Source organism: Vigna angularis, chromosome 8 (genome assembly GCF_016808095.1).
Source record: "Vigna angularis cultivar LongXiaoDou No.4 chromosome 8, ASM1680809v1, whole genome shotgun sequence".
Lineage (NCBI taxonomy): Eukaryota > Viridiplantae > Streptophyta > Magnoliopsida > Fabales > Fabaceae > Vigna > Vigna angularis.
The window spans coordinates 29707418-29851596 of NC_068977.1; the positions used below are offsets into that span (position 1 = coordinate 29707418).

At 33.9% G+C, this 144179-nt stretch overlaps 9 protein-coding genes and 1 pseudogene across 25 annotated transcripts; 6 read left to right on the top strand and 4 right to left on the bottom strand.

Annotated features, from left to right (window-relative positions):
- The first annotated feature begins 10570 nt into the window (after positions 1–10570).
- Positions 10571–14731, top strand: LOC128193798 (uncharacterized; annotated as a pseudogene).
- Positions 14732–53043: 38312 nt separating this feature from the next.
- Positions 53044–54000, top strand: LOC108345011 (dehydration-responsive element-binding protein 1A). Its single transcript, XM_017583565.2, has one exon. It carries the CDS (start codon positions 53153–53155, stop codon positions 53810–53812), a length of 660 nt encoding a protein of 219 aa, XP_017439054.1. The 5' UTR covers positions 53044–53152; the 3' UTR covers positions 53813–54000.
- Positions 54001–55814: 1814 nt separating this feature from the next.
- On the bottom strand, positions 55815–61150 carry LOC108346042 (uncharacterized). 2 transcript variants are annotated; one of them, XM_052866994.1, is made up of 6 exons: positions 60781–60921; positions 58158–58256; positions 57995–58080; positions 57701–57897; positions 56706–56893; positions 55815–56332 (listed from the first exon to the last, which is right to left on the bottom strand). In XM_052866994.1, exons 2-6 carry the CDS (start codon positions 58180–58182, stop codon positions 56046–56048), a joined length of 783 nt encoding a protein of 260 aa, XP_052722954.1. In that variant the 5' UTR covers positions 58183–58256; positions 60781–60921; the 3' UTR covers positions 55815–56045. The 2 variants fall into 2 exon arrangements, with proteins under 2 accessions (XP_052722954.1, XP_017440460.1); XM_017584971.2 differs by having other exon boundaries at positions 57995–58256; positions 60781–61150.
- Positions 61151–79888: 18738 nt separating this feature from the next.
- Positions 79889–90999, top strand: LOC108345753 (ABC transporter B family member 28). Of its 2 annotated transcripts, XM_017584490.2 has the most exons (16): positions 79889–80335; positions 81754–81941; positions 82132–82155; positions 82543–82644; positions 82931–83021; positions 83295–83395; positions 83486–83536; positions 83625–83753; positions 84000–84062; positions 84138–84417; positions 84859–85007; positions 85095–85184; positions 85262–85396; positions 85473–85529; positions 85628–85684; positions 90563–90999. In XM_017584490.2, exons 1-16 carry the CDS (start codon positions 79978–79980, stop codon positions 90797–90799), a joined length of 2112 nt encoding a protein of 703 aa, XP_017439979.1. In that variant the 5' UTR covers positions 79889–79977; the 3' UTR covers positions 90800–90999. The 2 variants fall into 2 exon arrangements, with proteins under 2 accessions (XP_017439979.1, XP_052723038.1); XM_052867078.1 differs by lacking the exon at positions 83625–83753.
- A 680-nt stretch (positions 91000–91679) lies between these two features.
- On the bottom strand, positions 91680–93172 carry LOC108345053 (uncharacterized). Its single transcript, XM_017583612.2, has 2 exons — positions 92626–93172; positions 91680–92194 (listed from the first exon to the last, which is right to left on the bottom strand). Exons 1-2 carry the CDS (start codon positions 93079–93081, stop codon positions 91919–91921), a joined length of 732 nt encoding a protein of 243 aa, XP_017439101.1. The 5' UTR covers positions 93082–93172; the 3' UTR covers positions 91680–91918.
- An 8668-nt stretch (positions 93173–101840) lies between these two features.
- LOC108344136 (uncharacterized) lies at positions 101841–102930 on the top strand. The gene is made up of 2 exons (XM_017582604.1): positions 101841–102384; positions 102497–102930. The coding sequence occupies exons 1-2, from the start codon at positions 101841–101843 to the stop codon at positions 102928–102930; spliced, it is 978 nt and encodes a 325-aa protein (XP_017438093.1).
- A 1855-nt stretch (positions 102931–104785) lies between these two features.
- Positions 104786–105403, top strand: LOC108344135 (uncharacterized). The gene has a single exon (XM_017582603.1). The coding sequence runs from the start codon at positions 104786–104788 to the stop codon at positions 105401–105403; it is 618 nt and encodes a 205-aa protein (XP_017438092.1).
- Positions 105404–110769: 5366 nt separating this feature from the next.
- On the bottom strand, positions 110770–114251 carry LOC108345876 (calcium-dependent protein kinase 26). 14 transcript variants are annotated; one of them, XM_052867400.1, is made up of 6 exons: positions 114014–114250; positions 113461–113568; positions 112659–113363; positions 112256–112552; positions 111472–111879; positions 110770–111394 (listed from the first exon to the last, which is right to left on the bottom strand). In XM_052867400.1, exons 3-6 carry the CDS (start codon positions 113242–113244, stop codon positions 111129–111131), a joined length of 1557 nt encoding a protein of 518 aa, XP_052723360.1. In that variant the 5' UTR covers positions 113245–113363; positions 113461–113568; positions 114014–114250; the 3' UTR covers positions 110770–111128. The 14 variants fall into 14 exon arrangements, with proteins under 14 accessions (XP_052723360.1, XP_052723359.1, XP_052723361.1 ...); XM_052867399.1 differs by having other exon boundaries at positions 113461–113571; XM_052867401.1 differs by having other exon boundaries at positions 113954–114250.
- Positions 114252–125553: 11302 nt separating this feature from the next.
- On the top strand, positions 125554–133319 carry LOC108346012 (zinc finger CCCH domain-containing protein 48). Its single transcript, XM_017584925.2, has 9 exons — positions 125554–126393; positions 127003–127098; positions 128223–128312; positions 128482–128583; positions 130170–130316; positions 130444–130563; positions 130641–130700; positions 132230–132327; positions 132696–133319. Exons 1-9 carry the CDS (start codon positions 125977–125979, stop codon positions 132838–132840), a joined length of 1275 nt encoding a protein of 424 aa, XP_017440414.1. The 5' UTR covers positions 125554–125976; the 3' UTR covers positions 132841–133319.
- A 2900-nt stretch (positions 133320–136219) lies between these two features.
- Positions 136220–140177, bottom strand: LOC108344681 (sorbitol dehydrogenase). 2 transcript variants are annotated; one of them, XM_017583130.2, is made up of 6 exons: positions 139938–140177; positions 139748–139815; positions 139259–139495; positions 137585–137875; positions 137128–137315; positions 136220–136620 (listed from the first exon to the last, which is right to left on the bottom strand). In XM_017583130.2, the coding sequence occupies exons 1-6, from the start codon at positions 140053–140055 to the stop codon at positions 136428–136430; spliced, it is 1095 nt and encodes a 364-aa protein (XP_017438619.1). In that variant the 5' UTR covers positions 140056–140177; the 3' UTR covers positions 136220–136427. The 2 variants fall into 2 exon arrangements, with proteins under 2 accessions (XP_017438619.1, XP_052723314.1); XM_052867354.1 differs by having other exon boundaries at positions 139259–139568; positions 139938–140078.
- Between the last annotated feature and the right edge of the window lie 4002 nt (positions 140178–144179).

Sequence of the window (144179 nt, forward strand, 5' to 3'; positions counted from 1 at the left end):
TATATATAGGGGTTTGCTAACGCGCGTACGCCTGTTTTTCAGTTGGTACATTTTAGCAAAATATCCTTATATATCATGGATTCTAAGTTTTAAGGTTAAGGGTATTTTAATAATTTTTATTGTCAAAACTAAAAAAAAAAAAAAAAAGAAACCCCCCAACCCTTACTCACCTCTCTGATTCCTCTCAACCCTTTCTCTTTCATCTTTCTCACTCCAATCTTTTCTCTGTCATCCCTACTGTAGCCCCAATTGAAAAAATCAGAAACAATTGCCGTTAAACAATCTTACAAAAAAATGATTTTATAATGAGTTTTCATCTTATAATTTTTGTATTATCTAATTTTATCCAATTTTCACAAGCATAAAGGAATTGGTAATTGACCTAGAAAAAATCAGAAATACTCGCTGTTAAACAATTTTTTACAAAAAATGATTTTATAATGATTTTTTATTTTATAATTTTTGTCTTATCTAATTTTATCTAATTTTCACAAGCATAATGACATCAAAGGAATTGACAATTGGCCTGGAAAAAATCAGAAACACTCGTTGTTAAACAATTTCTTACAAAAAATGACTTTATAATGAGTTTTCATTTTATAATTTTTGTCGTATATAATTTTATCTAGTTTTCACAAGTTTTAGAGATGATGATTCAACATATGCAGATGATGAAATTAGAGAGGTTAATGAAGATGGTGAAATTGAAGAGATCTTGAATGAACCTTTGCCTGAAGTGAATATGTGAATGACTCAACTCTTTACAAAGACAAATTGTTTAAAGGGAAGTGTTTCTGATTTTTTCAATTGGGGCTACAGTAGGGATGACAGAGAAAAGGTTGGAGTGAGAGAGATGAAAGAGAAATGATTGAGAGGAATGAGGGAGGTGAGTAAGGGTTTGGGGGTTTCTTTTTTTTTTTTTTTAAGTTTTGAGAATGAAAATTATTAAAATATCTTTAACCTTAAAACTTAGAATCCATGATATATAAGGGTATTTTTGTCTACTAAAATCCGGTACACATTGCTAAAATGTACCAACTGAAAAACAGGCGTACGCGCGTTAGCAAACCCCATATATATTTAAGAAGCAGATTTTAAGTCTAATTTAACCCCATAAAATCAGTTTATTAGGTGAGGTTTGCACTCACTTATATATTATAAATTAGTCTTATCTTTAGTCGATGTGGGATTTTCAACACTTTTAAATATGGATTGCATTATTGATGAATTGTTAACTCCATTTTTATAACGAATGGTTACAAAGTTAAAAATAGTGATATCTATATAAATTGTAGTCCATAAAATTTCATTTTTTTAGAATTTTATGGATTTGGAAAATGTATGGGTAATTGATGAGTTATTTTATAACTTTATTTATGTTTTTTTAATAAACTAAAATCTTTTTAGACATTTTTGTTGTAAAATAAGTGATATCAACATAATCAATTATCTGATGCGATAGCTTAATCTACTTTAAATTTGATTAGGATGAGATTAAGTTTGAACATGAATTCAATATAATTTTTATGACAAAGGGTTTGTAAAAAGCTTACAAAAAATTAAACTATTAACTATACAATAAACATATCAAGTGGTTTGTACAAAGCTTATATCAATACAAAATACAACTTAATTTACAAAATATATACATAAATACAAAAATTTGCAATTTTTATTCTTGTCTAAATGTCTATCTAACATATATACTTATACTACTCATGTACATGTACAATCATCACAAGTCATAACTCAATAACAAATACACGAGTAAGTTATTGAAAACAAACTTTTTTACCTTAAATAAAAATATATAAAAGATACATTTTAATTAGCAAGTTACGATAATTCACTTTCATTCAAAATCTGACATGCAATAATCACATAAATTGCACATGGATATATTCATCAAGTGGAATATAATTAATACCTTCCAAAAGACAGATATTGAATTCTACTAAAGACTAACAATCGATTCAATACCCATGACATAGATTTACAAGTGAATCTAAAAGAAAATATCAAGGTAAGCTCATTACAATTCAAGTCATATATCATGAAGGGCAAACTCTTCCTTTAGCTTCTCACCATATGATATCTTAGTCATATATGACTTTATTAATGAAGCTAAGAGATTTCTATTACAACATATGTGCTAATACTTAATACACAAATCAAACAACAATTTGCATATCATCCCAAATATGTGACCATGAAGAATTAGGGTAAGTTCATTACACCTCAAAGTCACATATCATATAGTGTGCAAAAACTTCTCCCTAATTTTCTTTGCATATAATTTCACCATATATTAGTAAGCATTGTATTACAATATGACTCATTTAAATAAACCCATAAATCAACCACATGTAGGAATTAATATTCAATTTTCATTTATAAAAACAACCACAATCAATGAGTTAAAGAAACTAGACGAAAGAAAATATTTTTTTTAGATTGATTGAAAATATGCTCACTTGAGCGAAAACTAAACAAAAATTAGAGTGAGTTGCAATGTTATTTTTGTTTGAGCGAAAAGTTCTTTGTTAGAATAAAAATAAGACCAGCAATAAGGTTATTTTCAACTTTATTTTTGCTTTAGCGACAAATCTTTCGCATGTGCAAACTTAAGGTAGGAGTTTCGCATGAACAAACTTAGGGTAGGAGTGAGGTTTGTGTCTCTATTCTTTTTTTGCTTGATTGAAAATCTTCTTGAGCAAAAATATTAGACAAATCAACCCAATAACATAATCAAACCAATTTTCAAAGATAACTTCAATAACATTTCAATAATGTTACTTTTAAGTCATTCAATTGATTAATCTTAATCATGATTTACTCAAACATCATCTATTCAACTATAGAAACTGTTAAGAATCCTAGTGTGAGTCTAAGTCCCACATTGGACAGAAATGAGAAAGTAGAGCACTATATAAAGGTGAAAGACCCATTAACCCATTGTCTTAAGGTTTTGGGTAGAGAGTGGTGTCAATCCCTTATATGGTTGGGCTCAGATGTCATTGGTGTTTGTGTCTCCCTAGTGAACCTTGTCCTTGATAGACCCAACAAAAACCTTAACTCAACAATATAAACAAATCCAAACAACATTGACTAGTAAACTTAACATAATTTTATTTCTTTTATTCTTTCCTATCTCTATAAACAGAGAGCTCTTTTCCCATTCCAAAACATACCAAAATTAATCTTCTCTTACTCTCCCTTCTTCTTAGTTTCATCTTTTTTTTCCTCTTCTAAAATTATTCTGGGTTTATTTTATACGCTTTTTAGAGATCTTTGCTAGTTCTGAGATCTTGAGAAATATTCTTGGAAGTTCCTGTTGTATCTTGGGGGACTTGCGCAATATACCGCGGATAAGTCCTTAAGGATAGTAAATTTACACGTCTTAGGAAATTTTGTTTGTGTTTTTGTCAGCATTTCTACAACAATCTTAAGGACTTATGGTTGACATCAACAACTCAATCCCGAAGGATTATAACTTTGTTTTTAGAACTCAGACGATATTTGCAAAACCACTTACGAACGTGTCAAAAGTCGAGATGAGGATAAAGAAGAGGGAGACGAGGCGACAACTTAGAGTTCGTTGAAGTTAGGATGATGAACCCTAATTTTCATGTGTCATGCCTTTGTAACGTGTGAGGAAAGGTGGAGAAGATTTTCTCTCCAGAGAAAGGAAAAGAAACAAGAAGATGAGGTACTTGAATAAATTTTTGTATACTTTACCTACAAAAGAAAAAGCACAACCAAGTATTTTCTCGTTTACCAATCTTAAATATTTTAAAATTGTGAGATGTAGGTAATTTTACTTAATTACTTGAAGAAATAAATTTGGCTTTTCATCTAAGGATGTTACTCTAAATCTGGAAGTAGAGAATATGTCGTTATATATTTATATATGAATGACATGCTAATGAATGACTCATGCAATATTGTAATATCTAAAAACTAACGTTTCTAGGATCAAATTTTGAATTGAAAGACATGGGTGAAACCAATGTGAATTTAGGTATTACAATCATGAGGAAGGGAGATAATATATTACTATCTCAAGAACAATATAATGAGAAACTTCTTAAGAAGTTTAGGTTTTATGACCTCAAACCAGAGAATACCCCTTATGATGTTAATTCTAAATTAATAAAAAAAATCATTATCTCAGTCTCAGTGTGCCTACATAGTTGGGAGCTTACTACACTTGAAATTTTCTAGACCTGATATTGCTTATGCAGTAGGTAGACTGAGTAGGTACACTCAATGTCCAAATTAAGAACATTGGGATGCACTTGCTAGGCTTATGAGATACTTAAGAGGTTCAATGGATTATGCCATTGAATACAGTGGATTTTCCGCTATACTTGAAGGGTACAATGATGTTAATTGGATCTCTGATTCAGATGAGACAAAATCCACTAGTGGTTATGTATTCACACTTGGGGGTGGTGCGATTACATGGAGATCAGCTAGGCAAACAATTATTGCAAAATCAACAATGAAATCTGAGTTTGTCGCTCTTGAGATGGCTGGTAATGAGGCCGAGTGGTTGAAAACATTCTTAGCAAACATTCCATTAGGAATGAAACCAACCATATCGGTATCAATACACTGTAATTGCCAATCGGCAATAACTATATCTAAAAACAAGAATTACAATGGAAAGATTAGACATATCCAATTGAGACATAATTTGGTAAAGCAGATGCTAAAGAGTGGAACTATTTCCATTGATTATGTGAACTCAGAACGGAATCTAACAAATCCTTTGATAAAACTCCTCGGAAAACAAATGATATTAGAAACATCGAGGGGAATGAGCTTAAGCCACTTGCAAACAAACAATTGATGGTAACCCCACCTTTGTGATTAGAATCCCATGAATAAGGTTCATATGTGTAAAAACAAGCCACTTGTTAGTTCTGATAGCACTAAATTGATTTTAATCAATTATGTCCCATTCTATGGTGTGTGTGTGTGTGTGAAAATGCTAAAGATTGCATTATTGAGAGACTAAACTTTGTGATTAAAATTCTATGTGGTGAAAGAATTTTAGCTTAAACAAAGTTTTTAATGATTTTCATATCCCTTATGGGTGGTGTATGATTTGAAGCATACACTTGATGAAATCACCTATATGAGTGTCGAGTGGGGCCACTTGCATGAGATCTTGGCATGATCTCTAAAGCACTCATGAATAACAGGCACGTGCATGGCCTAGTAAGTGCAACACAGTGATAACAACAAGGATTGTGGGGTGTATTGTGATTGATAAACCTTTAACACACATCAAGTGTCTTTGATTCATATAGCTTGCTATACCAACTACACTGTGTGTTAAGTATCTCAATCTAAGACTGGTTCATATAGCTTGTTATATCAGCTCTGATGAATTACATCCTATGACACCCAGGATAAAAGTTTCTTATCTTTCTTTTAATGTTTAAACTATTTGAGTCAAAGACTTTTCTTTCAACTTCTTTTGCAATATGTGGGGGATTGTTATAATATATTAGTTATTGCAAAAGAACATTAGGTTTGTAACGTTCTCTGCAACGTTATTTTATGGTTGCAACATTAAAAAAAATTATTAAGCAACAATGAAAAATGTTAATGCTCCAACGTTAATTATTTTGTTTTATTGTCTTTTATTTCTTTTATTCTTTCTTAGCTCTATAAATAGAGAGCTCTTCCCTCATTCCAAAACACCCCAAAATTAATCTTCTCTTACTCTCCCTTCTTCTTAGTTTCATCTTTTTTTTTCCTCTTCTAAAATTATTCTGGATTTATCTTATACTCTTTTTAGATATCATTGCTAGTTTTGAGATCCTCAGAAATATTTGGAGAAGTTCTTGTTGTATCCTATGGAACTTACGCAATATACCGCGGATAAGTTCTTAAGGACAGTAAATCTACACGCCTTAGAAAATTTTATTCGTTGTTTTGTCAAGATTTGTAAGACTCATGAAAAATATTTATAATAGTAAATTTTAGCATTTTAATGGATAGAAAAAAATTAAATTTTTGGATATAAAATTTTAGTAATTTTAGAAGGAGAGGTTCAAATTTTTGATAACTTATTTAGGATTTTTTTGTAAGAAAAGTGAATAGTGAATAGTAAAAAGTGAATAGTAAAAAAAAAATAAAAATTGAAAGGATACGAATTCCTACGTAGCATGGAAGGAGTTGGGATCAGATTTGATCAAGTTGATGATTAGAATATTATTTTTAAAATAATATTAAAATAATAAATAATATTAAAAAATTAATGAATAGTAAATTTTTTTACCTATAAATAGAGATCAGAGGAATGGAGTTTTTGCACCAAGAAGTAGAGAGAATTATGAGAAAAGAAGAAATTAGGAAGTTTTTGGAGTAGGAAGAAATTTTAGAGTAGAGGTTCTGAAGAGTTTTTGGGGAAACAAATTCGGAGCAAGAGAAATCTGGAATAGAGGTAAGGGGAGCTAATCTTTCTATGCCTTATGTTAATTATTGTTTGACTATTTATGTATTGAATTATTGTGTATGTTTATTCATGCTTAAATTTATGTATTAATATTGTTATATAAAACTATGTTGTTATTTTGAATCTGTGAATAAGAAATTTGTTAAAAACTAGTTGAGGAACACTTTGGCTAAGGAAAGACTTGGTACTTAAGTTCTCCATTGTGACGCACCTCTCTTTCCTGGAAGTCTACTCGACAAGCTTTTAACTTAATTCTTGTTGAATAGATTATGTACTGTTAAACTATTGTGTAATATATCTCGTTGGAATGAATTCATTTTATTGTGGTAGATACGAAATTATGAATTTTAATTGTGATAATTGTAATTTATTATATTGGATTTAAATTTATGCGGCTGAACATGATATGAGTATTATGGGAAAATTTCGTAATGGTATAATATGAGTTGAGGAATGTGAGCGTTGTATGAATCTCGTGGAGAGATTCTGTAATGATGTGGTAATTGTGTATATGTTGATGTTGAGGGTCCCGTAGTTGGAGGTTATCCTGATACTCTAATAATCATCTAGTCTCAAGTAGAGAGGGATGAATTATGTGGTGAGAGGAGCAGGAGGTCCTGGTCTATGTGCCGGTTTTGGACATAGTGTTAAGGATTTACCTTGTGAATGGTATGGAGTATTTTGGAAGTATATTTGTAAGAAAAAGTAGAAGTCATCACAAGTGCATAACCTCCCGTGACCGCTCATCAACGTATCATCCGGATGAGTGTCTATTAGGTATTGTGGTGTTTATTGGGTATTGTGGGACGAGTGTCTAATAAGAATTATGGTATGATGGTATGAGGGTGTATGACATAATTATTATATGATGTTAGTATCAAAGCAATTATGCATGTTTTATAAATGAATTGTTGCATATTAGCTCACCCTACTTGTTTGTGTTTGGGTATGTACGATGATCGTATAATTCGTTATACGGGAGTAGATGAGGGAGTGTCGTGTAATCCAGTACAAGTGAAGATGGAGGAGGAAGGATAGTAAAGAAAAACTCGGGTTATCTTTAAGTTGAAATCTGAGTTTAAAATATGTAATTAATGTGAAATATTTTATATTTCCAAAATGAATGGCTGTAGAAATGTTACAGTTTTCATATTATTTATGTAATATCAAGTGTGAGATATTGAGATGTTACAAGATTTTTACAACACCAAGTTTCATCATCAAAAACTACATTTCTCAAATCAAACATGGTAATCAGATCATCCTTGTACTATATATTTCATTTCAGTACCATATCACATATGGAACAAGTAAACTAGTTCTCTCATTCATAAATCATCATAATAAACTACCTAGATATACAAAGAGATTTTTAACAATTATTAGGTACGATGACCATGACACCCTTATATCCCGATCATCTAACTCAAGGTTTTATTGAAACATAATAGCTTCTCTTATTTGAAAATATTATCCTCATAACCAATTTTGAAATATAAACAATAGGTTTCTCACAACTGGATCTAGAACAAATTATCCTAACATAACATAATTTTAGTATATGATAAAATAAATTGAGATGATCAGTTTCTTCAACTAATTCCACCGAAATTGATAATATAAGAAACTTCAAAGAAAAAAAAATAAAGTAAATAGAAATTTACTTTGAAGATGTGATAAAATAAAAATGTTGCGTAGGTCTTAAATTACAACCAGATATAATCATATTTTGAAATAAATGAGATATGAGAGAGAAAAGTTAGAGAGAAGAGAGGAATAAATTTGAGAGAAGGATAAAAGAAAGAAATTTGGGATACACGTACGCCAGTATCACATGTTTTCTCTCTAATCCAATTTAGTTTAATAATTATTTTAAAATTATAAACTTTTTAATAGTGTTGTCAAAATGGGTTGAAACTCGTGAGTCAACTCGACTCACCATAGGTTTGAACCGGGTTGGGTTGAAAAAAAATGTAAAAATTTTGATGCGAGCCAATTTTGACCCGGCTCGCTAAGAACCCGGTTCACCCGGGTTAAACCCGTGGTGAGCCGGGTTGGCTCATCAACCCACTTTTTTTTTATTGAAATAAGCTTAATTAAATTAATTATTGAAATCCTATCTTTTTTATTGAAATCAAATTAATTAAATTAATTATTCAAAACACACAACCTTTACTTTGCAGTAGAGCTTTTCGTGCCGCATTGTGTTGTCTTCTATATATTTTTGTTAACGGCTATATGTAGTTTCTTGATTAAACGGTTGTGTATGTCTCATTAAACTAAATTGGCAAAATTTTCTGCAGAAACGCGCGTTCGTCCAATTTGATGAGCCCAATTGGACGCTCGTCCAAATGGCTCGACCAAATTTCTGAACGTTCGGTATTTTCTGAACGTTCGCCCAACCAAACTCTGAACGTTCGGTATTTTCTGAACGTTCGTCCAAAATAACCAAATTCTGAACGTTCGGTTTTTGTTATGAGCGTTCGTCCGGATCGACCTGTTGTTGAGTGTTCGTCCTGGTGAGTGTAGCGTTCGTCCTTCAATTTGAGTGTGACGTTCGTCCTTCAATCTGAGTGAGCGTTCGGTCTTAAGGTGGAAATTCTTAGGGTTTGATGATGAGCGTTCGGCCTAAGTCTCAATCTTAGCGTTCGTCCTAAGAAGTTTTTAAATATAATATGGTATTCGGTAAGAAGTGTTCGACCTGTTGTTGAGCGTTTGTCCCGTAGCGTTCGTCAAAAGAAGTTTTCGGCCTGTTGTTGAGCGTTCGGCCTGTTGTTGAGCGTTCGTCCTTAAGTTATATGTTGAGCGTTCGTCCTTAAGTAATATATTGAGCGTTCGTCCTGGTGAGTGTAGCGTTCGGTCAGGAATTGATTTAGTACCGTTCGGCGAATAACGTTCGTCCAAATAGTAATTTTGCGTTTTAAGTTTATTTCTCTCTTAATTGAATTATGTGTAAAATGTTTGGAATATATATATATATATACTGTGATGTGAATTATGAGAAAAGTATGAGGTATGTTGGATTTACTGTGATACTACGGTACTTTCTGGTTATTCATGACTTGGGTTAAGGTTCAAAGTAACACTATAATTCATGGACGTAATTCCATGAATCTCAAGGGAGATTACATGGTGGTGCCCTATTTTATTGGACGTAATTCCATGATCTTCAAGGAGAGGATACATGGTGGTGCCCTTATTGTGTGTGGGATGATTTGCATGGGAGCTCAGTCTTGGGGGTTATCCTGAAACTCCAATGGTCTGTCATTCTCAATTAGAGAGGATTGATTCATGTGGTGAGGAGTAGCAGGAGGTCCTAGTCTTGGAGGCTTCCAGTATGCTCCAAGGTGAGTGATAACAGACTAACCTCGTGAGTGTGGTAGGGTGAAACCCATTGGCAATGACTTTGCAAAGCAGTAGAGGCCACCACGAGTGCACGACCCACCATAGCTCGGCAATCATTCTAGTCCGGACGAGTCGGTTTATAAAGCAACAAGTCGGGGTATAAAGTAATAAGTCTAGTGATGTGAGTTTACTAGGTTTGGATGACTTTTGCATGTCGTGTGAAATTTTATAACATGCTTTTTATATCTAGCTCACCCTTGCTTGTTTGTATTTGCTTGTGTATGTTCTTTGGCGATGATCATCCACTTGGATGGGAGCAGATGGTGAGGAGGATACTTTGGGAGCAACTCTTGATGAAGACGGCAGTGTTGCAGCTCAGAATAACTAGTCTTATTTCGTGAATTCTTAATGTTTGGAAGAACTCGTGTGTGATTTAAGTTTTAAATTCTCTGTAATTCTCATGGAGAAATCCTAATACTCTAGTCGTGATTTCCCCACTATTCTAAGGATGACTATAATCCTGAATTAACTCTTGACTGCTTTCCTATATTATGCATGATGACGTCTTTATTATATATGCATGACGTACATAATCGGGATGTTACATTTATGGTATCAGAGCAGTTCTTTCTTAGAAACATGTAGGTTGTGGGTGTGCACTGTCTGCAATTGTGTTTTCTGGTCATTGTGTAAGAAGTTATAAAAGTTTCTTCGAGTCGGGATTAATAGACTTTTTCTCTGTGTGAACAGAAAATGTCATCTAGATCTCCTCCCTCCTCAGATGTTGATCCGTCTAACTCTAATCAGATGTTGAATGCGGTGCTTCAAGCATTGCAACGGCAGAATGCTTCATTGGTTCAGCAGAACACTATTGCATTACAAAATTTGGAAGCTGCTAGATTATCGGCTGAGAATGCTAGAGGATCATCTGAAAATACTCAAAGGCAGTTCATGGATGTGTTGACTAATGCTAGGACTCCTCCAAGTGTTTCTTCCATGGTTATTCTTACGCAAGAATGGAGTTTGGAAAGCTTTCTCCAACATCATCCAGCCCGATTCACTGGAAAATGTAGCCCTGACGAAGCTGATCATTGGTTTAGGGACATGGAAAGAATCTATGAGGCTAAAGGGTGTCCTGATGAGAAGAAACTGGCCTACACCCAGTATCTATTGACCGGGGAAGCTGGCCACTGGTGGAGCAGCATGAGGATGATATTGGAAAGGAGTGAGATTCCTATTACTTGGGAGCTATTTAGGGTTAAGTTCTACACTGAGTATTTCCCTGACAGTGTCAGATATGCCAAAGAAGTGGAATTTCTGGAGCTAGTACAGGGCAACAAAACAGTATCAGATTATGCTGATCGTTTCAAACATCTGCTCCGCTTCAACACTATGGCGGTAGATGAAGAGTGGCAATGTAGGAAATTCGAAAACGGCTTGAGAGGTGATATCAAGCTACTTGTGAAGGGGTTACGTATCAGAGAATTTCCTGCTCTGGTGGAGATGGCTCGTGACATGGAGAAGACTAAGAAGGAATCCGAGGGACCTCAGAAACAACAGAGCCAACCACTGAGGGTTGGTGGGCCTATGATATCTAGGGAAGGCTCCATTTCTAGGAGTACCCCTTTCTCTAGACCTATTTCCTCTGGGTCTAGGGGTTCTTCCTCTCAATTATCAGGGCAATCCAGTTTTGCTAGCCCCTTGAGATGCTACAGGTGTGGTGGACCCCATCTACAGTCTGTCTGCCCTCAGATGAGCGGTTATCGGAGGTGTAACATCTGCAGAGGTGAGGGTCATTATGCTAGAGATTGTCCTACCGTCAAGAGGACTGGACCACATATACACCGTGCTGAGAGATCTGTTCAGAGGGGTGGTGCCAGACCACAGGCCACGGGGCGAGTTTATGCTTTGACCGGGGCTGAGGCAGCCAACGCAGGTAACCTGATTGTCAGTAGTTGTTTATTATTTGAGAATTCTTGTGTGGCATTGTTTGACTCGGGGGCGACGCATTCTTTTGTGTCTGAGGCGTGTGTTGAGAGATTGGGTTTAACTGTGGGGGAACTTTCGTGTGATCTGGTGGTGTCCACACCAGCAGCAGGGTTAATTAGGACATCTAAAGTGTGCTCCAGATGTCCTATTGTAGTAGAGGGACGAAGGTTCAGAGCAAACCTTATTTGTTTACCTTTGCAAGGGCTAGAAGTAATTTTGGGTATGGATTGGCTATCTTCCAATCGCATACTTATCGACTGTGGTAACAAGCAGTTGATATTTCCTAGTAAAAATGAAGATATGTCTTTGTCGTTAGGCGTGCTGAAGCAAGATATCAGGAAAGGTGCTTGTTGTTTCTTGGTTATGACGCATATGGACGCAACTCAGGAGTCAGATCATTTGTCTCAAAAGAATCAGAGTGTAGACTTCTTAGTGGTAAACGACTTCTTGGATGTTTTTCCGGAAGAAGTTCCTGGTTTACCTCCTCCGCGAGAAGTGGAGTTTTCTATTGATCTGGTCTCAGGAGCAGGGCCAGTATCTATAGCCCCTTATCGGATGGCTCCAACTGAATTGGCTGAGTTGAAGAAGCAGATTGAAGAGCTGTTAGAGAAACAGTTTATCCGACCAAGTGCTTCGCCGTGGGGTGCGCCTGTGTTGTTAGTGAAGAAGAAGGATGGTAGCTCCAGGTTGTGTATTGATTACAGGCAATTGAATAAGTTGACAATCAAGAATAAGTATCCGTTGCCGAGGATAGATGATTTGATGGATCAGTTATATGGGGCTACCGTATTCTCTAAGATTGATCTTAGGTCCGGCTATCATCAAATCTTGGTGAAAACAGATGATGTGTAGAAGACAGCGTTCAGATCTAGATATGGCCATTATGAGTACGTAGTTATGCCTTTTGGTGTGACTAATGCTCCTGCCATTTTCATGGACTACATGAATAGGATTTTCAGACCGTTCTTAGACAAGTTCGTTATTGTCTTTATAGATGACATACTTGTTTATTCTAAGACTCGAGAAGAGCATGAAGATCACCTTAGGTCAGTACTCGAAGTGTTGAGAGAGAAAAAGTTATATGCCAAGATGTGTAAGTGTGAGTTTTGGATGAAAGAGATCCCTTTTCTGGGTCACGTGATTTCAGCCGGAGGAATTTCTGTTGATCCCGCTAAAGTGCAAGCAGTACTTCAGTGGGAGAGACCTAATACGGTGACTGAAGTAAGAAGCTTTGTGGGTTTGGCGGGCTACTATCGCCGTTTTATTGAAAGTTTCTCTCGGATTGTCGCGCCGTTGACACAACTAACTAGGAAGGATCAACCTTTTGTTTGGACAGATCGTTGCGAGACTAGCTTCCTAGAGCTAAAGAACATATTGACTAGTGCACCAGTTTTGGTTATCCCTGACACGGGTAAACCTTTTGAGGTTTTTTGTGATGCCTCTCATCAGGGATTAGGGTGTGTACTGATGCAGGAGAAGAAAGTAGTGGCATATGCATCGAGACAACTCAAGGTTCATGAGAAGAATTACCCCACTCATGACTTAGAGTTGGCTGCAGTTGTCTTTGCTTTGAAGATTTGGAGACACTACTTGTATGGCGCGCAATTTCAGGTATTCAGTGATCATAAGAGCCTGAAATATCTCTTTGATCAGAAAGAGCTTAACATGAGGCAAAGGCGATGGATGGAGTTTCTTAAAGATTTTGACTTTGATCTCCTTTATCACCCTGGGAAGGCTAACGTGGTGGCGGATGCATTAAGCAGGAAGTCAGTGCATATTTCAGCCTTAATGATCAGAGAGCTAAAGTTGGTAAAAAGCTTCAGAGATTTGAGGTTGCAGGTAGAATTTGAAGCTGACAACATCAGATGCAGTAATTTGGTGGTGTCCAATGACTTGTTGAAGCGTATTAAAGAAGAGCAGTCAAAGGATGTTGAGCTCCAAACGTCCTCCAGTTTAATTGGGACTGAGCAAGGAAAAGATTTTGTCTTGGGGGCTGATGGAATCTTAAGGTTCAAAGGCAGAGTTTGTATCCCTAGCAATTCTGAAATAAAGAGGTTAATCCTTGAGGAAGGTCATAAAAGCCGTTTTAGCATGCATCCTGGCATGACTAAAATGTATCAAGACCTCAAGGAGTCTTTTTGGTGGTCCGGTATGAAGAGAGATGTAGCTCAATTTGTTGCGTCATGTTTAACGTGTCAGAAGGCTAAGATCGAACATCAGAGACCGGGAGGTTTGTTGCAACCATTAGAGATTCCAGAATGGAAATGGGATAGCATTGCTATGGATTTTGTTACTCATTTGCCACGCACTGTCCGAAGACATGATGCAATATGGGTAATAGTGGACCGATTGACCAAGAGTGCCCACTTCTTGGCAATTGATTTGAGGATGTCTATGGCAAGGTTGGCGCAACTGTATGTTAAGAAGATAGTGAGATTGCATGGGGTGCCTTCGAGTATTATATCAGATAGAGACCCGAGGTTCACATCCAGGTTTTGGCAGACTCTTCAGAGTGAGATGGGAAGCAGACTTCAGATGAGCTCGGCTTATCATCCCCAAACAGATGGACAGTCTGAGCGGACGATCCAATCGCTTGAAGATTTGTTAAGGACTTGTATTTTGGACCACCTAGGGGTATGGGATGAGATATTGCCACTGGTTGAGTTCACTTACAACAACAGCTATCAAGCCAGTATCGGTATGGCTCCGTTTGAAGCCCTGTATGGGAGACGTTGTAGAACACCTTTATGTTGGTTTCAGGAAGGAGAGTATGTGTTAACAGGGCCAGAGATAGTTCAAAAAACTACAGAGAAAGTAAAGCTCATACAAGCGAGGATGCGGGCATCTCAAAATAGGCAGAAATCCTATGCTGATCAGAGGCGCAGGCCGTTGGAGTTTGTAGCTGGGGACCATGTGTTTCTCTGAGTGACTCCGACTACTAGTGTAGGGAGAGCAATTCGGGCTAGGAAGTTGTCTCCTAAGTATCTTGGCCCCTATCAGATCCTACGACGTATAGGACCGGTAGCTTATGAGATAGCCATGCCACCCTAGTTAGCAAACTTGCATCCGGTGTTCCATGTATCTTGTAACACCCAAATATTTTAAAGGGTATTACTGATAGTAGAGACTAAATTAATTTAATATCTCATATAAACAATCAAACTTTATTTCAATTACTCCAAAGTACAATACCAAACATACAAACTTTAAACAATATAGTCTTCACCATTGAAATTTCAACTTATAAGTTTTACACAACATAATCTTCCCAATACAAATTTATTCTTTTTACAAAAATTCCTGAAAGTTTTTCCCCGCATCTTTCTCATCTCTAAGCTTTTTCAACCGCATCTGCAACATTATCTAATCACATATAACATGAGTTATATGATCATAGTACAAACAAATAAGGGTAAGCCAACCATATCATAAAATCATTAAACTTGTAATAAAAATATTGTAATCATGTATTTTTGCAGTTGATAAAATATCATTATTCCGATGTCATTAATTCATCATTATCAAAATCATCTTCCTCATTCCCATAAATCTTACAAGTGTACCATGCTTACTCATGAAGCCTTATGGTCAGACCGCTCTCTACCTGCTTCCTTAAGCCTCACTTATATACTATGTCTTACTTTCTGAAGCCTTATGGTCAGACCCCTCTCTGCCTGCTTCTATAAACCTCAATGTTACTTTGTTCATACCAAACTCTCATGGTATAACTCGATCATACTACTCCCGGTAGTAACATCATTTCATAAGTAATGAATTTCTCATATCCACCCCAACATTTCATAAAACCAACAATTCATACCCTCTTATCCACCTAACTCAATCATGTTCATTCTTTAATCATGAATTCATAATAACCCGTTTTGGTATCAATAAATTAAACATATTGCCAAATATCATGCTTCATATTATAAACTCATTTTGCCCATAACGAGTATAACTCAACATATTTTCACCAAACAAAGATTATGGATCAATAAAAATATATCAACATATCTTAGGAACTACATAATAAAGTCTGGGCTCAATGTAATAACAAATAAAATATATATGAAGTTTTTACCATGATAACGTTATGCATCTACAATTGACTTATTTTATTTTATTTTCATCCTATTAGAGATCTTTCTTTACCCCAATTGGTCACCGGAGAGGACCCAGATGTCTGAACGCATCAAACTCACCTTCGACGCCAGCACATATGACTAGTCACAACTGACTGGACCAGGTCAGGGCTGCTCTATGATCAGGGATGTGCCAACTCAGGTTTTTAAGGTTCCTCTATCCTACCAACAAAGGGAGGCCCTTAATAATTTACAATTTATTTATTTAATTTATCTACCTTGTTCTCTTATGCTCTAAATCTAAAATACCTAATTTTAATATTTTACTTCCTCTCACAACAACCTCAAACAGTATCTGTATATTTAATACCCATATACAAGTTATTACAGAACCCTTTCTCCAAACCTTCCAACAAGATCAATTTCAGCCAACAAACTCATTCAATAAATTCATCACAATAAACATCCATAATAGAATTCATACAAGATAATTATAAATAATTAACAATAATAAAATATTACTATAAATGGTCATAGAAGAATACAATATTTGATAATCATAAAAATAATCTTAATATAAAATTTTATGGGGAAACAAGAAGTTGAATCTGGCAGAGCCGGTTAGACAACTTCTAATCCATCCAACAATACAATATAATTAAATAACAAGAACAATACATGTCTGGGGAAATAAGAAGTTGAATCTGGCAGAGCCGGTTAGACAACTTCTAATCCTTCCAAAAATTGCAATAAAATAAATAAGTAAAGCAATAAATAGTTTGGGGAAACAAGAAGTTGAATCTGGCAGAGCCGGTTAGACAACTTCTAATCCTTCCAAAAATGTAATAAAATAAGTAAGGAAAGAAATAAAAAAATTTGGGGAATCAAGAAATTGAATCTGGCAGAGCCGGTTAGACAATTTCTAATCCTTCCAAACTACAATAAAAATAAATAAGGAAAACAATAAAATGTTTGGGGAAACAAGAAATTGAATCTGGCAGAGCCGGTTAGACAATTTCTAATCCTTCCAAATTACAAAAATAAACAACTAATAACATACAAATGGCATAACATATTCAACATCACAATTTACAACTATCACACTCGGATATCAACACAAAAGCATACTCTCATTTAAATTCAAGATCATACATAAACAAAATATTTCATATTCAAGATTTAAGATCAAACAAAAGCAAAATATAGCATATTCAAGACTCAAGATAATATAAAAGGAATTACTCAAAGTTAGCTCCCCTTACCTCTATTCCAGACTTAGTTTCCTCTTCTCAAACCGTTCTCCGGAAACTTCCAGAATTTCCCCTCTTCAACTAGAATTTCCTCCAACTCTCTTCTCTCACAATTTCTCTAGAATTTTGGTGTAAATCTTCAGCCTCCCCCCTTGGCTATTTATAGCCAAAAATTTTACTATTCATTTTTACTATTCATTTTCTACTATTCACTTTTACTATTCATTTTTACTATTCAAAAATTATTTTTTATTCACCATTCTTATCTCTGAATGATTAATTCTACGTGGAGTGTTCTCTTCACAATTTATTTTAATATTTTTTTTTTAACCATTCACTATTCACTATTCACTATTCACTATTTACTATTTACTATTTACTATTTACTATTCACTATTCACTTTTCTAAAAAAATCCTAAATAAGTTATCAAAATTTTGAAGTTCTCCCTCTAGAATTACTATAATTTTATATCCAAAAATTTACATTTTTCTATCCATTAAAATTATTATTACTAATAAAATGCTAAAAATTACTATTAGAAATATATATATATTTTTTTTTATGGGTCTTACATTCTCCCCAACAACAATTATTTTCGCCCTCGAAAAATATCTATTTAATAAAAGACTTTTTAACAAAACACTACTTACAAAAGAGATATGGATATTCCTTTATCATAAATTCTTCCAATTCCCAAGTCATTTCCTATGTGTCTTCATTCCAAAGTACCTTTACCGTCCGAATATCCTTTCCTCTTAGCTTTTTCATTTGAACATCTAGTATACGCACTGGTCCAACGTCCATTGTTAAATTTTCCTTGACCTGGATTTCATCAACTTCTAACACATGCTTTGGATCTGGAATATACTTCCTCAGTTGGGATACATGAAAAACGTTATGCAATTTTGCCAATCGAGGTGGTAATGCTATCTCATAAGCCACTGGCCCAATCTTTTTGAGAATTTGATACGGTCCGAGAAATTTTGGTGTCAGCTTCCTCATCTTGATAGCTCTCCCGACTCCTGTAGTTGGTGTTACTCGTAAGAATACGTGATCTCCTTCTTCAAATTCTAACGGTCTTCTTCTTTTGTCGGCATATGACTTTTGTCTACTTTGAGTTGCTTTCATCCGATCTTGGATTAATTTTATTTTTTCTGTGGTTCGCTGTAATAGCTCGGGTCCCACTGTCAGTGCTTCCCCATCTTGAAACCAACACAACGGGGTCCTACATCTTCTTCCATATAAAGCTTCATAGGGTGGCATACCAATACTGGAATGATAACTGTTGTTGTAAGTAAATTCTACTAATGGTAGTATCTCATTCCAACTTCCAAGATGGTCTAATACACAAGTTCTTAGCAAATCCTCCAAAGACTGAATAGTTCTTTCTGTTTGACCATCAGTCTGAGGATGATAAGCCGAACTCATCCTCAACTGTGTTCCCAGAGCCTTCTGTAGCGTCTGCCAAAACCTTGAAGTAAACCTTGGATCTCTGTCTGACACAATGCTTGTAGGTATGCCATGCAACCTCACTACTTCCCCGATGTATAACTCCGTCAGCTTTTCTAGTGACATACATTGATTAATGGGCAAAAAGTGAGCGCTCTTGGTTAGTCTATCAACGATAACCCAGATAGAATCGTGACCTTTTGATGATTTTGGTAAATGTGTTACAAAGTCCATCGAGATACTATCCCACTTCCATTGAGGAATGTCTAACTGTCGTAACATCCCTCCCGGTTTTTGATGCTCCACTTTTGCCTTTTGACACACCAAGCAGGCTGCTACAAACTCGGCCACATCCCTCTTCATTCCATTCCACCAAAATGACTCTTTCAGGTCCTTATACATCTTAGTCATACCTGGATGTATGCTAAGACGACTTTTATGGCCTTCATCCAAAATTAAATGTTTCAATTCACTCTTTGCAGGTATACACACTCTGTTCTTAAATCGAAGAATGCCATCTTTACTTAGAACGAACTCCCTGGCTTGATCGGTGTCCAACAACCTGATCCTTTGCTGCAACTCTTGATCCATTGACTGCTCAACCTTCACTTGTTCTAAGAAGTCACTAGTGATTACTAAATGACCACACCATATATGATCTCGGGTTAACTGCAACCCCAAGTTCATATCACGTAACTTTTCTAACAGTTCTAATTCCTTCACCATCAGTGTTGTTATCTGAGCTTGTCTCCTACTCAATGCATCTGCCACCACATTGGCTTTTCCTGGGTGATATAAAAGCTCGAAGTCATAGTCCTTCATATATTCCATCCATCTTCTTTGTCGCATGTTCAGCTCCTTTTGATCGAACAAATACTTTAGACTCTTATGGTCACTAAAAACTTGGAAACTTGCCCCATAGAGGTAGTGTCTCCATGTCTTTAATGCAAATACTACTGCTGCAAGTTCTATGTCATGCGTTGGGTAGTTCTTCTCATGCGCCTTTAGCTGCCTAGATGCATAAGCTACAGGTCTCCTTCCTTGCATTAGGACGCACCCCAAACCTTGATATGACGCATCACAGTACACCTCAAAAGATTTGTTGGAGTCTGGAATGATTAATACTGGTGCTGACGTTAGCCGTTGCTTCATATCTTCAAAACTGGTTTCGCACTTGTCAGTCCACAAGAATGGTTGATCTTTACGAGTTAACTGAGTTAGAGGGCCTACAATCTTGGAAAACCCTTCGACGAAACGTCGGTAATAACCGGCTAATCCTACAAAACTTCGTACTTCAGTTACTGTTTTCGACCGCTCCCACTTTAGCACAGCTTCCACTTTAGCTGGATCCACTGAGATTCCTTGAGCAGAAATCACATGACCCAAAAATTTTACTTTCTCTATCCAGAACTCACACTTTGACAATTTCCCATACAGTTGATGTTTTCTCAAAATTTCCAACGCCATCCTCAAGTGTTCTGCATGCTTTTCCTTATTCTCTGAATAGATAAGAATATCGTCTATAAATACTACCACGAACTTATCTAAACATGACCGAAATATCCTGTTCATGTAGTCCATAAAAATCGCTGGAGCATTCGTCACGCCAAACGGCATTACTACGTACTCAAAGTGTCCGTAGCGAGATCTGAAAGTCGTCTTTTGTACATCTTTCGTCTTGACAAGAATCTGATGGTACCCAAATCTGAGATCAATTTTCGAAAACACCTCTGCTCCCCTCAACTGATCTAATAGATCATCGATTCTTGGCAAAGGATATTTGTTCTTTATTGTAACCTTGTTCAACTGTCGATAATCCACGCACAACCTTGAACTTCCATCCTTCTTCTTCACCAGCAATACAGGAGCTCCCCATGGAGACACACTTGGACGGATAAACTTCTTCTCCAACAGATCTTCGATTTGCTTTTTCAACTCTGCTAGTTCAGCAGGAGCCATTCTGTATGGAGCCATAGAAACCGGGCCAGCTCCGGGCACTAGATCTATTGTGAAATCGATCTCTCGACTAGGTGGTAAACCTGGTACTTCTTCTGGAAAAACATCAACATATTCTTCTACCACAGGTATTCCGATGATTTGTTCTTCAGTATTTCCTCTTTTCTCCTAAGCTAACACCACATAGCAGGTAGCTCCATCTTTGATATCTTTCGCAACGACTCGAGTTGAGCTTAGTTCTAAATCGTTCAAATTTAGAAACTCTATCTTTTGTTTCCCGCAGTCAATAAGAACGTGATTGGCAGTCAACCAATCCATTCCCAAAATAATGTCTAGATTTTGAAGGGGTAAGCAGATCAAGTTCACTTTGAACTTGCGTCCTGCAATTTGGATCGGGCATCCGACACAGACTGAACTGGTCGCAATAGGTCCCGATGCTGGTGTAGAAACTACTAATTCACACCCTAGATCATGCATCGATAATCCGAGTCTTTCTAAACATGCTAGGGATATAAAGGAGTGTTTGGCTCCAGAGTCAAACAAAACATATACGGATTCTCCTAACAACATACAGGTATGTAAGATTAATGTACCTGGCTTAGTAGCCTCTTCTACAGACATTGCAAATACTCTTCCTGTTGCCCGGGGCTTTACTTCAGCAGAATCTTGTTGTTGTGGTTCACCCACTTTCTTTTTCTTTGGACAGACATTAGCAAAGTGTCCCGGATCATTCCAGATGAAACATCTCTTCCCTTCAACTCTTTCCCCAATAAGTTTAGGGCAGTCACGTCTGAAATGTGCCCCTCCACACTCAAAACACTTCACTGTTCCTCGATATGATAATTGTGGTTTTTCATAAGGTTTTTTGTTGAATTTCATTGAAGATTCTCCCTTTGCAAGTCTGGAAACTCTACTTGGATCGAACTCCAACAATTCTATCATTCTGGCTTTCTCTACCAATGCTGGAAACTCTTGTATTTCCAATGGCATAAGTACCTTCTTCAGTTCATGCCTTAGTCCTCCCTCGAATTTTCGACATCTCCATTCTTTTGTGATATTCTGAGTATAAAACCTCGAGAGATAATTAAATTTTACTACGTACTCTTGTACTGATAACCTTCTTTGTTGTAAGGTCAGAAACTCCGCCTCCCTTGCAAATTTTGCACTGTTTGGAAAATATTTTTCCAAGAACCTTATCTTAAAGTTCTCCCAATTCACAGCCTCACCACGAACCGTCATCAACTGTTGCATACTTTCCCACCAATATTCAGCCTCACCCACCAAAAGAAATGATGCATAAGTTAATTTTTGTTCTTCTGAGCAAGTTATTACCCGAAAAATCTTCTCGTTCTGCCTTAGCCAAGAGTCAGCCTCATCAGGAGTAGCCTCCCCATTAAATTTAGTTGGATCATGCCTTAAGAAGTCATTCAAGCTAGAATGATTTTGAGGTACTTGATCAACTTGTTGTTGCTGCATCTTTGTCGAGTTTAAATGATTTCTTCAAAAAGATAACAATACAATTTAGCATATGATATCAATTTCCTCCAATAGTCATTTTCATCATAACAATTAATAGTTTTACTAAGAATAATAATTTCACTCCCCATAGTCCCAAAATACTTTCGAAAACCATTGCTCTGATACCATAATGTAACACCCAAATATTTTAAAGGGTATTACTGATAGTAGAGACTAAATTAATTTAATATCTCATATAAACAATCAAACTTTATTTCAATTACTCCAAAGTACAATACCAAACATACAAACTTTAAACAATATAGTCTTCACCATTGAAATTTCAACTTATAAGTTTTACACAACATAATCTTCCCAATACAAATTTATTCTTTTTACAAAAATTCCTGAAAGTTTTTCCCCGCATCTTTCTCATCTCTAAGCTTTTTCAACCGCATCTGCAACATTATCTAATCACATATAACATGAGTTATATGATCATAGTACAAACAAATAAGGGTAAGCCAACCATATCATAAAATCATTAAACTTGTAATAAAAATATTGTAATCATGTATTTTTGCAGTTGATAAAATATCATTATTCCGATGTCATTAATTCATCATTATCAAAATCATCTTCCTCATTCCCATAAATCTTACAAGTGTACCATGCTTACTCATGAAGCCTTATGGTCAGACCGCTCTCTGCCTGCTTCCTTAAGCCTCACTTATATACTATGTCTTACTTTCTGAAGCCTTATGGTCAGACCCCTCTCTGCCTGCTTCTATAAACCTCAATGTTACTTTGTTCATACCAAACTCTCATGGTATAACTCGATCATACTACTCCCGGTAGTAACATCATTTCATAAGTAATGAATTTCTCATATCCACCCCAACATTTCATAAAACCAACAATTCATACCCTCTTATCCACCTAACTCAATCATGTTCATTCTTTAATCATGAATTCATAATAACCCGTTTTGGTATCAATAAATTAAACATATTGCCAAATATCATGCTTCATATTATAAACTCATTTTGCCCATAACGAGTATAACTCAACATATTTTCACCAAACAAAGATTATGGATCAACAAAAATATATCAACATATCTTAGGAACTACATAATAAAGTCTGGGCTCAATGTAATAACAAATAAAATATATATGAAGTTTTTACCATGATAACGTTATGCATCTACAATTGACTTATTTTATTTTATTTTCATCCTATTAGAGATCTTTCTTTACCCCAATTGGTCACCGGAGAGGACCCAGATGTCTGAACGCATCAAACTCACCTTCGACGCCAGCACATATGACTAGTCACAACTGACTGGACCAGGCCAGGGCTGCTCTATGATCAGGGATGTGCCAACTCAGGTTTTTAAGGTTCCTCTATCCTACCAACAAAGGGAGGCCCTTAATAATTTACAATTTATTTATTTAATTTATCTACCTTGTTCTCTTATGCTCTAAATCTAAAATACCTAATTTTAATATTTTACTTCCTCTCACAACAACCTCAAACAGTATCTGTATATTTAATACCCATATACAAGTTATTACAGAACCCTTTCTCCAAACCTTCCAACAAGATCAATTTCAGCCAACAAACTCATTCAATAAATTCATCACAATAAACATCCATAATAGAATTCATACAAGATAATTATAAATAATTAACAATAATAAAATATTACTATAAATGGTCATAGAAGAATACAATATTTGACAATCATAAAAATAATCTTAATATAAAATTTTATGGGGAAACAAGAAGTTGAATCTGGCAGAGCCGGTTAGACAACTTCTAATCCATCCAACAATACAATATAATTAAATAACAAGAACAATACATGTCTGGGGAAATAAGAAGTTGAATCTGGCAGAGCCGGTTAGACAACTTCTAATCCTTCCAAAAATTGCAATAAAATAAATAAGTAAAGCAATAAATAGTTTGGGGAAACAAGAAGTTGAATCTGGCAGAGCCGGTTAGACAACTTCTAATCCTTCCAAAAATGTAATAAAATAAGTAAGGAAAGAAATAAAAAAATTTGGGGAATCAAGAAATTGAATCTGGCAGAGCCGGTTAGACAATTTCTAATCCTTCCAAACTACAATAAAAATAAATAAGGAAAACAATAAAATGTTTGGGGAAACAAGAAATTGAATCTGGCAGAGCCGGTTAGACAATTTCTAATCCTTCCAAATTACAAAAATAAACAACTAATAACATACAAATGGCATAACATATTCAACATCACAATTTACAACTATCACACTCGGATATCAACACAAAAGCATACTCGCATTTAAATTCAAGATCATACATAAACAAAATATTCCATATTCAAGATTTAAGATCAAACAAAAGCAAAATATAGCATATTCAAGACTCAAGATAATATAAAAGGAATTACTCAAAGTTAGCTCCCCTTACCTCTATTCCAGACTTAGTTTCCTCTTCTCAAACCGTTCTCCGGAAACTTCCAGAATTTCCCCTCTTCAACTAGAATTTCCTCCAACTCTCTTCTCTCACAATTTCTCTAGAATTTTGGTGTAAATCTTCAGCCTCCCCCCTTGGCTATTTATAGCCAAAAATTTTACTATTCATTTTTACTATTCATTTCTACTATTCACTTTTACTATTCATTTTTACTATTCAAAAATTATTTTTTATTCACCATTCTTATCTCTGAATGATTAATTCTACGTGGAGTGTTCTCTTCCACAATTTATTTTAATATTTTTTTTTTAACCATTCACTATTCACTATTCACTATTTACTATTTACTATTTACTATTTACTATTCACTATTCACTTTTCTAAAAAAATCCTAAATAAGTTATCAAAATTTTGAAGTTCTCCCTCTAGAATTACTATAATTTTATATCCAAAAATTTACATTTTTCTATCCATTAAAATTATTATTACTAATAAAATGCTAAAAATTACTATTAGAAATATATATATATATATATATTTTTTTATGGGTCTTACATATCTCAGCTGAGAAAATACGTGTCTGACTCTTCTCATATACTTGAAGTTGAAAATGTGCAAGTCAGAGAGGATTTATCGGTGGAAGTACAACCCGTAAGGATTGAAGAAAGCCGAAACAAACAACTTAGAGGAAGAACTGTCAAACTTGTCAAGGTCATCTGGGATGGTAGAATAGGCGACTCTACCTGGGAATTAGAGGATGAGATGAGAGAAACATACCCCCACTTATTTCTATCAGCACAATTTTCGAGGACAAAAATTTTTGTGTTGGGGAGAATGTAAGGACCCCCTTTTCTTTTATTATTATTAGTTTGAAAAGGATGGAAGAAGCAATCAGTGCAGCCACCCATAGAAAGAAATGAAGTTTTGTTTTATTGAGAAAATAAGGGAGACAAACGTCCGTGATTCCCCTCTCATGTTTTGGCACCATTCAACAAAAGATGCAAACTTAGAAGATAAAAGGAGGCACTGGGTTCTGAAATGGAAAATAATCCTTGCTGCCTTGCTGCAAAAATTGGTGAAGGAGGTGAAGTTCTGAGTTGCTAGAGTTGCTGGAGTTGCTTGGTGCTGCAAGCCTTGAGGGGGATAGATTCAAAGATTCACAAGGGAAGTCTTCAAGAGGTAAGAGGAGCTAGATTTTTCGTTTTGATTGTTGAATTATGCTGTGTTTGATGCAAATCTGGGAATTTTGGGGATGAAAATGGGTTTCTGCGTTTTCTGGAAAACTGTTTGCGATTCTGCAGAATTCTGCAGAAACGCGCGTTCGTCCAATTTGATGAGCCCAATTGGACGCTCGTCCAAATGGCTCGACCAAATTTCTGAACGTTCGGTATTTTCTGAACGTTCGCCCAACCAAACTCTGAACGTTCGGTATTTTCTGAACGTTCGTCCAAAATAACCAAATTCTGAACGTTCGGTTTTTGTTATGAGCGTTCGTCCGGATCGACCTGTTGTTGAGTGTTCGTCCTGGTGAGTGTAGCGTTCGTCCTTCAATTTGAGTGTGACGTTCGTCCTTCAATCTGAGTGAGCGTTCGGTCTTAAGGTGGAAATTCTTAGGGTTTGATGATGAGCGTTCGGCCTAAGTCTCAATCTTAGCGTTCGTCCTAAGAAGTTTTTAAATATAATATGGTATTCGGTAAGAAGTGTTCGACCTGTTGTTGAGCGTTTGTCCCGTAGCGTTCGTCAAAAGAAGTTTTCGGCCTGTTGTTGAGCGTTCGGCCTGTTGTTGAGCGTTCGTCCTTAAGTTATATGTTGAGCGTTCGTCCTTAAGTAATATATTGAGCGTTCGTCCTGGTGAGTGTAGCGTTCGGTCAGGAATTGATTTAGTACCGTTCGGCGAATAACGTTCGTCCAAATAGTAATTTTGCGTTTTAAGTTTATTTCTCTCTTAATTGAATTATGTGTAAAATGTTTGGAATATATATATATATACTGTGATGTGAATTATGAGAAAAGTATGAGGTATGTTGGATTTACTGTGATACTACGGTACTTTCTGGTTATTCATGACTTGGGTTAAGGTTCAAAGTAACATTATAATTCATGGACGTAATTCCATGAATCTCAAGGGAGATTACATGGTGGTGCCCTATTTTATTGGACGTAATTCCATGATCTTCAAGGAGAGGATACATGGTGGTGCCCTTATTGTGTGTGGGATGATTTGCATGGGAGCTCAGTCTTGGGGGTTATCCTGAAACTCTAATGGTCTGTCATTCTCAATTAGAGAGGATTGATTCATGTGGTGAGGAGTAGCAGGAGGTCCTAGTCTTGGAGGCTTCCAGTATGCTCCAAGGTGAGTGATAACGGACTAACCTCGTGAGTGTGGTAGGGTGAAACCCATTGGCAATGACTTTGCAAAGCAGTAGAGGCCACCACGAGTGCACGACCCACCATAGCTCGGCAATCATTCTAGTCCGGACGAGTCGGTTTATAAAGCAACAAGTCGGGGTATAAAGTAATAAGTCTAGTGATGTGAGTTTACTAGGTTTGGATGACTTTTGCATGTCGTGTGAAATTTTATAACATGCTTTTTATATCTAGCTCACCCTTGCTTGTTTGTATTTGCTTGCGTATGTTCTTTGGCGATGATCATCCACTTGGATGGGAGCAGATGGTGAGGAGGATACTTTGGGAGCAGCTCTTGATGAAGACGGCAGTGTTGCAGCTCAGAATAACTAGTCTTATTTCGTGAATTCTTAATGTTTGGAAGAACTCGTGTGTGATTTAAGTTTTAAATTCTCTGTAATTCTCATGGAGAAATCCTAATACTCTAGTCGTGATTTCCGCACTATTCTAAGGATGACTGTAATCCTGAATTAACTCTTGACTGCTTTCCTATATTATGCATGATGACGTCTTTATTATATATGCATGACGTATATAATCGGGATGTTACACAGGGAGTAATGTAGGGTGGTGTAGGAAGTAACCCTCCCAGTAGATTTATTGATTCACTTGTTTTATGAATTAATTATATTGAAAATAAAATTAGAGTATTAGATAAACATTTTTATTAAGACATATAAATGTATTATAATTTATATATTAAATCCTTATGTTTAAATTAAAAATTATGTTATTAATATTACTTAAATGTTAAAGATATATTCAATTTTAATTTTCTTAAAATCAAACCAAAATAGTCAGATGCTCCTACATAGGGATAGATCACACAAAAGAATTTATAACATATTTAGAAAATAAATGGTATCAGATTGATATAAATTTATATAATAATTTATTTAATATATCTAATTGCAAACCAAACCGTTCATCCTGATTGGATTCGGATTTAAATTAAATGGTCCTATCAAAATTAAATTAAATGGTGCAATCAAAATTTTGAATAAGGGAATAACAAATCCAATCTAACCTAGGATGCTATTCTAAATAATAAATAAATTATTGAAGGAAAACGAGCAATTATCATATTAAAAAGATTACGCCTAGTGAAAAAAAAAAAAATTATACCTACCCTGAGATAAAGTCCAATAAATTATCAAAGTTTGTAGCTTAAAGTGACTGAGGAGTACTTGGCCCCAAATAATATATATATTAAATATTTTTGAATTTTATATGTTTTATATATATGATATTTTTTATTTTTTTTATAGATCAATATAAAAATTGTTAACACCTTTAAAATTGAATATTTGCAACATCAATTCACTAAGAACACTTAATTCGGATTGTGTTGAGTTTAGCCACTGGAGCAAACGTATCTTGATAGTTTACCCCATATTTTTGTGTGTATCCCTTTGCCACGAGTCTTGCCTTGTATTTATCAATACTTCCATCTGCTTTTAACTTCACAGTGTATACCCATTTGCACCCAATTGTCTTTTTTCCACTTGGTAAAGAAGTTAGTTTCCAAGTTTCATTTTTCTGAAGTGCTTCCATCTCTATGTTCATTGCTTGCTTCCATCTAGGATCTTCTAATGCTTCCTGCACACTGTTAGGAATAGATACAGTGGATAATTGATCAACCGTTAGAGCATATGATTCAGATAATCTATGAGATGATACATAACTGCTAATAGGGTATTTTACTTTCACTCTCGGATCTGGTTCATAAACTGATTTTGGTATACCTTTATTTTGTCGTTCTGATCTTCTGGTTTGTGTATTGTGAGTGTTAGAAGAAGTTGGGATGGAAGAGTTTTCAATAGGGACAGAAGTTACCTCAGTAGTAGGTTCGGGATGTATTTCAGAACTGTCCACATCAGGTGATTCTGGTATGTAAGGTAGACTTGGTGCCTCATTTTGTGAAGAATGACTTGCATTGAGAAGATCTGTACCTGGAAAACCGGTGGAGACTTCAGGAGAAGGATTTTGATTTGGTGGACTGTCCATAATAAGAGAAGATGTTGGAGTAGGAGTCACAGTTAAAGGTAAGCATAATTCTTCTTCTCCAATATGACGAATCTCCCCCTAAATAGAAAGGTTCAGACTCCCTAAAGGATACTTCAAGTGTTACATGCATTTTGTGAGTTTGAGGGTCAAAGCAACGATATCCTTTTTGGACGTCAGAATAACCGACAAAGATACATTTTTTAGCACAAGGATCAAGTTTACCACGTAATTTTTTTGGAACATGAACATAAACAGTGCAACCAAAAACTCGAGGTTCAAGATTCATGACATGTGGAATAGAAAAGAAAGTTTCAAGCTTCTTTTGAGGGGTGAGAAAACCTAAAACACTAGAAGGAGTTCGATTTATAAGATAGGCCGCAGAGAGGACAACCTCACCCCAATAATGGGAAGGGACATTCATGCCAAATAATGAAGCCCGTACAACCTCCAACAATTGTCTGTTTTTTCTCTCAGCAAGTCCATTTTGTTGAGGTGTATATGTACAAGAAGTTTGATGTTTTATTCCATTAGAGGTGAAGAATTCAGAAAAGGATCCATTCTTATATTCGAGGCCATTATCAGATTGAAAAATTTGTATGGAAGTATTAAATTGTGTTTGAACCATACGGTGAAATTTCTGAAAAACATGGAAGACGTCATTTTTATGTTTAAGCAAAGAGACCCACATCATTCTAGTACACTCATCAATAAAGGAGACATAATAATAAGAATGAGAAAACGAAGGGACTTTAGCAGGGCCCCAAATGTCAGAATGAATGACTTGAAAGGGAATACAACTTTTATTCATAGTGGGGTAAAAGGGAATGCGATGGCTTTTAGCCATTTCACAAGTAGAACATTGAAATTTAGAGGAATGACAATTTGAAAATAAATGGGGAAATAATTTTTGAAGATAACCAAAGGAAAGGTGTCCGAGTCTTTTATGCCAAAGCCAAGCAGCAGAATGAGAAGAATCTGAAGTGTTAGTAGCAGATGCTCTGCAATGCAAGTCAGTACCACCCTCAGAGACATCTAAGAAGTAAAGATTACCACGTCTAACACCATAGCCAAGAATCACCTTGGTCTGGACGTCCTGAAAAACACAAAATGTGGGCCAAAAAATCACACTGCAGTTAAGTTGTGATGTAAGTTGACTAACAGATAAAAGATTGAAATCAAGAGAAGGAACGACAAGAACTGAATGAAGAGTGAGAGTTTTTGATAGAGTAAGGGTACCCTGACCAGTAATGGAGGCAGAACCACCATTAGCAGTGGTTATGGTGGACTTACTGCATGGGAAACAATGTTGTAACATAGAAGCATCATGAATCATATGATCTGATGCGCCAGTATCAATTATCCAAGTAGAATTCCTAGAGTGAGCAGAGAAAGCAAGAGTTTTACCTAGAATACCTTCAAACACAACATTAGCTTGAGGAGAGGGAGATGAGTCACCATCAGAAGAAGAATTGAGGGCTTTGGAGGAGATTTTTCTGCGAGGACGTTTGGTGAAGTCCCACCACGTTGGATAGCCGATGATTTCGTAGCAACGATTCTTGGAGTGACCAGAATCACCACAATGAGAACATAACAAGGGTTTCGTAGAGGAACTATCCTTGCGGTGTTTAGGAGGACAATTGGCAGGGGAAGAATGAGGAGCTTGAGATAGTAGAGCTGAGGAATCCGAGGTAGGAGCAGGACGACCCATAGTGATACGTTGTTGATGTTCACGACGGACATAGGCATATGTGCTTTCAAGATCCAATTTTGGGTCTTTACGAAGAATCTCTCCACGAACTTGGTCAAAATCAGAATCCAAGCCGCTAAGAAAGATGTGGACGCGCAGACGAGCCATGGAAGAATGCATCTGGACTACGCCATTCACGGTGGTTTCAGAAGAAGACATACGATGATCAATTTCTTGAAATATGGAGAGTAGTTCGTTATAATAAGTAGAGAGGGGACGACCATGTTGTTTGGTGGAGAAAGATCGTCGAAGAGGCAAGTTTCATCGGATCCATCGTAGAATGTGCGGAGAGCTGCATCCCAAATTTGATGGGCAGATTCAAGGCGGATAAACCGCTGCATCAACGGGGGGCTCATGGAATCAATAAGCCAACTTTTCACCCGTTTATTCTCAGTAATCCAATTATCATAGGTTGGGTCATCAATGGAGGGTTTCGCAGTTGCCCCAGTGAGATACCCCGATTTGTTTCGAGCACCAATACGCATGTCCATTAACTGGGACCAAAGGGGGTAGTTTGCGTCATCAAGAATAACAGTGATGGGAAAAGAAGAATTATCTTGTTGAATGATAATATTGGAGGATGGGTTGGCCATGACGAAATTGGGAATTTAGGAATTGGAAACAGAGCGGAGATGAAGATAGATATTCCCGGAATTAAAAAACATCTCATACCATGTTAAACAATTCACTGGGAATAAAATATAATCCTTTCATTCATCTTTTCTCTTCTCAGATGTACATACTTTATAAGCAATATTAAATGCTTATATTTCAATAGAAAATAATATAAAAACAGAAAACAACTTAAAACAGAAAACAACTTTAAATATTTAAAACTTATTCCTAATTAAATGCAACAATAATTTAAATCTAAATTATATCTTCAACAGATATCATTTTATCATCATATTTTGATGAAGATTATCATCTCCTTTTCTCCTTATATTACCGACTATTTATCTCTCTTTTATGATATTTTAAGTTACTTGTTAAAGAAACATTGTCTATTGTATGTTTCAAGCCAACAAATCCATCATCACCAACCATCTGTATATCATAAAAGTTACGGTCAATATATTTTCTTTTATAATTTCTTCCCTTCTTTGAATGTTAACTGAGATACACTTCGAACAGGCTTTGATTCTTTCGTCTTATGCTTCATATGTTTGCTAAAATTTAAGGTAGTTAGTTGTCTAGGAAGAAGAATTTGTTTATGATCTTTAGGTATTCTTGTTTCATTTCCTTATTCAGTTATGTACACACTAATCTCCCTTTCTTTTTAGTCAATTCTTTTTTCTAATTAATATGTTCTCAATTATCGGGCTGTGTGAAAATTCCTTTAGGTGGGCTCAAATTTTAATCTTTAAGGGGTTTGTGGAAATGATTGTGACGATCAGATCTTTCAAATTTGGATGCAAGTCGGTTACTCTTCAGTTGTTTAACTTTATGTTTTGAACAACTCTTTTTTTATATAGAATAAGGGATCTGAATGAGATATTTTTGTTAACTCTGCAGATGAGAAACTGTCCATTTTCTTTTCTCCCGCATAGTTTGGTCAGAGAGTCTGCAAATTTTTTAGATAGATTATTGATTGAAACTAACTTATTGTTACCAACTATCGTTGGTTTGGTATAAAATGGTCAATTTGAATTCACTGACTTATTTGTTATCAGAAGAAAGCATTAAGACGTTTGGAAGAAGTTATATATCTTTTAGAATGTATAATTTATTTGACAATTATGAAGTAAGGGGTGGTTTTATTTTCATTAGGAGACAAATTTACTATCTGCACAAAAATGCTGCATTGACATGATCGCTCTACCCTGTAACACTGCATGCATTAAGATCCTACCTTTTTCTTTATCCTAATAAATTTTTCTACTTTAAAAGGAAAACTGTTAGGAGGTTATTGGTTTATGAGAGAAAGAAGAGACATTAGTTAGCCTAACTGTCTTGGCAGTTAGGAAAGGCGGGGAGGGACTTGTATAAATAGGTTTGGGTTTAATTGCAGAGGGGTTTTTGGTTTTGGATAATAACAGATTGTCAGGAACTTGTTTGTCCTGAAGAGGGAGATTAAGCTCTCTGTACTTGTATTCTTGATTGACTCTAAATACAAAGAGGTTATACAACATTCTTGGCGGTGTGTTTTGAGTGCGTGGAGTGTGTTTTCCATAGGTTTCTGATTATGAACCTATCAAAAACACATATTTCTTTTGCTTTTGTCATGGGTGGCATGAATTGAATAGAATCAGCAACATACTCTCAATCAACGGCCTTAGAGTTCCACACATCATGTAATTTACACATCCTCTTTGTTAGTACCTCATCAAAAGCTTTCGGCACAACTAAAAAGACTTTTAAATTATGTCAATGTTTACACATTTACCATGAATGTTTATATAGAAAAAGTTTTGTTTTTCTATTTTTCTATTCAATTCATACCACCCATGACAGGATTTGAATTACAGATCAGTAGCTTGGTTTGTGCTTGGTATTTATTTTGTTGATGAAAATGTTGTTTGGTTTGTGTTAGTAGCTTAATGTGCAATAAATACTTTGAGAACGTATTATCTTATTTAACTTTTTCCAAAATACTTTGATTTGTTTATCTTATTTAACTTTTTCCAAAACACTTTGATTGGTTACTTTTCCTCATCATGTGTTATTACACCAGTTTATTGCAGCAGTTAGTATTATCTGTTAGGTACAGGATTTTAAATGCTTTTGGTGTTATTCTTCAATCAGAATTAGATCACTTCAATGATCTTGACAATGAAGTTTGGTGTTGGCTAAAGGTGTATCTTTCAATTTGGTGGGAGAATAAAATCAAAAGCATCCTATAAACTGCATCTAAGTTTTGTTGATAGCACGAAAAGTAAATGGGATTGTATAAGAGTATAAGATCTTTGACTGTATTCTTATTTTAAAAAACCAAACTACATAACAATGAAAGCTTTATCTCAGTAGGTGAGGTCGGTCATATGGATCACTTGATGTCATTTGACTCACTTAAAGATAAAATCTTCGGAGGTATTTGTTCGAAGAACATATTAGGCAGTCCTTTGCTCTATTGTCAAACTGTCAATGGTGGTTAGTAATCAATACTTGCTTTAATATATAATAGTGTTATTCTTAGCATTGCATGAAAAAATAACATCCTCTTGGGCTTGACAGTTTTCAAGGCATGCTGAATCCTTTGTTACAAACAGAGTAATTTTTATTTTGCATTCTATTGAATATACTACCATAAATTTTGAATATTCTGAGGTGAAGGTGATGGACGAACAAATTTACTGCTAGAACATCCAGTCATGCATTTAGAGTGAAGTGTACCATAAAAGATATTTGGCACTACTGGGTGGTCACGAAAGCAAAGGTTTTTATCTTCTTATTCTTTTGTCGTTTCATAATTATTCTACGACACATAATGTACATGTATTGTGGATGCTGTCGAAATGACCTTTGCTCTGAAATTTACACTGATAGATCAGTTTGTGTTGATGATTCTGGCCAATTTTATTCAGTTAGTAAAGGTGCAATTGCTTGGATTTTATGGTTTCATATTGGTCTATGCTTCCACTGTTTGATCATGATTTCATGCTATTAGGTAGAATTCAGTATCTTTGCTAATCTACTTATTTTGTCTAAATACATTATTTTGTTTGCTTGGATTTAGCCACCCAAGATACATTAGATTGTGGTGTTTTTTTACATATAAGAATTGAATATGTTTCCAATAATTAACGCATACTTCACTCACTAGGTTGGTTTGCACTTTTGTCTAGAAAAACTTGGAATAAAAATTAAAAATAACTAGATCAAGGTGTTTTCATATTAAAAATAAGTAATGTTTTATATTTTTATTTTCAATGTCTACAACCTAAATATAAACACCACATGGACAACCAAAAGACGTGTATTTAAATTTTAGTATATCATTTAATATAATATTTAACTAAAAAGTCTAATTCCAAATATCATGTATAAATGATATATTTAATAAAATTTGAATATGAAAGAACTAAAAAATAAAAACATACAAATTATATAAAAAATTAAAAATGTTAATAAAGAATAGTAGTAAAAATTATGAAATTAGAAATTAAGTGTTAAGAAATAGGTAGTTTTTTTATTATTAGAAAAGAATGATAATAAAATTTTGAATATTACTATTGGCATAAGATTTTTTTATAAAGCCTAAATAAATAAAAAAGTTAAAAGTTTTATTCAATGAATAAAAGGTAATATAATATTTTAATATAGTTAAAATGTGATGTGAACCGTTTAAGGTCAGGGTTGTGAGAAGAATGATTTCTTGTGCGTTCTGGTATTTTAGTTCAAACATTTGTGTTCTTTCTTGTGGTTAGATAAGACCAAAGTTGTGGGCCTTGTTATGGTGACCAATATTCTTTATGCCTTAGCTCGTTAAACATATGGTCGTACACTTTCATGACGACATCCAACTTATAATGGGGACTTATATGGGCATGTTTGCAAGTTGTTAAGATATGAGAACAAGGTAGATGAATTTCTTAAGCTTTCTCACAGTCATATCACTGTTCACCCAACCTCACAACAAATTTTCTCAAAAGATGTATTTCTCTTGAGTTTATCATCTCCTTCACTTTGAATCTTGTCATATTTCTATCAAATTGAACCACCTTGTGGGTGTTGATTTTGAATCAACATCATGTAGGACCTTGGTGGAATTTTCAAAATAGACATGACCAACATTTATCATATAGTTAGGTGCTTCCCTTTATATGTGAAAAAGGTGTTGCATTTGGTGCGTGGCCAATATTATGGAGGAAATTGACTAATTTCTTGTCTTCTTGGGATTGAGTTGATTACTTCAACCAAATTAGTTGCTAGGTGATCCCATCTTTTGTCTTGATCATATACAAGTGCCCATTGTTGTTTTGGAATTTGGTCAATCCAAGCTATTACTTCCGCATTGGTTTTCCTAATGATATTGTAGTAATAGTTAGATCACAACTTAGTTGTGTATGCTACAAATATATATAAAAACTAATACTAATTAAATTTGATGAAAGATTAATGAACATGATATATAACTGAATAAATTGTGTAAAGATAAGAACTTACCCATGTTGACAAGGTCTTTCTTTAGAGTTGTATTCCTAAATTTTCGAGTGAAATTTTGTGCAATGTGTTGTGCAATACACATGGATACAATTTCATTAAGTCCAGCCATTAATTGGTCTATTAAATGTTGCACTGATGAAGCTATGACGATTCGAAATTAAGCACAAGTTTTATTTATGTGTAACATGTCTCCTAGAAAAAAAGAAGCTTTTATTGTTTCACCCTTAACTATAACAAAGGCAATGGAGAGTGTGTTTGTTTCTCTCATCTTGTGCTACAACCACTAGAGAGTGCCCATATATCTATTGTAAAGAAAGGTTCAGTCGACTTACACCAACGATTTGCAATGAGGAAATCCATCAATGCATGGTTTACAAGTTCAAAATAGTCTTTTAAAATATTGCTGGTTTTGTAGGACCTCTTTGCCATCAATAATTGGTTATGTTCTGAGTTGGTACACGAACCCAGGAAGAAAATTTTTGCATTGCTTACAATTGTCATGGAAATGTGTTGAATGATTCTTCACAATTGGTGTATAATTGTATGTCATTATCCCATTGTCCTATATATGTGGTGTAAGGTCAAAGGACTATGTATAGGTTTGGTTTGTAAGAATGGTGGATGTTCGTGAGAATAAGTAAAATAATTGGGTTAGGAAGATGGAATACATGTTGTGTAAGTCGAGAAATTTTTATGGATCTCAAAAATGGGTTAACCTTTATGATGTTAATGGCTCCATCCAAGTGATCATCATCTTGAATCTGAGGTGGTGGTGGTGGTGGTGGTGGTGATGGTGGATGGGTTGGCTCTCTTTTCGCCGACAATGGAAAATCGCTATGAATGTGGATCATGATTTTGTTGTTTTACCTAAACAAAACACCACTTTCAGGATCAGCAATCATGTTACCATTATCGTAGATGACTAAGACAATTATTTAATTATTTTCAAAATAAAATAAGATTTAATTAGTAATTTAGTTTTTATATTTAAGTTTTTTTAATCATGGTGGTCGTATATATTTTCTTACTATATTCTTTTAGAAAAATCTCATTTAAATCTTTAATTTTGTAAAAAATTCAATGTAATAACTTTTATTAAATTGACTTTTAAATTGTTTTAAAATGTTGTGTCAAAATATAAGTCTATCATGTGTTAAAATTTGAATTATTTTATATTTAAGAGATGTTAATGTCAAAATTAAGAAATGTTTTCAACATAGTAAATGATCTAAATTTTAATATGTTAGATTTGACCTATGACATTTTAAAACTATATTAACGTTAATTTAACATAACAAATTAAGTTCTTTTTACAAAAATAATGATAAAAAATCGAATAATATATATATATATATATATATATATATATATATATATATATATATATATATATATATCAAGTTACTAATTAAACCTAAAAAGAAGAAATTTTAAATATGAACGAAATTAAAAAATATTTAAAATTTAAATAAGTAATAAAGCAATTATGATGATTCTTTGATAAAACTATGACTTATGAGAACAAAATATAAAAGTTTGAGAGTACAAAAGAAAATATAATTCTTTTTAAGATAAATTAAAAATTTTAAAAATAAAGATAATTGTTAAACCAGAAGAACCCTAATTTATTAGTTAGTGCTGAGTTGGACCCACGAACAAGTTGACAAACGACTCCACGCGTTTACGCGGAAAGAAAAAGTATAAATGGAAATTAATGCAATGCTTCTAACAGTCTTTTCTGTTTTATCCTCAGAATTCGATGCTTCTAATATTAAATTTAAATAATAATAATCTGTAGATGAAAAGATCGATGACAATAGAAAAATCTATGGACGGTTATTAACTGTCAACCGTGTCTTAGAAACAATGTTGTCATTTTGTCGGAAAAGAAAAAATGTTAGGTTACCAGTTTTACAACGTGACACATGTCCAACTTTTGAAAAGACACCATCAAACGTGTCAAACATAGAATCAAGAGACAAAAGTGGTATTATCTATTTTTTGGCTTGTAAATATGTCAAATTTTTTACTCATTAAATGGATGTATCTTTTTCGGATATTGATTTATTTAAATAATCTAAATGATATATGGAAATACTTGTATTTTTCTGTAATCTATTCGTTACATTTTTTTTTTACTTGATATTTAAATATTTTTTTGATATGGATTTAGAGAAATATAAGGTTTTAATTTCAATTTTTATGTATTAGGCAATCTTAACTAATCTTTTGGACACAAAAATAATATATTTTTAGTAAAGTTACTTTAATTCATTCTCCACCGGTCATAAGTGTAAGTCTCTGAAAGTGACATGTGGAAAGGAGGGACAAATGTCTCAAATAAAGAGATTGAGCATTTTTATAGAAATTTCCAAACTGCAGCTCATCTCATTTTTTTTATTTTTTTTAGAATCTATATCTCTCTAAAAACTCAATCCTCTATTTTTTTTCTCCTCCTTCTCTCTAGAAAATCTCCATATCCTTTCATTTTTCCTCAAACAGCCACCATTTAAGAAATCTAGGAGTCAAGATCATTTTATTCCATCGATCAAAATCAAGCTCAGAGTCGGTAAGTTCATCCTCTTCTTAGAAATTCTGTTTCTTGGCACATGCAAGTCAAGTTTCTGGTTGCATGTGTTCATCAGCTTCTTCTTCTTAGATTCTGGTCACTTTTTCTGGTATTTTGGGTTGGTACATTACCCAAATCGATGAATTGTAGGTTCTTGAGATTTCTGGTGTTAAGAGCAAATTTCTAAAGTGGTAGAGTTGTTCGGTCCAGTTAAGAGGTAAGGCAAGCTTGTGATTTAATTATGATTCTTCTGTGTATGGATTGTTGCATGTTAGTATGGTTGCATGTTAAATGGTGGTATGTTGGGATGTTCGATTGATATTGGAAATGTTGAAGTTTTCTGCATATTGATCTGAATGAGTTGATGTTCGGTGATATTTGTGTGGACTATTATATGTTATGTTCATGAGGTTTGTGATGTTGTATAATTATGGTTCAATGACTAAGTGAATTGTGAGAAAGTGTGATGGTGAAATTGGGAAAAGTATTTAGTTTTGGTAATTCTAGCTGGTTCATAAATCTGCAGAAGTATTTGCAGAATTAGGTAGAAAACTGAGCGTTCGTTGTTGACCGCTCGTTCATGTTCAGATACTCGGTCATTAATTGGGTTCGATCTCTTTAGTCTTACCCGTGCATGACCGCTCGGTCTTAGGTAAGTGGTCAGTCTCATAGTCGTAATCGGTTTATATTAGCGATCGTTCTTAATAGGTTGTTGGATCTCTTAGTAACGATCGGTCTTGTACTAGCAGTTATGCTAGTGTTAGCGCTCGATCTCGTACTAGCGATCGTTCTCGGTAGTGCTCGATCTCGTACTGACGATCGTTCATGGTAGTGCTCGGTCTTGCACTAGCGCTCGTTCTTGGTAGTGCTCGGTCTTGTTCTGGCGCTTGTTCTTGGTAGTGCTCAGTCTCGTACTAGCGCTCGTTGTTGGTAGCGCTCGGTCTGGTACTAGCAGTTATGCTAGTATTGGTGTTCGGCCTAAGCCAATAGTGTTCGGCTTAAGACCTAAGTGTTCGGTCTAAGCCGATAGTGTTCGGCCTAAGATATAAGTGTTCGGTATAAGATTCAAGTGTTCGGTTTAACTTTAGTATTCGGTTGTTCTAGTGTTCGGTCTTAAAACCGTGTTCAGCTCATGCTTGAGTCTTACTCTTAAATGACCGTTCGGTCATGTTCACATATTGATAGTGTTCTGCCTTGTTCATAGGTTATGTTGATCTTTTCCGTTTGGTCGTGCTCAAGAATGGTGATTGTTTTACTGTTCAGTTTGATTTTACTTAAATGTGATGGATGAGGAAGTATGTTGGTATTGAAGTATGGTATGATAATTCTAATGTAATGTGAAGGTATGATGAAATATTTATAATATGGATATGAAAGAGAATTCCAAGGAGGAATGTCTCAGTGGAGATTTCAATGTGGTAAAATTATAAATAGGGATATGCTAAGCTTGCGTTCATCGTGACATTCTAATGGTCACCGAGTCTCAAGTAGAGAATGGTGACACATGTGGAGAGAATAGCAGGAGGCCTGGTCGCGTATAAATTGGGGTTCCAACTAACGGACTAAACTCATGTTGTAGCTTGCGGTTTCCAACTACAGTGAGGGATGAAGGGCTAACCTTATGTGGCGGCTTGGGTTTCCAACTATGGTATTCATGAGGTTTCCAGTTTACCTATCCACGAGTGCAAGAACGGCCATAGCTACATATTCATACTAGTCCGGACAGTCAGAGTAAAGTGGTCAGTTGTGATATGATTGTATGATTTTTGCATATGTATGATTGTATTATATGTTTGTCTGAATTATATGTTATCATAGTTAATTAAATTATACTAGCTTACCCTTATTTCCTTTCTTGTCATGTTGTCCGTTCGGTCGTCTTTGTCATTGCAATGATCACCCTGTGGGTGTGAGCAGAAGTTGATGAGGGTTCTTTGGAGCATACGTTGGCAGGAGTGGATGGTTTTCGTTAGAGTAAGATCGTTTACTTGTGCTTATTTTTTTTATTCAGTATAGGAACGTTCGGTTGATACACCTCTTGTATGACCGATCGATCTGTTCTTATGGTTGTTTTAGTATAGGTTTCTATAAAGTTTTAAATTTATGGTTATTTTTAGGATAACTGTAAGTTAACTTTATTTCTTGTAAATATTCTAGTTGATTGTAAATGTAAGGACTCTTAAGTATAGTTTAAAGCTATATTTCTGGGATGTTACAATAAGTTAGTACGAATGTTTTCTTTTTATTATACTATATCTACTTTGTATGTAAACAAATTATATAAAATAATTATATTTTTTAATTATAATAATATTGACTCTTAACTCTACTCTCATGACACTAATACAAAATGTGCTTTTAAACTCACACAATAGACCTCTGTTTACACCAAACCGTTGCCTATCCAAACGCGGTGGTAGTTTCGTAATTAAGGAGACCTTATAGGCCTCGGTTTAGATAAGACCGGTGCCAAACAGAGCTACCACTTCGGTTGCGAAGCCAACCGGTGCCTAAACATCACCTAAATTTCCAGGCTTTTCGTCTGAAACAGTGTGAAAAAGTGATACTGTTTCAGTTGCACGCAGAACCGAAGCAGAAAGACCTAAAACACCTCTGACTCATTTATCTAGAAATGTTTTTTCCTTCATCCTTTTTTGACATCATGGTGCATTTACTTGTTCATTTGGTCAGAGAAATAAAGTTGTGTGGACTAGTATACTTAAGATGGATGTACCTTATTGAAAGGGTACATAAAAAATCAATATCGTCCAGAAGGTTCAATGATTGAAAGATATATTGCTGAAGAAAGTATTGAGTTTTGCTCTGATTATATGACTAAAGCAAATCTGATAGGAGTCCCTCGGACATCATGGTTGAATAGATATTCTACAAGTAAAAACATTCGAGGTGTGAATGTGATGACAAAAAGTCGTGAAGAATTGATGCAAGCACATATGTACATATTAAACAACACAGATGAAGTGATCCTATTTTTGGAATCACACAAAGTCGTTGTAAAGGACAAGTATCCAAGACAATCAGAGAAATGGCAGTTGATGGAGCATAACAGAACATTCTTGTCCTGGTTCAAATCTGAAGTTTTGAAAGAATCACGGTCCTCTGAGACTTTGTTGTGGCTAGCAAATGGTTTGAAGTTTGGTGTATTATGTTGTACAGGCTACGAAATTAATAATTGCACATTCTATACAAAGACTTTGGATGATAAAAGCACAGTACAAAATAGTGGTGTTAGTCTAGAAGCTGAGTCGCTACAATTTTCCACATCCAAAGATCAAAATCCTGTAATTGGATCCATGAGATATTATGGTAGAATTGAAGAGATATGGGAGGTTGATTACACTAAGTTTTCCATTGCACTCTTCAAATGTAAGTGGGTCAACAATAAGAGTGGTGTCAAAATAGATGAATCTGGACACTTGTTGATTTTCGAAAGGTTGGTTATGGAGACGAACCGTTTATCATGGCATATCAAGCAAGTCAGGTTTTTTATGTCAAAGATTCTGCGTCTGACCATTGGTATGTTGCTCTTCAAGGAAAAAGACAAATTGAAGATAAAGAAGAGAATTTAAGTAATCTTCATATTGCTGACAACCATCCATTTAAAACAACAATAAATTTGGATGACGACCCTCTAATTGATGATATATAAGCAATTCGGGAAGATCACAATGAGGGAATATACATATGACCAATCCATATGATTATGTATGAATTTCATGTTTGTGTAAATATTTATGGCTTTTGTTAAATAATATATGTTATTTTATAAGTGTTTTATTAATCTTTCATCTTATTTATTATGACAGATATATGGCTGAGTCACCTCATTCGTCAGGGGATGAAGTCCCCACCACTTCTAGACGGACGAGAGCAGCGACGAGGTTATGACAGCTTATACTTAAAAGAAATGCAGGTGAGAGGACACCTGTCATTATTGACGTGGTCACTTGAGTTGCATCTGGCCCAAATGCAGATGTATTTAGGTTTTACCTTGGAGTACTAGCACGTGATCGTATCTCTATACTTACTCCATCCTTTGACCATGTATCTGAGGCTGATCGGAATCTCATTTGGCAAGATCTATTGGTAAGTTAAACAATATTGCTCCAAATTCTAGATTCATTATATTGATATAATGTTATTACTTTCTTTGTTGTAGATGACATTTGATATGCCAAATGTAGAGAGCTTAAGGAATAGGTGTTTATCTGCAATTGCAGAAAGATTTCGAGGGTTTAAGACAAAATTGGCGTCCAGATATATATTTGGAGCAAAAAGTAATGAAACTCCATGTTCCAAATATTCAGCAATTGACAAAGAAACATGGCGTCAATTTGTAGAGCTTTGTTTATCCGAGGCGTGGCAGGTAAGTGTAGGTAAAATCATTCAATTCATCATTCATAATTCTTTTTTATGACAATTGTTTCATTTTGTCACAGAAAAAAAGGTCAAAAGCACAGCGAATAAGTGATCATAATAAAAATCCACACCTACTGTCTCGTGGTGGATATAGGAAGCTCGAGGAAAAAATAATGAAGTAGAAGTCAGATAGTAGACTTCCACTTTCTGAGGGTGGTGACCCTTCTCCTCCTCCTTCACCATCATCTCGGCACGAGAAGTGGAAGTTAGCCCGTATAAGACCATCGGGCTCCTACACTTCCGACTCTGCCAGAGAGATATCTGAAAGAATTGTAAGATGTCATTTCTCATATTTTTTACAACATTATATATATATATATATATATATATATATATATATATATATATATATATATATATATATTACATAGATCTTTCAAATGATTTTGAAGTTTTGTTATGTGACAGGACTCCTTGGTTGAGCAGAGCTCACAAGGTCAATTTACACAAGAAGGTCGTCAAGATATTCTTGCCACAGCTATTGGACGACCTGAGCACCCAAGACGGGTGCGTGGTGCTGGGACTGGCATACGATAGTTCTTTGGGTCTTCCTCGCGTCCATATTCATACGAAAAGATTAAGGAAGACATAAGAAAAGAGATGACGCAGGAGATCACAAAGGTTCGGGCAAAGTTGTATGATGAAGTTGCTGAAATGGTTGTGCGCCAGTTCCAGCAGCGTTATGAGGATTATGGCAATCGTCCTCCGCCATCTCCTATAGCAAAACATGTTGTGCCCCCTACAGGTAAACTTAATGATTTTTTTTTATTAATTTACTTTTTGTATAACCTAACATTTAATTTGACAGGTAGAAGTGGTAAAGGAAGTTGCTCAGTTGCCGGTGCCCCAAGGGACGACATGGATGACACTCGTCCATGTCAGTTATATATTCTCTCTGATACCTATATCATGCTAGTGGCTCGTGGTACAGTTTATGAGACAACCACTGTAGTGCATGGTGTACAGCTTGTAGAAGATGAGGTTAAGGTCACGGTGGATGAAGTTGGCATACCAGATGTCATTCTTCCTATGCCTACAGATGAGTTCTTCACTATGGAAGAGGCATTTAAGTCCTTTGTCGCCTGGCCTAGACATTTGGTTGGTGATGTATCTGATCCCCCGGTAAACACTCGTACTATATACTTCTCAATTTTAATATTTACTTCTAATTGACGTTATAACATAACCATTTTTTCATGTAATAGCAGATAGGTCAAGAGGGAAGTGCTACACCGAAGAAGACTCATTTATCTGAGGACGACCCTCTTTGTGCGCTAAACGAGCTTGCTAAAATCATTTCAGATGTGCCGATGAATGTACACTGGGATTCTACTACATTTGGAAGAGAAGCTCAGATCCCATTGTACTTGCATCATCAAGATGTTAGGGAGCTTGCGTTGGGAAGAGAAGAAATTAATATTACACTCATTCAGCTGTGGATGATGTAAGTTTATGAGAACTTTTTATAAAATTATTTTTTATCAAGTTACTTATACCAGATTATTTCTTCATTTTAGGTATATGTTTGATGTTAGTAACAAGAAGGGGTTCAACGATGTATATGGGTTCATCGACCCCTCTATGACTCATGAAAGAAATAAATTTGATGATATCCAAACATACATCACCACTTGCTTTGGAATGGGGAAGGAGATATATTTTCTCCCTTATATACTTGGGTAAGTGAAGTTTGTTAACTTTAAAGTTTCATTTATTAATTTTGATATATGACAATTAAGTTATTACCAATTTCAGGTGTCATTAGCAGTTACTTGTGATCTCCATACCGGAGAACACTGTTGTCTGGTTTTGTTCATTGCACAAGTCTCCTCCCAACCCTCTTAGACATGTAATAGATTGGTAAGAACCTCAATGTTTCAACTTTCTTTGTTATATAAATGTATAAAGCAATTTTTTAATAGTTCCCTTGCAACACATATGATGTTATTTGGGAGATCTACTGCTACAACTAAAAAGCTTGCATGGGTTGCCCTTAATGTTTGGTATTTTAGTCCATACTTTGTTATATTTGGTTCCGTTCAAATGATGTTACTTAACATTTTATAATTATGATGATATATTGTAGTGTAATAGACAAACGGGATCATATGAATGTAGTTACTACGTCATGTTTTGGATGATGACCATTATTCGTGCACATTACACTAGTGGATGGCAAACGGTAATATTTAGGTTTGAATTTTATTTTCTCTATAGTTTAGATTTCATATACACTAATTGAAATCATTGTGTTTTATGCAGAGATTCAATATGACTGCTCCAATTCCAGAGAAGTCGTTTCAACTCGTGAGGAAAGCACTGGCTAAATATATAATTCAATTATATAATAGTATGTAGTAGATATTAGGATATAGTAAGTTCTAAGTTTATGTTTCTAAGTTGTTTTATCCTTTTCTACATTATTATTAGTTTAACTTTGTACATTGCATTGATTTATGCTTCAAACGTGATTTATGATTACATTGGATTGATTTATGCTTCTAAGAAGTTGATTTATGATTCCATTGAATGTATTTATGTTTTAATATAATTTTCATTCAAAATATACGTTTCTGGATTATTTTGGACTGTTCTGGCTGTAAATATATATATGCAGGTTTGTTTCTGTGGTTAGGAATGTAGCAGAAACAGACCTCATTCTTTAAAAAAAAAACAGGGGTATATGCCTCGGTTGAGGTCATAACTGAGGTCGAAAAGCCCCCTATGGCCTCGGTTACGGTCACACCCGATGTAGAAAGGCTGACGGATGAAAAAAAAACAAAAATGGACTCTACTGCCTCGGTTAAGGTCACAACCAAGGCAGTAGAGGGGGACATACTGCCTCGGTTCGGAAGGAACCGAGGCATAAAGTCCTACAAAAAAAATTAAAAAAAAATCAAAACATCTACTGCTTCGGTTGGGAATAAACCGAGGCAGTATCCTAACCTTTTATGCCTCGGTTCACACTCGAGACAAAAAGTAATAGACTTTTTGTCTCGCCTGGATATGCTTCGGTTCGAAAATCGCTGCCTATAGACAAAAATAACCGCTGGCATTTCCCGTGACTACACTAGTGTGAAAGATTTAAATAGTGAATATAATGGAGAAGATGGTCATAAAATATTAACTAAATAACATGAATAATAATTGTGTGTAGAAAAATATTAAAATTACTTTAAATTTAAAATATAAACTGTCGTGGTGGACTCTAACTAAAGTTATTCTTTGATATTATACTATGTATTGATTTGTTTGTAATGAAAAAACTTATTTATTTGTAACTTAAGAAACATCAATTGTAGTATAATAAATATAAAATATTATAAAACTCAAACTAAATATGTTTGAGATAACTTAAAATTTAGAATTTTAGTTGTTTGTTTTGTTGCAAAAAGTTATGAGATAACTTTAAAGAATTGTGTAATTCTAAATTTTCATTAAAAACGTAGGAATAAGATTAATCTTTGTGTGATCTAATATTTTCATAAATATTTTTTAATAAAAAATGTAAAAAAATGTTTGTATAAATTTTGAAAAAATAAATATTTTAAAATATATTAGTTTTGCACATTTATTGAAGAGGTTCCTTGTGGGTTACACAAACACCAATAACATCTAAGCCAAATATATAAGGAATTGACACCACTTTTTACCCAAAACCTTAAGACAATTGGTAGGTCTTTCACCTTTATATACTGTTTAACTTTTTTATTTATATCCAATGTGGGACTTGAACTCACACTTGTAATCCCAACAAATAACTCTTATGTTATTATTTAAATTCATGTTATCTCATCAAAATTTTTTATTTAAATATATTATTTATGTTATCCTCAAATTTCTCAACAATTTATTCTCTCTTTCAACTTCATGCACACCGTTTTTTTTTTTTGTAATTTGCCATCCAAACCTTTGTTTTCACTGCTTCCCAATGAAATTAACCATCATTTCAACACAATAAAAAACTAGTAATGCTTATAAATAAGTTATTTTAATAATCTAAAACTGTTTAATCCTCAAAAATGTTATCTCCAAACTAGCACAAACTTTTCAACATTGTTTACTCTTTCAGCTTCACATATAACTCTTTCTTAATTTACGATAAAGAAAAACTCACTCCAGTCACAATCGATTATAAAATAGCCAACTATATATATAATATATAATATGATAATTTGCAATCAGATATTAAATAATTTTATAACAAAAACACTATTAATATTTTTGTATCTGTTTCGGATGTTTAGTGAAGGTCAATTGTTTAGTTTATATTGTGTTGTGCGAACTCCAATTCTTGTTTGGTAAGCAGTTTCCTATTCGCCCAAACCAGTGGGATGATATTTGCATAAGATACTCCAATGTCAAAATCAATTCAAATAGTAATTAATGTGATAGTTAATGCACACAATTTACCTTCTTATCTCAAATTTTTTTTTATAAGTTTCATGGTGGACTTTTAATTAACATTAACTTAATGACAGCCAAATTGTGAATACTTGTACTTTATTCTTAAGTTAATCAGTTTTAAAGTTAATCTATTATGGTATTGTTCATCCCGATTAGTCCAATTCCATGTTTGGTGATCATCCAGATTCAATGGTCTGCTCTCCGAGCAGGCGCTTTAACTATCCAAGTTGGTGCATGACCAACGAATCTGTTTGGTGGTCAGTCAGACTTGTTGAAGTGGCCACTCGGGCTGTTTAGTGGTCAGCCGGGTGCGTTGGGCTGCTTCCGAGCTAGTACTTGACTGTCCAAATTGGTGCGTGGCCAACCAAGCTGCTTGGTGGTTAATCGGGCTTGCTAGTTTGCTCTTCCGAGCTGGTAGTTGATTATTGGACTGGTGCATGGCTGACCGACTTGTTTGGTAACTGGTCGAGCTTGCTGGTTTGCTTCTCAAACTAGAGATTGACTATCTAAACAATAATTAAACATGTGAGTTGTAATTGACCCAACTGTTTGAATTGTGACTAACCCCCTATTTGAATAAGGCATTTGAGTAAGACTAGCATCTCTTTCATTCCCAATATATGTTCCACAATTGCATGCTTCATATCTTCTAGAACCTTGCCAACAACCATATTTTATTTTTGCAAGATTTATAGCTTGTCGCGATTTTGAAGCCCTCTTGTATTGATAAAGGGACTTGGAGGAGATTAAGATAATTTTTCATTTCAAGATAAATAAAAAAGTCTAAGAATTCTCTAAGAAAGAAGAAGACAATTCATCAAAAGAATATCAAGATTAAAGAAATTAAGCAAGCAAAATTGTTAAATTTTTTTCTTTTGAAAGACCAGTTTTAGATCATATCACTAAATCTAAATATTTTATACGTAAACCATAGATCATTAGAAAGCTTACAACAAAAGATGAATCTTATAAATATAATCGAATACTGGTTGGCTCATATGTAATAGAATAGAACTTGTATGTAATAAAATAGAAGAGAAGTGAGGACAAATTCCCCTTAAAAGAGTTCCCATGGGGGCTAGTACTCATTCCCTACAATATCCTTTAAACACACTCTTATAGTTAGCATTAGTATAATTACTATAATAATATGTAGTTTACATGGAACCTATCTTCAAACATGTTAATAGTATTATTGTAAAAAAGAAAAGAAAAAGTCTAAATAATATTATAGAATAGTGATGGATGTACGTATTTGGAAAGCAGTAGTTTATTTATTTAGGATAGGATATTGTACGTGTGCATGAAGTGGGGGAATATACCGATGAAGAAAAGAAACGCGCAAAGCCTTGGAAATCTAAGATGCACACCTGTACAATAGTTGTCTTTTCAGTTTCCCCAAAATCTATCACTTTCCGTACGCGACTCCAGCTAACTTAGGTTACTCTCATCTCATCCCATTCAAAACAACCTATTCTTTTCTATTCTCACCCCCGTTGCCTTCACCTCCTACCCCACACCTAAGAACAATTATTATTTTATTTTCAACCTATTCATCAACATTCATTATTTTTTTTTCTTTCTCTTTAATACATTGTATGAATTAGTATATATATAGTATTGTATACCTATTTATATTTATATAATTTACGTTCAATCTTTAGCTTTTTTATTTTAATAATAATAAATTAGTTGGTTTTGTATTTTCAGCTTACATAATATTTATTAACTGTTTTGATCATAAGTTTTTATGGATAATACTTTTGTTCGTTTTAATTACATTATATTTTATATTTTAAGAGTTTTAAATTTTTACATAAATCTTTTGGATTTGGAATTCTATATTATTTTGTATGATTTTTTTTATTAAAATAGATTTGTTGAAATTTCATAAATAAATCATATTATTAGATGTTATTTATATTAGTTTCAAATTATAATTGGAATAACTAGAACGTTAAGATCATATTTTATTTCAGATTTTAGAAGTTATACATGACCTAAATGTATTTTAAACTAAGACAAAAATCATGTATTAAATTTTCAGTTTTACCTTTTCATCTTTTCTCTTTTTTTTTTCCTTTCAATTTTAGGTTTTGTTTTTTCTTCTCACATTTTTATATGAAATTTTCTTAGTATTTTTATTAATGGAGAATTAATTATTGAGATAAAATCATAAAATTAAGATTAAACAAATTGAATTTACTTTCGTACTAATTATTGATCATTATTAGTTTGTTATTTTCTTTTTTAATCTTAGTTTTGCTCTTAATGACTGCATATTGTTTTTTTCTTTTTTTTTTTAAATCAAATTAAGAACTGGTTGAAGTTTGATTTCATAAATAAGAATAACGAGGTTGAATGAAATTTTGATTTGATTAATATAGTCAATTTAATTGATAATAATTGAATCGGTTAATTGATGAAACTTGGATGCTTGATTCTTGGATCTTTGGACTGACCTATTTTCTTATCTTAGATTTAGGTTTTTTATTTTTGTTGTGTTTATCAATTTGCCTTTTATTTTTTTAAATCCCTAAAACTTATTTGTATGGGAAAATATTAAAAATTGAACATAATACATATGTATCATATGAGAATTGACAGTTTGTTCTATATTGTAAAATTTAGAAAAACTTAATAACTTTGATTTCAAAGGTATTAAAAAAGAGAAATTTTTTACCATTTCAAAACGTAAAGAACATCTAGTTAGCAATAAAAAGAAAGATTCAGGTGGAGTGCAATCTCAAACATTAAAAATGTTTTAACTTTTTAAATTCAACACATTTGTGGTTACTAAAATGACATTAAAAAAATCTTAATATCTTATCTGATATACTAACTTTTGAAAAAAAAAATAACTAAAACGATTATTCAACATAAAAAGAAACTTAGAATAAAAAAATAGAGGTAATAAAGATAAAAAAAAAGTTGTCAGACCTCGGAAAAACGCACCCAAACCCTCATGTCAGTCATTTAAAACGCATCCAAAACCCTCTGCGCGGACGCCAGGTGTCAAGCATTTAGGATTTCTGAAATCAGATGGTGGAAGGCAGGTGTCGGCAGGAGAGCGGACGGTCGTTTGGACGTGGGAAGAAAATGATTGTTTCAGAAACTTCCGTTCCACTCTCCTCTGCATGCACCCTCTTTCCAAAAATCTGATCTTTCATTTTCTCCTTCTTCTCTCTAGAAAACTCTTCCTTTTCTCTACTGTAACTCATCTTTTCTCTGCTCCGATCACCGTTCAAGCACCGTAGGAGCATTCCCAGCGTCCCAAGCTTCCTCTTGAACCGAACAAGTTTCAAGTTTGAGCGGGTAAGTGTATCTGTCCTTGGTCGTTCGTCTTTTGTTACATGCAAAACCAAGTTCTGGTTGCATGCAGGGGTGTGGTCTAAGTTATTTTTTATTTTCATGTTGTTTGGTTTAGTTGGAAGAGTTAAGTGATCGTTGAGGGTAGAAAGATTGTAGTCGGACGAACCAAAAACCTACTCTTAGGACGTCCAATCACGTATTGAGGTAAGGGAAGCTTATCTAATTTAATTGTATGTTGTTGTACGTTCGTTGATAATGAATTCTTGTTGATGAATGGTTGAATGTATGTATCAAGTATGAATACTGATATGGTGGTTGATGTGGAATATGATTTCTTGGTATGATATGGATTGTTTGAAGTAATCAAATTGATTATGATTAGAATTTTATAAAGTTATGAAACTATGTATTGAGAAATGAATTGAATATAAATGAAATCTGAATATGTATTCCCCATGATAGTGTACGTTCGTCATTGAACGGTCCTTGACCGTTCGGTGGTTCTGTTAAATTTGTTTGAAATGGATTCTTTCAATTGGGAAGAATTCTAGTTGAGGACGAGCGTCTTTTTGTAATAGTGCTATGTTTGAGTGTTCGGCCAAACGTAGATGTACCTGAGTGTTATGTGAGGAACTGAAAATCTTGTAAATATGTAGTGGTATAGTTAGTTATTCTTCAACCTGGTTTCCAACGTGTCTTATCATATTTATTATTCTTAATGTTTCTATTATAAGTTTAAATTAGTGATAGGTCTCAACCCAAGCTCTTGTGATGAGTGGCGCTCGGTCTTATACCGAACGCTCGTACTCGTTTTAATTTATCAAACTTGATGAAACGGCGTTCGTCCAAATTCAGTAAAAATTCCTTTTACCGTGTTCGGTCATTGACTGACATTAGGTTTCTGTAATTGAATTATTCTAGGTATGGTTCTTTAACGTCTTGATGTGTCTACATCCATTGGATCCGGCCTAGAGCCTCCGTACTTAATTTATTCTTTGAGTATTGGTCTGAACTCACGAGAGTCAGTTCATTCAACTGATTTACGTGGTAAATAACGTTCGTCATATATGGTATATTATTGTACTCGGGTTATTCTTAAATCTAAAAGTAACTCTCTCGGTCTTATTCTATTCTGGAACGGGAGATTTTATCGGTCTCGTTTCTATCGTTCGTCCTCGTTATGAAGAGGGCTGAACGTTCGGTATTTTATGTTCTTAGAAATGATGATGAAAATGACACTAAAGTGAAAGATTATAAAGGATGAAGAGTATATGAGATAAATTAAAGGTTGTGAATTTGGAACGAGCGTTCCGGGGAGGAACGACTCTTGGATGAATATTGGAATTGGTAAAGTATGAATGTGGAAATGCTTAGCTGGCGGTTCATCCTGATGTTCCGTGAGTACTCGTCCTCACGTAGAGAAGGGTAGTTCATGTGTGGGAACGGTAGGAGGTCCTAGTCCTTAGGGGTACTTTGGACGGAACGGACTAACCTTGGGTGGCAGCTGATGAGAGAATTCCAGTTACTACATCACCTGGGTGCACGAACGTCGTAGCTACACAGAATTCATACAGTCCGGACAGTCAGTCTAGTAGTAGGCCTTGATTGAATCGTATATTGGAATGTATTTGATGTGTTTGAATATGAGAAATATATGTTATTACTTGAATTAAATTACATAAGCTTACCCTGTGTTTTATTGTGTTGTCTCGTCCTTGTACGTCCGTCTTGTCATTGCAATGATCATCCGTGTGGATGTGAGCAGATGGAGACGCGCTGTTGGAGGATGCGCTGGAAGAGGAAAATTTGATAGAAGTGGAAGTGAAGGCCGAGCCATAGGAGCGTTCGGCTAGTTTATAGTAAATTTTGTTGTGAGGTGATCGTTCGGTCACCCAATTCTCTTTTGTTCTATGTGACTGTTCGATATTTAGTTTTTTTTTTGTAAACCGTTCGGTCATGTTTCCTTTTATCTGGAACAAATTAAGTTTGTAACTTGTGTAAGGCCGTTCGGCCGTAACCGTTCGTTGCTTAGTTTAAGACTGAACTGATTTATTATTAACTGTAATCAATTCTATTATATGGTTTTATTACTGTATTTTTGGGATGTTACAAAAGTGCACTTAAAATATTTTAAAATTTAGCTACAACACTTTTGACCTACACAACCTATTATAATATCAGAAAAAAAAACACAGCTCATTTTATCTATCTTGGTATTTTTAAAACTAGTTTTTTTTTTATAAAGAAAAAAGGATAGTTATTTTATCTATCTTGGTATTTTTGAAAAAAATGATACAGTTGATTTGAAGAGTGTCACTGTTTCCGAATCTGACACAATATCCAAGGACTCTGTCAAACACACACATGGCAGATTAACTCCTTGTTTGGCTCCTCACTCACTGACTCAAACGCACACTTTTCTCGTCACTTTCCTCTTTCACTTTCAGATTCAGTCAAAAGCCAATCACAAGTTCCCCAACTGGCCAACCAGCTGGCTCCTCTCAACACTCAAAATCCCACTCTCACACTCCGTGTTCCCTCTTTCTCTCTCCAAAACCAAACCCTTCATCTATATATATATATATATTCAAACCACAGAAGAGAACAACATCCAAACACCCTTTACATCATTAAACTCACTTCACTTCCCACTTTCCCTATCAACCACAACCTTTTACCTTCCTCTTCGTACCATACTATGTTTGGATTGTACCATGTTTCCTCTCAGCTCTCCCCTTCTTTCGATTCTTCATCTCCACCGTCCGTCGAATTCTCCGACGAGGAGGTTCTGCTGGCAGTCAGGCATCCCAAGAAGAGGGCGGGCCGGAAGAAGTTCCGGGAGACGCGCCACCCAGTGTACCGCGGAGTGAGGAGGAGGAACTCCGACAAATGGGTGTGTGAGGTGAGGGAGCCAAACAAAAAGAGCAGGATTTGGCTGGGGACTTTCCCCACCCCGGAGATGGCGGCGCGGGCTCACGATGTGGCGGCGATGGCCCTCAGGGGCCGGTATGCCTGTCTCAACTTCGCCGACTCGAGGTGGCGGTTACCAGCCCCTGCTAGTGCCAGCGCCAAGGATATACAAAAGGCAGCAGCAGAAGCTGCTGAAGCTTTCAGACCAGACCAAAGTTCACAGAACAGTAACACTAGACAAGAGTGCTTGGAGGAGGTGACAAAAACAACGGAACAAGGCGTGTTTTACATGGAGGAAGATCACGAAGAGCAAGTGTTGGATATACCTGAGCAGCTGAGGAACATGGTGCTCATGTCCCCATCACATTGCTTAGGGTATGAGTACGAAGATGCTGACTTGGATGCTCATCAAGATACTGAGGTGTCACTGTGGAGTTTCTCAATCTGATACCGTGTTTGGTCTGGTTTGCTTTTTGCTTCAAGTTTTGGAGTGTGGAGTGTCTGTACTGGTTTTTTTTATTAGTAGTACGGATACCAGTTATATAGGTAGAAAGATCGAAAGGGACTAAAAGGATTTTCTTTTGTAACCCTTTTTGTCGAAGTATCATATGAATCAAGTGCTTCTCTTCAAGTTTACATATGTAAATTAAATAAAAGAAGAATCTGGTTTAAAGTGGAAAAGCAGAGTTAGTTATTTGTGTGAAAGGTGAACCTCAAACTTGACAGAACCGTAATGGCTGACATTAGTTGTTTTGCCAAGTGTAAGATGGGTCCATCACAAACTAAGACCACACTTTATCCTAAAAGATATTTTAAATGCAAGGTTGCCTTGAAAAAAGCAGATAAGAATCAAACTCCTTGTCCTGATTTGAGTTGGATTGAGTCAACCTATTCAAATGGAAACTTGTAATAATCTCTCAACAGTTCTTCATGGACTGAAGCATGTGGAAAAAATTGACTCCTGACCCTGCAATAATGCCGCAATAATTGAATAGAAATTCTTACAAATAGAAAGTATGTCTTCGGACTTTCCTTTCGGAGACCAATTTCCCTTTTTCTCTCTTTAAATATGAGCCACGTTGCCCACTTGAACACGGTTTGAAGACCTGTTCCCCCTTAGAATAGACAAAACCAACTTACAAATGTCTCAGATTCTAATAACTGGTTTTTATACTCCTAATTTCTAAATCGCTGGGTATGGTTTCTATAATCTGCTCATAGATAAACTTTTGCGTTTAATTTTTATCTACAGTAAAAAAAAATTCTGATTTTCTGTTTGTATTGTGGATACAAAAAGTTACACTTACAGTTAATTATATATCATCTGGAATAACTTTTAAAATAGCTATTTAACAAGTTCGCTGAGGTACAGTTTATTATACGGATTGGATACAAACAAAATTTCAGATAAAATAAAATAAATATAAAAATGAAGATAAATTTATATATAAAATAAATCTATTAATAAAAAATATGTTAAAAATAATATTAAAAATAAATTCGTGAAAATTTAGTCCAAAACAAACAATATATTATAGAGATCTTGGTTTGTTTTTCTTTTTCTTAGTTTGATTGATTCATAATATTTTGATATTGTTCAATTCAAAATGGTATTATTAATCAAACTTAACAAATTCAAAATAGTATTATAAATCAAACAACTTAAAAGGATAAAGGTGTCATCTTCTGGATAACATAATTCGAAAAGATTTGTTTTTTCTTATCAGAAAGTGCAAGAACTCACAAGATACTAATAGAAATCAGTGCAACTATAAAGATTTTGGAGACGGCATGAGTTATAAATCAAAAGGACAAAATGAATATTTAAAAATAATTAAGGAGGGAGGAAAATCTAGAGACACGAAAAGTAAAAGTAATGAATAAAATATGTGGTTCATATTCAGCAGCCAAACCCAGAAGAAAAATTTGTGTTGGTAACAAAAAAACTGTAGATAAATCATTCTTACTATAGGCTGTTTGAACTTTAACTGAAATAAATTATATAAAAGAATAACTTTTTAAAAATACTAAATTGTTAAATCAGATTAGTTTTTAAAATTAAAATATTTTTAAATAAAATTATTTATATTAAATTGAATTATAACTTATAAAATTAAAAATGTAAAGTATATATACATACCCTATTATTTATTTATAATAAATATATAACAAGTATTCCTATTTTATTTTTAATTATATTTTAAAAACTTTAAAAATAAAAGAAAGATGAAAATAAATTACTTAAATGTATACATATATTTCACCAGTACAAAACATCATAATTATAAATTACTCAAATCATTCAAAAGCATGTTATAATCCACCCATTATTTTTTTTCGTGTAACCGTCAGCTGTTAAATTTTAACACAACTTTTTATTTTCATTTTTAGTTGCAAAATTGTAATCTTGATTTTACTTTATCTTCTTTCTAGTGTGTTGAACAGGTACATAAAGCATTGCAAATGAATTAAAATTCCACTAAGAAAGTATGTCTCATACAAGATAACAAAATGTTACATGATCAAAGGCACAGAAACCATCGTGTTAAGCATTTCAAATAAACGCATGCACGAGGAAAATAGAAAAAAAGTTCTGATGTACAAAATCAAAGTATGCAGGTAGCAGAGCATGTGACATGTTCTTCATCTGATCCAACCTCTGCCAAGTTGTGTCATCAGCACTATTTTACCTTCTTAAGCATAGCTGAGGTTCTAAACTCAGCATCATCCCTCACAAAACTCCACCAAAGAAATGTGAGAGGAATGCTTGTTGCATGCCATAGAGCATGAGCATCCACATATCCCATGTAAGGTGGGAAGTCATATGTTTCCAACACCATAGCCAAGCCACCTCCAACCACCACTGTCCACAACTTCCATCGTGCCAGATGGTTTGAAGCGCCGGCCCAAATGGCCCAAATAAGAAGCTGGACAACAACCATTCCCATACAAACTATCCTGTTCAAACCTGGGTGAAGAAGTCAACACATCAGCTCAAGTCCCCATAACAATGCAGCATCATTACCATAGACTTTGGATTTTTAGTAAATTCTTGTTTGGATAGACTTTTCAATATCACTTACAAATTGATTGACTTGTAGAAGAAAATCACTTTATTTTATAGTGTTTATGAAAATTTTAGGCAAACAGAGTTTGAATGAATGTGAAAAGGAAATGCATCTTCCATCTCCATTCAACATTGCTAAAAACACATGAAATTCAGGTTAAGGATACATGTGGTCACAAAAACAATCAAGGAAGTATGAAGCGTGACTCCTGTTGGGAACATAAATATTATAAGATGTGTAAAAGAAAGCACTGCGTTAAAGATAAAAGATTACCATAAGCAAGCTCATAGAAATTCAGATACATGATATGAGTTGTCACAAAAGCAAGCAATGGAGCAGAAATCATGACTCGTGTAGCCTCATCCCTCACGTTAAAACATCGCAGTATTGTTAGAATTAGAGAGAATCCAAGTAAGGCCACAGCGGAAGAAAGATCCAACTTCTCTGTTAATTCCACGGCTCTACAGATAATGAAGGTAGAAATACATGCCAAAAGTCAAAATTAGAAAAAGAAAAAGGTTAAATTATAATTACAGCACATCCAATCCTCTTTATTATAAACTAATGTCTGAACAAATAAGCAGTAAAATGGCAGTATTAATAATACCTAAGAAATCAGAGTCTATTTCTTTATCTTTTACCTGTTGAAAGAAATCACTTAGTGATTCTGGGCAGTGATTGTGCATTATATTTAGAATACGCTAGCCATAGTTTATGCATAACTGCTTCATATAAAAATATATAAACCTTGTGATGCTGAACATATATTAGAAAAATTATCCAGATTAATCCCTTAGATTTTAAATGTTGGTCACTTTAGTCCCTGACCTTTACAGGTTAGTTCTTATTGTCAGTAAAAAATGTGGAGAAAAAAAGGATTAAAGGAAATGTTTCTTTTTTCAATCAATTGGCCAATGCTTACAATTTCAGGGACTAAACTGGGGGTTTACTCATATATATATATATATATATATATATATATATATATATATATATATATATATATATATATATATATATATATATATATATATATATATATATATATATATATATATATATATATATAATGAATTTAGATCATTGTAGCATGAAAGGCCAATTTTTATGTCACTACACCAAATACATACACAGGAGTGCCTGGAAATCAATAATAAGGCACAGTGCCGGAAACAACTGTGCTTTTGAGGATTATTGCTTCAATAGCACTGAATCATGATTTTATAAATACAGCACAAACCCAAAAGGAAATCATTCAAACAACTTACCTACTATGAAAAACAGCACTCCACAACCATGAATTCATGGATAGAATCCCATAAATATGCCACAATCCAGTGTACTCATAGTAAGTCTTCTTATCTGGCCTCAAAGGCAACTTATAGTACACAAGAATGAAAAAGGATACCCAACCATGAAATTGAACGGCAAGATTGACAGCAGACAAAGCAACAGCAACAGGTTCCTGAAATCATGCATAGCATATCCGCACCACAATCAAAAACTGAAACAATGTTATCAATATTATCATTAAACCTTGCGTTAGAGATTCATGAAGGAACCTGAATTCCATAAACACGCCTGAATGGCCATTTTCCATGATACTTGACGGGCTTGTCACCAAGTTTTGTTCTTTCTTCCTCTCTAGCTAGCATACAGTAATAGCTACAGTCAGTGCAACAGTCCCATTGTTTCCACCTCAGGTAGAGGGGTTCATGCATATACCATGGACCATCAATTGGTTTTCCATCTGATGAGAATTTACAATGTTGAAAGCATCTATCCCCTACACATCCAGTTTTCTTACACAGCTCCACACAATCTCTGCAATTTAATAGGCACAGCCAAAATAGATCATATGGCAGGCAAGTCAAAAATATAGCAAAGGATGACTATTGTACTGTTATTTAACATGGAAAGTACATAAAACCAGAAGTAAATATTTTACCATACAAGTCAATGCTAGATCAATCAGCAAAATACATATAGTTTTTTGCATCTATCATTCTGCTTATTATTTAATTACTACTGACAAGTGACTATATTTAAGTGTCGCCATTTTCTTATTATTACAATGCATATCTCTAACTAGATTTTCAAATTCCTTCATGAAAGCATAAAGGTGAGAGTAGATTAAACTGAACACGGGCACTATGAATATATAAAAGTCTGTAGAATATAATGAAAAGAATAAGATTCTATCAGTTTAAGTTTTGAACTATAAGACTTGTTCAAAATGAAAACAAGTATGAAACCCAACTAAACGTCTAACAAAAGTTAAAAATCAGTTGCCATAACTTCGGAATATACAAGCTTACTTATTGCAGTGATCTCAAAGATGTTGTTTATCAGGACATATGCAGTTGAAATGTGAGATTAATCCTTATATAAAATAGTGTGCTGTATCGGCATAACAACCACTCTGTGGCACTATAGCCCGCTTTGCTGATGCTGTCAAATTTTGTGAAGAAGCCCTCCAATATATTAACATTAGAAGGGCACTCATTACGGAGGTAATTTTGGGATTTGGATAAAAAGGGTTTCAGGTTGTAGAAAAACCTTTTAAAGTACTATCATGCCTCACTTGCAAGTACTGCATGACCCTGTGCGACCCTCCAGTGACTCTCTGGCAATATCTAGCCGCTTTGTCTACTTTTCTCTTGCTCTCATTTTTGTTATATATCCGGTACATACCATTTACCTATTTTCAATTTTAAATAGTCGTATTTTAAATGGATGACCATAAGTTCTCTTAAAATTCACCATTCCGTCATCAAAGATTTCCCTTTTAATCTTATGTCATCTTTATGAATACTACTACTAACAACTAATATACCAGTGCCAAAGGCTCCTCGCTCCAAAAAGGTGAGGGAGGATAATGTAAATAGTCTTCAACTTGTATAATATGAAAGAGACTATTTCTGGACTCAAGCCCGTGACCAACATGTCACCAAGACACCTCCACAAATATAAAATTATAGTTTAATACGAATTTATTTCATCTTTTAGCTAAGTTTCAATCATAAAAATAATCAAGTCATACACGAGTTAAATAAGTCAGGCCTAATCTTCAGAATTTTGCCCAAGCCAAGCTCAATTTTGAAAATTTGTCTAGTTTAAACAAATGAGTGACCTAATGGTGAAGAAATCAATAAATAAAAGGTTCATACTGAGAATAGTTTTACACTTATACAAAATAAATTCTACTTATTAATACTTAACTAAGTACCAGTGCTATCAGGTCACTTGTTAGCATTCTCCTTAAAATACAAATAATAATTAATGTCATTCATTCCAAGCCAAAATAAGGCACCTCTTGGTTAGCACAGAATACAGATATCACCATCTAAAATTCTCCAACAAGTAAAATAGATGGTTCTACAGCTTCTACTAACATGTTAGGACATTAGTGAAAAGAAACTTTAATACAACTTGCCGGACACTTTCAATTACCTAAAAAGCACAAGTATTGAATGGATTTTGTTTTTCATTTTTAGTATAAGATATTTCCCTTTTCATGAAATAATTTCTATTTTTGTTTTATTACTCATCATCCTATGTCACTCCCTGGCATTTGCCAAAAAAAGAAAATAACCCATCATTCGCATTCTAAGCCTGAACAACACGACAATATTTCCCATTACACCCGCTAAGCAGTGGAACTTCCACAAACTATCAAAGGTAATTAAACAAACAAATGGAACTCAGAAAAACAACCAAAAAACTAATCATGTAACATAAGATAACATAATCTCAGAAACGTCTAATCTCACATCTATACCCTCCATGCTTGACAAATGACAACAAACCAAGTAAAGGAAGTGCATCTTCATCATTCAATGCATCTATGCAAAACCCGAAAATCCTACAGTCAGACAAATCTAACCACAACACACAAATAACATCCCCTTAAAATTTCCAACTCCACCCCAAAACATTTCTCAACAGATTATTATTATCAGAATACATATACTTTCTCGTTCATGTCCTTTCACCTCATTCCTTTTTCATTTTCATTTCTAATCGCAACATATATATAACATAGTTATCACTTTCTCTCTCTTCCTTTATTTGTTCTCTCTATACCTTCTTTATTCTCTTCACCCATACACCCCCCATTTTTCGGTGTCCGGTTGGTATTCCCCTTCTTAACAGAAAAACGACAGAAAAACGACAGAAAATCCAAGTTCCAATTTTTACTATACCTAAAACATTGAAAAATCAATCCCATATTTCTTTGCGTCCCTAGCACTTAATCAAACGCTTAGATTCAAAAATTGAAATCCGGGATTCTCTAACTCTAACTATAGATAGAGATAGATAAATGGATATCAAGAGAGAGACTAACATGTATAGTGGATCGGCGTCGCCCTCGGTGGCGTCGAGGGGGCAGAGGAGTAAGAATACGACGACGGAGAGCAGAAGAGATCGAAAGGGACTCATCGGATTCGCTCGAAAGCAAAAGTCAAAGGCCGGAGGGGAAGGAAGAGGAGGAGAAGGTTCCGGAGAGAATCGACGAGGAGTTTTGCATTGACGTAGAAAGGTGGCGGTGGTTGCAGTGACAGTGGAGCGCGGAGGCTGGGTTGGCGGCTGTTGATCTTGAAAGGGAAAGAGTGAGTCAACTCGGAGCGAGTTGGGAGAATGTGGTGGTGTTGTGTGGGTGGCCAAAACAGAACCAGAATCTCGTGGTGAGATGAATATGAATATATGATATGATATTGATATCTCTCACAACAACATTATTGTTATTTTATCATTAAACTTGTCAACAACACATTATCTCCGAGGAGGACAGTATTTTTTATTTTTTTTAATTTTATTCTTTTATTATTATTTTTAAAATTTAAATAATTACTTATAATAAAATATTTATCTTTTAGTTTTATTATTTAATAAATATGTTTTAAAATTCAAATCATTATTTATTATAAAAAAATTATTTACTCTTTTATATTTTAGTAATTATTTTTCAAATTTAAATATTTATTCATAATAAGAAAGTATTTACATAATATTACTTATAATATTTTTTATTTCAATAATTAAAATTTTATTTCATCTGTAATTATATTTTTATTTTAATAACTAAAGTTTATTTTATTTGTAGTTATATTTATAATTATATACATTCTTTATTTTTTATTTTATACTTTTAATTATTATTTTTAAATTTAAATAATTTATAAATATTAAAAAATTTGTATATTCAGATAAAGACTATTAATTTTTGTTTACTTTTAATGTAATTTTAGCCTTTCAATCACTCATCAATTACTGATAAACTATGCTATTTATAAGGAAATAGTATTTTCTATCAACACAGTCACCCCATCACTGTAGTTACTATAAAAACAACAAACTTTTTGTAACAATTTTTTAAAAGTATTACTCATTTTAATTATTTACATTTAATTTAACATAAAAAACTAATAGGTGTGTTTTTTTTAGAGATAATTCAATATGATTTATAAAGTCTTATAACGAATCTCACGTTTATTAATTCAATGTATCTTGGATTATTTTTAAAAAATGATGTCAAATTAAAAATTGTACCTGTACTTAAATAATTAAAAACAAAATGTTGAAATCACGGGTGTGTTTACTTTTGGGGGAATGATACGGGGAGGAGTGAGCTATGAATTTCAGAAAATTTGATAATAAATTAATTATTGTTTATTTTATGGATTTGAAGGTAAGTGAGAGTGAATTTGAAATTATAAAGTTTGTGAAAATTAATGTATGATTTGATTGATATGACACTTAAAAAAATTGTTTAATTGATAGAAAATAAAGATTATTAAAATGCCTTTAATTATTAAAGTAATATAAAATGATAATAGTTAATGTTGTATTTAATTGTAAAAATGTTTATAAAGAGTAAATAATTAAAATTAATTATTAAAATTAATTTTTAAAATGTAAAAAAATTATAATTTAGTAAAATAAATTTATTTTTAAATGTAATATTTTTTGTAATATAATTTATTATCAAATTGTATGATTTTATTTGTTATCCAAGTGAGATTGAATATTTTTGAAGAAACAAATAGCTAAACGAAGTTAGAATATTACATGACATAAAAAAAAGTGTAAACATGATAACATACATGGATATTTGTCATGGTTTATGATGAAGTTGTTTCATTGAGGTATGTAAACAATCTATTGAAACGATATTATATTGACATTTCTATTAGACGTCTTGTATGAGATGGATGCGAAGATAAATAGTCGAAGCATTGTCCGAATAAATTATCATCTTGAATGTTCATAGTCCGTAATAAGTTATGAATTTCTTTTGAAGTTGGATTAGATGAATTAGTCATGGTCGTTAACAGCAAATTTCGACACTCCATGGCCTGTATTTGTCGTTCAAGAATTGCACATAATCTTCTTCTTTCAGTAATTCTCTTTTTCAATTCATCAATGATCGGAGAATCCATTTGATTTGTTGTTCATTAAGTGGACAATAAATAAAAGTATGATAAGTGATATCAAAGCAAGTAGAATTGAAATATAGCTAATATAAGAAATCAAACACATAAGTTAATGTAAGTAGGGACTTTGGGATTACGGGTGATTTTGACACTCTTAATAACTTTCAATATCAAGTAGAGAATGATGGTTATGTCGTGAAGAGTAACAGGAGATCCTTAGTTTGAGGGTCTGTATTGGCCTTAGATGTTTGACGGATTAACCTTAGTGAGTGGTAGTTTGATGTGAGAGGGTTGTTTCACCACATACGGGGTAGGACCTCCATGAGTTTGATATCATTACATATCTAGATGGTTGAAGTTTAAAGTGGATATGATTATTTTTGTATTGTTTGATTTAGATGATATATTATTGTTTTAAATGATATGAATGTTCTTTTGATACTTTAGTTTACCCTTTTGTCTTTGTATGTGCTTGTTTTCTCTTTTGCAACCATCACCTAATGGGATGAGCTTAAAGGGTGTCTCTAGTGAGGATAGCTAGCTGGTGGACGAGCTTAAGTTTAGAGTAGGATGTTTCGTCGTTCCCTCTTTGTTTTGAAGTCTATATTACGCTTTTGATTTAGTGTCTTTATAGTGTAGGTATATATATATATATATATATATATATATATATATATATATATATATATATATATATATATATATATATATGTATATATATTATATGTTATTTTTGGATAATTGTAATAGTAGTTTATATGTTTTTTTTCTTTGAATCAACTGTTTTATTTTATTAAAATTGTAATATATTTTATAGTAGTTGAACATTATGAAAATTAGGATGTCACATTTTGATATCAAAGTAGTTCATCTTTAGGATAACTTGAGGGTAGTGAATTTGTCATGTCTTTCCAAGTTTAGATTGTAAATTTTATGTATTTAACTAGAAATATTGATAACACAAGACATCTTGATAACAAAAATAATGATACACAATCATAACTATATTAGAGATGATTTTTCTTTCTTAAAAATAAAACCGTAAACAAAACTCAAAAATGGATAATTCTTATGACAATTGATCTTAACATATTACTTGATAAACTTAGTATCAGAACAATAATTAATATATAAATAAAATAATTAATATATAAATAAAAGTAAATTTCATCCTGTAAACCTATTTTATAGAATTGATCATTAGATTATACAAAGTAAAACCAAGTATTTTAAAATTAGATTAAGTGGAAAGTATAGGCTTTTAAGTTAAAACAAGTGAACATCTTCTTTTTCATAACCACGTTCTCCCCCGAAGTTTAATTTTATAATCTCTTGCCATTCTTTTTCCAAGCATGCTATTAAATAGTAGTTAGAGATTAATAAATTGCTTGATTTGTGTTCCTCCTGGGCCATGGGATTTCCCTTTTATTTTATGCATATGCTCTCCAACCACTCTTCCAACGGCTTCCTAAGCTTTCTAAAGTTGCAGGTTTGGTGATAATGAATTGTTTTGTTTTCTAATGATGCATCACTCAACATGTTGTGACGTGTTCTCTATTTTTAATGTAAAAGGTACAATTGTAGTTTATTGTTTTTTCCAACTTTCTAATAAAAAAATACAAGATAAAACATGTCAAGCACAAATCATAGAGTCACGGGCATCCTTACACTGTGCATTTAGATAGATGATTTAATTCAGTATGTATTTAATATGTTCTTTTAACATAAGATTTCTTTTATTCTTTCTTTATATAAATTAAACATCTTTTAATGCTCTCTACGTCGGATAAATTTGAATGATAATGACTCTTGTTTTTATCAAAAGAGTTTAGTAATATGACTTCTTTTCGTACAATTTGTTGGAACAGAAAGAGAACTGAGGGTTTGGACCGAGTGCGCCTAACCGAGCGGTAATGCTTCAACACGAACACTATGGACACCAGCAGAACACTGCAACATAGACAACCGAAAACAACTCAGTACAAGTATAGAGAGATCCAGTATTTATAAAATAAAAAGCAATTAACTAACGAGCGAACGACTTAACTCTAACACAATTAAGATCTTTTAATGTTCAATTTAAGAAATATAGGTTTAATAGTATTTTTTATTTCTTTTTTTACTTAATATGATTCTTATATATTTTTTAAAAAACCTTAATGTGATTCATTATATTGGATCAATGTTAATAACGTTTAGAGATAATGAAAATATCTAATCATTTAATCTTTTTCCATTGATCAATTAAAGAGCAAAATGAAAGAAATAACATTAACACTAATCTAATTAGAAAAGACCACTTTGAATTAAAAAATATACAAACACCAATTATAAATAAAGAAAAACATTCAATCATTGCTATAAATATAGAGAAAAAAAATGTGATTGAATAAACAATATATTTGATTAAAAAACATTAATATAATGAATTTGTGAATTTTTTTCATTATGTTTTTTTAAACTTTTTTATATTTATTCAATATTATAAATATTTATATTGTTGATATGATTCTTAGTGTTTAGTCTTTGTTCAAATAAATATCTCCGTCTTTTGCTACATTAATTATTTCATAATAAAAATAAGATAAATCAAGATATAATAAAAATATAGTGTTTGAATTATTATTTTCTTAAATAGAAAAAAAAAGTATTCTAGCTATGTCTTAGTTGTTGTGGGAGAAATTTTTATAAGTTACATTAATGAAAGTCAAACGAATTAAATCATTGAATTATAGTGAGTAAACTATTATAGGTTGTAATAACTTTTGAACTAAGCATGGAATAAAATGCATCTTAATTTATTGAATAATGATATTTTAACAATATTTTTTTAACAACATTTTAATATCATTTATGGATTATTTTGTGATTGGTTCATGTTAGTGTTTAACCAATTACAGAATGACACATAGACGATGTTAAAACATTGTCAAACCTTTTTTGTCAAATTAGCATTATTCTAATTTATTTTAGATTATGATGGTCTGAATTAATAAATATGAAAGGAAGATTAATGCGAGAGTTCTACGTTTAAATCAACGTTTAAATCAAGTTATAAGTATATAAAAGTCAAACTCTTATGAAGAATATGTTTGCTTCTCTTCCTAACATTTTTTGAATTTTCCAGAAGAGTCTCATGGTTGCTTTATAAAGTCAAATATTGTGTTTTTCCTGTGAAGAAGATTATCATCACCTTTTCTACATCCAATCAAGTAAATAGACGAATTTTTCATTTGAAATGTGAAATTTATTTATTCGTTTTTTCCTCTTCCGAAAATTGAAAGTCAATTTTATGAACTGGATTTTAATATTTTATATTTAATATAACAATTAATAAATATCATTTTTAAAATTAATGATTATTTTAAGACTAGTTAAAAAATTGTATAAAATAATAGCAAATAAATACTATTAAAAAGTATATTTAATATATGTAAATATTTAAAAAATATATATATTTTTTAAAATAATATAAATTAATTTTTATTTACGAGTGGTATTGAAAATATATAAAATAAAATTTATAATAAAAATAATTTATAATTATTTAAAAAATAATTTCAAGTAAAATAAATTTAAGATATTTATTATATCCGATTTTAATAGTATAAAACTACTAAAATATTATGTTACATATGTGACACCCGGGCACGGAGACGAGGGCGGGGAGTGACGCCGGTGCAAGAAGCATGGTGCAGGGGGCACAGACAAGGAGCGGCTCCTGGCAGCTTCGGGTGGAAGGGGTACATGGACGAATCGGACATACACCGGAATGAGAGGGATCTGGAGACTGTGTAGGTATGGGACTATACAGTTGAAGGATAGCTTAAAGGAATTGATTTGACTACTCATATCACCAAAATGCATTTGCTTTTCGGTAGCCTGACCCATAAGAACTTCATGGTTAAGCGTGCTTAGCTTGGAGCAATTCTGGGATGGGTGACCTTCTGGGAAGTTTTCCCGGAAAGTGTGCGAGTGAGGACAAAGCACACTGGAAAGCCTGGTGGTGATCTGTGGGGGCAGTCGATGGTCCCTGTGAGTTGCCGGGGCGTTACAGATGGTATCAGAGCCTAGCCTCTCCCAGTACGGTGTGGTTCGAGGACGAACCAGAGCAAAAGCTGGTGGGCATGTGACACCCGGGCACGGAGACGAGGGCGGGGAGTGACGCCGGTGCAAGAAGCATGGTGCAGGGGGCACAGACAAGGAGCGGCTCCTGGCAGCTTCGGGTGGAAGGGGTACATGGACGAATCGGACATACACCGGAATGAGAGGGATCTGGAGACTGTGTAGGTATGGGACTATACAGTTGAAGGATAGCTTAAAGGAATTGATTTGACTACTCATATCACCAAAATGCATTTGCTTTTCGGTTCTGGGAAGTTTTCCCGGAAAGTGTGCGAGTGAGGACAAAGCACACTGGAAAGCCTGGTGGTGATCTGTGGGGGCAGTCGATGGTCCCTGTGAGTTGCCGGGGCGTTACAGATGGTATCAGAGCCTAGCCTCTCCCAGTACGGTGTGGTTCGAGGACGAACCAGAGCAAAAGCTGGTGGGCATGTGACACCCGGGCACGGAGACGAGGGCGGGGAGTGACGCCGGTGCAAGAAGCATGGTGCAGGGGGCACAGACAAGGAGCGGCTCCTGGCAGCTTCGGGTGGAAGGGGTACATGGACGAATCGGACATACACCGGAATGAGAGGGATCTGGAGACTGTGTAGGTATGGGACTATACAGTTGAAGGATAGCTTAAAGGAATTGATTTGACTACTCATATCACCAAAATGCATTTGCTTTTCGGTTCTGGGAAGTTTTCCCGGAAAGTGTGCGAGTGAGGACAAAGCACACTGGAAAGCCTGGTGGTGATCTGTGGGGGCAGTCGATGGTCCCTGTGAGTTGCCGGGGCGTTACAGATGGTATCAGAGCCTAGCCTCTCCCAGTACGGTGTGGTTCGAGGACGAACCAGAGCAAAAGCTGGTGGGCATGTGACACCCGGGCACGGAGACGAGGGCGGGGAGTGACGCCGGTGCAAGAAGCATGGTGCAGGGGGCACAGACAAGGAGCGGCTCCTGGCAGCTTCGGGTGGAAGGGGTACATGGACGAATCGGACATACACCGGAATGAGAGGGATCTGGAGACTGTGTAGGTATGGGACTATACAGTTGAAGGATAGCTTAAAGGAATTGATTTGACTACTCATATCACCAAAATGCATTTGCTTTTCGGTAGCCTGACCCATAAGAACTTCATGGTTAAGCGTGCTTAGCTTGGAGCAATTCTGGGATGGGTGACCTTCTGGGAAGTTTTCCCGGAAAGTGTGCGAGTGAGGACAAAGCACACTGGAAAGCCTGGTGGTGATCTGTGGGGGCAGTCGATGGTCCCTGTGAGTTGCCGGGGCGTTACAGATGGTATCAGAGCCTAGCCTCTCCCAGTACGGTGTGGTTCGAGGACGAACCAGAGCAAAAGCTGGTGGGCATGTGACACCCGGGCACGGAGACGAGGGCGGGGAGTGACGCCGGTGCAAGAAGCATGGTGCAGGGGGCACAGACAAGGAGCGGCTCCTGGCAGCTTCGGGTGGAAGGGGTACATGGACGAATCGGACATACACCGGAATGAGAGGGATCTGGAGACTGTGTAGGTATGGGACTATACAGTTGAAGGATAGCTTAGAGGAATTGATTTGACTACTCATATCACCAAAATGCATTTGCTTTTCGGTTCTGGGAAGTTTTCCCGGAAAGTGTGCGAGTGAGGACAAAGCACACTGGAAAGCCTGGTGGTGATCTGTGGGGGCAGTCGATGGTCCCTGTGAGTTGCCGGGGCGTTACAACATATATGATAATAAAATCATTTAGATGAAAATAAACCTACAAGAAGATAATAGATCTATCCCTTTAAAACCATCTAACAACTCATCTTTTTCGTTCTCATTGGAACAACTGGAAAGACTGTCTCCCTAAGCTCACACTATTAAGGTGATCATCGCAAAAAAGAAAACAACACATAGACAGACACACAAAAGCAAGGGTAAGCTAAATACAAGACAAGTCATATCACATTTACAACATAGCATACAAAAATCATTTATATAACATACATCAACCTAAACATCTTAACATGCAAGGACCTAGACCGACTATCCGGATATTGTATATAATGTCGAGTTACAGAGGTTCATGCACCAGTGTGGTGGAATAGCTGGACTACCCTAAGTTATCACACCAAGTTAGTCCTACAAACGCCCTTTTGCCAACTAGAGAAAGGTCCATTAGGCTCGAACCTTCTGCTATTCTCACGACATGACTCATCACTTTCTAATTGAGCATGAATGACCATTAGAATGTTAGGATAAACCCCAACTTAACTCCGGCCATTCATACTATCAATACTTGAAACCACCACCAAGAAGTTCCTCCTTGGAACTCATTTTCACAACTTTGAAACCATATACATATATCCCTTCACTTTCACATTACATACCAACATATACATATATGCCATGAACGTGATCAACAACATACTCATCATCATCATATATCATACATACTCATATACATAATCATAAACATAATATTGTTTCCAATTCATGTTATAAATCAATTCATACATCATAATAAGTATTAAAGCATTAAGACAACTTAAACTCGACAAGAACCAAAAGAAAAGAAAACCAAAAACCAAAAACCAATACAACAAATAGGGCGCTCAACACAAAATTCTAGCGCCCAACGCTAACACCACTAGAAGAGTGGCGCTCAGTGCCAAAGATATCGGTCAGCACCCCCAGAGCATTCGCTCTAGGTTTTGCATTTCTTAGTGCCCAAAGGGAGCGCTCAACACCCAAATAACATATTGCTCTTTGTTTTGGAAATGCTAAGCACCGCACAAGGTCGTTCAACGCTATACCAGATGACAACCACTTCGAAACTTGATTTGATTGCCCCCAATAGTTATCCAAATGGCCAAAATGCCATCCTAGACACTAGAATTAATTCAAAAACAGTTTCATAACTTAGATCAAATACTAATTTGGTTATCTGGACAAGAAACAATGTTCAACTAATCATTCTATAACTCAACACTTTATATCATATTTCTCATGCTTTAAACCATATTTTTAGTGCACTATATAGCTAACTAAGTCCTAAATGGTCTCAATGCAAACACCAAATAACATATTTACTTATAAGACCATTCCTCCAAAATTTCTTCACTCAAAACCTCCATTTAGACCAAAATCAACCATTTCTCTAACCTATTGTCAAACTAAATTTCAGTATCCAATTGATCAACCAAATTAACAACTTATCATTCATAATTCCTCAAGAATCAATTACTATTCAACAAGCATCTCATCATATCAACAATCAATTTCAAATCCCTAAATCATTCAAAACAAACCAATACAAAAGATCAATAATTCATCATACCAACCATCAATTTCACAACTTTTCAAGAAAGAACACAAACTCATGAACCTCCAAATAAATAGATAATAGTTAGCTTCCTTTACCTGTTGAAAGACCAAACGACCCTAAAGAACCCAAAACAGCTCCCACAGATTAAAGGACATTAATTACGCCTACAAACAACAAAATTATGATTAGTGTATGTTGTTAGGACCACTGATTAACAAAGAGACTTATAAAAGATTCAAACTTAACATGCAAAAAAGAAGAAGTTAACATGCAAGGACAAACAAAACTGATCAAAGAAAGGAGCAAAAATCCAACTTACTTTGTTGAAAAAACCAATCGATTAGACATGAAGATCTCGCCGTTGTGAACACTCAAACGGTCTCTAATCTTCAAACAGGTGAACACAGGAGAAGAACTCTTACCAAAAAGCCTAAAAGCTTTAGAAAAATAGTTTCTAGAGACATTATCTGCTTTAAAATGATCAAACTCGTTTATAACGAAATTATTTATATAAAACCTTTTAATATTAAAATAATCGAGTCTCACTATATTTAAACTACTACCACTTTTTAAATACCATTTTCTAGGTCTTGACAGGTATCATGAGTTATATCCACAACCAGTTAGATACAAAATTCATTAAAACTAAGAATAATCTTAATAATTTGGTATTAAAGTACATACGTACATATGTACATACATACATACATATGTAAATACGTCCTTATGTACATACATACGTACGTACATACATACGTACATACATACATACCAGAATACCTACATACATATATACCTTGAAAACTAAAATCAGAATTACAAATGATACGAGAGTTTCCAGAGAACCCAAAGTCTGTCGCCCAATGATATTCTCCAAGAACTCCAATGCAGAGAGCAATGTTTCTAAATCTATCAAAGCTTCGAAATCAAAAACTAAGAACTAAGAATCGAAATCTAAAATTGAGTCCTAAGTGTGGTGTCTATCACCCACCACTCGTTATTGTCCACTAACTACATTACAAAGCTCCCTTTATATAGGGAAATCAGAACGGGAAAAAGGGAAAGAGGGAAAGAACCTATAACAGACTCTAGAAGCTTCGTGAATCGTCTTCTCTGACGTTCATCTCCTTCCTTCAATCACGAACGCTTCGAGTCTTGACAACCCTTGGATCAGTTTCTTCTTTCTGCTGATTCAAGCTCTGCACGTGCCTCCGATTATGTTATTTGGTTGATCAATCTTCTGGGTCAACATCCTTTGGGCTGTAGAGCATCTTCTCTCGCATTCTTTGGAATTGCTCTCATGAACCTTAATATGTTAGGTGAGGGAAAACCCCAATTGAACTGTGAAGTAAGGACTCCCTTAGCTTTAGCCATCATCGCAACATGAAATGTTGCGTTTCATTAATTCTCTCAAAAGAGCTTCAGCCTAATTAAGCATCAACCCTTGCAACAACTCAATTCCACGTGCAGTTCAGTTTGCTTTTGCAGCCTAAAAGGAATCAGCCTAATTAATTTTTTTTTTTTAAATCTTTTGACAAAAATCTTTCTTTTTTATTTGTTAAATTTCCTTTTTGTTTCTTTAATTTTGAATTGAATTTTTCTTTGTTGCAGATTGGGTGGTGACAGCTGTTATTGGGCTTAATAAGGGTTGGTAGCATTTGCTAATTTGAACATTAGGATGTTGTTGCACAAGAAGCTGGATTGAGTCGCTGCCTATGCATGGGATGACTCCCTTTAGATTGTTGCTAAATGGAAGTAATTGGGCTGAAGTGCACTGGGCTACTGGAGGTTGATGCTAAAATTGAAATTGTGTTGCACGTGGGTGTTGTTGAAAGGGAATTCGGGCTAAGCTTTAGTTGAATGACAACGTTTTAGAACACTGAAGCTGCAGCCTTAGGGGTTTTTTTCTCTCATTTTCATTTTGGAAGAGCAACCCTCAAGCTAGGGCTTGGGCGATGAGAGACAAAGAAAGGAAAGCTCAAATGGCTCGTGTCACTTAACCGAAGACTGCACGTGATTGGAAGAGTTCGAACCGACAAGGAGTGGAGGTCTTCCGATTAGAGAGCAGCAACATCGTATGATTCCTTTTTTATTTCCTTTCGTTCCTTTTGTTTTTTTTTCAAACCCTATATAAAGGGGTTTTCTCTACCATGTAAAGTGAGAGATACACCTTCGCATAGAGAGTGAGTTGGAGAGTAGTACAATAGTGAGTAGAGTAGGGTAGAGAGTAGCGTTCACGAAGTTAGAGTTTTCTTAGATTTTCCTTTACGCTTTACGCGATTGTAGATTAGTGTTGCTGAGATCTTGATTTTGAATGTACACTCATGGTGGTGACATCCTATGGTGGTTGCCATTGCTTCTTTTAGTGATTCTTACATTGTAATGTCATTTTCTTGTTAATAAATATTGATTTTTGCTACACTGATTTTGATCTCCTTTCAATTTTGTCTGTGTTCTACAATTTTATGCAATCTTTTATGTTTCTTTTGGTTTGATTGTGAGGTTTAGATTATTGAATTATGTGGAAACTGATAGCTGGAGTATGTTTTGAGTTTTAATGCTTTGATTAATCGATTTGTACATTTTATGCTTTCTGATTGATATAAATTGAGGTTTTAGAATTTCATTTCAATTTCATTTTAGTTCATATACGGGTATTATGCTTTGGTATTGAATTTTATTCATGCTTAGATGCATTTTTTTAGGTTTAATGTTTTGAAATTGATAGATAATGAGTTTATTTACTTTGATTCAGCTTCATGTATGATTTTAGGTAAATTTAGGGTTTTTTTTACGCAATTTTAGGGTAGTTTTTGCTGTATTTCTGTACTCTGATCAAGCACTCACGGTCGATGAATTTTACATTGTAATTTCAATTTCTTTTCAATGAATTTTACTTTTGTGCACTGATTTTGTTTTGGTTTACATTCTGGTTCTGTTTTGAAATTCAATGCAATGTCTTTTAAAACTCTACACTTAAATCTATAGATTGATCCTAGGTTGACCCCTGTACTACATTTGTGGGAATCTAGTTTGTTAACTTTTTGCGCAACTAAAAAGCCTTTCAACCCGTACATACATACACACCTACATACCTACATACATATATACATATATACCTACATACATCCATACAAACCTACATACATACCTACATACATACATACATGCATACATATACACGTGCATACATACGTACATACATACATACGTACATACCTATATATGTACATACATACCTACATACATACATACGTATATATATACATACATATGTACGTACATACATAAATACATATATATATACACATATATACATACATATGCACGTACGTATATATCTACATACATACATACGTATATACATATGTACATACATACATACATACGTACATACATACATATGTACATACGTACGTAGATACGTACATAGATACATACATGTCTCTAATTAGTTTCTTCAATGTTCACTTTCTTTCTTTTGGTTTCAAATCTTTTTCCCATCAACTATTTTTGGATGCAAATCTCTTAGTGAACCCTGGGCTTAAAACAAGAAATCTAGTGGTGGTTTGTGTCTAGGAATGGAACATGACCCATTAGTTGTCTTAAACCCTAATTCTTAAGGCTGGTTTGCTTGTTAAGTGTTCAAGGGATTGACACTTAGTTAGGAAACCTAAGCTCTTTCACCGAAGGGATTTCAGCTAGAGTATTTTAGTGGGTTGACATTAGTGTTTGATGGAGAGGAGATGACTCTCTGTGTAAGGGAGTGAACTCGATGAAATCTACCCCTAGCAAAGTCATTCCATTCCATTTATGATCTTTTTTCACTTTTAAGTGCCTCCAATTACCAAAGTCCACTTTTACATGGTATTTCATTCTTTAGTCTAGATGATTTATTAATCGTAAAATTATCTAGTATTACACGAGTCTCTTGGGAAACTATATTTGGTCTTATCATTTTATATTACTTGAGCGATTCAGTACGTTTGTCGATGAGTAAAGCATAACTCAACCAATAAACATGCATTAAGACCTAGGGTTTTGATAACGGTTTAAAATATCGTTATCTTTGATGTAATTTTGATACTAAATACACCCTTTTTGGCTTAGAAACCCTCTTAGAGTCATGCTTTTTCATTAAGTTGTGTGAATAAGAGAGTTGAGGTTGAATTTGATGATTTTATGACTAATTCCCTTTTTTTTGATAGAAAATGAGTTAATACAGGAAGCAGAGATGAAGTGCTAAGGATATAGAGCTCAGAAAGGCCTAGAAAAGCACCAGAAGAGGAACCGCACGAAGCTTGGGCGACCTGCAGGAGGCTTGAGCATGGAAAAATCGACGCTCGCCGCTCGGGCGTCGGAACCCCGAAGCTTGGGCGAAGTTGGAGGCTCAAGCCTTCCGGAAATCAACGTCCACCGCCCGAGCGGCCAAATTGGCCGCCCTAGCGTCGCACGTTGCTGATCCGGCCCAATTTTTGCTCTGTTTCGACTCTTTTGAACCAGGCCCTGTTTCTACTCTTTTCCAACTTTATTTAAAGGACTCAGGTGCTTTAGGTTTTGCATCTCTAGCTGGAGCAACACAACAACACACTTTTTTACTCTCTGAAGGCGGATTTGGAGGCGGAAGCTTCCTCTTATACTCTTAGGGTTTTACTATCTCATGTTTTTCCATTGTACATCTAGTTTCTCCATGTCTATGGGGAACTAAACTCTATTTTTTGTTGGAGAATGATGTAACCTTGTGAACTCTCATGTATTTGAATTGATTCTTAATCATATTTTTTTTATTCATTAATTGTTAGAGAATTCATTTGTTTCAATGTTTGCTCTATTTAACTCATTTAGTTGCATGATTTATGAATTGCATGAGTGTCGGGAGGTTCCTTACAATTTAGATTCTTGTTGAATTCTCTCAAGGGTAATATTTCTCAGGGATGAGGGTATGAGTACTTGGTCTTCTTAAGCTCTTGATCTTCAGACTTAATTTTCTAGGAACGCTAGGAATTGCACGAACTAGGAATTGAGGCAGGCTTATTGCGCCCAGGGATTGGGTTCTAAGTACTTTAGTGAGTGACGTTAACATTAATGCATAAAGAGGAATTCTTATATACATGAGAGGGAACTTGGTGAAATCTAACCCCAACAACATATTCATCTCATATTAAACAACATCTGTTCATCCTTGTGTTACTCTACTATTGATCAATTTGCATTCATATTTAATTTTCTGTCTTTGCATTTTAAACCAATGATCTCTTTTATTTTAAGTCTTAATTAATTAATTTATCACACGACTGTTTAGTGCCGAGAGTCCTCTGGGATACGATACTTGGTTTTACCTTTTTATATTACTTGTGCGATTTGGTACACTTTCCAATCCATCAATAGGTTTTGGATAAATAGTGAGTCATATTTCATCCCTAGATACAAGTCCCCACTAGAGGGGATTAAAGTTCTATTTATACAAATGTATCCTAAAATAAGATTATTTACGAAAGAAAGATAAAAGAGAGGATTTAAGCATGTAATAAGTTAAAGGATAGTTGATTTTGTTACTAAAATGCAGCTCAAATAATGATAAGAATTAACATTATAAATACCTTGTTTTAGCTACAAGAAATTGATATCCTTTACTCCAATTTTTCTCCAAAGATATCAGTTGCGCAAAGCTTCATGCTTATGAATTCGTTGGAATACACAAAGCCTCATAAAACCTCACTTCATTATGTTTGTCGCTTTTGCAATTGCTCGTGCTCGAACATTCCTAGTGTTGAACTCTCCAAATTCAAATATAATCATTGTAATTTAATGGGTTAAGATGGAATGGGGAGGGTGTTTGATGGTTTCCCCGATGGAACTGAAGTTGCCAGAGAAGAATGAAGAGATTAATACATGGATTCCACTTCTCTGCCCTAGGGAATCGACTGTACTAATTCATTGACACAACCACACAACACATTTTCATTAAGATTAAAAGTATTAGCATAATAAGAAAATGCACTTGTGAAAAACCTTTATGTTTTGGGTTAATATCGTTGTTTGTTTGGTTTCCTTGATTTGATACATGTGGTAGAGGACCTTTAAGAATCTACTTTGCCATCTCTAAATAAAATACTTTACCTTGCATAACTTTATTGTTGAAAATGAACTAAAAGCATACAATTTTTACAATAATCATATACATGAATAAGCTTCAAGAACTAAGGTATATAATGATGTTGATCTCACTTTTGCGAGATGTGTACAAGCAAGAACTTATATACATATAAGACGAAATTATATCTATTCCAAGCATATTTTGTGAAAGATATTTGGAAATACTTCACTGTCATTGAAATATATAGTATCCCATTTAGTAGCATACTAAAAGAAAATATCATGTAGTTGATTTCATATATTAGTGGAGAATTAAATATGACTACCTTATTACAGTTACCCCAAAAGATGAATAGAATTAGAGTAGATTTATATATACAAAACCAACATAAACTATAAACAGAAGTATGAAACTACATAAGATCTTTCAAAAGATTTAACATTAAGGGAAACAAAGTTGATGACTAAACCGATGCATCCTCTCCTCCTTGAGGACCCGCTTCCTTATTTGGTCACACCAATCAAGGTGATCATTGCAAAATCAAAGCACACAACAAAAGAACAACAAAGAGAACAAAAGGGTAATCTAGCTGGCTCTATCACCACCTAATCATTCTCCTGTGTGTGAGTATGAACGATTAGTAGAATTCATCATAGATTCACACAATAGAATTGTCCTTACCTCAATGCACACCCTAGAGAATCACACCTTTAATCAAATTCCTTCCTTGAAAATGTCCTACAATGCTAGTGAGCTCCTTGACTTTGAATTTGCCTAGTGACAACCAAGTCAGAAGCCCACTAAGTGGCGCCTGACAGTACCATCCTATGCCTAATGCTTGGAGTGAAAACACTCATTGACTTGAAAATGTGAGTTGGCACTAGATACCCCTCTGTTACCGCCCATCACTATGACAGAAAGTGTTATAAATGAGGGAGTTTAACTTGTTCAATTGTTCAAATTGGTACTTTGTACTCTCTCCTATGGTTTAAACAATTTTAAAACAGTTTATAAGTTGTACCAATTTGTCCAATTGATCAAATTATGACTCTCCCATTCAATCACTCATCAAAACCCACAAACAACATATATAAACTCAAACTCATACTTCAACGTTAAACAACACATTGTCACATTATATCAACACACTCCAATCAAATTTCAACAAAGAAACATAACATTGCAATTTTTCTCATAATCAACATGCAATATCTAACTCAATCATAAAATCACTAAGATCAAAGATACAAACTAGCTTCCCTTACATGGTAAAACTACTAAAACAACTTTACTGCACCAAAACTCTTTCAATTTCACATGATGTTGTTCTACTTATACATACAAACATCACATAGATAATCAACTCGTAATGTAATGATTAATAACAAAAAAATCGCATATAAGACTCTAAGGATACTATCAGTTATATTGGATATCATTTTCTAAATCCTCAAGTAATATATTTTTCTTTTTTATTCTTAATGTTTCATTTTTATTTTTTATGTTTTTATTTCTCATCAACTTTATTCATGTTTTAGTGAAAAATACATTTTATTTTAATAAAAGAATATTATTTTATTTATGATTATAATTAATATGATAAAATATTTTGATTTATATTATTAACTAATTCTGAATACTAAAATATGTGACATGTTGTACCATAATAAATAGACAAAGATTTAAATAAGTTATTGATATCCTGTATGAAAGTTTAGCATGAGACGAATTAAGTGACTTTTTCCTGCATAAGTCAGAATAACTTTAATTAATTTTCATGGTTGAATAACCAATTTTAATTTTTCAAAAAAAAAAAAAACCAATTAAAAATAGAGTAAAATTACCAAAGTTACTTTACTTTTTTTAATAGAAAGTGATTGAACTTATCTCCTTCATTGAACCGATTCCCAGTTTAACATTTGTTCAAAATATTCGAGAACCATTTTTTTTCCTATAGTTTGAAGATGCTTTAACTTTGTTCACCCAGATTATTAGTTTTTTTTTTCTGATTAAAACTATGAAAAATATAATTGAAAATGGATCAAAACTAAACAATTTAAACCTTTATGGATTTAATTTCCGTTCAATATTGTTGAATGTGGATTTAGAATTGAAGGTAAAAAATTAAAACAATCGACATAACAGTTTATTAAATTGAAATATAAAATCACATATTTAAGTTCATCAGAAATAATAAACATATATAAAGGTATATTTTGAAAATTGTTATGAACATAAGAAAAAGTTAACATTATAAATATAATTATAATTACATATTTTTGCAATATGTTTCTTTATTTAATAATTTTTTTAACTTTGTTAAAAATATTTAAATACTTTATAAAAAAATCGATTAAAATTAAATTGTCGGTAAATAATTGATTTAATATATCTGAAACATTTTATTTTTAGTATAATAAAATAAATTATAAACTCCTTTATAGTTATTTTTATATTGTTGTTAATTTTTTTTAATAATAATAACTAAAAATATTTCATACTTATGTCTAATATAATTTTATTTGAAATAATTACGAAAAATAAATCTTTAATTATATTACTAATTAACTACTAAAATTATAATAGTTTTATTAGAGTTACAATTTTTTATTATACTGAAAAAATAAAAGATATTAATACATATTATATTAAATCAATTATTATATATATATATATATATATATTAAACTGATTATTTATTTTTAAATTATAAAATATTGATTAGGTTTATTTCAAATTTTATATTAAATTGAAATAAACTAAATCAAACTTATTAATTATGGTTTTGTTTGAAGTGACTTAAATAATAAACAAATCAAATTAAATCATAAAAGTCAAATATTGATTGAAAATCTTAAACCACGACTATGTAAGTTTTTTAATATTGTAACAAAGATTAAATATTATTTAGTTAGTGTAAAATTAGAATTATTTTTATTTCAAGTTTTAATATAATTTAGGCTTTAAATTTTAAAAATAAATAAATATAAATTTTTTAGGTTGAAATTTTCTTGATGTAATTATTTATCTCATTTAACATGTTTCAATTTAAGTGTAAATTAAAAATATTATTTGAGATTCAAAACGGTTATATTTATTTATTTTTAAAATTTTTAATATTAAAATATATTAAAACAAATTCTAATTTTGAATTTAAATTTAGGAATTAAAAATATATTTAATTTTTATTTTCAAATAAAAATTTTGAAATAAAAATCTATTTATAATTATGCTCCCAATATTTTACAAAATTTAAACTTGATTCCTAAATTTAATTTTTCACAATTTCATTTCTAAATATATTGAATTTTGAATGTGACTTTTTAAGCAATCGAAATCCTTATTGTTTAACTATTGGCAACTTTTTTTATGCTTTTTGTTACATATCATATATATTTTTTAATTTAAAGATGATACATTAAATAAAATATATAGATAATTAAAAATTAAGAAAACAAAATTAAGTAATTTTTAATGGATAAACAGCACTTTCCATCAAATGAGTCCCACAAGCAAAAAACTCACTTCTTCTTTCACTTCCTTAGTCTCTCTGCACCTCACAACACAACACAACTGTTTCTTCATCTTCCTCAAAGCCAATGGCTTCTGCAACACTCTCTCTGCATTATCCTCTTCTTCTTCTTCCTTCTCCTCTTTCTACCAAAATTACCAAACCACCCCTCTCACTGCGACCCCTTCTTCTCCCTCGCCCCCTCCACTCGCGCTTTCTCCTCCCTCCGCCACGCGCCTACGTTACGGCGCCCGCATCCGACCCGAATTTCGGAGACCCGGATCCGAAGCTGATCGGGTTGGTTGCGGAGAAGGCAAAGCCGCAAAACGTGATCACGTGGAGCCTGCTCTGCACGCTTCTCATGAACCACAAACTGCGCCTGGCTCTCGTGTTCGCAACGCTCTTCGCCTGCTCCACCTGTACCCTATCCATGCCCCTCTTTTCCGGTAACATCACCTCTTTTGTAATTAAACTAATTGCCTAAGTTTTAAGTAATTGCCCAAATTTACAGACTCTCTTTTATTTTATTTTATTAACTTTCTTTGGGTGAAAGAATGAATCTTTGTCTTGTTTGGTATAAACAACACCTAAAACTATACCTTTAGATTTTTCTAATAACGGATTGTTCATTGTCAGAAAGAAAGTAACGTTAACATAATCATATTCTGAACTATTTGGTTGAACAATACAATCTGCACATTCAACCAAACTTTTCTTTTTTAAAGAAAAACTGAAAATGAATCATTTCTATATGAAAAACATCATAAAATAACTCCTTCCTGTATTTAATTTAATACATTAGTAATATTTTTTAAAACTTAATTAAATTAATTACTTTGAGTAGTATGTGTAATTGAGTTAGAAAAGTATAAGAAGGTTGTAAGGTATGAACAAAATAAATAAAGGTTTCTTTATATATTATATAGATATGTACTGCTAGAGTGTTTTCTCTTAAAAATATGGTTTTTTCTTTCAATAACGTGTGTAGATGTGTATGTCTACTAGCTTGATGTGGTACGTGTATTAAAATGGCTGGTTTTTCGATTTGTGTCACTTTGGAATGTTAAAACGTCAACTTTGATTTGAAATATTATTTGTCAACACTTTGGAATTACTTTTCGTGTTAAACAGAAAAATACTTCTTAATAGTGAAAAGAAAAACTTAGGATCAGATTTAAATGTTGAAACTTTTGTTCGGTTACTTGAATATGTATTTGTTTGCTAAATTATTTTTTTAGGGTATATTGTCGTTTGTTTCATTAGTATTTGAGGTATGTGGAGGGGGAACTAATTTGATCGAAGAAACACATTAACGATTGATGGGTCTTATTTGAAATTTCATGATTTAAGGATTAATTAAATTAAGACCACGACCGGGTTTGAAAGAACTTATTTGAGTTCTTTATAAATTATTTTTGGTTAAACTATTTCTCTACTTCAAGTTTTAGTCCCTTCAATTTTCTCTTAAATTAAAATTAGTTTATATAATTATATATAAGTATTGCTGATATATATATACATATATAGATCAAATTAATAATATAACTATTTTTATGTTTTTAATTTTTTTTAGTGAGTGCCCAAACATAAATGAGAATAATTTGGCTATGTAAATATTTGTTCTAGGAGGACTGGAATAAAATTCTCTTTCTTTCGTAGAAAATGGGATGGTGAAATTATATTTTCTCATGGAAAATACTTTGGGGTATTGTGCAAATTTGAATTTTTAATGCAGTTTTAACTTATGGCATTAGGGGGTGCTATTATTTTTTGGTCCTTTTTATTTATTTTTACGTACTGTTCATACATGACTTAACTGTTGATCATGTTATATATTCATTCTTATGCGTTGTTGTTCTTTTAGGACGGTTTTTTGAAGTTCTAATTGGAGCTAGACCTGAACCGTTATGGAAGCTGCTTACTAAAATTGGAGTTCTGTATGCCTTGGAGCCACTTTTAACTATTATTTTTGTTATAAACATGAACATAGTGTGGGAGAAAATTATGTCGACACTAAGAGCTCAGATCTTCGGAAGAATATTGATTCAAAAGGTAGAGTTAAATCTTTCTAGAGGTCCTGATAATTTGTTTTTCTATTTATTGTTATTTATTAATATTATTTCTCTCATTGGTAATGCTTGGAGATAGTTATTGGTTAGAATATCTATGGCTGTTTGAATTATTGGATGGAAAATTATTTTGCTTTGATTGATTAATCATATAGTTTTTTTTATTTGTGCAGATTGAGTTTTTTGACAAATATAAGGTATGTGTATGAAGTTACTTACATTATATGTGCTTTTAGTTTTCCATATTTATCGGTGTCTCTTGAGATATTTGGGCTGAGACACTGTAAGCAGAAGCGGATAGTCATTGTTCTCTGTCACCTTTACCTGATTGATTGTTGTGTGGTATTTTATTGTCTTTGTCTTCTTCGTCTTCTCTTTTCTTTGTATCCCTATGTTTCATCTATTGCTGTAACTTAATCTGAATCGCTTTCCAATATGATTTTATGCATACCAGTATATTATTTAAAAAATATAAAAATTTATTTTATTGAGCAAACAATATCATTTTGTTTCTTTTCTTAATGATAGTGTACACTGACAAAGTAGGTGCAAAAACTATTGCACGTTCTTGAATTTGCTTATAGGTTGGTGAACTCACAGGTTTGTTAACATCTGATTTGGATTCTCTTAAAAATATTGTCAGTGAGAATGTCTCAAGGGATCGCGGATTCAGGGCATTATCTGAGGCAAGCAACTCTACACCAATGTGAGCTTTATATTTTCTATATTTAAGCATGTGTATGGTTTATTCCTTTTTCACTTTGTTCGCGGATTCAGGGCATTATCTTGAGGAGTGAAATTTTTGCCACATATTTTTTTGTTTGGGTGTGAAAGAAATGATTTCATGCCTTTCAAGAGAGAACCTCTATTTTCTTATGTCAGTTACGTTATACTTATGCATATTTTTTGTTTGCATTTTGCTGCTCATGTTCGTTTGTGTCATTGCTGCTTCTGCTCTCTTTGTTCTTGTAGGTCATTGGAACAATATTCATACTTTTTTCTTTATCACCGCAACTGGCACCCATTCTAGGTGTTCTGATGCTCGCAGTTTCCATTTCAATTGGTAAGTTTACATTTTGTCTAATGAAATCAATTCAATGACCATGTTCAACACTGTTATGGTTTATTATAAAAACCAGAAATATAATCACCTGTCTTGTCTTCATCCTTTCTAAAGTGTTAGGGTAATAGGCTTCATAATTTCATAAATGGCTTATATGCAAGCTGACAATTGTATGTAGCTTAAACAGTAAACACAATAATTTGTAGTAGAAAATTGGGAAACATTATTTTTCATTTCATGTATAGTTCGCTGATTCACTATGGTTCTCTATAGCTGTCTACAAGAGATCGACATTGCCAGTTTTTAAAGCACATGGGAAGGCCCAAGCATCTATATCTGACTGTGTGACTGAAACGTTTTCAGCTATTCGAACAGTGAGTTCCCATTAGTTAGTGGCTCTATTACAAACATATGTTGTGTGTGGTAATGGCATCAATTTATAACAGTGACATATATGCTTACAGGTAAGATCCTTTGGTGGTGAAAAGCGCCAAATGTTCTCTTTTGCTAATCAGGTAAGATTATTTAAGGACCAATAACTAATTTCAGAAAGGGCATGGCGTCCTCTTAGAAACTCCCATGTTATTTGTTTGTTCGATACAGGTTCTATCTTTCCAATCTAGTGGGATAAAGCTTGGGACTTTCAAATCTGTAAATGAATCTTTAACTAGAGTTGCAGTTTATATTTCTTTAATAGCATTATACTGTCTTGGAGGAAGCAAGGTTAAGGCGGTAAGCAATTCTAGCTTTTAAAACTTGTCTTTTCTCTATATAATTATAAATTTAATCATGATTTTTTCTCTTATTGCCTTCTGCAACATTTTGTCAATCATGATTACTATTGCTTCTTATATCAGTATATGCATTCTTTCTTCTGATATAACTTTCTCCTATGATCATATACATCTTTCTCTTATTGCTTATTATGCAGATTTGACCAATGAATATTTCTGAGCTACCCTTAATTCTTGCTTTCAGGGTGAACTCTCTGTTGGAACCATGGCATCTTTTATCGGTTATACTTTCACTTTAACATTCGCTGTAAGCTATTTGAGTTGTTGACTTTGTTTTTCTTTATATATTTATCCTCTTCCTGTCTGATATTGTGTCTTTTAGGTTCAAGGACTGGTTAATACTTTTGGAGATCTCCGTGGAACTTTTGCTGCTGTTGAGAGGATCAACTCTGTTTTTTCTGGGGTTCAAGTTGATGATGCCCTGGCTTATGGCTTAGAAAGAGAACTGAGACAAAAAACAGTGGAGGATGAAAACTATAAATTGGTCTTATCTAATATTTCTACCGAGAATAACCAAAAAAATTATTTTCACTTTATGTCAGCTCTTAAAACATCAAGCAATTTATTTAGCATAGCTTGGTCGGGAGATATTTGCCTTGAAGGTATCTTTATTGCAATTTTGTTTGTATCCCTTGTGATGTGTTGTTTTAATGTATCACTCATCCATATCAAATGTCATGTTTGCTAGTGTTCTTGCAATGGAAGCTTGAATAACTTGCTACTTCTCTTTTAGTTATGAGATGAACTTAAGTAACTAAATGCATGAATTTTCTTTTGAAGGACTTTGACTGTCTGTTGGTTGCTTTCCTCTTAAGGATATGATATTATCATCCAATTTCAATATTAAAGATTTATGTCCATCTGACAATTGAAGTTTTAGTTTCTTATTTGATCTCTCACTCTCTCACACAGGCACACATTAATTATAAGTGTGAAGTAGTTCTATAATAACATTTTCATAATAATCTGAATTATTTTGTAATGGATACTTCTTTTATTTTTTTTCCTTCTCTTTCAATGACTATGCTCATATTATACTGCAGATGTATATTTCTCTTATCCATTAAGGCCGGATGTGGAAATCTTACGTGGCTTAAATTTAAGACTAAAATGTGGAACTGTAACTGCACTGGTGGGTCCAAGTGGTGCAGGCAAAAGTACAGTAGTCCAGCTATTGTCTCGTTTTTATGAGGTTTTGATTTCAGTTTATGCTGTAAGATGAAATTTCATGGATATTTGTCTTGAAAATAGATACATAAAGTAATCTTTATTTCTGCAGCCAACAAGTGGCTGTATAACAGTTGCAGGAGAGGATGTCCGAACATTTGACAAGAGTGAATGGGCCCGGGTTGTTTCCATTGTAAATCAAGTAAGGAATAAGAAAGAATCTTATGTATGATATCAAACGTATTGTTTTCATTTCTTTATAAATTTTACATATTATAGGAGCCTGTTTTGTTTTCGGTGTCTGTTGGAGAAAACATTGCATATGGGCTTCCAGATGAAGATGTCTCTAAAGAAGATGTCATTAAGGCAGCAAAAGCTGCAAATGCTCATGACTTTATAATTTCACTACCACAGGTTGGTTTGTCTTCTGAGTTTGCATATGCTTTTATATAGATACAAATCTTATAGTTAATTTTGTTTTTCTTGAAAGGGCTATGATACACTTGTTGGTGAGCGTGGAGGCCTATTGAGTGGAGGACAGAGACAGGTACAGTAGAGTTCACCTATATTATCCTCACCTTGCATGGTATGCATTTTACGCATGGACACATTCAAATGTTATTGACTCTTGTTTCTGAATTACAGAGAATTGCTATAGCCCGCGCTCTCCTAAAGAATGCTCCCATCCTTATACTTGATGAGGTGATATTTTTTGTTTAATTCTATGCTTTTCTATATACTCTCTCCGTGCTTCTGATAGAGAGGATTGTTTGTATTTGTGTGATTTGTACACACGAGTACTCTTATTTATAATGAAGAGATATAATAACAAAGAACAAAATTAATACTTAATAATGGAAAATATTTCTCTATCAAATCTTATTTCCCCGTTTAATGTAATCATATCACATCTCTAACACTCCCTCGGGCTGAAATACCTATGGCATATGAGTCAAGCTTGTTACATATGCTGTTAGGTTCCTAATTTGGGAACCTAATCAAGAACTCTCTTTCTCACCAAAAGACTCAAGAAAGATAGGAAAAAACTGAATATTATTCACAGAAAAAAGGTTCTGTACAACTGAATACAGAGGCTTAACCCTCTTCACAGGTCAATACCTGTCAACAAAGATCTCTCCAAAAATATCCCTTCTAACTATCCAAACAATCTATTTATACAGTTGCTCTACCTTCTATCCTAATCCCATTTCCCATTATATCCTTCTATCCCCAAATACCCTATATCCTAACATTACACCCCGCTGCAGAACAACCTTGTCCTCAAGGTTGGAAACGAAAAACTTGATCTCCTGGCTCCTCTTTATAATCTTGTTATTCTAGGAAGGGAACCCACTGATTATGCCCTCCAATTCAAATCAGGAGGCTTGGGTGGTGGTCGAGATGACATACAGAATTTATGGGATGCCCTCCAATTCCAGTCAGGAGGCTTGGGTGGTGGTCGAGATGAGATACAGACTTTATAGGACCCTTTTCGTGTCTGCATTATTTCCTTGAAAGCGAGGAGCTTCTTATCCTTCCCTGTAAAATAACTTCTTCTACCGTTGGGCTCTCTTCTTCCTATCTTTATACCATTCGGCTTTCTTCTCCCCATCTTTATACCGTTCGGTTTGCTTTCCCACGCTTTTCGACCGTTCGGTTTTCTTCTCCTTGTCTTTATACCGCTCGGCCTGCTTTCCCATGCTTTTCTACCGTTCGGTTTTCTTCTTCCTATCTTTATACCGCTCGACTTGCTTTCCCATGCTTCTCTACCTTTCGGTTCCTCCCCCCTGACTTCAACCGTTCGGTTATCGTTCCCTTCAACTGTTCGGCTCCAATAACCTCTTCTACCATTCGGCTCAATTCCCACTATCTTTATACCGTTCGGCTCTCTTCCCATTATATTTATACCGTTCGGCTCTTTATCTATCGAACCGTGCAGCTTCATCGCTTTTGGCTGAATAGGGCCTCCAGCCGAGAGAGTGGACAACTCCGTCTGCTTCAGGTCTAATTCTATCTCGGACCGCTCGGCAACCTCACCTGGGATATTGCGCTTGACCTCGGACCACTCGACAACCCTCGATCGGCCTGTGTTATAGCGATTGGCCTCGCACTGTGTCCACTAACCGCTCGTTCGTCCCCAAGACGACTGGTCTTCTATGTCCTCGGACCGCTCGGCAAATCTCGATCGGCTTGAGTTATAGTGATCGGCCTCGGACTGTATGCACTGGCCGCTTGTTCGTCCCCAAGTTGACTGGTCTTCTATTTCGTCTGACCGCTCGGCAACTCTCGATCGGCCTGTGTTATAGCGATCGGCCTCAGACTGTTCGGCTAATCCCGTTCGGTCTGGTCTACAGTACTTGGCCTCGTACCGCTCGGTAACTGCTTCTCGCGTTCGCCCCCCAGATGACTCGTCTTCTATCCCGCTCCCTTTCCTTACCTTTTCGCCTCCCTGCACATAATCTTCCCCCGTCGCCATTTGTTTCAATGCCGCCAAACGCTCAACAATGGTTCCAAACCTTATCAACAGGGCCTCCTTCAAGCCATCCCAGGAACGATTCTTGGCTTTCTCCTTCCAGGCTCTGAACCAGTAGCCCGCGCTGCCCTCCATGCTTATGTCCGCGAACCGCACTTTCTCCTCCTCCGCTACTCCTTGAAGCTCGAAAACCCTCTCCGCCCTATTGATCCAGTTTAACGGGTCCAGCCCTTCGAAAGCGGTTAATTCAACCCTTTTCCGCCATTGATTCTGCACCTCCTGGTGATCGCCACCGTGATTGTGGGTTTGGGTCCCACCGTAATCGCCACCCACTCTCCCTCCAATATCCTCCTCGCACCGTCGCTGGTTCCCTTTGACGGAAGCCTGTCGCTGGTTCCCGTTTACGGAAGCCTGACTTCCACCTGATTGTTCGTCGTTGTCGTTTCCCCGCACCTTCACCATCCTCATTATTTCTTGCAAATCTTGGCGTATTGCAGCATAATCTTGGCGTATTACTGCATAATCTGGTCGTAGCTCTCCTGTCTACGCCTTCATTCTATCAACCGCAATTTCCTTCACCCGCACACGATTCCGGCGGCGTCTCAATCTGGCAGGTCGGACCAATTGTTAGGTTCCTAATTTGGGAACCTAATCAAGAACTCTCTTTCTCACCAAAAGACACAAGAAAGATAGGAAAAAACTGAATATTATTCACAGAAAAAAGGTTCTGTACAACTGAATACAGAGGCTTAACCCTCTTCACAGGTCAATACCTGTCAACAAAGATCTCTCCAAAAATATCCCTTCTAACTATCCAAACAATCTATTTATACAGTTGCTCTACCTTCTATCCTAATCCCATTTCCCATTATATCCTTCTATCCCCAAATACCCTATATCCTAACATATGCTATCAACATGGGAGCCCTTATGGCTTCTAAAATTAACAAAGTCAATGATGATTTCTCTTGAGAGCATCTTCTCTCTCACAAAGTGATAGTCAATCTCTATGTATTTAGTCTACTCATGGAAGATTGGATTTGACACAATATGAATAGAAGCTTGATTGTTGCGTACAAATTTAGTACTTTGAGTGCCTCTAAATTTTAATTGATGGAGTTGTCTAAGTCATGTAATCTCACTAGCAGATACAACCATGACATAGAACTCAGCTTCATCACTTGATCTAGAAACCGCCTAGAAACCAATTTTCCTCCGCCTAGAAACTGCCTAGAAGCCAAAAGTGAACTTCCTTTTTTATGGTGATCTTTATCGATGAACATCGAAGTAACAAATAATTTTGGAATTTCTTGTGTCCTTGAATATTGATTCTCAACTTAGTGCATTTATAAGGTATTGAAGTATACGATTGCCAGTTTACTCGTGACCATCACATGGACCCTTCCAAAGTTGGCTAATCACATAAATGCAGATGTGATGTCTGAACTAGTGACAATGAGGTAATTAACTCTTCCTAATAGACAATGATATCTTCCAAGGCCTTTTAATCACCCGTTTGACCTGGAAGAAGCTTCACGTTTGGACCCATAGGAGTGTCACTTGGGCGACAAATAAGCACACCAAATAAGCAACCAAGCAGAGTGGACGTGAACTAACAAAACCATGCTTAGGAGATCGCTTTGGCGCATAGAAGGAGCAACAAAGCCCCCATCCAACACGTGAATTGCGAGAATGTAGTTCATATACACCTCTTGTAACTCATCACGAAGGGAGACTATTGTTAGGTCCAACTAATGAAAAGTTCAATGATGAATGACAATCATATCAAGAAAATGTCAGGCAAAGATGATTTCGGTTAATGAGGAAAAAATGTCACCATTACCAAGTCCAAAATTTTGAGTATAACCCTATGCTATCAAGTGAATTTTTTAGTGAACCATGGTGTTGGAACATGAGCAAATAGTGCGGTTGGAAGTACATGTGGAACTTCTAGAAGAACATTTTCAATGGTGGAAGAAAATAAAGAGCATTTTCAAATAAAGTAACATCAACAAAGACAAGATACTGTTAATGTTAGGAAGTTAAAAGTATATGAGGGGAGGAAATTAAAGGCGGGAAAGGGGGATAGTTTGTTAGTAGAGAGAGAGCATAAATAAGAAACAGAATAGAGGGAGAAGGGGATTATCAGATATTTTCCTTTTGGGTATAGACTGGACATTTTCTAGTGGAGGAAGGGAGGCTTCCTTGGGATGTATAATTGTATTTCTCTTAATATACATTACAAATTCAATAATATACATACACATACTTTCATCTCTTGCTGTTTCGAGCGTTATTGTGACAAGAGAGTGTTCTGTTTGGTTCCTGAACAAAGGTACCTAACAGTTAAAGTGGTCAAGAGAAACATTTGTATCCCTTTGGAAATAGGAATAACTAATAAAAATACATTTTAGAAATTCTACAAATAGTTTATTTTTACCTTTAGTGAGATCATGAATAAAACATGTGCTCCTAAAGATACATAAGGGCATAGGATGAAGGTCTTGTTTAGTATTCAAGATAGAATAAGGAATTTTATTGTTTAGAACTGTTCCAGTAAAAAGTTGGGAGCCTTAAATCAAAGACAAAAGATATAGAGAACTCTTGACTGAGGTCAAAATAGCTCCATCCCTTGGCTGAGAAACGGTACAAGTTGTTTAAAGTAAGTGATGATTCTTGCATTTATCAACTCTATTTTGTTGAGATGCATAGACACATGATGATGTTTGATGAAGAATCTGCTATGAATTTAGAAAATATCAAAATTGTCAATTCATAAAATTTTAATTGACAAACCAAACTTATTGAAATTCGGTAAAGAAACTTTGAGAAGTAACAATTTTTCATTAAAAGAAAAACAAATACAAAAGAAAAATCATATATAAATGTAGCAAAATAAAAATATCCCAATGTTGAACAAACGCAATTGGAACCCCAATCTCGGAGGGAACTAAAGCAAAAGGTGATGTAACACTTTTATTTGTTGCTGCATTTAGACGTGATTGCAGACTGCATTCACTCGTGTCAGACCTAAACAACCACAATTTAAAACCCTGATATGATCCTATTTATGCATGTCTTGATTTTGACATTCTTTGCTGGTGCAGGCTACCAGTGCCCTGGATGCTGTCAGTGAGCGCTTGGTCCAGGAAGCTCTCAACCATTTGATGAAGGGAAGAACCACATTAGTAATAGCCCACCGATTAAGCACAGTCCAAAATGCATACCAAATTGCAGTCTGTTCTGAGGGGAGGATTACAGAATTAGGCACTCATTTTGAGCTATTGGCTAAGAAGGGCCAATATGCTTCACTGGTTGGCACACAAAGGCTTGCCTTTGAATAAATTGGTATAATAAAAGTGTGAATATTTTCTGTTATACCAGATAGCAATGCACCATACATAGAGCTGGATATTTTGCTTTCAGCCTTGCAGAAAAACAGAGATTGAGAGAGTGGAAAAGAAATCATACAGTTAAAGGAAATTGGTTGTAGCCACTCTTACATTGTATTTTGGTATACAAGGTCTCATCTTTTTTCATCTAATGGGTTTCAAGTTACACTTTCCTTTTTAAGATATCTATTACTTTAACGACTTATAAATTTATTTCAAAATTTCACTAAAAAATTAAGAAATGTTATTAATATATTACTTTTATTAATTCATAACTACGCTACTTTTTTAAATAAAGGGTTGGTGAAGCACTATTCTGTTATAGTAATTAGAGTAATCTTATGTATTATTTAAACGTATATAATTTAAAACGGAATGAGTAAAAGATTATATGTTTATTGTTACTTTAATGCTCAACAAAATGTAGCATAATGAAGGTTAATAATATCTGAGGTGTAAATTTAAATGCAATTCAATTTTTTTTTCTCAATTGTATTTCTTTTTTATTTACAGCAATAGAACTTTGAAACATTGTAAGACTGTATCACAAATACGAATTATTTGTTGGCTTTTCATAGTCAATAATAGTACATATTTTAAACATACATTCTTAAAATTGCAATAAAATCTTGCCAAATTCTGAATTTTAATCCAATAAAGGATGCATTACAACAATATTCTCATGCAAAAGTTACGAACTAGCTTTGCAAAATTTGGGGTCCAAATGTATAAAACCAGGTAAACTAAAACATTCCAAAGGTTAATTAATATATAGAAAAAATCAACATGGAAATATACTTGTGTGACAATAGAGGTTAAAAACACATTGGGATAATAAATGTTTATGAATATTGTATTTGACTTCACTCTTCTTTTCTTAATACATTATACTTGCTTTACCTATTGTGTGTTCTACAAGGCTGAATGGGTAAACTAGTTCAAGTTTAACTTATTTCTAGTTTCTGCTATGTATACCATCTTCTACTATTTCACATTCATCTTCCAACTTGGATATTATGAGTCTGCATCGGTTTCAACTTTCAACAAATGTCCAAATTTTGTGATGAGATCTTAAGATGAGGAAGATATGGAGATTACAGCCTTTAACTCAGCAAGGCACTCAGTTGGAAGGCCAAGGAAGGAATTCATAAAGAAATCATCAATAGGGTCAACTGTTGCTACACCAACCAGTTTGCATTTCCCCTCTTCATCCATTCTCCTGCCTCTTCCACTCTTCATAGTGCCTTTTGTTTCTTCAGATGTCAACACTGTCTTCACCAACAGTGGAGGAGCCTTATAGAGACTACCAGCAGAAAACAAAAACTTGGCCTTGAACTCAAGATCAACCTTGTTATAAATACCAAAACAATCATATCATCAATTGAGTAGTACTTGCACAAAACTAACTAGAGAGACACTTATGGCAAGTTCAAATGACCTCATCTCTTTACAAAATAGCTTCTCTAAATAACTTTTATATAAATATATAGAGAGAGGGAGAAAGATTCTTTGCAATATCATTTAATCACCAATTATCATTTATATGATAAATTGGTTAATTTTTAATAACTGTTCCAAAAATCGTATCAAAGATCATTTCTTATTTTGACAGTATAAAATTTTTTAGTAAAGATTGTATATGCATATTCAATCTTGGTATTTCATAACTTTTGTTTGAAACAAACACAACCTAGGTATTAAAGCTCACTAAAAGTTGTACACATAATGCACAATCCTTTCAATTTGAAGCAAAAATCTTCAGAACTTAAATGTTTTACCTTGCCAGATTCTTGGTTAATATTTCCATGTAATGCTTCTGGAACTATATCAATCTTCAAAAACGGTGGCAATGGCAATCCAAGAAACTTGGCAGTAGAACTTGTTAATGATGGAATATACAAACTTTCAAGATCAAATAAAACAGGAAGGTCATTGTTGGCCGGACCATTCTCTGTAACCTTTGCAGCAACTCCAGTTCCCATTCCCCCCTCTGCATCATATTCAAAGTCAGGATACCTTGAAATGGAAAGCTTGCAACCCTTTTCTGTCTTGAAACTGACAGTGTAAGCCTGAGATGTTGGATTTTCAATCCTTGTTCTGGTGGAAATGGTTTTCTGCTCTTTCCCACTTGAGGAAAAGGAAAATAAGATAATGTTTCTTCTTCTTAGCTTTGGTTTTTTGGTGCACAATTTGCACAGTAATGGTGAGCTTATGGAGTTTATCTTGCAACTCATCTATAGTTTGTGTGATTTACTTGCTCAAAGATAAGGTGGGACTCTAGATGAGAATGGAATTACAAAAATCATAAGCTCTTTCTTTGAATCCACCAAAAAGAATGAATGAAGATATATGAGGTTGGTTAGGCTCCACGAATCTTATCTTTCGATGTGGGGTCTTCAATTTGTGCAATAGGCAATCAACACTTGGCAGTGTGAAATGGTTCATAGGATTTCCTTGTTTGCTAAAGTTAAGATATTCTATCACAACTAGTATCACTATGCTATTTTTGTTTTCCATTACTCCATTTAGATCTCAGTACTAATTTTCTCTGTTAAATTAGTTAAATTCATTCAGAAATTAAGACATATGAGTTTTATAGTTTTCTGATGATAAAGTTCTGGTTTAAATACAAAAATTGTATTCAAAATTGTATAATTTAGAATATACTTATATTCCGAAATTATCTTTAATTTTGTATTTCAATTGACATTCTAAAATACGAAATTGTATCTTAAACTGTACGTTAACAAATACAAAAAATGTATGAATGAGAAGAAGAAATGGTAAAAAAAAAATGAGAATTGGGTGTTTCATCCTATACCTCTAAGCTATCGAAAATATCTTCAAATTAATGTTTTTCTTTCTTTTATATACTTTGCATCTCCAAAACATTGTGGGTTATAAGTTCAAAGGTGTTGGTGTTGTTTGCTCGTTGAAAGGTTCTCCAAGAGAAAGGTGGTGTTGGTGGTGATTCTTGTGAGGTTAATCGCAAGAGCATATGCATGAAAACATTATTGTGAGACTCCTAGATCTTCATTAAATTTTGAAATACAATGAAGATCCAATCGGATTTTGAAATCTAATGAAAATCCAAACGAATTTCAAAATTCAATTAGGTCTTCATCGGATTTTGAAATATGATGAAAAACTAATCAAATTTCAAAATCTAATAAAAGACCAAACGAATTTTGAAATCAAGTGGAAAAAACACTCAATGAATTTCTAATTCTGATTGAGACTTCATCAGATTTCGAAATCTGTTAAATATTTTTACCGCATGGCATAATAGTTATTTTAACAAAAATTTAAGGTGTTCATAGTAAAACCTTTGAAAATAGAGAGTAAAACCTTTGGAGGTGCCGAATGAAACTTGTTAAGTAGCTACACTGAACTAGCCTTGTAATTGCACTATCAACTTTTGCTTTATAAGAAAATCCTAGAAAAAAAAATGATTACCTTCTAATATAAATTCAATACAATTTTAATGTTGCATTAACTGAATTTCTTAATCTTTGTAAATTATTTAATTAGATTTTATGAAAGGATTAAATAGAGGATTATGCTTTTGTAGAACATAGAAACTAGATTTCGTCCAATTTTCGAAGAGAAAAAGAAAAGTAACACCGCATAATGGATGTGAGAGAAAGTGTGGAGAAGATAGAAAATACAAGAAAGATAAGACGGGTGCTTGAAAAAACTGTTCACTGGAAAAGAAAAGGAGGGTACAAAGAAAAGGCCCATATTCAACTCATGAAAAATAAATGTGGGTTTTCTTTCAATAACAAATTGTGGAGAGTTGCTCCCTCCACCACCCCAAGTGTTCCCTACATCTTTTCATTATTTTTTTATTTCAAAAATATACGTTAATTTAATTTTTACCATTTAATTTTATTTACCTTTTTCAAAATTCTAAATCTTTTTACACCCTTTCACTTTTATCTTTCTCTAATCGCACACAAATTACTTTCTCTTTTTCTTTATTCTTCGCGCAGGATTGAGTTTTAAAAAGCAAAAAAAGAGTATGAAAGGTATCATAGTTTATGAATTTATTTCCTATTTTCTTGGATACAATAAGTACAAAAGTGAAACTTTTTGTGTGTAATGCTTCATAGGATTGGGTTGGAAAAAGCAAAGAAAGAGTTAACAGGAAGCATCAGAAGGGTATAGACTTCATCAGAAAATAAATGTGATCAGGAAAAACTAGTTTCTGCTTCTTTTAAATCAGGGCCTTCTGGATGTTTCCTGTTACCTTTACGGGTGTGCTTGAGTAATTCACTGCCCTTAGCAATAAGTTCTTGGCTCCAGACACCTAGAAAATTTTCTCCATTGAAAACTTCCCCGCTATCACTGGTGCTGGTGTTGCTAGTATTGTTGTTAATACTTTTACCACATAGTCCAATCGTCCTATGCCTCGCTTCAGTGGTGTAACTGTAGTTATATTCCATACCTCCTTCAAAGCTCTTGCTTTCAAGGTTGCCGCTCCTCGTAGAGTTGCACATGAAAGACAAAAAATACAAAAGCTGTGAATATAAAGAAACCAAAACATGAACATCAGACACATTCTATCCTTACGGTACCAAGAGACTAATTAACAAAGAAAAATCTGGTTGATACTTGACAGTTTAGACAGCATAATTAGTCATTTTTTTATGGTTAAGCTACCACAACATATTGTTAATATCTTTCAAATGCATTTTGGTGTGTACAACCTAATGGTCTTAATTTCTTGTTCTGAAAAAGTAGCCATTATTAAGAAATAGATTCCTAATGAGTGCAAAAGCTCTACTTGTGGTAGTTGCAACTGTAAGAGTAGTAATATCATAGAAAAGGATGTCAACATCCGTGAACGGATATTGACTTCCGTTTGTCTTTCAACGGATATCGATATTCGTTCAAGAATATAGACATCCGTTTAAAAACCAATCGCATATTCATATCCGTTTAAATATTACTGAAGGGTAAAAGAGGAATAGAGAGGTGTAGGAAGCACTGTGTGGTGGTGGAGGGAGTAACTCTCCAAATTGTGGGTATCCAGTTAGGTTAGGAAGGTTAAAATATCAGGTAAACATAAAAGAAGAGAAAAATGACCAGAAAATAAAATAAATAAGAAACAAAACTTAATAGAGAAATCTAATTTCTTTCATATCAAATGAAGAAACAAACTCATGTTTGAAAAGACCTTGAAATGGAAATTCTTAAGAAAATGAAAAAAGAAAAAGTCTTTCACAAATCATAACTGAGAGGAACATATCACTAATCAAATATCAAGGAGGGAATGAGGTTTTGTGAAAATTATGTTTATTATAGTTTTTCAATCATAATTGCTAAATATAGATATTTGTGTATTCTTATATAAAATAAAATATATAGTTATTGATTTTAAAAATGTGATCGAGTTTTTTCTTAAGTTTAAAAATGATTCCAGTCTTTGGATTTGTCTCAATTAGTTTTTTTAGTTATTTAAATATAAAAAATTGTGAAAAATAATATTCAAAAAATATAATTTTTATGTCTTTCAAAAAATATATTCAAAAGTTAGTATAAAAATCAGTTTTGATTTCTTTCCACTTAACTACCTTATATATAATTAATGAATCCAAGGTCAAATAAAACATGTATCATTAAATTACATATGATAATTTCCTTCTTCTTTTTTTCAAATTCTTTTTAAATCCCGGTATATTTTTGCATCCCCTCATTCATTAAATCAGTCTTATTGACGAGAAATATTTTTTTAATATTTTATTCTCGTTAACATTATAAAATTAAACTATATATAAATAAAAATAGGTTAAATATTTTTTTGTTCATTAACTTCCAGTAAAATTTGGAAATAATTCATTTTTTAAATTTTTATCTAATTTAGTTCCTAATTTTAAAAGTGTGTAGATTTAATCATTTTAACTCAATTCTATTAAATTTATTTCTTCAATTCATGTTAATTTTTGGAAATAGTTCATTTTCAAAAAATTTGTCTTATTTAATTTCTAACTTAAAAAATGTGTAGATTTAATCCTTTTAATTAAATTTTATTAAATTTATTTGATGTTTCAATTTATGATAGCATTTAGTTGTTTACATGGTTTGATACATCTATGCTTCAATATTAATTTATAAACACATTTAAAACATAAAAAAATTTGGTTAAAAAACTAAATTCAAACAATTTTAAAGATGGATTAAGTTGATCTAAAATTTTAAAAAATAACTAATTCTAACTTTTACTGAAAATTAAAAAACTAAAAACCTATTTATATCAATAAAAATTGACATGTTAAATAATACTTAAAGCAAATTCATTGTATTAGTAAAGCCTAAGCTCAAAAAAACGCAACAACAAAAAAATGTAAAGTTGGAAAGTACAGAGAATGAGATTGGTGAGTTCTTTAAATGAATATTTGTGTCACTTAATTTTTGAAAAGCTCCAAATCTTGAAGTTTAGTTAAGCTTTAATCAACCTCCAAACAGTTTTCTTCTTTGCCACATGAATGTTTTAATGCGTGAATGAGAAGTTAATTGCAATCACCAATACTGTAATTTTATTTAGGTTTAATTATAGTTTTAGATCCTGAAATTTTGAATAATCTAAATACTTAAAACATATTTCAGTTCTGCAATTTTGAATTTTTAAAGATGGTTTTGAAAAAAAATTCATTTTCTCTTTCAAATTTAGTAGCATCAAAATTAATTATTGAAAAAAGATGCTTCTTCTATGTTTGCTTTTAAGAGAAATTTGTTGGCATAACAATGTGCACATATTGATTGGAAATACACTAGCTAAGCGCATGCATATTCATTTTTCTTATAAAATAATTAATTTTTACAATTTGATTATATGTAGTTTTTATTTATTTTCCAAATAATTTTTATTTATTAAATTTAAAAACTGATTAAATTAAAAAAAATTATTAAATAAAAAATGATTAAATTTTAAAAAAAAAGTTATGCGGATAAAATTAAAAAAAGAAAAATAGACACAAAAGAAGGAATCTCTTTATATAATGCTAACGCAAACACAGGTTGTATCGTGCCTGTATGTCCATATTTTTTTACATAGTATTGTATTATAAGTTAATAATATATGTAAATTGATTAAGTTAATATATGAGAAAAAAATAATAACAGTAGTAAGAAGTAACTTAATATAGAAATTACAAATATAATAAAAAAATATAAAAGAGAAACAAATATATATCATCTTTATACATAAGTATAAACAATGGTGAAAATACACAAACTAGACGAATGTGTGTTCACTTTATGATAATAAAGATTAATAAACTGGTTAAAAAGTACTCAAATCTATAAAAATAATTAAATTTAAAAAAACGACCACTTAAATGATATAATTGATCAAATAACTATTTTAATTTAAAAAATTTTATTTAAAGGATTAAATTGAAAAACAACTAAACATCAAAAGTAAAAATCTTCTCTATATATAAATTCTCTATAGATATAAATTATTTTATTATTATTTATTTATTATTATTACTAGTAAAAATTCATGCACATTTATATTATCTTTTCTATACTCACAAAAAATAATGAAATTATAATTATAAAAAATAATTATAAAGGAATTTTATTATTTTATTATAAATAGCTATACTTTTTTAGGTGATTTTTATTTATTTAATTTTAAAAAATTGTTAAATTTAAAAAAGATTAAATAAAAATTATTAAATTTAAAAGAAAATTCAAAATTGAAAAAAAATGTCGGCACACAGCAAAGATAAATTAACTTTGATAAAAGTATAGATTATTCATTAATAATAATATTATTATTATTATTAATTGTTATATGTTCCTATATCTATTTGAATCATATGCCTAATGTAAGGACCTAATATGTTTTTTTATTATTTTAAAAGGGGATGGGGGAGCAATCAGTGCAGAGAAGCACCATTGTCATAATAAGGGGAAAATTTTGTTTTATTTGGAAGATGGGGAGCAAAAACGTCCGGGTTTTACTCTCATTGCTGGCACCATTCAACAAGCTGCAGACGTGGGAGATATAAGGGGGTACTGGGTTCTGAAATGGGAGAGAAATTCTTTCTGCAAATTGTGAGGGAGGTGAAGTTCAGAGTTGCTGGAGTTGCAAAGAAGCCTTGGTTCTCCAAGTCTTGAGGGAGATAATTTCAAAGATTCACAAAGGAAGTCTTCAAGAGGTAAGGGGAGTTAGATTTTTCGTTTGATTATTGAAATTTTACTGCCTTTGATGCAAATCTGGGAAGAAGGGGATGAAAGAAGGGGATGAAACTTGGGGTTTCTGGGTTCTGGAAAACCTGGTGCGATTCTGCAGAATCGCGCGTTCGTCCAAATTCTGGCTCGACCAATTAGTGGTCGGCCAAGTGAGCGTTCGATTTTGGTGTTACGAGAATTCGCGTTCGTCCTTAAATATTAAATCGAGCGTTCGTCCTAAAATATTAAATCGAGCGTTCGTCCTAAAATATTAAATTGAGCGTTCGTCCTGGTGAGTGTAGCGTTCGGTCAGGAGTTGATTTAGTACCGAACGGTCAGAATATATTTAGTAGCGTTCGGTCAGGAGTTGATTTAGTAAGTTAAGTTGAAATCATTCGTCCTCAGTTCTAGACGTTCGGCCAGTATTTTAGGTGTTCGGCAAAGTGATCTAGGTATTCAACCAAAACTCTAAACGTCCGTCAAAATAGTGTTCGGTTAAGTGGATTTCGACCTTAGCGTTCGGCATTATAGGGTTGATAATGTTTACTATTTGTCATAAATAGCGTTCGGTTTTGATGAGGTTTAATCTTTGAGCGTTCGTCCAAACATTGAGAAATTCGATATGGTGTTCAGTGGTCTAACGTTCGGCCTAGGTACTTGATATTAGCGTTCGACTCAGTAGTGTTGAATCCAACTTTGTGTTCGTCCTTGAGCGTTCGGCCAGCATGATTTGATCTCCTAGCGTTCGTTCTAGAAGTGTTCGGTCCATATGGTATTCGGTGAAATAGCGTTCGGCCTAAGAATTCAATCCAAGCGTTCGGCCTAAGTATCAATCTCAGCGTTCGGCCTGATAGTGTGTTCGGTGAAATAGCGTTCGGCCTAAGTATCAATCTCAGCGTTCGGCCTGATAGTTTGTTCGGTGAAATAGCGTTCGGCCTATTGGTAAATAGCGTTCGTCCAATACCGTTCGGCGAATAACGATCGTCCAAATAGTAGTGTTGGGTTTTAAGTTCATTTTCTCTCAATTGAATTATGTGCAAAATGTTTGGAATATATATATACTGTGATGTGAATTATGTGAAAAGTATGAGATATGTTGGATTTACTGTGATAATACGGTACTTTCTGGTTATTCATGACTTGAGATAAGGTTTAAAGTAACAATATGATTCATGAACGTAATTCCATGATCCTCAAGGAGAGGATACATGGTGGTGTTTTGGGGTTGTATAGAATGATTACATGGTAACTCAGTTTTGGGGGTCATCCTGAAACTCCAATGGTCCTTCTTCTCATGTAGAGAGGATTGAACCATGTGGTGAGGAGTAGCATAAGGTCCTAGTCTTGGGTGCTTCCATATGATCCAAGGTGAGTGATAACGGATTAACCTCGTGACTGTGGTCGGGCGGTAGTGCCCAAAGTTCCATCGGGCGGTAGTGCCCAAAGTTTCACCAGGCGGTAGTGCCAGGGCGGTAGTGCCCAAGTTCCATAAAGCCACCACGAGTGCAAGACCCACCATAGCTCGGTAATCATTCTAGTCCGGACGAGTCGGTCTATAAAGCAACAAGTCGGGGTATAAAGTAACAAGTCTTGTGATGTCGGTTTACCATGTTTAGATGATTTTTGCATGTCGTGTGAGATTATATAACATGCTTTTTATATCTAGCTCACCCTTGCCTGTTTGTATTGCTTGTGTATGTTTCTTTGGCGATGATCATCCACTTGGATGGGAGCAGATGGCGGGGAGGATACCTTGGAAACAGCTCTTGATGGGGATGGCAGTGATGCAGCTTAGATTTTCTAGTTTTTATTTCGTGAACTCGTTTTATTTGGAAGAACATTTTGTGTATCCTAAGTTTTAAAATTCTCCGTAAGTTCCATGGAGAAAATTTTAATACTCTAGTTGTCATTTCCGCACTATTCTAAGGATGACTGTAATCCTTAACAACTCTTGACTGCTTTCCTATATTATGCATGATGACGTCTTTATTATATATGCATGACGAATATAATTGGGATGTCACATTTATGGTATCAGAGCAGTTCTTCCTTAGAAACATGTAGGTTGTGGGTGTGCACTGTCTGCAATTGTGTTTTCTGGTCTTTGTGTAAGAAGTTATATAAGTTTATTTGAGTTGGATTAATAGACTTTCTCTCTGTGTGAACAGAAAATGTCATCTAGATCTCCTCCTTCCTCAGATGTTGATCTGTCTGACTCTAATCAGATGTTGAATGCGGTGCTTCAAGCATTGCAACGACAGAATGCTGCATTGGTTCAGCAGAACACCATTGCAATACAAAATTTGGAAGCTGCCAGAGTATCGGCTGAGAATGCTAGAGTATCATCTGAGAATACTCAAAGGCAGTTCATGGATGTGTTGACTAGTGCTAGGACTCCTTCAAGTGTTTCTTCCGTGGTTATTCCTACGCAAGAGTGGAGTTTGGAAAGCTTTCTCCAACATCATTCAGCCCGATTCACTGGAAAATGTAGCCTTGACGAAGCTGATCATTGGTTTAGGGACATGGAAAGAATCTATGAGGCTAAAGGGTGTCCTGATGAGAAGAAACTTGCCTACACCCAGTATCTATTGACCGGGGAAGCTGGCCACTGGTGGAGCAGCATGAGGATGATATTGGAAAGGAGTGAGACTCCTATTACTTGGAAGCTATTTAGGGTCAAGTTCTACACTGAGTATTTCCTGACAGTGTCAAATTTGCCAAAGAAGTAGAATTTCTGGAGCTAGTACAGGGCAACAAAACAGTATCAGAATATGCTGATCGTTTCAAACATCTGCTCCGCTTCAACACTATGGCGGTAGATGAAGAGTGGCAATGCAGGAAATTCGAAAACGGCTTGAGAGGTGATATCAAGCTACTTGTGAAGGGGTTACGCATTAGAGAGTTTTCTGCTCTGGTGGAGATGGCTCGTGACATGGAGAAGAATAAGAAGGAATCTGAGGGACCTCAGAAACAACAGAGCCAACCACTAAGGGTTGGTGGACCCATGATATCTAGGGGAGGCTCCATTTCTAGGAGTACCCCTTTCTCTAGACCTACTTCCTCTGGGTCTAGGGGTTCTTCCTCTCAGTTATCGGGGCGATCCAGTTTTGCCAGTTCCGTTAGATGCTTCAAGTGTGGTGGACCACACCTCCAGATTTCTTGCCCTCAGTTAGAAGGGTATAGGAGGTGTAATATCTGCAGGCAAGAGGGACACTATGCTAGAGACTGTCCTACTACTAGGAGGGCAGGAGCACAGCCACGCCAGACTGACAGATCTATTCAGAGGGGTGGGCACAGACCTCAGGCAACCGGGAGAGTTTATGCGTTGACTGGGGCTGAGGCAACCAGTGCAGGTAATTTAATTGTCAACAGTTGCTTGTTATTTGGAGTTTTGTGTGTGACGTTGTTTGATTCGGGGGCGACACATTCTTGTGTCTAAGGCTTGTGTGGAGAGGCTTGGTTTAGTTGTCAAAGAGCTTCCGTGTGATCTGGTGGTGTCTACACTAGCAGCTGGGTTAGTCAGGACATCTAATGTGTGCTCCAAATGTCCTCTTGAGGTAGAAGGGCGCAGGTTCAGAGTGAACCTAATCTGCTTACCTCTGCAGGGGCTAGAGGTAATTCTGGGAATGGATTGGTTAGCAGCCAATCGTATTCTTTTAGATTGCGGTGGTAAGAAGTTAATATTTCCCAAAGGAGAGGAAGACTTGTCGTTATCACTCGGTGTATTAAGGCAAGACATCTTCGAGGGCGCCAGCTGCTTCCTAATCATGTTTCACATGGATGGGAATTCTAATTTAAACTCTTCAGCGCTTGAGAACCAGAGTGTAGACCTTCTGGTTGTGAATGACTTCATTAGATCTGAGGTCGGGTTATCATTAGATCTTAGTAAAAGCGGATGATGTGCAGAAGACGGCGTTCAGGTCTAGATATGGTCACTACGAGTATGTGGTTATGCCTTTTGGTGTGACTAATGCTCCGGCCATTTTCATGGACTATATGAATCGAATTTTCAGACCCTTCTTGGACAAGTTTGTGGTGGTGTTTATAGATGATATACTTGTCTATTCTAAGACTCGAGAAGAACATGAAGATCACCTTAGGGCAGTGCTGGAAGTGCTGAGAGAAAGAAAATTATATGCCAAGTTGTCCAAGTGTGAGTTTTGGATGGAAGAGGTTCCTTTTCTTGGACATGTGATTTCAGCTGGAGGAATTTTTGTTGACCCTGCTAAGATGCAAGCAGTACTTCAGTGGGAAAGACCTAAAATTGTTACTGAGGTCAGGAGCTTCGTGGGTTTAGCGGGCTACTATCGCCGTTTTATTGAGAATTTTTCTCGGATTGTGGCGCCGTTGACACAACTGACTGGGAAGGATCAACCTTTTGTTTGGACAGATCGTTGCGAGACTAGCTTCCAAGAGCTAAAGAACAGATTGACTAGTGCACCAGTTTTGGTTATCCCTGACACAGGTAAACCTTTTGAAGTTTTTTGTGATGCCTCTCATCAGGGATTAGGGTGTGTACTGATGCAGGAAAAGAAAGTAGTGGCATATGCATCAAGACAACTCAAGGTTCATGAGAGGAATTATCCCACTCATGACTTGGAGTTGGCAGCTGTGGTATTTGCTTTGAAGATTTGGAGACACTACCTGTATGGCGCGTAATTTCAGGTGTTCAGTGATCATAAGAGCCTGAAATACCTCTTTGATCAGAAAGAGCTTAATATGAGGCAAAGGCGATGGATGGAGTTTCTTAAAGATTTTGACTTTGATCTCCTTTATCACCCTAGGAAGGCTAATGTGGTGCCGGATGCATTAAGCAGGAAGTCAGTGCATATTTCAGCCTTAATGATCAGAGAGCTAAAGTTGGTAAAAAGCTTCAGAGATTTGAGGTTGCAGGTACAATTTGAAGTTGACAACATCAGATGCAGTAATTTGGTGGTGTCCAATGACTTGTTGAAGCGTATTAAAGAAGAGCAGTCGAAGGATGTTGAGCTCCAAACGTCCTCCAGTTTGATTGGGACTGATCAAGGAAAAGATTTTGCCTTGGGGGCTGATGGTATCTTAAGGTTCAAAGGCAGAGTCTGTATCCCTAGCAATTCTGAAATGAAGAGGTTAATCCTTGAGGAGGGTCATAAAAGCCGTTTTAGCATGCATCCTGACATGACTAAAATGTATCAAGACCTCAAGGAGTCTTTTTGGTGGTCCGGTATGAAGAGAGATGTAGCTCAGTTTGTTGCGTCATGTTTAACGTGTCAGAAGGCTAAGATCGAGCATCAGAGACCGGGAGGTTTGTTGCAACCATTAGAAATTCCAGAGTGAAAATGGGATAGCATCGCTATGGACTTTGTTACTCATTTGCCACGCACTATCCGAAGACATAATGCAATATGGGTAATAGTGGACCGATTGACCAAGAGTGCCCACTTCTTGGCAATTGATTTGAGGATGTCTATGGCGAGGTTGGCGCAACTGTATGTTAAGGAGATAGTGAGGTTACATGGGGTGCCTTCGAGTATTGTATCAGATAGAGATCCGAGGTTCACATCCAGGTTTTGGCAAACCCTTCAGAGTGAGATGGGAATCAGACTTTAGATGAGCTCGGCTTCTCATCCCCAAACAGATGGACAGTCTGAGCGGACGATCCAATCGCTTGAAAATTTGTTGAGGACTTGCATTTTGGACCACCTAGGGGTATGGGATGAGATATTGCCACTGGTTGATTTCACTTACAACAACAGCTATCAAGCCAGTATCGGTATGGCTCCATTTGAAGCCCTGTATAGGAGACGTTGTAGAATACCTTTGTGTTGGTTTCAAGAAGGAGAGTATGTGTTAACAGGGCCAGAGATAGTTCAACAGACTACAGAGAAAGTAAAGCTCATACAGGCGAGGATGCGGGCATCTCAAAATAGGCAGAAGTCCTATGCTGATCAAAGGCGCAGGCCGTTGGAGTTTGTAGCTGGGGACCATGTGTTTCTCCGAGTGACTCCGACTACCGGTGTAGGGAGAGCAATTCGGGCTAGGAAGTTGTCTCCTAAGTATCTTGGCCCCTATCAGATCCTACGACGTATAGGGCCGGTAGCTTATGAGATAGTCATGCCACCCCAGTTAGCAAACTTGCATCCGGTGTTCCATGTATCTCAGCTGAGAAAATATGTGTCTGATTCTTCTCATATACTTGAAGTTGAAAATGTGCAAGTTAGAGAGGATTTGTCAGTGGAAGTACAACCCGTAAGGATTGAAGAGAGCCAAAACAAACAACTTAGAGGGAGAACTGTCAAACTCGTCAAGGTCATCTGGGATGGTAGAATAGGCGACTCCACATGGGAATTAGAGGATGAGATGAAAGAAGCATACCCCCACTTATTTCTATGAGCGCAATTTTCGAGGACGAAAATTTTTGTGTTGGGGAGAATGTAAGGACCTAATATGTTTTTTTATTATTTTAAAAGGGGATGGGGGGAGCAATCAGTGCAGAGAAGCACCATTGCCATAATAAGAGGAAAATTTTGTTTTATTTGGAAGATGGGGAGCAAAAACGTCCGGGTATTACTCTCATTGCTGGCACCATTCAACAAGCTACAGACGTGGGAGATATAAGGGGGTACTGGGTTCTGAAATGGGAGAGAAATTCTTTCTGCAAATTGTGAGGGAGGTGAAGTTCAGAGTTGCTGGAGTTGCAAAGAAGCCTTGGTTCTGCAAGTCTTGAGGGAGATAATTTCAAAGATTCACAAAAGAAGTCTTCAAGAGGTAAGGGGAGTTAGATTTTTCGTTTGATTATTGAAATTTTACTGCCTTTGATGCAAATCTGGAAAGAAGGGGATGAAACTTGGGGTTTCTGGGTTCTGGAATACCTGGTGCGATTCTGCAGAATCGCGCGTTCGTCCAAATTCTGGCTCGACCAATTAGTGGTCGGCCAAGTGAGCGTTCGGTTTTGGTGTTACGAGAATTCGCGTTCGTCCTTAAATATTAAATCGAGCGTTCGTCCTAAAATATTAAATCGAGCGTTCGTCCTAAAATATTAAATTGAGCGTTCGTCCTGGTGAGTGTAGCGTTCGGTCAGGAGTTGATTTAGTACCGAACGGTCAGAATATATTTAGTAGCGTTCGGTCAGGAGTTGATTTAGTAAGTTAAGTTGAAATCATTCGTCCTCAGTTCTAGACGTTCGGCCAGTATTTTAGGTGTTCGGCAAAGTGATCTAGGTATTCAACCAAGACTCTAAACGTCCGTCAAAATAGTGTTCGGTTAAGTGGATTTCGACCTTAGCGTTTGGCATTATAGGGTTGATAATGTTTACTATTTGTCATAAATAGCGTTCGGTTTTGATGAGGTTTAATCTTTGAGCGTTCGTCCAAACATTGAGAAATTCGTTATGGTGTTCAGTGGTCTAACGTTCGGCCTAGGTACTTGATATTAGCGTTCGACTCAGTAGTGTTGAATCCAACTTTGTGTTCGTCCTTGAGCGTTCGGCCAACATGATTTGATCTCCTAGCGTTCGTTCTAGAAGTGTTCGGTCCATATGGTATTCGGTGAAATAGCGTTCGGCCTAAGAATTCAATCCAAGCGTTCGGCCTGATAGTTTGTTCGGTGAAATAGCGTTCGGCCTATTGGTAAATAGCGTTCGTCCAATACCGTTCGGCGAATAACGTTCGTCCAAATAGTAGTGTTGGGTTTTAAGTTCATTTTCTCTGAATTGAATTATGTGCAAAATGTTTGGAATATATATATACTGTGATGTGAATTATGTGAAAAGTATGAGGTATGTTGGATTTATTGTGATAATACGGTACTTTCTGGTTATTCATGACTTGGGATAAGGTTTAAAGTAACAATATGATTCATGAACGTAATTCCATGATCCTCAAGGAGAGGATACATGGTGGTGTTTTGGGGTTGTATAGAATGATTACATGGTAGCTCAGTTTTGGGGGTCATCCTGAAACTCCAATGGTCCTTCTTCTCATGTAGAGAGGATTGAACCATGTGGTGAGGAGTAGCAGGAGGTCCTAGTCTTGGGTGCTTCCATATGATCCAAGGTGAGTGATAACGGATTAACCTCGTGACTGTGGCCGGGCGGTAGTGCCCAAAGTTCCACCGGGCGGTAGTGCCCAAAGTTTCACCAGGCGGTAGTGCCCAAAGTTTCACCAGGCGGTAGTGCCAGGGCGGTAGTGCCCAAGTTCCATAAAGCCACCACGAGTGCAAGACCCGCCATAGCTCGGTAATCATTCTAGTCCGGACGAGTCGGTCTATAAAGCAACAAGTCGGGGTATAAAGTAACAAGTCTTGTGATGTCGGTTTACCATGTTTGGATGATTTTTGCATGTCGTGTGAGATTATATAACATGCTTTTTATATCTAGCTCACCCTTGCTTATTTGTATTGCTTGTGTATGTTTCTTTGGCGATGATCATCCACTTGGATGGGAGCAGATGGCGGGGAGGATACCTTGGAAACAGCTCTTGATGGGGATGGCAGTGATGCAGCTTAGATTTTCTAGTTTTTATTTCGTGAACTCGTTTTATTTGGAAGAACATTTTGTATATCCTAAGTTTTAAAATTCTCCGTAAGTTCCATGGAGAAAATTTTAATACTCTAGTTGTCATTTCCGCACTATTCTAAGGATGACTATAATCCTTAACAACTCTTGACTGCTTTCCTATATTATGCATGATGACGTCTTTATTATACATGCATGATGAATATAATTGGGATGTCACACCTAAACCTCTCAATGTTTTCGGGATATATACTTTTCTATTGTTTATTGACCAAAGTGGGTAAGATTGAGTGAGCAGAATAATTTGAAAATGTTTTTAAAATTGGAAAGTTTATATTGTTGATTAAAGCAAATAAATTAAAAATACTATGCCATCTTAATAACATAGCATGTGAAACAACAATATGTAGAACATTGGGCCTCAAGGATCTTTGGAAGCCCAACAAAGGATAGTTTAGTAAAATGAAAAAATGGAATATTGTAGTATCGATGTTAGTATTAATACAAAATATAAAATGGGTTGGCAGTATGGTTATATATAGCCACAGCTTTAAAGTAGCTTTTGAAAAGCAAATGTTGTTGTTTTGGCATCCACACGTCTGCTCCAAAGTCTTGGCATTAAATTCATCATTGTGTTAGAGAATATGAGAAGCAATTATGGCACAACATGCACCCATAATGTACCAATGTTTTCTTTAAATAAAATCACATCATTCACCAAAGTGCTTGTAGGGGCCAATGCCTAACCCATTTCTTCATCCTATCAAATCTCACCAAAAGGATTCCACCATAATTCAAACTATATTTCACCCACTTACATTAGAAAAAATAAATAATGAAATGTGTAACTATAAATTTATTGATAGATTGATAATGATATAATAATGAATTAGGTTTTATATTATTTAAACATATTTTAAGAAGTGAATTTTAAGATTTATTTAATTTTACAAAATCAATTTATAAAATAATATTTACTTTATATTTATACATTATAAACTTGTTTTCTCTTTATTGGATTTTAAAAAAGTTTAAAATTTACTTCTTTTTTAATATGATGAAGGTGGTCCGTGGACAGAATGATATGTGAAGTTTTTGACAAAGGGAACATTTACATTGGGGTGTTTCCCTGTCTGGCCAGAAACACATAGAACATCATTAATGGGTGTGTCGTGTTATTGGGTAGTGGAGTAGCATCTCTCACATCACCAAATCGATTATCAAACTCTCAAACCCTAAGCTTTGTACTTTACATTCGTGGAGCGATATACCCTTTTGCTCTTTCATAATATTTATGGAACTTTGCATCTGACGTCATATATTTATATATATTTTTTTTAATTCCTAGAAATGATAACATGTCTTGTTAGTTAAAAATGCTTAAGAATGGCTAATCCATCGTATATAAATTGATAGTAATGAATTCACATCAAACAAGAAATGTATAACCTAAGTGGGCAATGCGTGTGAAATATACTTACTGGGTTCAATTCATCCTATCAATCTCTATAGAAAATTGATGCAGTAAAGTATATAGGTGAATAACCCTTTTTTGGATGTAAACATGATTAGACTCACATCAAATTTATCACTAATTCATTTCTCATACATTTAGTAAAGAGAAAACTTCTTATGTATTCATTAAAGAACATGGGATCCTTTTCTTTTTATCTTCATCAGCAGATCTATTTACAAAAAAATCTATATATATTTTTTATTAAAAATATAAACTTTAATTAAAAAAAACATACAATTTCATTTTATACATCACTATGAACATTCATTTTCTACGAACGAATTTAACTTTTCTTTCATTTTGATCTCAAAAGATCGTATATCCAACTTTCTGCATTTTAAAGACAAAATGATGCAAAACTTTAGTCTAAAAAAACACAAAAAAAGAAACATAAATTCGTAATTGAGTTTTAAATATTTGAAACTATGTTCTCTACACCAACGTGCACCCTTTTTTCTTTACATAATTTTTTTAATCCAACTCTGATGCAAATGCATAGTTCTTATTTTCTAAATAAAAACAAAAGCTTTATATCGAACCAATCATCCAAAGTTAACATTACATATATTATGTAAATGCTTATATCCACAAGTTAATCAAGATAACGATGTTAAGTTAGAAAGAATCAATTTTAGTGTTTAAAATTCTCAAAGATGATATAATTGTTCTAGAAGTGTCATAAGGTTCCAGCTATTCAACTTACCTTCATGCATGATATCTTGCAACACATCAACAACATTTTGTCATTATCGTTAATTAGTGACCCTTTTCATAATACCAACTCACATGAATATATCTTGAAACATACGAAAGATTTTCAAATATAAATAAAACCACGTACACATGTAATGTTACACAAAACTGTATAAAATACAGCAGCAAATGAAAACACGACCACACAAATAATGTTAAGAAAAGTGTGAGAATCACGAAGTCGTCATGGTTGCCATAATCATTTTGATCAGTACCTTGCAAATGGCACCATTTGTTTATAACAATCTGATATAGAAAAGGTGGCATTGACTTTTGGCGTAACAAATGATGACAAATAAACCTACCCATTTTCTCTCTTCCCTCTGCATATGGCTATGTACAATGATTAATCATTGTTGAGTTGAGATGTCAAGGGTAATTGATTACAACCATCACCAGCTGGCTTTCTGGTTCACAACATTTAATTCGGCTAAGACACCATTTTCTGGTCCATAAACTATTTACACACCACACAATTTAACAATCAAAAGAGAAAAACTTTACCAAAATGTAAGGACCAGGTGCAACCAACACGTGTCACACTAAAGTAAAGTACAAAATTGCATGAAATGAGTAATGATAGAATTAGAAGCAAGTTCATCAGTTGTCATGAAAATTATCAAAATTCACACTAAGCACAACTCAAGCTTAATTCATAACATATGTACTTTACTTATTTAAGAATAACCCACATTGTCTTACAAGACTGTTATACCATAAATGTTAGTTTCAAAGTAAAGCATTAAACAGTATGTATTTAAATAACAATTTAAAGAACTTGTGCTGTTAGTACATTCTAATTAAATTGACAAGGAGTATATGTTAGGATTTTTTGTGATGATGTGGAAAAGAGACAAACCTAGAAGCTTGGTTTTTTTGAACCCCGCAAAGTCATTTAAACAGACTTAACATGTAAAAGTATTGGAGACACAACTACTTCTTCGTGATAAACTAAACCAAACACAGCAAGACTGATACATCAAGTTGACTTGGAATACATCAGATTAAGAAAACTGGAGCATACATCAAGATCAACTTCATTTACAAAACAGCTGAATGAATGCCTTTGACTTTTTCTCACTCAGGCACATAGCAAGGGAAGGGAGAAGGAGAAAAACAAGCGAACAGCTTTTACTATAGCATCATTTCTCAATCAGACACACCATTAAGCCACTACCAAAATCTAAAGAAAACCTTGCACCAGCCAGAAGATAGTTAACATGAACAACAACGCAGATAATAAGGAAAACATGTACAAAACGTTAGCCGAGCAAAACTTGCGGTTTATGCTGATACTTGGCACAGCATGAAGCAGTCCGATTCCTTCTATTCGCTTAGCAAACGAGAGATGATCTCAAAGATGTTGGTAGTTGAGTGCAGGATGACCAACGGATGACTGATTCAGTCACTACAAAGTCAAGTTGCTCACACTCACCAAGTCCAATTGTCCTGTTTCTCTTGCTGTGGATTCCCAGTACCTTGTGTCCATTCATTCCAATTGACCTTTTAGCCTCAGCAGGCTTGCGATACGTTTCTTTAGCATCGTGTTCAATGCAAAGATGAGAATCTTGTAGCAAAAGTAACTTTCCCAAGCTAGCTTCTGCAAAAAATTGTAAACAAGATCAGACCAAGAAGCTAGGAAATAGTAAGGAAATTGTAAAAGACTTTAATGCATACCTCCAGCAATTGCATCTACATCTGACATGTTAGCTGAACACTCTAATTTACAACTCTTGTGTTCAACGACAGGAGAGGGACTGAGGAATGAAAAGCTAAGCATCGAGGGAATTGGAGAAGAGAATTCCAAACCAGAGGAATCGCCTACACTCTTGAATGAAAACCCGGCAGATAGCACACATGGTGTGACTGGTTCTTCCAAAAAAGAAGAAAATGATGATCTGCATGTGAAAGTAGGGGATTGAGCATCACAAGTAGGAGAGCCGGCGCCAAAGCTAATGTCCTGATTCCTGGACATGAAAGAAGCTGAGAATGAGCTGCCACCAACATCCCATTGTTTGCAACTTTGGATTTGATTTTCACCAAGTTGTTCTTGATTTGTTTGGTTGCTTTCCATCCAGCAATGATCTAAGCAGGGAAAGTTGAGATGAATGTTAGAAGCATAAATGTAATTTTTTTTTCATTTCTTTCTTTTCTTATATACTTAAATAATAGAGTTTTGAACAGGCACACCATAAATGACATAATATGATGGTTTTGATACTAAAAGTAACACCTTTCAGTATTACAGCATAATTTTAACATATTCTTAATGCTTCAGTTAAGTTATCGCATTCAATGGATACTAATGATCCTTTTATGTTCAATTTTCAATAGTAATCTACATCACAACTGAACTGTAGTTACCCTGCTTCGCCAAAATGCTCTCTTAACCAGTGTTACATGTAAACAAAACCACATCAGCAGATAGACATTAACAAGATGAAAAAGAAAGTAAACTTACCTAAAACCTCTTGGGCAGTGAGTCTTCGAGAAGGGTCTGTACACAGCATTCCCTTGATCAAATCCTTAGCTGATTCAGAAATGCGATCCCAAGGTTCCAATGGAAACTTGAGGGAAGCAGCTTTAACAGCTTCAAAAATCCGAGATTTAGTCTTCCCCCAAAACGGAGGCGTCCCACTCAACAGAATGTAAAGAATTACACCTGCACTCCACACATCAGCAGCCTGGTTATAAGCACCAGCTAATACCTCTGGAGCTATGTAGAAAGGACTCCCAACTAAACCGTGCAAACTTTGACCTGCTTAAACATATTCCAACCTTTGAAGATGAACACCACATACATTCATGGGGGCAACCAAAATCGAAAAGATTACAATCTGCAAAGGAAGAAAAGGAAAAAGTACCAGGCTTGATGTAGGTTGCTAGTCCAAAATCTGCCAATTTAATAGGAGATGAGGAGGATCTTGTTGCTAAGAGAATGTTCTCGGGCTTCAAATCTCTATGAACAACCCCGTTTTCATGACAATACAAAACCACCTGCATAAGGTGCCTGAAGATAACCCTGGCTTCAGATTCTGAAAACCATCCATGCTTCTCTAATCGATGAAAAAGCTCTCCTCCAGCACAAAGTTCCATCACCAAGTGAACAAAGCCTTCCTCTTCATAAACTGCTTTGAGATCCACAACATTGGGGTGACCGGATAGCCTAGCCATTATCTCTATCTCAAGTTTTACACTCCTCAAATCATCCGAAGTAACCAACCTGTCTTTAGCAATTGATTTGCAGGCCAAAACCTCTCCTGTTAACTTGTCAGAACATGCCCTTATGACACCAAACTGTCCCCAACCCAATTGCTCGCCGAGAACGTACCGATCTTTTAGATTAGAGACTTGACTTGTCTCTAATATGGTCTCAGTCAAGGCTGCAACTTTGTAACAATTGTATGAAGTACAAGGTTCACTGTTGCTGTCGCTCTTGGCAACAGCCATACCAATTTCCTCCTCCCTCCTCAACAAACCGAGAAATATAGGTAACTATTCAATTTGCTTACCCAAAAGAACTCTTGTTGAATAGTTCAAATTTGCTCTTCCTGAGACAGAACTAACCTCTTTGGCAAAATAAAACACAAACGTCAACCTTTGATTTTTCTCACTTACAAACCAAAACACTCCATTTCAGAGTCAAAATTTTTTAGGAAACTTAACCGAGTTTATATTTGACAAAGAAAACACACAACGTATGGCAGACGATAGCATGAATCTGAACCAGTCAGAACTCGGGACCACTATTCTCCCTTTTCCAAATCACTTGATCTGCTAAAAAAAACAATGAGACTCACATCAAACACTTCACAATAAAATTGAAAAAAAAAACTAAACATATTCGTAGGAAAAATAAATTCTCCTTAACACCAATCACATGACTCAGATCACAAGTCACAATAATTTGAAGACTAAACCTTCCCAGCTTCAAATTTCACAACAAAAATTAGTGATTCTAAAACGAACACCCCACAAACCAAACTGGAAAAAAAAACAAACAAAAAATAATCCTTTATGCCACCAACAAAAAATTCCAACCTGAATCACCTCCATAACAGACACCCACACGATCCTCATAAACTCCAAAACGAAAAAAACGCAGCCCCAGAAGGTAAAACAGCGCAGAAAGAACAGAATAAGCGAAAACAATACAGACCCATCAGAGTCCACGAGAAACCAAACAACCCCAGATCCAAGCACGGCACAGAGGACTCACCGATTGCAAAGAGAAAGGTCAAAAAGTGGAAAAGAGGAGAGAGAAGGAGGAGAGTGAAAGAGGCCGTTGGAGCAGTGGTTGAACTCAAGGAAGAGAGAGCAACCATAGGCTCCAAAGAGGGACCTCTTGGAGGCTCACACAAACAAACACTCACAACAATAACAGTAACACCAACTTTGTAGCTGCTTTGTTTGGTTCTGTCTTTTTGAAATTGAAGGCTCTCCTCGGACGCCAACACCGACTTCTAATTCAGTTAAATCAATCCCTTCTTCTATTTCACACTCATTATTATCACCACATTCTTATTTACATGGCCAATTTTTACTTTTTAATAAATGATTTTTTACATAGCTAAGATAAAACTTACAAAATATTATTTTTTCCACTTTTTAATTATAATATTTAACGAATTTCTGTATAAAAAAATTATCAAATTAAAAATTTAGTTATAATTAAAAGGTTTAATAGTCAATTTTGTCCCCAGTTTCGTTGACAAATCTCAATTTAATCTCTCATTTTAAAAGTGTTTGAAATGGATCCTCATTTTTTAAATTTTGAGTCAAATTAGTTCCTTCCGTTAAATATAACCAAACGGAGTTAATTGGGTGATGATGTGGCAGCTGTTAGTAGTTACGTGTTATATGTGAGTTCTGACGTTTTCCTTAATTACATAATTTTTGCTTGCCTTTGTGTGAATCTCGATTCAGAGAAGACAATCCTTCTCTACCTCTTCCCCAAAACCCCAACTTTCCCTTCTTCTATAGAAACACTCTCTTCTCTAAATCCATCACCTTCCAGAGGCTTCCATCATCATCACTGTTGTCGCCGCCGCCATCATCATCGTCATCGTCATCCAATTCCCTTCAACCCATCGAAGACCTTCCTCCGAAGCTCCATGAAATCGTCCACCTTTTCCAATCCGTCTGTGAACCCAAGGCCAAATACGAACAGCTCCTCTTCTATGGCAAAAACCTCAAACCCATTGAGCCCCACTTCAAAACCAACGCAACAAGGTCCAAGGTTGCGTCTCCCAGGTTCGGCTCTGAGCCTACCTCGACCCCAACCGCAACGTCATCTACGAAGCTGACTGCGACTCTGTCCTCACCAAAGGCCTCGCCGTGTTGCTCATTCAGGGCCTCTCAGGTCGACCGTTAGTGAAATCATTCGGGTCACGCCGGATTTCGTCACGTTGTTGGGTTGCCGTAGAGCCTGACCCCCTCGAGGAACAATGGGTTTTTGAACATGCTTAAATTGATGCAGAAAAAGACGCTTATGTTGTACGTGGAAGCTGAAAGGGGTGGTGAGTTCACTGAATTGAAGTCACCCGAGTCGAATTCTGATAGCATTGTTGAAAATCCTTCAAAGGGTGGAGAAAGTTCTGAACTTGGTGTCAATACCCAATTTCGTCCGGGTAAATATAATTCATCACAAAAATAAATAAAAAAAAAACATAAAAAAACCAAAATGAAAAATACTATTTATTTTACTTTTTGCACCCCCAAATTTTCTTTTAAACACTTAATCCAATGGCCCAAAATAATCTCACTTTTTTTACTTCCTCACCACCCATCTTTTCTTATCACACCCCATTCTCCACATCACCATCCACCTCACCCTCCACATCATCTACATTTTTCATTTACTTTTTCCACATCATTTCCATATTAATTTTATATATCAACTTTTCTAATTATTCCACTTACTTTTTTTAATTATATCTTCTCCATCAACATTTTTTATTATCCATTTTTCTCCACCTTATTTTTTCCACCCACTTTTTATATTATTTCTTTTACTTATTTTCCACATTAACTTTTACTATTCACTATATTTCTCCACCAACTTTTTATATTATTTCTTCCACTTAATTTCCATACCTAATTTCTCCACCATTTTTTTATATTATTTCTTTCACTTATTTTCCACATTAACTTTTACTATTCACTATATTTTATTTTACCTACTTTCTCCACCAACTTTTTATATTATTTCTTTCACTTAATTTCCATACCTAATTTCTCCACCACCTTTTTATATTATTTCTTTCACTTAATTTCCATACCTAATTTCTCCACCAACTTTTTATATTATTTCTTTCACTTATTTTCCACATTAACTTTTACTATTCACTATATTTTATTTCACAAACTTTTTATATTATTTCTTTCACTTATTTTCCACATTAACTTTTTCTATTCATTATATTTTATTTCATCTAAATTTTCCACCAACTTATTATATTATTTTTATTCATCAACTTTCTTCATCCTTAACTCTATAAATACCTACATTCTCTTCACTTCACACACAAAAAAAAAAAAATTACATAATCTCTCAAAATCTCTTCATTCCATCCCAAAACTCTACTTCATTTTTCTCTCCCACACTACATATCTTTCCACACATTTCTTATCACCCCTATTATCATGAAACATTTCAATACACCCCTTCAGCAAACCAGTATCAACATGTTTCACCCACAAAATTGATTTCCATCATCATGACCAAACACTAAAATCCTTTCCCCACTCATCTCTTCAAAACTGAGCTGCAGCTAGTCCAGAGGTCAAAAAATTATGTGTGAGTATTCAAATGAAAACCCTTTGAGTCTAGAATCTAATCCAAAAAGTTTCATTGCAATTAGAGTTCTGTGGAAAAAGATATGAGCCAAACAGTAAACCAAGGTCAGTGCCAGAAACGAAACAGCCAAGTCTGATTTCGAAATTATACTGCATCTAGTACAGAGGTCCAAAAATTATGTGTGAGTATTCAAATGAAAGCCCTTTGAGTCTAGAATCTAACCCAAAAAGTTTCATTGCAATTAGAGTTCTGTGGAAAAAGATATGAGCCAAACAGTAAACCAAGGTCAGTGCCAGAAACGAAACAGCCAAACCTGATTTCAAAATTATACTGCATCTCGTCCAGAGGTCCAAAAATTATGTGTGAGTTATCAAATGAAAGCCCTCTAAATCTAGTTTCTACAGAAAAAAGTTTCATTATGTTTGGAGTTTTGTAGAAAAAATTATCAGTGAAACATTCAGTAAAGGTCAGTGAAAAAGAAAGGACTGAAACACATTTTGTCTCTGCAAGTAAACAAAGAAGGAATTGGGCCCAAATACACCATTTCAGGATGCACCCAAGTGTTCCTATTTACGCCCCTGGCATATCAAAAGTTGAAGAAAGAGTATTGGTCCAAACGAAGGAGTTCAATTTTATTCTCTGCACTCCTGGTTTTTATCTCTGCACCCCTATTTTTATTGGTCACGCTTTATTTTTAAAGTTTTTATTTCTTTATTTCTTTTACTGTATGTAGCCCTTTGTGTGATAACTACACTCTTGTATATTGTATTTTGTCGGGTTTGTTCGTAAAAAATAAAAAAAATATATAAAAAAAAATATAAAATTAAAAATTAAAAATTAAAAAAACTACAAAAATATGTTTTAAAGGTTTAGGCACATGTGTGATCGCACGCATCGTCCTTGTGCTAAAAACCTTTTCCTTTCTTCAAAATCCCAAAAATATGTTTTAAAGGTTTAGGCACATGTGTGATCAAACGCATCGTCCTTGTGCCAAAAACCTTTTCTCTTTCTTCAAAAAAATGTCAAAAATACATTTCAAAGGTTTAAGCACATGTGTGATCGCACGCATCGTCCTTGTGCTAAAAACCTTTTCTCTCTTTTAAATAAAATTACAAAAATATGTTTTAAAGGTTTAGGCACATGTGTGATCACACGCATCGTCCTTGTGCTAAAAACCTTTTCATTCTCCTAAATCAAAAAATACCAAAAAAAAATATAAAGTCATAAAAAACCAAAAACATCAACATTTTCAAACAACAAACAATATCGCCTTGCAGAACTACGTGATCCTTGATTCTCCACCAAAAGTGGAGATACGTAGGAGCAAGGTTAGTCCTTGTCAGGCTCACTTTCCCAAAAATCCAAACCAATTTCCAAACAAATTCCTCAAACAATTTCAGAATGAACTACGGAACCCTGATTTCTCATTCTGAATGAGAATACGTAGGAGCAAGGTCAATCCTTGTCGGGCCCCAAAAAGCTAAAAAATATTGTTTGTTTCTTTTGAGTTTTATTTTAAGGGAAAGTTAAACACTTTGAAAACCACATCCACATTCGCGCATTTAGTTAAAGGTACTGCCTTAGGGCAGGCGTTGTAGGGTGCTAATATCTTCCCTACACGTAACCGACTCCCGAACCAAGAATCTGGTTCTAATAGACCATGCCTTATCATTTTATGGTTTTTCCGTAGTTTTCCAGAATAAACTATGGTGGCGACTCCAATCTCTTTTTCAAAATGATTTATTCTTTTATTGGATCGTCGTCCCGTCGCGATTTTCGGTTGCGACACTTGGTGAGGGTGATGTTGGTTTGGATTTTGTGTTGTCCTTGGCTGAATGGAGGCATTAGGGCGCTTCTGCGTCGCGACTTGCGCGAGGTGGTGCTCCTATGAAAATGCTTCACGGTGGCGTGGACTGTGGCTGAACCGGGAGAAGCGAATCGTTGGGGCGATCCCTGGGATTTTGGTGGGGAATTTGTTCCTTTTCATAATGGAGTTGTGTGTGCTTGGGTTGCACGGTCAGATGCAGGCTGACATTGATTATCTTCCTGTAAGTATGAGCTCCAGTGGGGGTGAGGGTTATTCGTGGGATGAGGTATAAGGGGAGTGCTTCTGCTTCTGGTAAGGTGTATGTGTATGATGGAGTGTATAAGATTACTGAGTGCTGGTTTCAAAAGGGGAAATCTGGTTTTGGGGTTTACAAGTTTAGGCTTTCCAGGATTGAGGGGCAGGCTGAGATGGGAAGTGTTATTTTGAAGGAAGCTAGGAATATTAGGAGGGGTGAAATGGAATCGAATATTGTTCGTTTTCTTTCTGCTGATATGTCCAGCTAGAAGGAGAATGTTCCTGTTCGTCTTTTTAACAACATAGATGATGATCGAGATCCCCTTAACTATGAGTATCTTGCCAGGACAAGTTTTCCACAATTTGTGTTTCATCAGAGTGGGAATGTTACTGGTTGTGATTGTGTGAATGGTTGTGGTGATGGATGCTTTTGTGCTATGAAAAATGGGGGTGATTTTCCTTACACTCTGCAGGGACATCCTATGAAAGGGAAGCCTTTGATTTCTGAATGTGGCCCTTTTTGTTCTTGTCCTTCTCAGTGTCGTAATTGTGTTTAGCAGAAGGGACTGAAATATAGGTTGGAAGTGTTTAGGTCCCTGCATACATCTTGGGGTGTTCTTAATAAAACCCTATATTTCCTCTAATTAACGAACACGTCAGTATATTTTGACACGTAATCAACCAGATCATCACTCTATTAATTCTGTTTGGTTATATTTAACGGAAGGGACTAATTTGACTTTAAATTTTAAAAGTGAGGACTCATTTCAAACACTTTTATAAAGAGGGACTAAATTGATATTTGTCAACGAAACTAGGGACAAAATTGGCTATTAAACCTAATTAAAAAGTAACGTAACTATTACATTTTTTATTTTATGTTGAAAATTGTGATATTTTATCTCATAACTTCCTGAAAATCATGCAAACTTTTCGTTACTAAATTGTGATCCCAATGGATTAGTATATAAGTCATATTTCAAATTTAATATAAAACTATCTTAATTATCGGTCACTTTAATTAAAAGAAAAAAAATAGTAAAATAAATTAAAACAGTTGGACAATTGAAAATGCTAAGTAAATTTATTAATAAAAGATTATAACATGATATTTCTATAAGAAACAATTAACTAATTACAAAACAAGTGCGTCTTTTTATATAATATTTCTTTCGCTACAAAATTTTTAAACCATTTTAGTTCAAGACTCTATTCAATTTTTTTAATCTTTGGTTGATCAAAAGTCTTGAGAACTTGTTTTGATCATAATTTTGTGATTTATAGATATTTTTAGAAGTTTTTTAAGCTCAAATCAAGAATAATGTACCGTGTAGAGCTTGGTAGCATTTCTGATAAGGTAAGGGAAGTTAGTGTTTATTCTTAAATTTTAATTTACAAATATGATATTTGGTTACTTTAATGACTGGATCATTTAATTATAATTTAGATATTTGTTATAGTGTTCATTGTGTTTTGATGAGTTTAATTGGTAATATGTTTTTTGAATGTCTGGTATAATTCTGATTTGGATTAGATTTAATCTTGTGAATGTTTGCTGGTGTGAATATTTATGGTATACGTTTGGTGTAATGGGGAGAATTAGGAAGTTGAGTCATGGATTGTTTTGGTCTAAAAAGGAGTTATGATAGGTGAGATTTTGAAGTAAATGTTGAATGGGTTGAATTGGGTTCTTGGTTCTGTCCTAGATTCATTTATGACTTGTTTGAACTTCGAGATAGGAGAAATCTCAAGTAGAATTTAGTGGTTGTAAATAAAGTGTGTCTTTGTATGGTTTTTTGTTCACTTAAGTGGTTTTGTCTAGTGAAGTTTCAATGGGTTAGGTATGTGCTAAAGTGGATGGTTTCGGATAAGTTGTTGGGTTATTACTAACTGGTTTAAACCCCTAGGTTGTCAATTTATGGATTAGAAAGAGTATAAGTGAGATTAGGTAGTCTAGAGTGATCAAGTTGGTTTTGGATAGCTACTTTGAGTTAAAAACATGTTTTTAAAACATTCATAGTGCCTAGGAGGTCATATTAATAAGTTAGATAGGTGTGGAGAACAATCAAAGTCAATTTAGAGGTATTTCACTTTTTGGTGTGGCACTCAACAACAGTTAGTGGAGCTTGAGCGCTAGAATTGCGAGAAGTTTGGTGCCCAGCTGCAAGGGGGTGGAGCTCAGGCATCAGGAATGCAAGAGGGATAGCGCTCAGCAGTGAGGAAGTGCTCCTTAGCGCCAGTTTACTTAGCTTTTCATCTTTGTTTTGTGGTTTCTTTTAAGGATTTGATGATATTGTATGATATGTTTGATATTATTTATGGTTTTGAATGATGTTGATGTATGTTTCAAAGTGTGATGGAATAAGAGTTTCTAAGGAAAAATTCTAAGTGGTTGTATCAAGTGTTGTTAGTATGAATGTAGGAAACTCGATTTTTGGGGTTATATTAACACTCTAATGGTTATTCATTCTCAATTAAAAAGGAGTGACACTCTAGGTGCTCCATTATGGCCTAAGACGTGGAATAGACTTACCTTGTATGTGATAGGATGAAACTCATTGGTAATGACTCTAAAGAGTAGATAAAACCACCACAAGTGCATGACCCATTATAGTTAGACATTCATACTATATCCGGATAGTCAAGTCTAGGTCCATGACATGATTAAGATGTTTTGTTAACTCTATGTGAAATGTGTTGTATCATGATATTTTAATATTCTGTGTTTGATTCTTTTTACAACACCTTACCCTTTTTGTATGTTTCTTTGTTTGATTGTTCATTTTTTATTGATTATTTGGATGATGATTATTTGGTGAGTATGTGAACAAAGAACGAAAACGTATCGATGAAGCATATATCAGGAGGTGATATTTCAAATATATAGTTAAAGTATAATAATTAGTTTAATATAGTTAGCTTACGAGAAAACTTTATGTATATTTTTAGCTTTTGGAATTATAAATACAATATATATATAATATTTTATATTTACTTAAGTTTAATTATTCTTTTATATTTTATATTTACTCAATTTAATTGTTTTTTATATTGATTTTGTGATAGTTTTTAATAGTGTTTAAATGAGATGTTACAATAATACATGTATATTTTTTTTTACATTTTCTTTTCCTTTTTACTATTTTTATGAAAATTTTAAAATTAAAATAATTATTTTATTAATTTTATCTTTAAATAATTGTTTTGTTTTAAATTCAATCGTTCTTTTATTTGACAACGTTTTTTTAAATTTAATTATTTTTCTATTATAAAATTACCTTTAAAATAAATAAATATTATTTACACTAAAATTATAAAAAGTTATTTGTATATAAAATAATAATAATAGTAATATTTTTATTTTTATTATAAAAAATGGTGCATATATTTGTATCTTCAACCGCAATAATAATAACAATAATAATAATAACAATAAAAATAATAATAATAATAATAATAATAATAATAATAATAATAACAATAACGGAGATGATATAATAAGATAAAAATCTGAAGGTACTAGACTAAACAAATTAGCTTTGATTAATAGTCATCGTGATAAGATTAGAAAAAATAAAATTGTATTTGTAGTTTTACATTTCTCAGGGAAAATTTATTGATGTATTCCAGAAAATTTAATTGATTGTTTTACAATAACCTTTTTTAAATTCACTATATGTATTATTTTACTCTAAAATTGACTGCTCAAGTAAAACAACAATTAATTATATTTCAAACAAAAACTAAAATTCAGCATACAAACGAAAAGTAACTGATACTATTAAAATGTATAGACGATAGACGATAGACGATAGACGATAGACGATAGACGACAGATATTAGATTATAAGAATTAAGGATATTTTGCGCTACTTTAATTATATTAATATATTTTAGTTTTTAAATTTTAAAAATAAATTAATATTATTTTTTAATTTAATTATGTTAAATATTGTTATGTGTTAATTGTGTTTTTCAGTTAATATTAAAATAAAATTATGTTAAATAGAATAAATAATTTATATTAAAATAAAATATATTTAACACGTTAAGAAGTTTAATATAATTAAATTTAAAAAATATATTTATTAATTTTTAAATTTTTGTATTAAATATTAATGAATTTTAAATTTAAACTAAAATTTAAAGATTAAATACAAATTTAATCTTTTTAATTAATTAAAAAATGCAGAAAAAGAGGTATTACTATATTTATAATTATTAATTTAAGTGCGATGTTTGAATTAATTAGTAGTGAAGAAAAGTAAGCAGTTCTATTACTTGTTTTTTATTTTAGAATTGATGTTTTGGAATTTAAGCTTCTTGTATTTCTAGAAAATTAGTGTTGCATTCTTTCGCAATAGAAAATTAGTGTTCTATTCCACAGTCACCAATCATTTGCTATAGCTAAATACAAATTTGATCTTCTTTAGTTTCGAGACCTTTATTTTGACAAGTCATCACTTTCTCACAATTTATAAATATTTGAATTAGTTTAGAGATGAGGGAATTGGTTTGAACACAGGGATGATAATAAGACGAGATGAGTGTGAGTTTGACTATAAGAGAAGAGGAGAAAACACATTATTTTATGATCAACATTGTTTTAATATCCTAAGGCTTTAACATTAATAAAAAAAACCCTAATCACTACCCATAATAGTGAATGTTCTAGTCTCAAATACACAAAATATTGTAACTAAGAGCATCTAATGATATCTTAACAATATATAACAATTCAAATTCATTTTTTTGTTGCTAGCACTTGTTTTTAATTATAATTATAATATCATTTTAAATATTCATAATCCTGCACATGATTCCAAACTGTTATATACTTTATCACTTTACTAACTCATTATTTTTTTCTTTTTTTCTTTTACTACATCGATCCCTAAATAGCACTATCTCAAAAAAAATATATCATACTCTAAAATTTTAATACTAATCAAAACCCTAATTACTACGCATAATAATAAATGGGCCAATCCAAGTACATAAAATATTGTAACTAACTCAAAATATCTTGCTAATAATATCTAATGATACCTTAACAATATCGTACTATTTTTTAAAACCCTTTAATAAATTGTTTTAACTTTCAATATTTATCTTTCTTTATAAATATTAAAGTTAATTTTTTTAATAATAAAATGTCCTAAAAATAATTATGAAGTGTGAAGTAGGGGTATTAAAAAACATTTTCCATATGGTTTAATTATTTCAGAGGTCTCTATTTGTGCATATTTGTGTCAATTAGGTCCTCGTATTTTGAAAACTCTCAATTGGATCCCTATTTATGTAAAATTAAGTCAATAAAGTGCTTCCCGTTAATTGTTGTGGACGACGTTAAATTTATTGTCTAGTAGCATGCTGAGATAACATTTAATGACAACGTGGCACAATGTTACCTGGAATTATTTTATTTTAAGTTTAAAATAAGTTATATTTAATAAATACAGTCCTCGTAAATGGAGAGATTTAAAGCTCATAAATGTTTTAACCATTCTAAATCCAACTATAAATTAATTTCCTATATTTTTGCTTCCACACTCAATCAATTCCACAATCTCATCAGATACAGAAGAAGAAAACCTAAAAATGGTTGAAAAGAGTTGATCCACCCCCTCACCTCCTCTTCTCACCACCTGTTGACGCCCTCTCCCTCTTCCGCCGCCCTACACACCACCTCCCACCTCTCCTCCACCCCCAGAACTGCCTTCCTTTTCCTCACCAACTCCAACGTCACCTTCTTCCCTTTCTGGGAAACCTTCTTCTCATCCTCCCACACCCACCTCTTCAACATCTACATCCACCCCTACCCCCAAATCCAACCGCATGACAGTGTTTTATACCTTAATATAGATGACAACATAAAAAAAACCTAAGGGAGAATTTGATCTCGATCACATGGTGGGTTAATTAGTTAATTAATATAATAATGAAAATTTGTTTTTTACTTTTTCTTCTTATAGCTTTGGCTTTTGGGTTTATGAACTTTTAGTGTGTTTTTATTGATGAGAAAGAAATGAAAAAAAGAGCAAATTTTTTCTTTCTGTGATAATTTATCTCTTAGTGCTTAATTGGTTGATTTATCTTTGCACTGGATTATTGAATTCCTTTGGTGGTTTTGGCTCTGGGTTTAACGGGTTTTGCTCTAGATCACTCTTGTAGTCACCCAATTCTTCACGCACACCACATGTTTGTAAATTTGTCTCAATGGTACTATCCTCTCTCCACTGCCACCCTATTCCTTACACTGTAATAACCCAACGCCATACAACACCTTTCTCATTCTCTATCTCTTCCACCTTCAGATTCTCCTCCACTCTCTCATCTTCCACTTTCGCCACTCACCACCCTTTCCCCCTTGACTTCTCCCCTTCCCAACTCCTCGACCTCCTTTGCAACCAACATTGTGCAGTGTCTCTACGCTGGTTTTGATTCAACTCAGAAGACTATGCTTCAGGAGCTACCCACAGTGCTTCACAGCTAAAAATTTGCCGATTCCACCAAAAAACCACTGATAGATGACCCCAAAATCATAAAACCAAACTTCATCCACAACTAATTTCTCACTATAACCCTATTTTCTCCCAATTTCAAACCAGAACAACGAACCCACGAAAAACTTTATTTTTCCCAATTTTCTCGCACACTCAAAATCTGATCCCAAAATATCAAACTTAATCCTAATACGTTTTAATTTCATTTCCAAAAATAAATATATTGTTATATTTTTATTGAGTTAACCACATTTTAAAAAAAATTTAACGTTTTTTACAACAATTAACGACAAAAACTTTATTGACTCAATTTTACATATTTAACATTTCTAAAATCCGAAATAACCTTTCGTATAAATATAAGAAAAGCTCATGTTATGGATAAATGTAGTTTCCACACTGTGGCGGGTCATACTCAGGTCAATTCCGTAATTCTATGTCTTTAGAAAGCACTGCTTACGTACGTGTAGTTCCCAAACTCTTTCCCGATTCATTAGACCGCACCAAATTTACGTCTCTCTAACGAACCCTAATCTCATCAATTAGGGTTTCTATTTCCCACGAGCTTCACTTCACTTCACTCCCGCTTGATGATCACGCTATACATTCCCCTACCTTTCCCTCCCAATATTTCTGAATTTCACTCGCGCATGCTCCAATCTTTTCCCCAATCACAACCCTCCCTCGGTTTTTATTCCAATTGCACTGGGAGATAATCAAAAGCTCTTCACAATTTCATTCCCCCTCTCCCTTTCAATCCCGATTAACTCGATCAGATAAACGCACTCTAATCACAGACTCTAGCTCGCTCGATCATGGACGTGGATGGGGGCACCAAGCGTGTGTACAACCGTCTCGGCGGGGACGGGAAGCACCAGAAAGTGTGTTTCCACTGGCAAGCGGGCAAGTGCAATCGCTACCCGTGCCCTTTTCTGCACAGCGAATTGCCCGCATCTTCCCACTCCAACGGGGCCTCCTCGAAGCGTGCGTACGACAATTCGGGCTTATCGGGATTCTCGGGCCAGCGCGGACGCCCCAATTTCAACAACACGTGGGGCCGTGGAGGGGGGCGCGGAGGCGGCGGCGGTAGAGGGGTGGTGGTCAAGGCGGAAAAAGTTTGCAATTATTGGATTCAGGGGAATTGTAGTTATGGAGAGAGGTGTAAATTCCTTCACTCTTGGAAAGTGGGAGACGGCTTTTCTTTGCTGACACAGCTCGAAGGGCATCAGAAGGTACAAGATAGATTCTATTAAATATGGGATTGGCACCGCTGAAGATAGCGGTAAAGAAAGCAATCTCAATTAATTTTAAACTAAAAAATGAATCTTAATGTTGATTTGTTGTGTATGTGCGCGTAATAGTCTGATTACTTTACTGATATCGGTTTCTTATCCATGTGAATTTAATATTGACCGTTGATTTAGTTTACTCTATAAAGTGAGTTGCTCAGCTTTGAGGAACTGCGTCCTATACCATATATTATAAAGTATAGACTCTTCTTGATACTGAAAAGTTTTAAATCACGGTTGTGATTGCAGTTTTGTTTGATCCTTGGTGTTGTGAGAAATTCCATAGAAATGTGACTTAGCTGTGGTGACTTTGGACCTTTCAAGCATGTCCTTGACATCGTATTTATCGTTGGATTCTACGATGTCAGTGTGATTATAATTCTAATTGTGTTTTAAATGGTGGTTGTGTGGCTGCATATGTAGGGTTAAGTGTGAACTGAGCCTGGGTTAATGTAGGCTTTGTGAAATGTTGATATTTGATAACACGTTTACTAGTGTGTGTTTCTGTTATTGAAGTTGATGGTATGGGTCTTGGTTTTGTTGAATGAACAGGCTGTGAGCGCAATCGCTTTTCCCTCTGGTTCAGATAAGCTGTATACTGGAAGCACTGACGAGACGGCAAGGATTTGGGACTGCCAGTCTGGAAAGGTGGTAACTATAGTGTTTTGCTCTGTTTTGTAATGCCAATTGACTCAATTTTAAATTTACATACAACTTCTCATTTCCCGCAGTTGTGAATAATAGATATAGAACATGGTGCCTGAGAGATGATATCTCTCAGAAGATCTAATTATTTATATAAATTAAGGGTCTGAACCAGAACTATAAAAGGTAGACTAAAACTCTACACGTGGAACTCTATGTGACTGACAACTTTTATGAAGTTGTGCAAAATACAATAATAACTTTTTCTAACTCTTCCTCTCAAGCTGGAGCATATAGGTTGTATGCACCAAGCTTGGAAACACAAAGACCTCTCAAAGTCTTAGAGCATTCACAAGTAGATCATTATTGGAGTTGATATATTCATTACTAATTTACTTGGACAACAATTTCTCTTGAACAAATGACAAGCAATTTCTTTGTGTCTGGTTCCTTATTGAACACGTGATTAGAGACAATATGAAGTTCTGCTTGATTATCACTGTACAATTCATCTTTTGAATCTCACAAGACTTCAACTTGTGGATAATTTGTTTGATCTACCCAAGTTCACAAGTGATCGATGTCGTTGTTCTGTGTATTTCCTTTATCTTCATACCATAATCCTTGTCCTTCTCCTTTTTTAAGGTATATGTTAATGTGAACCACAACATTATAGTGGGCATCACGATGAACTTGCATGGATTGACTATCAACATTAACAAAATATTTGTTAGGTCTAGTGATGGTGAAAAAAAGGAGCTTCACAACAATGCTTCTATATCTCCTGGATTTGAAAAAGGTTTTCCTTATTTTATCGTTAACATGGATATGGGTCCATATGATTATAAAAACGTGCTTCATAACAAGGCTTCTATATCCTTGGAGTAGGATAATTTCTTTATTACTTTCAAGTTTGATTTTGTTTGTTTGTACAAATGAAAGCATGTATTATTCTGTCTCTTTAAAATGATTACAATTGACTTCAAGCTCCTCTTCTCTCTATTTTGTTTTCAAATTTCAATGTGTGAAGTAAATATTGTATTTTTCTTTACTTCTTATAGGTTCCTTTTGAGGTTGTTGAAGAGGTGAGATTGATTTTGGTTTTCTTTTTCCTTGTTCCTTTGCAGTGTGTAGGTGTGATCAATCTTGGTGGTGAAGTTGGTTGCATGATCAGTGAAGGCCCCTGGGTTTTTGTTGGGATACCCAATTCTGTCAAGGTAGGAAAGAGCAATAGGCATCTCTTTTGTTTTTCTCATATTTTATACCATGTAATTTTCAAATAAAATACATCTCTATAATTTAGTGAAATGTTTTTGCTATGGTATGTTCTTTTCACTGCTCGTTACATAACTGATGTTCTTTTGGTTGATGACATTGGTGCTGCAGGCCTGGAACACTCAAAATTTAATGGAGCTAAGTCTAAGTGGCCCAGTCGGACAAGTTTATGCTCTTGTTGTAAACAATGATATGCTCTTTGCTGGTACACAGGTAATTATTTTCTTTATCTTTGACAACGATTTGTTTTGTTCAAGTCATGATTTATTTTTTTCACCCAGTAAGTGGCCCTGATTTCAATTCTGATTATCTTTATGGTGCTTGGGATCTGTTGGATGAGATGAAAAAGTGCATCTTACAATTGTATGGATTAAACTTTTTAGTGTTTCATCTTACAATAATGTTAGGGAACTAAAAGTGTGGCACTACAGATGGTAGTGTTTAGGTTAATTTTAGGGCTGATGGGTGAGGCTGACATAGGGCAATGAAGGCATTAAAGGAGAAACATTTAATAAGACTATTTGCCTTTTACCTTGCCATTGATACAATTTTGTAAGTGCAATATTTTTGGAGAAAAATAACTAGGAGAATCAGTGAGGTATGTCTGGTAGTGGGGCCTTGTAGGGAAAGGGAAGGGAGAGAATTAATATTTTTTTTAAAATTAAGAGTTATATGTTACTTATTATTATTAAAAGAATCAGAAGATTTGATCATTTAGTTTATGATATTCTATCGTTTTATATCTTTCCTTTTTTTTATAAAAATGAAAATATTAATTAAAAATGGAAAATTCTCCTTTTTTCTTTTCCCCAAATTGCACTCCCATACATACCTTAACTGTCAGTTTGTTTGCCATGAAAAGAGAATAAATGCTTTGAAGAGCACTGCTTTTGAAATTTGCAATTGGTTTGGCAAAAAGGAATTAAGAAGAAATGGACTGAAAGTATGTTACTCTTCATTTCTTCTTAAATAACTGAAGAATTCCCTGAACAGGCATTGAGAGAGTTTTTTAGTTGATTTCTTCTTTTTCTTTTTCTATGAACAGTTTTATTTTATTTTATGAAGAAATATGTATATAATACTAAATAATAGTAATAGTAACAATAATATTTATTTTATTTTATTTTCTCTTTCTTTTCTTTTATATTCTCTTTATTTCTTTTCAACCAAACAACTTCAATTTTTAGTCATTTCTTTCTCTTCCTTGCTTTTCTCTTTCACTCAATTTCTTTTCTCTCTAACCAACATAGCATAAAGGAAATGAATGGAAAATGAAGGACGATAGGATTGTAAATAGTAAATAGTTATCTCATAGCACAAGTCTTATGATGTAAAGGATTGGATTGGAGCTTTATAGCACTGACTACTTGCTAATAAAACAACCCAGATTAGTCTTTTAGGCCATAAGAAGTTCTGTCTAATGCCTAGTGGCGCTTGCGCATGAGGTGTGACAATTGTTTTTAAGCAATTGTCAGCTGGATATGTGGAATATTCCTGATTGCTGGTGGATATCTTGGCTTGGACTATAGGCCATTGGTTATGCCTAAGGAGGATTAATTCGTGATGCGGAGACTTGATACCTTGAAGGCTTTTAACTCCTAAACAATGAATCAATTTATGCTTGTGTGATCTTGGGAAATATTTTCAATGAAACTCAATCAAACATCTTTCAAAGCCCATTATATTTTTTTTTATTATTGAAAATGAGAACAGAACACCGAAGAAAAAGTTCTGACTTGTCTACACATTTGGAATACCATTTTAATTTTTAATCTCTAATGAAATAACTTCTATTGCAGGATGGATCTATATTGGCATGGAAGTTTAATGTAGGTAACAACTGCTTCGAGCCAGCTGCATCACTTAAAGGTCATTCTCGTGGTGTTGTTTCATTAGTTGTTGGTGCTAATAGACTTTACTCCGGGTCAATGGACAATACAATAAGAGTAAGTTTTATGTGTGCTCTTTGTCACGTGTCTTGTCTGTTTTCTTTGGACACTTTTTAAGCAATGTTATAATAGGGTTTGGTTTGTTAATTTGACACATTGCTTCCAATTGGTTGTTGTCCTTCAGGTATGGAACCTTGAAACCTTGCAATGTATACAGACACTAACAGAGCACACATCTGTTGTGATGTCTGTTCTCTGCTGGGAACAATTCCTTTTATCTTGTTCCTTGGACAAAACTGTGAAGGTTGGTTTTGCAAAATTTACTTGCTGTATATGTATTGACTACATGTAAGTTCTGCAATTATTATTTGATTTCTGCAGGTATGGTATGCTACAGAAAGCGGAAACTTGGAAGTGACATATACTCACAATGAGGAACATGTATGAATTGTATTATTTACTTTTCCCTTGGACATTTGATTTATTATACTATGATGTTTGAAATGTTGATATCTCATATTTGTGTGGAATCAATTCTTAGTTCAGCAATCCATGATCCAGCCACAACTCCTCTTGAACTGAACTCAAATTTTCACAAGATGTATGTGGTCTAGAAAATATGAAAAATATGCCTAAGTTTCCGATCATGAAAATGACTCTGGGTAGTTTTGCTTTTGCATACAACTGGATAGGGACTTGATCAGAAAGGGGCATATATATGTTGTAAGCTTTCCTTGGTGATAATACTATTCTAAATATTTCAATCCTCAAAAATAACGAGGCCACAAGACAAAAAAGTGACTTGAATGTTGATATAGTAACTCTTTCAAAGCATGCTTGTGTGGAGCATATGTAATAAGTGTTAAGCCATAGGGGAATAAGTTTTGGAGCTGTACTGAAAAACTCAAGTCCCTCGATGACTAGAGATAGTGTAAAATACAATATATAAGTAGGGTAGGAACAATCCTCATATTATAAATTGGCTTTGTAGGGTTGAGTTAAGTATAAATCATTTTTGTAAGATGGTGTCAAAGCCCATTATAGATTTCATTAAAAGGGACACTCATCATGTCATACACGTACCAAGCCCGATAGTGCTAGACATGGATGTGTATTTGATAGAATCCGACCCACATTGACTAAAAATAATATTAAAATACAACATATAAATAGGGGAAATCCTTACATTACCAATCAGTTTTGTGAAGTTAAGCTTAAACCAATTTGAAAGATGATATCTCAGTCAATCTTTCTGTTAGAATATTTACCTTATTTATCATTGTTGGAGTATTTATCCTATTTATCATTGTTAGAGTACTTACCCTATTTATCATTATTGTATCAGAAGTACCCTATTTTGTATTTGAACTTTCTTATATATAGAATGAGAGTGAGAGGGATATTTCAAGCCTTCTAGAATTATTTTACAGTTTCAATCTCAAGTCTTACATCCATTGAAAGAAGTACGATTTATAAATATGACGCTCACCATATTTACACATACCAAGAGTAAGTGTCGGAAAGAAGCACCATCTCTTCTAATCCTTTAACCCAATATATTACTTATGAGGAAAAGGGTACCAAAGTAAATAGAGGGGGAGGGCAGTCCAATATTTGTAAGTATTTTATATATTGTAATTAGAAGAATCTAGGAGGGTGAGGACATAGCCCATGCCTGTCCCCCCTGCATCTGTTACTGCTGCATTACTCCACTCCACCTACTTTCTATTTTTTCGTGCACTCATTTGCTGCATTATTATTTTCAAGGTTTATTACTTTTTTGTTATAATATAACTGTTTCTTTCACTGAATAAAAATGAAAACGAAATGGAGTTATTATTTTTTCATGGATGTATATTTAGATATCCTTAACAGTAATTACTTGCACTTGAAATTTGGCTGCTGGGATTTGTTGGTGTGTGATGTTGTGGTGGCTTTCATTATTCTGACGATGTTTTATATGTGTGCAGGGCATACTTACCCTATGTGGGATGCATGACTCACAAGGCAAGCCCATTTTGTTGTGTGCTTGCAATGATAACACTGTGCGCCTCTATGATCTGCCATCGTAAGTAGTTGATTTCCTGTTCATGCTCTCGTTTGGTTCTCTTATTTCCACTAGAGTACAAACCACTAAAATAATTGCCCAATCTGGTTCTCTACAAAACTGAATTATATGGTTTTTACTTCTATATGTTGCAAGTGGAATTAATGACTTGCATAATAAATTAAGCTTGTTTTTTTAATACATCCAAATGATACCCAAACCAGTTATCATGTCATATTAAAATGAGTAACAGAGAAATACACAATGCATAGAATAAATTTCAATTCTAGAGAAATAAGAACATATATGTCTGTTTGTACTTTGGGGTGGAAATAAAGTTTACTTCGTATTCATACTCATTATTCAATGTTTGCCCCATTTCTGTTCAGATTTGCAGAGAGGGGTAAGATATTAACTAAACAAGAGGTACGAGCGATGCAGATAGGGCCTAACGGCATATTCTTCACCGGAGACGGTACTGGTGAAGTAAGAGTGTGGAATTGGTCAGCGGAGACAACCGCTACCGTCCAATAAAGTGACATTTACAATATGTTCCGTTTAAATGTTTTACTAGTTTCTTCTGGTCTTCCTTTTTGTAATCGTTTTAGCTGCAAGAAGGGAATTAAGGCTGAGGTCGGGAAGAGGCAGAAAAGGAGAGGTAAAGGGATTGTACGTAATTTAAGTTTGCGGAAGTAGTCTTGCGTTTAGAATCTGAGCTTTGGTTTTAGTGTTGAGTGGATATCCTTGGCGCAAAGCTGTGCTCAAGTAGGGCGTTTTCTATTGATGCTTGTAACATTTTGTGAATTCACAACATTATTTAGCATTATTCCTTAACACCGATATGCGTATACGTACCGAATAAACGTTTGTTACTTGTCATTTACAAGTAACTGGTCTTGTTTCATCTGCTGTATTATTTTTCTGGTGATCATGAGCTTGACGAAATATGAACACGATAACTGTTGTTTTCTTTTTTATTTGTATAATTAGGAGGCATAGTCCCTTCTTACTCAGTCGGTGTATTTTTGGAGTAAACTGGTGTCTTTAGTTGTGATTTGATGTTCAGTTGAAGATTGGATTGTATGTGTCAAAGCTGATTGTGTTAATTTGTGTATCTTAAATTGTAGTTATCTTTAATTTGTTTCCTCTTATTAATTATAATCTTTCTTCCTGGTTTTGAAGCCATAATTGTAGTACCAATTACTTTTGCTATTATTATGTTGAGAGCAGTAGAGTGGAAGAAATGAGGAAAATATTTCAAAAACTGTTACAATCGTTTTTCTCAAATTAAATGTGTGCTAATTAAGCCAACAAATCATTAATGTCAACTTTAAAAATAAAAATAAATTATTTTTTAAATTAGAAAACTTCTAAAAGTACTTGTAAATTTAAGGAGTGAAAATAATTGTCAATTTGAAGGTCAAATAAAATTTATTTGACTTTAAATATTAATTTCAAATTTGGAGAATTACCACTATTTTATTTAAATTTTAGAAACTACAAAATTATTTTAACAAAAAAATTAAAAAGTAACTTTTCCTATTATAATTTTAGAAATATAATTCGTAATTTTTTTTAATTAAGTTCATTGCTCAATGTAGAAATAAGTATTTATAATTTATATTAAATTAATTTTCACGAATAAAATTGTAAAATGTAGAAATAAGTATTTATAATTTATATTAAATTAATTTTCACGAATAAAATTGTAATGTTTCAATTTCTTGTATTAAAACATTATTTTTTTTATCACTCAAAAATCATTTTCCACTTTCTTTTCCGTCATTGTCATAATTTTTTACTCCTCAGTTAAACTTTTGTTATGTATTGTTTTTTGGGTTATTACTAGTCTCTGGGTCAACAACTACTACCTTTGACCATAATCGTAAACTTCTAAAGTCCATTTATTCCTGTAGAGCTATAGTATACGACATCACCATGCATAGCTACAATACAGCCCTTTAAATCATAATATTATTATAATATTATAATTCAGTATTGATGGCCCACAGGGTTTGGTCGTTACATGCATTGAGAATGATAGTTAATAAAATAAATAAATAAATAAATGGAATGTTAATGACCCAACTCTAACTTTTGATGATGACAGCTTCATATGGACCACTCCAAAATGTTTGATTTCATTTCGTGTATTATTGCATTTCACTTCTCGCATTCAATTCTTTTGGCCTTTCTGATTCGGGGTCTAATACTTCAATAATTGCAATGAAGTCCTGTTTTTTGTAATTCTAAGCCACATGAAGCCTCCTAGGAATCCTATATATTCCAAAAATGAAAAAGTATTGATGTCGACCCAAGTTAACATGCTATAATTAATTTTAATTAATACACCTTTTGTTTAAGGTATTTTCATATTTAGGTTTAAAAAAAAATTCATCTCTAATTGTTCTCGCTAAAATTACGTTGTTATTATTCTGTTTTCATTATCCTTGTTTTTAATTTAATTTGTGTTGTTTATATTTTTATTGCTTTCGATACGTTTACGGGTATTTATAATTTGATTTGATTCTATTAAATACAGTTTGATTTGATTTTATTTATTTTTATCTTAATATAAAGTTTAAATAAAACTAAACCAAATCAATATTTTGTGATTTAATTTAGTCTGTAGTTTTCTTATAAAATTGTTAAATATTATTTTTATTATTCTTAATCATTTATTTAAAGACAAACACTAAAGTACTGAGATTATGAGAAAATTGTTTAAAAATATTAGTTAATCAATGAAAACTTCTTGTTAGTTGGAGTTTCCATTTTCTTATAAATTTAACCTTTTATTCGTGTGCTTCTATTCATTTTCCATATAAAAAGTACATTTAGATTTATTAGCATAAAAAAATTATTTCTAAAGAGTTTCTAGCTACAAAGATAAATTAAGATAAAAAGTAGTTTAATTAATTTTTAAATCCTTTATAAATTTAGTATTTTCAAATCAAGTCTTTATTAATTTTTTTTTCATCTACAGTACTCAAAATTTTTATTATTATTCGTACCATAGATTGATTAAATATTTAAAGTGCCAAGTAGAGGTGCTAGAGTGGATTAACCTGACCCATTACGACTTGAATTAAAAATGAGTTAAATTAACTTAACTCATTTTTTTAATAAACAAAATTATTTGTAATTGAACTCAATCTATCATGAGTTAAATAGATTGACTCATTTATTGATATTTTATTTTTCTAATTTATTTTATATATTTATTACAATACAATCAAAATAAATTAATTCAACTCATTTTTTTTATAGCAATACAATTAAAATATTCATCTATTTTATCAAACATTATTATAAATATACTAGTTGAAGTTTATAATATCATCTCACATAATTTAGTAAACAAGTAAAATAAACATCAAAATTATTTAAATATTATTAAATAATAGTTTAATTTTTAAAAGAATGAAATTATCGATCTATATAATTAAAAATAATAAATAATTATAATTAAAAAACTAATGAAAAAGTATTAAAAAAATTATTATTGTTAATAGATTAAAAGTCAACATACCATGACACTTTAAAAAAATTGATTTTTTTTAATCTAATTCAACTCAAACCTATGGTAGGTTAGTGTAAGTAAGTATTATTGAATTGCTTTAACTCCTGCCGCTTGATTGATTTTCTGAATATGTTTTGAAAAAGAAAACTGATTAGCTACTAGTGAAATTGGTGAAATTTAAAATATTTATGTTGACTTTATGCTCAAAATTTAATAATTTATGAGTTGTGCTTTTTAATCGGTTTAATTGTATCATCATTGGGTCAGTAACATAACGGAACTAAAATTTGAGTTGAATCGAAATTGAGATTTTGAGTAGTATTCAAATTATTTGTGTGCAGCATTCATGATTCTTAAGAACCAAGAATGAAGATTTAATCTCTCAATGACTGATGAACGAATTTGAAGGTTTACTCATTCACAAAGCAAAGGTTTCACCTCATAACTGAATCTGTAGATGCTGCAGTTACCATTCACATTTTCACAAGTTCTTCTTGGAGCCACTTTATTCATAACCCAAGTGATCATTACATTGGTATTTAGCATGAGCATGAGCATGAGCATGAAAGTATATGATTTGTTCAAAATAAGACAATTTCTAAAGATTGAACATGACCTTGATGGCAGTACCACCACGAGCACTTGTTTCAAAAGCTTCTTCCACTTCCTTTTGAGAGAACCCAAACCTGTGAGTTATAAGGGGTTTTACATCGATTTTCCCACTCCTTAGAAACTCAAGACAAAGAGGCCATGTGTTCATATAGCGAAAAACTCCAATCACATCAACTTCCCTGAATTATGTATCATAAACCATCACTACCAAATGTTACACATCATAACTTTTTTAAATAATCAAATTGTTGTATCTGATATACGTAGTCTATGCATGTATCAAATACTCTAAAACATAACATAAGCTTTTGTTATTTAATATTTTAATAAAGGATAAATATCTTTCAAGTCTTTAAATCTTAATGTAAAATTGGAATTTGTCCGGATTCCAAACTTGGATACAATTTGGCCTTCCAGCTTAACAATAAATGAATAATCATTTTAACTCAATTGCATTAACTTTCTTTTGACGTATCAAGTGGTATTTCAGGTTGAGATTTGAGTTGTTTACATCGTTTAACACGTTTGAGCTCAAATGTTAATATAAAATACCGTTTAACACCTAAAAAAATTAAGGTTAAAATAATTATATTCTTTCACTTTTTAAAGTTTAGAAGTTAAAATGTATCAAAGTTTCAAATTGAGTTAAAATCACATTTAACCTTTTTAATAAAATCAACAGATACCTTGCTGCTGCAGGGGTGAGTGGGACAGTCATTTCAGAATGTCCCATTCCCACTAGGCAAACTTTGCCACCAGGCTGAGTAGCACCCAATGCTGTAGACATGGTTTTGTCAAAACCAGCACAATCAAAGGTAACATTTATAGAAGCTCCCATAACCTTTTGTATCAGCTCAACTTCTTCAGCCACATCCTGCAAAGCAGTGCATTTAAAATATGGTTTCTTTGCTATTCATGGATGCACACAGAAATGCATAGTAAATATATAAATGTGTCACACAGACACATTTAAATGGATTTCTTTCAGAACCATATTGCGGAAACCATGCACTAAAACCTGACAACTGAAGATAGAGAGTAACAAGTGGTGATCCAACAACAGTTCTTTCAGGGAGAAGAGCATATTAAGTGTCAACAGAATATATAGGAAATGATGAATGGAGACATAACGATTCTAAATACCTGAATGTTTGTTGAGACTTTAACAATGTCATCTGCACCAAGAGATTTTGCAACAGATAAACGATAGTCATCAACATCAACAATGACAGTCTTGGGTGCTCCGAAAGCACGAGCTGCAAGCAGTGTAACAAGTCCTATGGGTCCAGCTCCCATGATCAACACATTGGTTTCTGGTCCAATATTAGCTCTCCTACAAGCATGAATACCAACACTTAAGGGTTCACACATGGCCCCCTCCTCTAGACTCACGTTGTCTGGAAGCTTAAAACATAGGTCTGCAGGATGCACTATCTACAAAAGAGAAAAAGGAAAGTCATACAAGGGTTTCCATTGGAGTTCACAAATGGCTATAATTATTATTTGTAATTTACTAGTCATGGTCACATCATATGTACATGATAGACTACTTGATAACCATTATTTCATACTTAGGAATATTCAGCAGAAGAGTTCAATTCCAATTACATGCCTGGAATCAGAGTAAGGGCAGTTTTAAATAGAACACTTTCCAATGCAAAAATCATAATTCACATTGAAGAAAATCATATTCAACATTAAATATCAAACTTGACAGCATATTATCCTTGCAACTTGAGTACATTCTTGCAAGTTTTATTCGTAACATTTTAAGCAATATGTATGGTTCAAAGCTTTGTGTTCAATAAATATTCTGTAAAGCAATCATTTACGTTGTTATAATGTTTCTGTGAACAAGTGATGAAGATTATCATATGGAAACCTGATGATACTAATACATACAGCATGTTAATTAAGATACTAAGATGGTATCCATGATTTTAATTCTCGATTGAATATAACTATATTTACTAATTATAATTTTCGAAACCTATTAATCAATTGATATTTTCTAACAGACAGTAGATTCCATCCCAGAATAACCAGATGTCCATCTAGACAAACAATTCCTTGGTTTATAAAGGCCTCAGCTTGATTTCAAAAGGCATACCCTTCATAGCACAGTTGTGGAATCAAGTATCCAAGTGCACAAAGTTTGCCACAATTTGGTGTTAAAACTCAAAATAAAATAAATTTTCATTTTCAGTTCCTTATTATAGATATTTGATAAATCAAAGGTGGGGGAGAAAATTGACAAAGAAACTTCCAACTTGTAATTGAGAGTCATTGACATGAAAACAGTTGGTCACCAGCTTCATTTCAACATTTTACTTGTTTCTTCAGAAATTCCATGAATTTATTTATGCTTAATCTGGAATAAAATCACAACATTTGAGGATATTCTACGCGAATCTCTCATGATGAGGCATACAAAGAACAGTCTCTTGGATATAATATACAGGTGTCATTCTATGTGTCCTTTTAGATGGTCTGAATTTACACATTTGTAAAATGAAAAAGCATTTGTGAAACTATAATGATGATTTGTGCAGACATTTATAGAAACAGATTAGAACAGATCACATTACCTATTCATCGCATGGTTTTAAAATTTTTCGTCTACAATATTAGGCAGTTAGTGTCTTGATAGGATTTTAAAGCAGTTTTGTTAACTGATTCTATACTTAATGGCATGAAATTTGACTTGAACATGTCATTGTTTCTTCCAAATTCTTATTATTTCAAAAGCCATGTATATTTCAAGTTGCACATGACTGAAAGAATAATACTTTTGAGCATCTGTGAATTGTTTCAAACCTGATTAGCCAGGGAACCATGAACTGGTGGAGTAGCAAAAAACTTCATTTCATCACACAAATTATATCGACCCTGTTTGCAGTGGCCGCATCGCCAGCAACTGATCCCAGGTTCAAGCGCCACACGGTCACCAGGCACCAAATTGTTTACCTCACTACCAACTTCTTCTATGATCCCAGCACACTCATGACCAATTACCATTGGTTCCTTAACTATGAAGTGTGCACACCTCAGTGTCTGAAATGTAAACGAAACAACAAATTTGAAAATTTTCACTGGAGAGAACATAGATAAATGCAGGAAATAACCCCTGCAAAGAAAAATTTCAACCTAAGCAAAAACTTATATCCAAAAAATGCAAAAAATAAATAAATAAAATTAATCTAATCAATCATAGATTGCTTAGACATAGATAATCAAACTCCTCCAACACAACTTCATCCCTTCTAATCTCACTATTGAAAGTAGATGCAACAGGACTATATGTACCTTGAGGTAGTGAACATCACTCCCACAGATCCCAACAGCTTTCATTCTAACTCTGACATCATGGGGTCCTTCCAAAACACAAATGATTTGAAAATAATTGAAAATGGCATTGAAACATCATCCATAAAAGGATTTGAAGACAGAAAAAACCAGATTGAAATGATTGAGTTAATTGTGGGAAAATGAATACCTAGAATAGGAAGCTCGAAAGGTTGAATCTTGAGATTGTTTATACCCAGAAGCCAAGCAGCCATATTCTGCTCTTTGTCTTCTCCATTATCATCAATTGACATTCCTCCCTTACCCATTTCCCTTCTCTTTCTAATCTTTAGCAACTTTCTATGATAGAAAGATTTCTACTTTCAGTTATGACAAAGTGATCCCTGCAGTGAACAATGATTTATTCTTTCTTTCCTATGTTGACTAGTACATTTGTTAAGATTCTCTTTTTGTTTTATATACTTAAAATTTACAATTAATAAATATTTTACTTTATGAAATATAATATATTAAATTTTATAATAACACGTTTACTGTGCAAATTATATTTAAATGTGTAACCATATGTTTTGTTAAAATAAACATTCATTTTTGTTTAACCATAATTTATAGTAAGTATGTTTATTTTAATAATTACATTGTACTTTATATTATGATAAGTAAATAATTTTTAATAAATAGATCTAAATTTAAGTTTACAATAAATAATTATGATATAGTTTCCATTACTGTAAATTTATTTTAAAAAATTACTAAAATTTAATTTACAAATAAAGATAAAGATATTTTTTTTATGTGTGTAGAAAAGGTATAATAATAATAATAATGTCTAAACTAGTGAATAATTACAATCTTCAAATCTTTAAGTGTATTTTAATTCTAATTTGTATAAGAGTTTATTTAAATGATGATCTAATTTTATTTTTTGTTATTGACAATTTCTCTTAAAGATATAATGAAATTTTATTTAGAGATATAAATTAAAGAACAAAGTTAAAAGAAATAGAATATTAAGAATGTCAAATACCATTATTTAGATATAAGTGTACTTTAAGATGATAGAGCAAAAACATTTTTGATAGTTATGAGGATTGATTGTAAAATTGAAAAGAAGTAACAAATATTGAAAATACTTATATGAGAGAGTGGGAATAGTAATAAATCATAACTTTATTCTCCAAGTTATATACATTATAAGAGAAATGTAGATACTTCATGTACCTTATATAACATACTTTCTACCATTTATTTTATACATACGTCTTATTACTGATTAAAAATTATTAAAATTTAAAAAATAGCGAATTTCATGTATTATTTATTTAATTTCACTTATGACTTATAATTTCAATATACTTTAACTAATAGAAAATATTATATTAACAAAAGACAGAAAGAAGTTTGTTATTTATCATGAAAAAAAAAATGAAAGGTGGATTTTGTGTTTAATATTGGGCTGTTCTTATCCATAAGCTTGGGTTGTGCATATCGTCCCAGTCACTTTCCCTAGATAGCAATTTCATGCTAATGGGCTTAAATTTTTCAAGCTGTCATATCAAAGAATCATACCGAAATCAAGTTACCTCTTTCTTTTTCATCTTAATACAAATATTAGTGTAATTTATACTAACTCTTATTTTTATGATAAACATTATTTTTGGGTAAATATATTAATATTATTTTTATTAGTAAATAAACAAAATTTAATTTATTTATTTTGTTATAGTCAGATTTATTATTATTTGTCTTTTTTACTTATAAACATAACATATTTAAAGTAAGAAAATATATAATAAATACAACAATTTTGGCTAAAGTTTTTTCTTTTATTTTATATATATTTTTAAATATTGAATTTATAAAGTTTAGAGTTTGATATTTATAAAGTTTAAAGATTTTTTTTATCACACTTTATTTATTTACTAAATTGATAAGAACAACACATTATTTTGTTATGTGTTATATATGGAAGGTGTTTTCTCTTATAAAATAATGTAAGTGTCAACCCAAATTCTTTTTCGAATTCTTTTTCCACTAACGATAGTGTATAGTTGTTGTTTGTTATACAAATTATTTTTCTTAAATAAATCATGCTCTTTTTATTGTGAATAAAAATATATAGAAACAATGATTAATCATTGTTTAAAACAAAATCTTCAAAAAAAATTATTTCTTTTATACAATGTTTTCCTAATTTTGAGAAAAAATAAATATTTTAAAAATACAACTTTTTTTGTTAACATTTTTTTACATGTAACCAATTACGATCACGTTCACATATCACATTTATATTTAGAATTTTTTTATATATAATAAAATGCGGTTAAGAGGTAGACTTTAAACCTAATTTAATCTAACAAAATTAGTTTGTAAGGTAAGATTTGAATTCATTTATATACTATAAACTAACCTTATCATATGTGGGACTTCCAACACACTCTCTCAAATAAAAAAATAACAAATTTTGCAAGGATATGCTCTTAAGCATGACTTTGATACCTTATTAAGAAGTGAACTTTAAGTCTAACACAACTCCACAAAATCGGCTATAAGATAAGGTTTGCACCCAAAATTTTCTAGGATATGGTCTTAACTATGATGATCTCTCCAAAGAATTTATTTTTCAAAGCCTAAAATATTTTTTGTCCTCTTATTCAATTGAAATATTCAATTAGGTCCTTAATTTTCATTTGGTTCAATTAAATCCTTATATTTATAAAAACGATCCAATTAAGTCATTTTCACAATATTAGGGTTAACAATTTGTCTGTATATGCCACTGTTAGGAATAAGATAATAAAAGAGGAAAAAGAAAAATAAAGGAAATAAAAATTTAACGTGATTAAGTGTACAAATGCAAGAATTTTCACTAAGTATGTCTTGTGATTGAGTGTTGTTGTTGTTGTTGGGAAAGTTGTTCATCCTTTGTGTGTCAAAGGAGGTGTTGTTCATCCTTTGTGTGTCGAAGGAGGTGTTTTCTATCCTTAACTTTATTTTCTGTGATTGTAAGTTCTTGGTTATTTTTAGTGTTTAGTTAATCCCTCTTTAGTGATTAACAACTTGACGTAAGATCTTTTGATTTGAAGCAGTATAAATCATAAAGTGATTTTTCTCTTCTATGAAGTTCATTTTTAAAAAGGAAAGTTCTTTTAAAAAGAAACTATTTTTATCGTAAAACCAATTTCCCCCCTCTTGCTTTTTATCCGCCTACCAACATTCTGCTGTGCAATTTTTAATAGGGTGTATAGAGCAGGAAGTTCACTTGAAAGATACAACACCAATGAGATCTAAGTCTAACCATATAAGGGATTAACATAAATCTCAACCCAAAATCTTAAGGTTGAGATAATGGGTCTTCAAATTTATACGGTGAATAATTCCTTAAAGGTGAGTTCCTTCCACATTGGTATATTCCCCTTCCAGCGAAAGTATTCCCAACCACGAGTACCGCTTCGTACTGTTGTTCATCTTAATAAGACACACTTACCTGTAACTCTTGCCAAGAAGACTTTTGATATATAGACCATTGTACTTGTTGAGCCAGTCACCAAGACTAACCATCAGCTCTAATACCACTTGTTAGGTATATAGAGGAGGAGGTTCATTGGGAAGACACACACCAATGAGATTTGAGCCCAATCACATAAGAGATTGACACTCTCAACCAAAAACCTTAAAGCAATGGATCTTCACCTTTATATGGTGCTCTATTTTCTCATTTCTACCAAATGTAGGACTTAGACTCACACTTTGATTTCCAACATTGTTTGACCAATTCCAGTAGTTCTAGTGGCATAAATAGTGACTATACGCATCTTCTTGATAATGGAAAAAATTAAAAATGGAAAGTTCATCAAATGGATGCACATAACATGTTTCTTCATGATGATTTGGTTAAAGAAATGTACATGAAATTTACTTTAGGTTTTGGAAACATTGATCCAAATTTGGTTTCATAGGTTGAAAACGTCGTTGTATGGCTGAAAAATAGCTCTTTGTTGTTAGTTTCATAAGTTGGCTACGACATTGAAATGTTATGTCTTTGTTCAATCCCATTTAGATTACTCACTATTTATATTGCACATGATAGAAATACATCTCCATTGTAGCCAATTGGATGACTTAATTATTACATGTAATTATATTTCTGCTATGAAAATTATCTTTATAGTGGAAATACATATTGAAAATCATTCAAGATACAAGTTTATTAAGAGTCAATCTTGCAAATTTTCCAATGGAACAATACCATAAGCTAGCTTGTGGCTTTGGTACAAGTCTTGAAGATCCAAAACCTATTGAAGATTGACTAAGTAATTAATCTGTTTGTTTGTAACTAGAACCAGTTTATACCGTATAATTTTTTTCTTAGTTTATGCATAAGCCTCATAAAGAATATTGGGAGGCAACCTTAAGGGTTATTAGAAATTTG

Coding starts and splice junctions, on each gene's coding strand:
- LOC108346042 (XM_017584971.2), bottom strand. CDS start 60,875: ATGAGTCCCTTTCGATCTCTTCTGCTCTCCGTCGTCGTATTCTTACTC. Junction 57,898..57,994: donor GGCGTGTTTATGGAATTCAG/GTTCCTTCATGA, acceptor GCATGATTTCAG/GAACCTGTTGCTGTTGCTTT. Junction 56,894..57,700: donor AGTGCTGTTTTTCATAGTAG/GTAAGTTGTTTG, acceptor CATTATCTGTAG/AGCCGTGGAATTAACAGAGA.
- LOC108344681 (XM_017583130.2), bottom strand. CDS start 140,055: ATGGGTAAGGGAGGAATGTCAATTGATGATAATGGAGAAGACAAAGAG. Junction 139,816..139,937: donor TTTCGAGCTTCCTATTCTAG/GTATTCATTTTC, acceptor GTGTTTTGGAAG/GACCCCATGATGTCAGAGTT. Junction 137,316..137,584: donor AAGTCTCAACAAACATTCAG/GTATTTAGAATC, acceptor ACTGCTTTGCAG/GATGTGGCTGAAGAAGTTGA.
- LOC108346012 (XM_017584925.2), top strand. CDS start 125,977: ATGGACGTGGATGGGGGCACCAAGCGTGTGTACAACCGTCTCGGCGGG. Junction 127,099..128,222: donor GGGACTGCCAGTCTGGAAAG/GTGGTAACTATA, acceptor GTTCCTTTGCAG/TGTGTAGGTGTGATCAATCT. Junction 132,328..132,695: donor CGCCTCTATGATCTGCCATC/GTAAGTAGTTGA, acceptor ATTTCTGTTCAG/ATTTGCAGAGAGGGGTAAGA.
- LOC108345876 (XM_052867400.1), bottom strand. CDS start 113,244: ATGGCTGTTGCCAAGAGCGACAGCAACAGTGAACCTTGTACTTCATAC. Junction 112,553..112,658: donor AGCAACCTACATCAAGCCTG/GTACTTTTTCCT, acceptor ATGTTTAAGCAG/GTCAAAGTTTGCACGGTTTA. Junction 111,880..112,255: donor CACTGCCCAAGAGGTTTTAG/GTAAGTTTACTT, acceptor TTCCCTGCTTAG/ATCATTGCTGGATGGAAAGC.
- LOC108345753 (XM_017584490.2), top strand. CDS start 79,978: ATGGCTTCTGCAACACTCTCTCTGCATTATCCTCTTCTTCTTCTTCCT. Junction 83,022..83,294: donor CGCAGTTTCCATTTCAATTG/GTAAGTTTACAT, acceptor GGTTCTCTATAG/CTGTCTACAAGAGATCGACA. Junction 83,537..83,624: donor TGTTCTCTTTTGCTAATCAG/GTAAGATTATTT, acceptor TGTTCGATACAG/GTTCTATCTTTCCAATCTAG.
- LOC108345011 (XM_017583565.2), top strand. CDS start 53,153: ATGTTTGGATTGTACCATGTTTCCTCTCAGCTCTCCCCTTCTTTCGAT.
- LOC108344135 (XM_017582603.1), top strand. CDS start 104,786: ATGGCTCCATTTGAAGCCCTGTATAGGAGACGTTGTAGAATACCTTTG.
- LOC108344136 (XM_017582604.1), top strand. CDS start 101,841: ATGGCGGTAGATGAAGAGTGGCAATGCAGGAAATTCGAAAACGGCTTG. Junction 102,385..102,496: donor GGCTGAGGCAACCAGTGCAG/GTAATTTAATTG, acceptor GGCTTGGTTTAG/TTGTCAAAGAGCTTCCGTGT.
- LOC108345053 (XM_017583612.2), bottom strand. CDS start 93,081: ATGAGTTGCAAGATAAACTCCATAAGCTCACCATTACTGTGCAAATTG. Junction 92,195..92,625: donor TTAACCAAGAATCTGGCAAG/GTAAAACATTTA, acceptor ATTTATAACAAG/GTTGATCTTGAGTTCAAGGC.